The sequence below is a fragment of the Cryptomeria japonica genome, chromosome 5 (assembly GCF_030272615.1).
Source record: "Cryptomeria japonica chromosome 5, Sugi_1.0, whole genome shotgun sequence".
NCBI lineage: Eukaryota > Viridiplantae > Streptophyta > Pinopsida > Cupressales > Cupressaceae > Cryptomeria > Cryptomeria japonica.
Genome location: NC_081409.1, coordinates 691,767,780 through 691,911,958, shown reverse-complemented (window position 1 = coordinate 691,911,958; position 144,179 = coordinate 691,767,780).

The following is a 144,179-nucleotide window of genomic DNA, read 5'->3' as shown; positions in this document are numbered from 1 at the left end:
TCATTTTTTGTTTTTTGACTCTAGAATTTTCAGATCTGGTTTTTTCCCTAACCCCTTGCTTGGAGTAACAAAGTGGTGCATCTGTTTAAAAAGGCAAAAACGTATTGTCGAAGGCCCCTTTTCACATTTGGATTTGGATTTCTAAATTTTACCTAAGTAGTGTGCTTGTAGCTAGGGGTAATTTATGAAAACTACTAATCATTTGTTGTAGGGGTAATCTAGGTGTGTGTCTTTGATTTTAGTCTAATTAGGGTCACATCTTTTTTCATTTGGGGTTAAAGAACTTGTTTGAAGTGTTTGGTGCGCTTTGCATACTTTATGTTTATAACCCCAGAGGTGATAAGAAAAGTATCCTCTCCCCTCGCCTTCCATTGGACCTTAGGTGTAAGAGAAATTGTTATAATCTTCTATTTAGGTAAGAGGGCATGTCTCCCGGGTAGCCCATGAGGCCAAGTGAGAGAGCACGACCCAAGAAATACTTCTTTTACCCACTATATAAATTAATACATTAGGCAAAAACCACGATGACTTGGTGACATGTATCTACATTGACGGTTCTCCCTAGTATCCAAATTTGAGTTGGATGGGTTAAAAATTCTCTTTGGAAATTAGGAGTGGGTTTTTAAATGAGTTGTCGCTGTTGGCATTTTGATGATGTTGTGATTGTCATTGATGGACACACACTTTCTTGATGTATGTGTTATGCTCAACCGGTAATTGCTACAACTGGTATTGTGTATTATTGAATGTATAGTCTTTAAACCATCAGTGTTTTGCAGAAAATGGTTTACCGGTCACAGATTGTATGAAGACCACAAGTGGTATAAAGACCCCAAGCGGTTTGAGGAGCTCAAGCGGTATGAAGGAACCAAGCGATAGTTAAATTTTGATCAGAACACTATGATTTACCAGTCTTCAATTTTGACAACTGGTAATAGGTATATTGTATTAACAGGTATTACTCTGTGATGAGTTACCAACCGGTATTACTATATTGTGTGATGAGTGATCATCCACCGACACTTTGGTGGTGATTTTGTGTCATGTTACCAAATGTGTCTAGATACACTGAACCTAGGAACTTGTAGTCTAATCCTATTGGACCGACATGAAATTAGTTTTCTTTATAAGGACATCATGTCTAGGGTTTGCATGAGAGATGTGTGATATGAGAGACATAATTGAAAAGGTTATGTGCGATCAATGAAGAGAAGATTAGGTCTATATGGAGAGTTAAAGTGTGAAGATATTGAAGACTGAAGTAATGCTGAAATGCATTAACAATGAGTTGTCAAGGATCTAATTAAGTAGACTGTGCTATTAGCTAGATCATTCACTTGTTGATTACTCACATCTTTGACAAGTCTAAAATCCTTAATTGGGTAGGCCTAGCAAAGCCTTTGTAAATCCTCTAACAAGGTGGTTCACAACTATGGATCTGAAATCCTTTAACAAGGTAGTCTTTAACAAGATTTATCTCGTAACAGAGATCTAGATTCCTAATAGGATCTGTTATGGTAAAGAACATTGTATGACCTTAACTGATCTAACCTTAACCGGTCTGGTTTCTATTCTGCAGATAGTTACTTGTGAGTTTCTGCTCACCATGGTTTTTCCCATTTGGGTTTCCACATCAAATATCTTATGTTATGGTGATTGTGCTCTTGTGGGTGAATGATTTGTTTTCTATTTGGTTTGCATTTATCTTAACCGGTTTATTAGTGAATCTGTTGTACCGGTTATCTGCTAAACTGTTTAAAAGTTTGTTTACACTAATTTTTGGCATACTAATTCACCCCCCTCTTAGTATTCATTAGTCGCTACATGGGTAGACACCAAGAACCGCAAAAGTTCCCCCACCAAACATCTTTTGTTGCAGAGGCCAAAAATCCTTACATTTGATGGTTCAGGGAGTGCAGATTGTACCTCATAGATACCCCTCATGTACCCTTTCATGTTGAGATAGGAATCCCTCATTTGATATTTGGTCTTTTGAGGTAAGAGAATTTGGTATGCCCAAGAAGTGAGTGCCGTGGTGGGGGAGCCAATGCTACCAGAATCTCTAGCCACCGGCTTGTTTGAGGTATTTCTATGTCACGGTGGCCCTATTGAATGGTTTCTCTTTCCAGCCTAAGTTGTGCATGTTTTCAAGGGTCTTCAATTTGTGCTATACCAGTGGAAATATTTTGAACATATACAAAACATTTTGGACAAAAACATCTTCAGACATTGTGTCTTCATTGTTTGTTGTATTTTCTTGCCATAAAACATTCAACATCAAGATTTGGTCACATTCAACAACTTCATATTTGGACATATTTAGGAAATTTTCTTAGAATTACGTCTATGGGAGTTAAAATCACGTCTGTGTCAGGAAAACCATGTCTATGCAAAGCAACAATGCATCTATGTTTTAGAGAAATCAACATTGTAAAAAATAACAGTTAAAACTGCCTATGTGATATATAGAACCACGTTTGTGATCTAAAATTGAGTCTAGGTTTCTTTAAAATGCGTCTGTGCACAAAAAAATCACCAGTCATTAAGAAATTGTGTTTGTGCACAAAGAAGAAACGTGTTTGTGTTTCAGAGAATAAAATTTTGCAAAAGTTGTTAAGGAAAATGTGCTTAGGTTTTGAGATCCAAAGAGCTTTCAAGGCAACTTCCTTTTTAGGGCTTCATTTTTAGTCAATCAGTCCTCAACCTTGTCATACATTTTCAACCATTTTCCTCTCATTTAAAAAACACATTTTCAAGCTAGATTCAAAAGGTTGCTTTGTGGTCCTTATAATATCTTGCAAACATTCTACAACATATCACTAGTTGGTGTCCGTATCAGATCTATCATCTTAGGTTCCCATTTGGTCTTCTTTAGTCAAGGTCAACTTACCTCATCAAGAGATCTATCATCTCTTTGGAAGCCACACCTTACTTTAGATCACACATATCTTGGACTTACATTTTGTGACATTGCAAGACAACCCTAGATTCATTCCATCTCATATTCCTTCTTGGTCTTCCATAGTCTTCAAATTTTTTTTCCATCCCTCATTCTAGCCAAGGTTTTGTTCATGATTGAAACTTGTTCACAAAGGTCTATAAGAGTAGCCGTGTAAGCTCTAAGATCTCTCAACATGAGTACCTATGAGTTTGATGGAGACAAATCTTACAATCCATTTGAAAGTACCAGTAATATGCCAGACAATGATAATGAGAACAACAATGATAATGACAATGCATCTATCACTTCCACGGACATTGAAGAAACTATCATGGAACCAAGATTCAATAGGTTGATTGAGGAAATTATGAGAAGAGATAGACAATACTTCTTTCAAGTCATGACACAAAATGGGATGAATCTACCTCATGACTTTGATATGTCATAAATTTTAGAAGAGGGTCCTAATCAAATGGTTCAAATGAATGCAAATCCTAGAGGGCATAATGGTGGTAATAGGAGAGAATGTTTCGTGCCCGAGTCACCCTCATCCTTATTTCAAAAACTAGAAGTTCCCAACACCCATACTCACACCAATTTGCTAGGAACTTTCATGAACAACCCTGCAATTGTCCTTTCTCATGGAGAAGAAATAGTAATGCACATGCTTGTACCAATGATAATACCCAAGATCATACTAATGCGTACAATTACACTCAAGGGAACATTAAAAATCATGAAACAAGGAGACCCCGTGTCAGATTTGGGGACAATATCCAAGATCATTCTTATGATACCTCCTATCCTCATGGTCATGACATGTATCGACCTAGACCTACTGCTCCTCATTATCATGCTATACCAAGTGGTCTATATTATAGCTATAACTATGGTCCTCCTCCATATGAACACATCTATGATCAATACTATCAATACATGCATTATATCCCTCCTCCTCCTCCTCCCGGTGGCTTAGGCATGGGACTAACTCAAAGAGAAAAGAGCTAACAAGGAAATATATTTGATGAGATTGTTACCACAAAGCTTAGGTGGACAAGCTATAAAATGGTTATCCCAACGTCCACTTGGAATCAAGTCATGAAGTAATCTAGCATAAGCTTTCATACAACACTTCTTATACAACATTGAAACAGATGTGTCACTGACTACTTTGTGCAACACCAAACAGAAAAATGGGGAGTCCTTTGCTTCATTTTTATAGCGATGGAGAGGTCTTGCTAGTCGATGCTCTTGTGATATGCCACAAAAAAAAATGATAGAAATGTTCACTCAAAATGTCAACAAGGATATTGGATATTGTAGACACCTAAAATTGTCATGTCTAATTAAATAAATATTTTATTTATTTAATTATTTTAGCCTAATTCTTCTATTAATTAAATAAATCCTTATTTATTTTATTAATTCATTTATCCTCTTCTAGCCTTATTTCTCATTTAAATAAATACATTTATTTATTTAAATTATCCTTTTCCTAAATTAAATAAATATCTTATTTATTTAATTATCCCACTTCTTCTATTAATTAAATAAATCTTTATTTATTTAATTAATTCATTAACCTTTTCTACCCATGACACATGTCATTCATCTCTTAATTCATACACTACCTACCCTCTTATTATTTTCTTATTTCCTCTACCTACCCTCTAATCCTAGCCGACCGTTTATCTTTTACACCTCTCAATCTTATCCCTCCATTTCGTATAGTGTCTTCTATATAAGGAGATGCTTCCTTCATTATCAAACCCTCACTATGCATTCAGCCTCGACTACGCTTTTGAACTTGCATATGCAATCAAGCCTACTTGCAACCACACTTCCGTTCTTTGTTGAGCTCTTGTGCACATAAAATCTGAGAGCAAATATATCAAGCAAGATCAATGGAGATAGGAAGAATGAAGATCCAAACCCTATTGGACATGTGATGGTATAATCTTTGTGATTTCATTTGATTTGCATTGTCTTAGGTAATCTTCATATGTTATGGTGGATCTTTGTTGTTGTTAGACTAGGGTTTTGTGGTTGAAACTATTTAGTCTTTCAACATTGTTGTATCCATTTTCACCATAAATAGATATGAACTAAGAAAAGCTTGTTTGTCTACCTTCAAGGAAGTCATAGAAAAGGGATTGGCAACTAAGAAAGTCCTTATTGAACAAGGAACCATTAAGCTATTCAAGGATAATAAAGAAGAATCAAACGGGAAAGACAAATTTCGCTTTTGGAACAAGAATAAGAAAACAATCAATGACGAGGTAGTAGACACAAATGTTGTAAAACCAAAAGTGACTTTCCTCGGTACAAGTTCATCTAACTCAAACAATCAAGTGAACACTCAAAGGTGATCAAAGCCTCGAAGGAAATACACTCCATTGGGAGAGCCAATTGAGACAATATTTAAGAAATTAGTTGCAAACAAGCTTATAACAATACTAGACAATCCACCTTTTAAACCAAAAGTGAAACTTGCATGGTGGAATGATGACGAGTATTGTGAATATCACAAGAGAAAAGGACATACAACTAGAAACTGTCACATATTGAAGAATATTATACAAGATCTTATTGACAAAGGTGACATAGAAGTTGATGGTCACACCTCCAATGAAGAACATGCAATGTTTAAGGAGCCATTCCCTAAACATGATAAAGGAAAAGCCAAAGCAGATAATCAAGCTAATTATGCTAAGATGTCCTATGATTATGATTCCACCATTAATCACATCTCAATGGACAATTATGTTTCTACCATTATCATAAAGGACAAAGCTCCCAAAGGTTCTACCCCACTTCTACCCAAAGGAGTAAATTTGTTTTGAAAGGCATTGAACCATCCTCTTCATCCTCTAATGATGAAATCTTTGAATGTAATGTCACAACCCATCGATTTAAAGTCACCTTGCAAGGTGTTGCACCCAAGACCACAACCTCATCATCTACCAAAACTGAGTATGACCTTGTAGACCAGTTAAGAAAGACACCTGCCCTCATTTCCATCCTTGAGATTTTGTGTATATCCCCTTCACATAAAGCTATTCTTGACAAAACATTGAGCAAAACTTTTGTTCCCACTAATCTGAATGTGGACCGGTTTCAATCCATGGTGGGATACCTTTCTACCCCATATTGCCTTACATTCATAGAAGCTGATGATGTTTGCGTATGCCAATCACATAATGCACCTCTCCACATTGAAGGCTATCTCCATAAAAGCAGTATCAAATGAGTCTTGATAGATGGAGGAGTAGTTCTGAACATTTGTACATTGAATACTATTAAACAATTGGGATATTTTGAACAAACTTTTAATTTAAAAAATAAGATTACTATCAAATCATATGATGATGAAGAACGCTCATCCAAATGAACAGTCACCTTACCTCTGAGAATTGGGCCAGCCACAAAGGATGTGATTTGTCAAGTCCTTGATCTAGATCTCACATACAATATACTCTTGGGATGTCCATGGATACATGAAATGAGAGTATTACCATCAACATATCATCAATGTATCAAATTCCCTCACAATGGAGTAGAAGTGACAATCAAAGGTGATCTATATCCATTTATATATTGCAACAACCTATGATCAAGAATAAAAATAATAGTCCCGGTCAATTGAGAGTCTATTCCTTCATCAACATATGTTGATACCGAGTCTTTGAAAGCTTCTCCATCAAAGCAAGGAGAACTTAAAGGAAAATTCAAGTTTAAAGACATGGGATGTGGTGAGTATATCTTTCATGTTGATCAACTCCCACTATCTCCTAAGACATTTAGTCAACAAGAACAACCTACAAATAATTTGCAATATCAAGGTATTGGGTGTGAACAACCTAGTATCGTGGCTACTAAGTCTAAATGCAAATATCCTATAGTAATGCAAGTAGCTCTTGATATCAACAGTCCTAAGAGTGGTTCCAATGAAGAATTCGTTGAATATATCACCAGCCCTCTTGAGAACTCATATAGCCTTACCATTTCATCCGCTCATTCCATTTCCACTCGTCTCCTAGACTTGGATCAACAATAATCACAAAAGACCTTACTAATTGGGGATCAAAAATAAAGCTTTGAAAGGAAAATTATAAAAGTAAAAAATAAAGAGAAGTCCTTTAGTCCAAATCAAAATCAAAAGCTATTGGACTCTATAAAAATTAAAGTAAAGGATAAAATTCCTATTAAGAAAAAAGAACAAGAGTTAATCTCCCCTAATATCAAAATAACTGAGGGCAAAAGTTCTAAAATTTCAAGTTAAAATATATTCTTGTTTATCCTGATTCTCCATCATGCCATGCTACTTTCACTTATTTTCGCCATCATAAGACTTCATCACTCATTCACTTGTTCCACACATCCATTCCCTTTTGGTGATACATCACATCAATTGACCTTTAATGGAACTTCCTTGATGGACTTTGTTGTCAGGGATGCCCAAACTTCTTTAGGTGACACACATACGGGTCTACACAGTTCACACACTAGTAATTCTTCCTTAGTTCCTTCATCAAGGAAGACAGTAAATGGAGCTACGCATCATTAGATCAAGTAATGTCGCAACTATAATAATAAGGTAAAGCCTTACACATTTGAGGTAGGTAACTTAGTTCTTAGATAAAATCCTAAAAGTCAACAAGATAGAGAGAAAAAGGGTAAGTTTGAACCAAATTGGCTTAGCCCTTACACCATCACAACAGTCTATGGATTAGGTGCATATTAGCTCTCAACACCAGATGGAGAATGTTTGGAGGATCCTATTAACATCATGCACCTTCGCAAGTTTTACACATAATTTTTTAGAGTATCCAAATATCAAAAGTACAAAAAAATAAAATAAAATAAAATACAAAAAATTATAAAAATAAAAAAAATGGTTACTTGGTGAAAACCTAGCAAATAGGTGCCCTGTGACACAAAAAAATTAAAAAAGTAAAAAGAAATAAAATTCATCCAACGGTGAAAACCACTTCAGTGGCGCCTTGGGCAAGTACCATGGTGAAAACCGGGTTACTGACGCCATGTGTAGAGACTTTTCTCCTCCCTCCTTCAGGATTCAATCTCATCCTTTCAATTTGCACACACTCACAACCTACCATCTCATAATAAATTTACCCATTCCCATCATGGCTTGTTGTTGATCTACCTAAGATTGGTTAGCCATTCATAATAAACCCCTTTTCACCCTTTCTTTCTGTAATAAATCAGGTCCAATCTTTAACTGGGGCAAAATCCTAAATCTAGTGATGGAAGTGGTACCTTGAGAATCACATGTTTTGAGGAGTATCGTCTTTTCATACCTCCTTCCGTTCGTGCACAATCCATAATAAAATATCATTTGCATTGTCGATCTGCAATAAAGTTTCAATCTTCTTCGCAATAACGGTATCAGTTTCATGGATTCATTCAGTTTTACATGAAACACAATCAACAATGGCCTTTCGACAAATCAAATCTTTCAACAGATTTTGGCAACGACGAGATTTTTTAGCATTATATGTCCTTTACCAAGAAAACAACATTGTGAACAAATCAAATATGTTAAAACATGTGGCAAGAAACACAAATAACTTGAGGATTACAATTTATGTTGGTGTCAAGTCTTGGTTTTCTTTTGATTTTATCTTTTGGTGACATGTCTTTTAGCTTTTCCAAGATGTCTCTGACTAGAGATTTTATCTCCAGGATGTCTTTGACTAGAAAGGTGAGGATGGGATATGTTCACCTATTTTTCTATCTAGGGATTGTGTCTTAGTAATACTATGACTTGTCCAAGGATATGAGGATGGTGTGAGTCTAGTGTGAACTGGGGCATTCCTTGGTTGTGATTGTCTGATCTCCATGAAAATGGGTACAATGACTTTCTAGGTCGAACCTATACTTGGATGGTCATAACCTATTTGCCATAATAAAGCTCAATGATGATAATAGCACACGAAGCTCTTTACACCTCCATATCTTCTACCTTCCATCCCCCTTTCTTTCATTTGTCCTCTGTTGTCCCTTCCTGGGTCCATGTAGCTCGCTATCACATGACTGAGTATAATGACATGCCATAAATATTTGCATCTTATATAGTGTTAATCTACATTATCACATGTTAGTAAATTTCATAATATGCATATACACATCATAATAACATCACATCTTGCACACACCACTTCTTAGCATCTCATATAAGCATTTGCATCTTAGTAATGCATCTCATCATGTATATAGTGCATCACATCATAAAAATAATCATAAGAACTTCATTTTTATACATACATTTGCATCATAAAAACATAAACCACAAAAACAATGCATATCATTATGTACATATTTTGTATCTTCATAATCATCATAGGCATCATAGAATCATGCATAGTCCGCATCATCATATAGGATCATCACATAATCATGTAACATATATAAGCACTGCATAGATCATAAGAACACATGTATATAGCTGCCGCAAGGATAGATCATCTCATATATATATATATATATATATATATATATATATATATATATATATATATATATATATATATCAAAAAATATATCAGTGTCATGATGCAAGGATGTCAAAATTTCATATAGCTACAAAATAACCCAAAGGTGTCTATGTCATCATAACAAAAAATAGGATACAAGAGAGCTATGATGACGAGCCTCCCTCGGAGCTAACATACCTCAAAGGAATCTAAGCACTTGATGGTCTAGCCCCAGGATCATCTCACCTATCTCTGCTCCTTGCTACTAGTGGTGGGGGTGGACACATGACCCCTCCACTAGACGTCACTAGTCTATCCCTGCATTTAGTGGTTAAGCATGAATCTCTCTTATAGCTCCCTGCCCTGAAATGTGGAGGTACTGCAACATAGTACAATTTACTCTAGTATTCTATCTCATCTCCTGTCTAGAGATAAAAGACAAATCCTAATGCTGTGTCTCCTATTGTTATAGCCCTAGCCACCCTCAGTGTCTCCTCGAAAGCCGTGTATCTTTGTATAGCCTCATCTCTCTCTCACTGCATATTCCCTAGTTGTCGCCTCAATCGAGTCATGTCTCTCTCGAGATCGTCAACATCATCGACTTGGCCCTATGTGAGCTCTCACAGCATGAGAAGCTCATCCTCCTCCTCCTCATCCCCCCTAGGCTACCTTTGCCTGCTCTCTCTACTATGGGGCATCCTGTCTCCATCCACCTTGAACCTGTCTAGCTGGTACCTGTACCTGTACTTGCCTCTGTCCAATTTGACCCCATACCTGTACCTATCCAGGAATCTGTAGGACCTATCCCCCTCTGTCCTTGGGTGGCCTTGGTGGTCTTCCTCCCTGCCTTGCCTCTCCACCTTCCCTCAACACCATTTTCTCTACCTCTATCTCTTTGTCCCCCTCTTCCCTAAACCATCCTCCTGGCTCCCCCTCTCCTTCATCTCCTTCGTCAGCCTCCACCTCCATCCTCAACATCGTCATCCTCCTTTGCAGGTGGTATGGGACCTCTTGGATCTGTGAGCCTCAGGAACAGATGGGCTGCAAAATATGTTGCATACTCATCATCCATCCCTGCATATACTACATCTGTGAGCATATCCCAAGGAATCATAACCATCTCCTAAAACAGTGTCATAGCTGCATCATATTATAAAATAGACCCCCAATGAACTTGCTCTGTAATAGTGCGTGCGAACTCTCCCTACCCCCGTGGCATTCACTGTTGTCTACCAAAATGCTTGCAAACTCTATCAATCAAATGCCTATCCAAAATGTTTGGAGCCCTCCTGATGAGATATTTTCTCGAAAAACAATACGGTAACTCCCTATCATCCTCCTCCCAAGCCTCGCAGTCGAGATAAGGCCTCCATGTCACATTATCAATGTCGTCTATCACCCGCTAACAGTACTCTACCTTCCCAATCTGTGGCTGGGAAGTGATCATGCTATACAAGTGCACATATGATTGTCTATGTCCTTGGAATCTGAAATGTATTAGCCTCATCACAACAATGTTCTCATAAGTTCACACCTACAGAAGTGTCACCTGACACCCTAACTCGCAACCACCAAGGTATACAAACTGGTACAGCTCAAGGTACATATGAGCTAGAATCCAAGGCCCCCATATGAATCTCCTCCTCTTAGCGAGAAGGATCTCTAGTGTCCTCCCCCATCTGATAGCCAACCCCCATGTCACTCTATCGAGACATAAGAACCTGCTGATCACTCCTCCCACCACCGTTGCTAGTCTCCGTCCATTGGAGTACATAACCTCCCAACTCAAATGTTCTGGTCTCAACTCTAGATCCAAATCTATAAAGAATCATTTGAGTGCATCCCTATCTCCCTCCCAGTCATATACTACTACATCCCTATGGATCAACACCTATAATATCCTATAGAAATCCTCTAATGTGACTGACATCTCACCAATCGACAAATGAAACGTGCATGTCTCCGATTGCAATCTTTCTACAAGAGCAGTCAACAGTTTTGTGTTCGTCTCGATCTTTGGCATATACCACACGTCTCAAGCCCATTGCATCAATATCAACATGCTCCTCGAAGGTCAACTCTAGTCGTAACCGCTGAGTCAATGGGAATATCTCTCGTGACTCTAGCTGGGGCATGTACGCTTGCATCCAATCAAATCAATTGTGTCAATTATAGTGGTAGTCATGTTAATCACATAATGCTACTCCTATCCTAGTGCTTATGTGTATCACATGGGGCTGTCCTATCAGTGTATATATTTTTCACATTGCACTTGATCCTATTTTGCTAGAGCACTCACCGGATTTTATTAATTTGAAGGCTTATCCTATATTCAACTTAGCAAACCTACCTGTTTAAGGCACCTATTGAGTGAATCCTCTCAACGGCTTATTCAATTGGCAACGTAATGTTTATCACAAAATTATCAATTCTAGCCTAATTTTCAATTAGTCTTCCTTAGGGTACTTTTTGAGTGAATCCTCTTAGCAACTTATCCAATTGATAGCATATGTTCATCACAAAACTTTCAATTTATGCCTATCTTAGACATAGATGCGATTTTGCTATGCAAGCACGCTTTTACCCTACCCAAACGCATTTTGACAACATAGAGGTGCTTTATCAACACATACATGGAGCTTTCCCTTATAAACGTGTTTTCCAGACATAGACGTGTTTGTTCTTCACAAACACGATTACATACACAGACACGCACTAAACTAATCTAGATGCGCCTATTCATTGCAGACGTAGACAAACCTAACCTAGACGTGTTTTTCCCTAAATATCGCTTTCATATTTTTGCTAAAGTACTCTTAAATGCATTAAATGTAGAAATGTACAATGCAAGGTCAAGGTACATACCGACTCACCCATGTCATCTGGTCTCTATAACTGTCGGACGCGATTGAATATGTGAATCCTCTCTGCCATCTCCCCTGCTCTGCTAATTGCTCTCCAAAATCTAGGTTCTCTGATCTCCTCAATGTTGTGGATGCAAATGAGATTGTTTTCCTTATGGCGTGTACATATAAGCTGCTTAGCCCTAGTCTCTCATGTCAGTCTTCTTGTCCCATGACGACCTCTTTTTCTCATTCGACTTTGTCATCTTATCTTGTCATTTTTTCTCGCCTTTCTTTCTTATTGAGAGATTCTCTGCACTTTTTCATCCAATCTCTTGAGGGGGCATATCATTCTTGTCTTGGGGCAACTTTGTAGCAGTTTATTTTATCTTGTTTGAGCCAACACGACAAGCTGCATTGTCTCAAAGAGGGGCAAAATGTAGACACCTGAAATTGTCCTGTTTAATTAAATAGATATTTTTATTTATCTAATTACTTTATCCTAAGTCTTCTATTAATTAAATAAATCTTTATTTATTTAATTAATTCACTTATCCTCTTATAGCCCTTTTTCTCATTTTAAATAAATATTTTTTATTTATTTAAATTATCTTTCCCTAAAACAAATAAATATTTTATTTATTTAATTGGTCCCACTTCCTCTATTAATTAAATAAATCTTTATTTATTTAATTAATTCATTATCTTTTTCCTCTATGACACATGTCATTCATCTCTTAATTCTCCTCTACCTACCTCCATTATTTTATTATTTCTTCTACCTCTACCCTTTAATCCTAGCCAACCATTTATTTGTTTCACCTTTAATCTTATCCCCCCATTTTCTAAATCATCTTCTATATAAGAGGATTCTTTCTCTCTTTCTAACACCTAATGCGTCTATCAACACTTCTTGCAATCAAGCGACTTCACAACCACAATAAGTTCTTTGTTGAGCTCTTGTGCACATATAGAATCTGAGAGCAAATTTATGAAACAAGATCAATGGAGATAGGGACAATGGAGATTGAAACCCTACTTGGCATGTTAATGGTAATATTGTTCAATTTGTTGATTTGCATGTTCTTAGGTATATTCATTGGTGTATGGCGAATGTTTGGTTGTAGAACTAGGGTTTATTGTGGTTGGATCTTTGTGGTTTTGCACTAGTTATCATCATCATTTTTCACCATATACAAATAGAAGTGAGTGGTTGATTGATAGTGGATGCTGAAATCATATGGTTGGTGATAAGAGTAAGTTCATAAAACTTGAAAAGTATGATGGAGGTTCTGTTAGGTTCGAATATGATCAGACAACACAAATTGTAGAAATTGGCTCTATTACTTTTGATGAAAAACATAATATTGACAATTTTTACTATGTGAAGGGTTTGCATCATAATATCTTGAGTACTGGGAAAATATGCGAAAATGATTATAATGTTGTCTTTCAAGATGATGGGTGTGAGATCTAGAAGGGATCTTGAATTGTTATTGTTGTAGGGAAAAAGACTGGTGGAAACATGTATCAACTAGAAGGAGCTACAAGACACAGTTTGTTATCCCAGCTCAATGATAGCTGGCTCTAGCATCAGAGGATGTATCATATTAACTTTGATAGTTTGGTAAAGATCAGTTCTTCAAGCATATTGAGAGATTTGCCAAGACTGACCAAACTGAATAACAATATTTGCAAAGAATGCCAAGAAGGAAAGCAAACAAGAGGAACATTCAAAGGAAAGGAGCAATCATCCATCAGATTGTTGGACTTAGTGCATGTAGACTTTGTTGGCATTTGACATAACTGATACAGATATAGGTGATGCAATTGAAGTTTGATGACTGCATCAGTAAAGGATAGAAGTCTATTTGTGACGAAGAGATTGAGATTCTATGAATAGATGACATGATCAGTTATTTTTGTTGTCATTGATGGAAACTGATGTCAATTGATGTTCCTAATGTTCCTGATGTTTTTTTTGTCATCAAAGTGATTTGGTTTACCGAAAGACAGGGTTTACCGACAAAGAACTAAAGTCTGTGAAATAGGACTTTAACCGGTAAAGCATAGTTGTTTTGATTAAATCCAACAATCGATGATGATTGGTGATTTGCGGTTTGGATGGTGAACTTGTATCATGGAAAGGTGTATCTGACTAGAACCAGAACTTGTGAAGATTACCGAAAAGCATGTTTCAAATTTCTGATGAAGTTTTGCTAAGGTTTTAGTAGGGTTTAAGACCAGTGAAGAAATCATCAAACTGGTAATGATTTATATTATGACGGTGATCGACGATGAGTCTACATGAAGTTGGTAACCTGACACAACCCACGTGAAAAGATTTAATTGTTGTTTTGGCACGATTTAAGGAAGAATTTCTTGGGAATCGACAAAATGCTTAGTAGAGTGTTTTAAGGATAGAGATCGAATTTTCATGATGGGTTATGATCAACCAATGGTTGATATTACACTGTAATTTGTTGTTATGATCTATATATTGATCTATGATGATCTCTTATGATTTGAATTGTAAATTCATGATGTAATTAGGGTTTAGTGGCTGACCTAGTTGAGATGGCTATCTAGGATGACACAGTTGATGTTTATTGTGTCGGTGGTCTTAGAGAATGTGTTAAGCCATCCAAGTGAAGTGTGAGATCTACCTAAGAGTTGCAGAGTGTTGTGTATAACTAGATCTGATCAAGCAAGAAGAGAAGTGCAACTAACATATCATTTTCTTAGTGTTGTTCCCTAACATTTGCAACAGGTTAAATCCGTTAACTGGGTAGGTCCTAACATGCCTTAAACATTTAAGTCCCCTAATAGGGCATCTCTCAAAAGAGTGTTAAATCCTCTCGCGAGGTTGATCCTAATAGATCATCAAACTCCTAATCGGGCTACTAGGAAAATCCCTTAACCGGGCGACTCCTAATGGAGTCTGCTCCTAACTGGGCGTATTGTAAGCTTCTAACAGGGTGTACTTCAAAAGAGTACAAATATTTGTGGGTGCCAACTCCCATTGTGGTTTTTCTTTATTTGTGTTTCTACGTCAAAAATTTATTGTGTTCATGTGTGGAATATTTTTCATGTGATGTTCTTGTTTTTGTTTCATTTCATGCATTATTTTTGAGACACTGGTTATGATGTTTTATTAGAGGTTACCGATACTGATAAGGAGTTGTTTGTGAAAGTATTTGATCTGACTGATAAGGTTAATGAGTTGGTAAATGATCAAGTTTATATGATTTCTTTGGTGGTGAAAGTATTGATAGTTGTGGTAAATGATTTGATTAATGTGTTAAGAAAATTTGATAAAGAGGTTGTTAGATCCGATTAAAGAAGTTGAGACATTTGTTAAATGGTTTCAGATCTGATATAAGTTTGATTTTGGGTTTAGAGTTTCAATTGGTCTTAATACTAATTCACCCCACCTCTTAGTATTAACTGGATCCTCATTGGATTAACAATTGGTATCAGAGATTTGGTCGTCTGTGTGCAGAAAGCCTAACCGCTTGAGGAAAATATTCTGAGGAAGTCAAGATGATGAAGAAAGAGGGTCCTAAGTTCAACAAGGAAAACTACAAGATCTGGAAAGACCGAATGAAGATGTACATCAAAGGTATTGGTGCACAATATTGGAAGTAAGTTGAAACAATATATGTTGCTCCTATTTGTACTCCCTTGACACTAGATGAACTCAAAGAGAAGCAAGATAACATGCAAGCCCTAGAAGCTATTGTAAGTACTTTATTTGATTCAAAATATATTGATGTTTAAGGATTGGAAACTGCAAGTGAGGTTTGGGAAAATTTAGAGACAATCTATGGAGGAGATGAGCATGTTCAAAGAGCCAAAGAGGAAAGCTTGAGAGGAAAGTTCGATGACATGAGAATTCTTGAAGGAGGAAATATTGCACAGTATGGTCAGAGAATCAAAGAAGTTGTTGGCAGCATAAAGAGTGTTGGAGGTAAAATAGAAGATGATACAATAGTAAGTTAAATGCTTAGAACTCTTCAAACTTAGTATGCTACAAGAGTATCGACAATCCAAGAACTTAGATCTATTTCAAAGGATAAGGTAACTGTTGATTCATTGATTTGTAAGCTTACAACTTTTGAGTTAAATAGTTTTGACAATAGTGTGACAAAATACTGAATCTGCCTTTAAAGCTTTTGTTACCAGTTCATCTGCTAGAAAGGAAAATATATATGTCAAAATCATGAGTGCAGGACAAGTCATGGAAGTAATCGGGGAAATAAAGACAATGAAGATCAAGTGATGGAACTTGAGGCACTGTTAGCAAAGAGATTTCCAAGAGGCACTGGTAAGTATAAAGGAAAGTACCTTTGAAGTGTTTCTCTTGTAGTAAAGTTGGCCATATTGCTGCTAATTGCCGTAACACCTAACACTGATAAGAAAGAGAAGTTTAGAAGATTCAAAGGAAAGGGCAAGAATCATTGTTATGTTGCAGTAGATGAAGGTGTGACCGATGAGGAGTCGAAAGAAGAAGATGACAATGAAGAAATTATGATTGTAGCCGTGAAGGAGGAACTGTCTGATGAAAAGGCACTAGTATCTCATATGGAGAATACTGATGAATGGATTATAGACAATGGCTACTCACACCACATGACCAGAGATAAAAGTAAGTTCATAACCCTTAATGAATTTGATGGAGGTGTTGTTAGATTTGGAAATAACTCTCCTTGCATGGTGAAAGGTAAAGGTTCAATATCTCTAAATGGGAAGAGTAATGCCGATGATGTGTTTTGGGTTGATGGTCAAGCATAATCTTTTAAGTGTTGATCAACTCAATGATAAAGGTTATTTTCTTGAGTTTAAAAGTGGAGTCTGCATAATTCATGGAGGTAATGGTGAATTGATTGCTACCGGGAAGCAAACTAGAGGTAACTTATTCCATTTGAATAGTAATATTAATAATTGTCTGGTTGCATGAGTGGAAGACAATTGGTTGTGGCATAAAAGATGTTGTCATTTTAATTTTGATAAATTGGTTACGATAAGCAAATCAAGTGTTGTAAGAGGATTACCCCAACTTGTCAAACCAGATAGTGTGATATGCAAAGATTGTCAAATCAGTAAGATGATCTCTATTTCTTTCAAGAGAAAGAATTGTATTTATGAGAATGTTTTAGATTTGGTACATACTGATCTCTATGGCCTATGAGAACAAAGAGTTATTACAGTGATAGGTATTTCATGATCTTCACCGATGACTATTCTAAAATGACGCGGGTGACATTTTTGAGAGAGAACTCAGAAGCATTTAGTAAATTTAAATCATTTAAAGCTCTAGATGAGAAGGAAACCGATAAGAACTTGAAGTGTTTAAGATCAAACTGAGGAGAAGAATTCACATCTGATGAATTTGTTAAGTATTGTGATGAACATGGTATAAAGAGATAGATGTCTGCTCTGAGTACACCACAACAAAATGGCATAGCATAAAGGATGAACAAAACAATAGTTGAAGCTACAAGAACCATATTATTGCAGGGTAATGTATCCAAAATGTTTTGGAGGGAAATAGTTAGTGCTGTTGTATACACTTTAAACTGGGTACTGGTAAAGAGAGGTAACAATAAGACACCCTATGAGCTATGGTGTGGAAAACCCCATGTGTAAGTTATTTTAAAATCTTTGGAAGTCAATGTTTTATTAAGAGAGATAGTACACTGAGAAATTTGATGCAAAATATGATGAAGGAATTTTTTTTGGTTACTCTTCTGAGAGTAAGGCATATAAATGTTACAATAAGAGAACTAAGAAAATTGTTGAAAATGCTAATGTAAAAGTCAATGATCTATCTGATAAGTCTGAAGGTACAAGAAGATGAGATTCTAAAAAGGATGATAATAAGGAAAAGTTTGTGATCATTGAACCAGAGACAAAAAATAATGAAGAATTGGCAAATGCAGAATTGGATGCTCAACCGGTAAGCGATGACAGTGAGGAAGAAGATGAAGAACTTGATGAAGAAGATGCAAAACCGGCATAGGCAATACCTATATATGTCTTTACAATTGAACCCAATATAGTTTAGGAAGCACTAAAGGATGATGATTGGGTGAATGCAATGAATGAAGAATTAGATCAAATTGAGAAGAATCAGCCATGGTTACTTGTTCCTAGATTGGAGGATAAGAATGTAATTGTAACAAAATGGGTCTTTAGGAACAAATTGGATGAAGAAGGAAGAATTGTAAGAAACAAGGCAAGGTTAGTTTGCAAAGGGTATGCTCTAGAAGAAGGTGAGGACTATGGTGAAAAATTTGCACCAGTTGCTAGATTAGGAGTAAGTATACTGCTGGCATTTGCTCCATATAAGGGATTCAAAGTTTACCAAATTGATGCCAAGTTAGCCTTTCTAAATGGGATTCTAGAAGAAGAAGTATACATTGAAAAACCAAATGGATTTTCCTTGACCGATGATAAGGACATGGTGTGTAAATTGGACAAAGCACTATATGGTCTAAAGCAGGAACCAAGGGCATGGTATGAGAGATTACATGCACATTTGATCAAAATTGGATTCCAATGTACTAGTGAGGACATCAACATTTATTTGAAGACTGATGGAGACAAGATGCTGATAGCATAAGTGTTTGTTGATGACATAATTTTTGGTGGAAATGATGATATGTGCATGGAATTTGTTGATATAATGAAAAAGGAATTTGAAATGTCTCTAATAGGTGAAATTAAGTTCTTTATTGGCTTACAGTTTCAACAAATAGATGGTGGTATTTTTATTTGTCAGACCAAATATATCAAAGAGGTGCTGAAGACTTTCGACATGGAAGACTGCAAACTGGTAGGAACACTAATGGTGACAGGCTGCAAGTTGTCAAAGGAAGATGATTCCCCCGCTGTTAGTGAAAAAGAGTACAGATCTATGATTGGCAAAGTACACTATGTTGTCCATAGCAAACCAAACATTGCTCATGTTGTTGGATTAGTGGCTAGATTTCAAAAAGAGCCTAAGGAGAGTCACATGGTGGCTGTGAAGAGAATTTTTTGTATCTCAGATAAAGAGGTTGTTAGATCTTATTAAAGAAGTTGAGACATTTGTTAAATGGTTTCAGATTTGATATAAGTTTGATTTTGGGTTTAAAGTTTCAATTGGGCTTAATATTGATTCAACCCCCCCTCTCAATATTAACCAGATCCTCATTGGATTAACAGACTTATTTGGTCCTACCAGAATGAGAAGTATACAAGGTGAGAGGTATTTCATGTTGCTAATTGACGATTATTCTAGAATGTCATGGGTTGAATATTTGAGAGAAAAGTCAGAAGCATTAGAAAAAATCAAGATGTTCAAGGCAAGAGTTGAAAATGAAGCTAACAGAAAAAGAGAAGAGGAAACCAAAAAAGAAGAGAAAGAAAAGGAAACTCAGGATGCTTTGACATCTTCATCTAAAACCCCAAGGTATGTATAGAAAAATTATTTAGTGGATCAGATTATTGGAGATAAGAATAAAGGAATTATCACAAGAAGAAAAGTAGCTCAAGACCAAATTTTGTTATGTATACTATATGAGACTGAACTAAAAATAGTAGAAGAAACTTGAAATGATTAGAGTTGGATAAAGACAATGAGAGAAGAGCTAGATCAGATTGAGAAAAATCAGACATGGGAACTAATTCACATACCGACATACAATATTGTAAGTGGAACAAAATGGGTATTCTAGAACAAGTTAGATGGGGATGAAAAAGTTGTGAGAAATAAAGCAAGATTGGTTTGCAAAGGTTACACACAAGTTGAAGGAATTGAAATTGAAGAAACATATTCTCATGTTGCTCGGATGGAAGCTATCGAGATTATTTTTGTTTTGTAGCATTTAAGGATTTCAAGGTTTATTAGATGGATGTAAAGTTAACATTTTTGAATGGAGAGATGAAAGAAGAAGTTTACACTAAACAATAAAAAATATTTAAGTTGAGAGATGATTCGAATATTGTTTGTAGATTAAAGAAGGCTCTGTATGGATTAAAACAAGATCCTAGAGATTGGTATGGAAGGGTAGACAACTACTTGATTGATTAAGGTTTTCAGAAGGGATTTGTTGATAATAATCTTTATTTCAAATCTGACTCAGGTAAAAATTTGATTACTATAGTATATGTTGATGACATAATATTTGGAGTAAATAAAGGCATGTGAAGAAAGTTTGCTAATGACATGCAAAAGGAATTTGAGATGTCCATGATCGGTGAGTTAAATTTATTTCTTGGGTAACAAGTAAAACATAATAGCAAAGCAATTTTTATTTCTCAATCTAAATACATTAAGAAATTGTTGAAGAAGTTTGGGTTGGAGAATTCTAAACTGGCGTGTACACCTATGACCACTAGATGCAAGTTAACAAAAGATGATAAATCTCCTAAAGCCGATGCAAGTTAGTAAAAATCAATGATTGGATGACTGTTATATTTGACTGATACCAAACCGAACATCATGTATGCAATTTGTTTGGCAGCTAGATTTCAACAAGAACCAAAAGAATCACATGTGGTGGAAGTAAAAATAATTTTTAGATATTTATAAGGGACAAAAGAGTTTGATTTGTGTTATTTCATAAATTTAGAATTCACTTTGATAACTTATACAGATGTAAACGAGGCTGGAAGTGTTGATGAAAGGAAAAGTACAAGTGGCGGAGCATTTTTTCTTGGCTCCTGTTTAGTTGCTTGATCGAGTACGAAGCAAGATTTTATGTCTTTATATATAGATGAAGAAAAATATATTGCAACATACTCATGTTGCACATAGATACTATGGATGAAATAGACTTTGAAAGATATCAATCTATTGTTGAAGCAGTCACCAGTTAGGAGGGACCTCAAAGAGATCAATCCGGACTCGTCAGCAAGAGTAAACACAATGGAAACAAAAAGATATGATGGAGGCAATGTAGTACAAATAGAATTATAACATGAAACTATTTACAACCAACCAGTAACAACTGGGTTACAGAAAATGACTCACATGCCTGCTAAAACATGCTCAAAATACATAATAGGTCACAACCGAGACCTCAAATCTTAAGATCTATCCTCTATGCTCAGTCTAACTTCTTTATTGCATTCTAATGCTTTATTATAATGATTTATATGATTTAAGGGGATCAGATCATCCCAAAAAAGGATCAAAACCCGAAGAACAAGACCTAATGTGTAAAACCAACAAGGTCGGCCTCTGCCAAAGAAATTCCTCTAGAAAATCTAAAGAATGAAGTGTTGATCACGGGGAAAGGTCGACCACATGTCAAGGAACATAAAAATCAACACTCAGGACTCCACAAGCTACGAAAGGGATCTGGTATATTACCAAAGCAAATAGGTCCAGACAACTGGTAATAGGAAACTGTCAACTGGTAATAAGAAATTGTCAAAAAAACCAGTAGCGATAACTTGCCGGAAAATAATCCAAACGCTCTATGGTTTGGGAATAAGGAAGATGATCAAGTCTTTAAGTAAAATCCAACTCCATAAGATCCGGTGAGCCAAATCTGGGACACACAAAAATAAATACTGAAACTGCAAACATAAAGCAAAAAACAGAAAGGAAATATTTTTGGTTGATGCAAGATTGCTATGAACCGAGGATGCTCTCGCATCAGACATCCAGGGTTGTTGATGTTGGCTTGATGGCACATGTATACACACACACATGCTCACATTGTTATAGTCATCTTAGTTTAGACAAACCGGTACTACTCCTAAGTCTTTGTATTGCAAAACTGGTATTATTTGCATAGAGCAATCCAATCGGTTTTGAAGGTGTCTAACCGGTATATGTAGACAACTGATATATGCAAGAATTACTTGACACTAGTTTGGAGATATATCTAGAGATAAAAAGGAAGTGAATGGAGGATAATCAGTCTATGAGTTGGAAGAGGTTAACTCTTAAACGGTATCAGTGTTCCAATTAGTTTCACTGATTGTGTGATGAGTTATCACCGATCGTGATGAGCTATCCCTAACCAACAGAATTGGCAGTAATCTATGATGTGTTATGAAAGATTGTCCAGATACACTACACCTAGGAAATTGTGATGAGGTTCCTGAGCTGACATGAAATCTAATGTCTATATAATGACATTACGATGAACTATTTTCATGATGCAAGATACAAGTGATAAGTTGTTGTGATTTACTAAAGGAGTTGCAAAGTATGTCTGTGATATAGTTTTGAGTGAGCGGAAGAGGATCTATTCAAGCAAGACGTGCTATTTTTAGATCACACCACCTATTGTTTTCTAATCACTACAATAGTCAAATCCCCTAACCGGGTAAGCTCTAACAAGCTTCATTGTACAAATCCTCTAACTAGGTGATCCATTAGTTTGGGTTTGAAATCCTCTAGTGAGGTTACTCCTAATAGGGTACTACCTTTAACAGGGTATAGCTCCTAACAGAGCTTTGGGATCTTGAATGGGATTTTCTCCTAGTAGAGCACTTTTGTAGATCTTAACCAGTCAGTTACCTATTACTACAGATAGTTAACTTGTGAGTCCCATCTCACCATGGTTTTTCCCAATTGGGTTTTCCATGTATAAACACTTGTGTTATGGTGGATGTTTTATTTGTGGGTAAGTGCAAGGTAATGGGTCACAAATTGGTGGAAGTCCGCGCATTGAAAAATGCACTCTTAGAAACGGGGGCCCGAGGCGAAACTAAACGAGCCCCCATTTTATTCTCAAATGGGTGCTCGCTTGAAAATGAAACGGGGTCTCGTTTTTAAAAAAATGGGCCCTCGTTTTAAAATCTGATGTTACCCATTTTTTCGGGTGCATTTTGTCATTTTTGGACAATAACACTAATTTTAGGAATGGACCCCCGTTATTTAAATAATGGGCCCCAGTTGTGGAATCAACTTCCACAAAATGGGCCCCTGTTTTGAAAACGAGCCCCCATTTGCAAAACGGGGGCCCGTTTTGTGGAAGTTGATTCAACAACCTGCCACTTGCCTCGGGATTAGGTTTGAGATAGGCTTGGGATGGCCACACCTAAGACATGGACCTGCAAATTCAAATCTCCATGAATGAAAGCACAAATATGAACTTCTGAAATAATTTACGTGCCTCTAATTAGAGAATTTTAATACGAAATTAAAACCCATTTCATATTATACTGTCTAGATTCTAAATATGTAAATTTATTTAAAAATTAATTATTTTAACTATTTTTTATTTAATTTATACTAAATCGGGTTCATAAACTTGAAATATTAACTAATTTTGTTAATTTAATAACTTTTTTATTTTAATGAATTTTGAAAAAAAATCATGTCACCAATATACACAAAATTATTTTGTATTAAAAAAAATAAAAATAAAAATATGATAAGTTTATGTCAAATTATGTGGGTCGTACACGTCAAATTTTTAAAAAGATAATTATGGTCATTAAAAAATTAATTAAAAAAAAATATTTAAAAAAAAAATACAGAAAAATATGCTCATCAATCTTCAGTGTGTTACAAACCATTTCTCAAAATGGTTTGAGAAAATAATTTTACTTGTGTCAAAAAGTGTTGGTCGTACACATGCATGGTATGGTCCTGAAACAAGCATTTTTAAAACATAGTTTTTAGAACTCCATTCAAAAATTTATTTTTTATTATGTGGGTATTAAAATAAATTATATATTTGGAAAGTAGACTCAGAGGGATATCTTTTATATTCGTGACTTTTTCCAAGATTCAATCTCCAAGTATTTCAAAATTTAAGCTCAAATGAGACAAAACTTGAAAATCAGGGAAAACACTTTCACTTTTTGGCCAAAAAGTGGACTCATCTTCTTGCACTGACCCTTGCTGTGGATGCTTTAATATAATTTTGAATTGCATGCATAGTTTTAATTAAACTGGTTAACTGTCTTTATCGGTCTGCGTTTGAAGTGGTATTGTTTTTGCTGTCATTGATTCACCCCCCTCTCAGTGATTTATAAGTCTATCAATTGAAAAACTGAGTCTCTCACTTTGCCAAGGTCAGAGGAAAACCAAGGTGGTCTACCTCTGCCTGAGAAATCCAAGATGAATCTTCAACTGGTCTGTCTTTCAACTTCATAAGATACTCCTTATACTGACTGCTCCGGGTACTACGCCCAATCCTACTGTCCAAAATATCTTCAATATGATCTGGTTCCTTCTGGGGAACCTATTTCTCCAAGTCTGCAATACCATCCTCACTGAATTCCAGTTTGTGATATTGGTGAAGATCTAAAATATTAAACATAGGTGAAATACTCAGACTATCCGGTAACTCTACTTCATATGCATTTCCAGAACTGAACTTTCTCAAAATCCTGCAAGGTCAAAACTTTCTCATCTGCAATTTGTTATAAGTTCCAATTGAGAATCTTTCTTTTCTCAGATAGACCATCACTTCATCGTCGACTTCAAATTCCTTATGTCTCCTCTTCTCATTTTCCTTCTCCTTATACTTGTTCTTCATGTCCTCCAAATGTTGCTTAACTTGAATATGTAATTCCTTCATGTGATCTGCAAATTCTTCTGCTTTTGAACTTCTCTAGTCTTCATTGCTAATATCTCTTAATTCTGATATACCTCTAGGATGTGCTCCGGTAAAAATCTCAAAAGGTGTTCTTCCGGTATTCCTATTTACCAAATTATTGTAGGCAAAATCTGCTTGTGCAAGAATCAAATCCCAACTTTTGGTTTTATCTCCAACTAAACATCTCAATAAATTTCCCAAGCTCTAGTTAACTACTTCTATCTGTCCATTAGTCCGTGGATAAAAAGTAGAACCGAGCTTCAAATCTGTCTTCATCTTCTTCTAAAGTGTTCTCCAAAAATAACCAACAAACTTGGTGCCTCTGTTTGAAACTATGATCTTAGGTAATCCATGCAATCTCACTACTTCCTTGAAAAATAGGTCTGCTACATGTAATGCATCTGATGTCTTCTTACAAGGTATGAAATGAGCCATCTTCAAGAATCTATCCACTACCACAAATATAGAATCATTCCCTCTCGGTGTTTTAGGCAGTCCAAGTATGAAATCCATGCTTATATCCTCCCAAGGTTTTACTGGTACTATCAAAGGTTTATACAATCCCACATTCTAACTACTACCCTGTGCAACTTGACAAACTCTACAACTTTGCACACATTCCTAACATCCTTATGAATACGGGGCCAAAAGTAATGCTCACTCACCAATGCTACTATTTTGTCAATACCAAAATGTCCAGCTAATCCTCCACTATGTTTCTCCTTTAGTAGATTATTCCTCATAGAACTCTTAGGTATGTGCAACTGAACTCCTCTGAATAACATCCCATCCTAAATGAATTAATTCAACCACTTGTTTCTATCTACCGTAACCGGTTCTCTACATGCTCCCCAAGGTTCTGCAAAATCTAGGTCATCATCATACAAGGTCTTCAATTCCTCAAATCCTAACACTGTCACTCTCATCTCTGTTAGCAAATTCCTTCTCCTACTCAATGCATCAACAACTTTGTTAGATTTTACACTTCTATGCTTCAACATAAAGGTATAACTCTGCAAAAATTATACCCATGTCATATGTCTCTGATTCAACTTACTCTGACTGTTCAAATACTGCAAAGCTTAATGGTCCATATACAACACAAACTCCTTAGGCAACAAGTAATGTCTCCACTTCTTCAAGGCTTGAACTATGGCATAAAACTCTTGATCATACACTGAATATCTCCTCCATGCATCATTCAATTTCTCATTGAAATAAGCTACTTCCCTCCCTTCCCGACTCAAGACTGCTCCTATTGTTGTTCCACTTGCATTGCAATCCACTTGAAATACTTTAATGAAATTCAGTAAAGCTAACATAGGCTGCTTAGTCACTTTCCATTTCAACAACTCATAGCTTTTGTTTGCTCTGGTGGTCCACTTGAATTCTTTTTGATCTCCTCTTATGGTCTCAATCACAAGGTTACAAACTGAACTAAAATTTCTGATGAACTTCCGGTAGGAACTAACCAATCCATGAAATGATCTTACCTCTCCCATGCTTTTTGGTGTAGGCCACTCAACAATTTCTTTTACTTTCTCAGGGTCCATCTTCAAACCATCCTCAGATATCACAAATCCCAAATAGACTAACTCATCTTTCTTGAAAGTACACTTATTAAGATTTATCAGCAACTTTTCTTCTCTCAATCTATGCAAAACTTATCTCAAATGCAACAAATTCTTCTCTTTTGTCTTATTAAAAATCAGAATGTCATCCAAGTATACAATAACAAACCTACCCATGAATTTCTTCAATACCTCATTTATCAGCCTCATGAAAGTACTCGGTGCATTAGTTAACCCAAAAGGCATCACCAACTATTCATACAGTCCTTCATTTGTTTTGAATGCTGTCTTTCACTCATCTCCTTCGCTGATCTTGATATGATGATATCCACTCTTCAAATCTATCTTTGTAAAGTATTTGGCTCCACTCAAATAGTTCATTATGTCATCCATCCTAGGCAAGGGAAACCAGTATTTCACTGTGATTTTGTTTATTGCTCTGGAATCGATACACATTCTCCACTCTCCATTCTTCTTAGGTGCTAATATTGTTGGTATCGCACAAGGGCTCAAACTTTCTCTGATCAAACCTTTCTTCGACAACTCCTGCACTTGTCTATTCAGTTCTTCATTCTTTGCTGATGTCATCCAATGTGCAGCTTTGTTAGGAAAACTAGCTCTGGGAACCAGGTCCATGCAATGACTGATACTTCTCATAGGTAGAAATCCATCAAGTACATTATCTAAAATGATGTCTTCATATTCTATCAGTAAATATTTTATCTCTTTCGGTTGTTCCTCTTCTTCCTCCGGATTCTCAGTCTTCCTACGAACTAAGAAAAAACACACATTCTCATGTCTCAATGCATCCAATAATTTCCTTCCATCCACCAAACAGATTCTAGCATTCATACAAACTTCACTCTTCAGAGGTTCCTCCAAGGGCAACAAGGTTTGATTCATCCCATTGGCCACAATAGTATATGTATTCTTCCTCCCATCATGTATTGCCTGTCTATCAAACTGCCAAGGTCTACACAACAAAAGATGACAAATATCCATAGGCATAATATCACACAAGACTTCATGATAATTCTGATTTTTCAATTTCACCAAACATTGCTCACTTACTAACAACTTATGTTCATCTTGAATCCATGCTATCTGATAAGGCTTAGGGTGTTTCAATCTTTCCAAATTTAACTTATTCACCATTTCTTCTAAAACAAGATTATCTGAACTACCATTATCAATAACAACTTTAGAACACTTACCAGATACCTTACATCTGGTCTTGAACAAATTCTTCCTCTGCAAGGGCTCTTTATTTCTCCCGGCATGACACAAATCTCTCCTCATCATCAATAGTTCTCCATCTTTTGGTTTATTATCTGATCCAGTGGGGTTTTCTTCCACCAGTGCTGCTCTTCCGACATTCTTTGTCTTCTTATACTCAAAAGCACGATGTCCTTCTCCTCCACATTTAAAGCAAGTTTGACTAAATGTTCTCTTATATCGTCTTCCAAAATTGTCATTTTGATAGCCATCCGATTCTCTCCTCCGGTAGAAATTTCTTTCATCTTTTCGGTATGAATTACCTTCCTTGTCTAGATCAAATTGATTTTATCTTGTATAGACACCCGCAATCAATTCAATATCTTGCATCTTGTTCAACTTCATCATCAACATGTCCAGATCTGATATTCATCTTGTAAAATGCTTTGGTGTATTCCTTCACACTAGATTCCTTCTGTCTCAAAATTCTGAAACTTCCAGAATAGATTCAATTGATAATCGGTTGGAATAAATTTTGATTTGAACTTAGCAACCATCTTATCCCATGTATTGATCTTCTCTATCTATCAACCTGCAAATGTTTCCACCAAAGAGATGCATGTCCTTTCAACCGAGTATAGGCATATTTCACCTTCCTTTTTCTGTAGTGTTTTCAAAATCAAAATATTTCTCCATCTTCGAGATCCAATCCTTCAATTCATTTGAATCCAACTTTCCATCATATTCCGGTCAGGTAAAATGAGGTTTAGTATTCCCCCTACTCAAAACCCTCAAAAAACTTTCCTCATCCGGATCAACCATCAGTGGGTTTACTTGTTCTGTTGGGGCTTCTTCTCCTTCATCTTCACTTACATCTTCAATGTGTCAGCCTCTTCTCTAGGCTGTCTCCACAGCTTCCAACCAGGTTGCTATTCCTCGCTACATTTCCATCACAATAGGGTTTTCATTCCCACGTGCTCCACCATTTCTAGTTCCTCTTCACACCATCTTTATGCTAGTCCTCTGCAGCTGGAGGTTGGATCCACAGTTTGCCACCCTACAACAAAATTCTTAGGACAACACAACCTCCAGAATGAAAACTTGCTCTGATACCACTTGAAGAAGTCACTGGTTAGGAGGGGCCTCAAAGAGATCAATTCAGACTGGTTAGCAAGAGTAAACACAAAGACATGATGAAGGTAATGCAAATGAGATAGAATTATAACATGAGAATTGTTTACAACCAACCGGTAACAACCGGGTTACAAAAATAGGCTCATAGGCCTGCTAGAACATGCTCAAAATATAGAATAGGTCACAATCGGGACCTCAAATCTTAAGATCTATCTTCTATACTTAGTCTAACTTATTTATTGCATTCTAATTCTCTATTACAATGATTTATATGATCCAAGGGGATCCGACTGGCCCAAAAAAGGATTAAAATCCAAAGAACAAGACCTAACATGCAAAACCAACAAGGTCGACCTCTACCAAAGAAATTCCTTCAGAAAATCCAAAGGATGAAGTGTAGATCATGGGGAAAGGTTGGACACATGCCAAGGAATATTGAAATCAATGCTCAGGGCTCTGCAAGCTACGAAAGGGATCTGATAGATCATGAAAGCAAATACATCTAGGCAACCGGTAACAAGAAACTATCATGAAAACCGGTAGCGATAACTTGGTGGAAAACGATCCAAATGCTCCACGGTTTGGGAATAAGGAAGATGATCAAGTCTTCAAGTAAAATCCAAATCCACTGGATCCAGTGAGCCAAATTCGGGATACACATAAAGAAATGCTAAAATTGCAAAAAAAAATAAAAAATAGAAAGGAAATGTTTTTGATTGATGCAAGATTGCTATGAACTAGGGATGCTTCTGCATCAATTATTTAATGAACCCATCTCAATGATGTGTGATAATATTAGTGTAATAAACATTTCTAAGAATTTAGTACAACATTCTAGAACAAAGCATATATCTATTCGGTATCACTTCCTGAGGGAAAAGGTGTTGGACAATGAAGTAAAGCTTGACTATGTATCTACAAAAGAGAAAATTGCAGATATCTTCACTAAGGCATTGTGTAAGGATACTTTTGAGTATCTTCGACATAAATTAGGTGCATTACCCCTTCCTAATTTGAATGATGTATATTTGGATGTGCATTGGTCTAGTGAATTGCTTGAATATTCTTATCTGGACTAATGCTTGGGTGATTCCTCATAGGGGGAGCAGAATAAGTTTCATAGGGGGGGTTTTGCTCACCTTTGTCCTTGATGTCAAAGGGGGAGAGATGCAAAGATGTGATGAGATAAAATGAGTAAGTTGTGTGTTTTTTGTTGATGGATGTTGCCATCAATGACAAAGGGGGAGATTATTGCTAATGTGATGTTTGATGGTTATTATTAATGATTGTCATTGATGTCAACATATCATTTTGGGATTAGTTCCTTAAGGTTGGTGATCCAAAAGATGTGTTCTCAGAATCTTTGCTACTCCAGAAGGTGTGTTATAGTTTATATTATGTTTGTTTGTGTTGGTGGTAATCCAGATTTCTCTATTTACTAGAAATGGTATTAATTGATCGTGTTCATGAGTATCTTGGTTTCATTCTTATTTTTGCTAAGTTGGGTAGCGCTATTTTGGGTCCAGTTCTATTTGGAATTGGAGAATGAGCAGTGACATTTGTGTAGCATATGTGTCATGATTTGGGTCTAATATTTGCGATGAATGTAATGTGTTGATTTGACCAACAATGTGCATTGTGGTATGGTCTACTTCTCATTCCTTTCCACCACCAAAATATTTATTGATGACCTATCTTGAACCTCTGTTTCGCTGACTTAGAAGATTATGTTTCCTAGAGATAGTATATATAAGAGGGTGATTAGATTATGTTGAGACATGGAAGATATGTGAGATTGAAAAGAAAAATCCGATCGATATTGATATGCGAAGTGTGTTGTTGCTGAGAGGCACCAGAAGCAGTTCTAATATTACAGTTTATGTTTCAATGGTGGATTCTCTTTTCTTTCTTCTTCCTTCAGTAGTGAGTCTTTTTGGGCAGTGAGCCCTCTTGCAGTGAGCATTCTGGTAGTGAGACAACCTTTTGTAAACATCACCATAATCAGTGTCACTTAACCGGTGCTATATATTGAGAACTAACATTCTCCATGGTTTTTCCCCTCTTGGATTTTCCACGTCATATTTGGTGTTCATTGTGTGATATGTTTTGCGTATATTTTTTCATTTAATATATGCTTTGATTGATTTTGTTGATTATATGAAATCTGTGAAAGAATTAAAATAAAAATTTAATTTGTCAATTGATTCACTCCCCTCTCAGTCGCCCATATATTTAACACTTTGAAGCACTACTTGGCTCTAAAGGATCTTGCACAAGAAAAATCAAACCACAAGTGAGATTCGTTATATTATATAATTTACATTAAAAAAGTTAAGATAAAAATGAATATACATCGAACTATAATTAAACTCTAAAATTAAATTCTTGATTACCTTAGGTACACGTCTTCTCTTAGGATGGTCGGGAGCCCTAGAATATGCCCATGGTAGAGAAGGGATGTCATCAAGATTTTCGTAGACAACCTATATAAGTACACAAACATAACATTGATACAAGTTAGCATATAGTTGTCGATGATAAGAACATATCCACTAAACACAAAATAAAATAAACACATGTACTTGAGGCATCTCTTCTACTTCTTGAGGTATTGTGGGTGTACTCAACGAGGATGCGAAGCCAACAATTCTCTGTACATAAAGAGAACAAGTATGTGAAACTATCAATCTATGTAAACATATATAATCATTATAAGTTATTTAAACTCTTAGTTCAATCATATTTACATTCAATTACCTTTCCCTTGTCTCTGACTGCACTTCTAGAGCTTGGATTGTGTGGCATCGCACTCGCGCTAGGTGTGTCCTACAAGAGTAAAATAAGATAAACATGTAATTAATATATAATTTAATTAATGACAATTTAAATGATAAGCATGTATATAATTAAAAATGTAAATGACTAGGTGCGATAATTTATATCGTATAGTTGTCAAGGCCAAATGAAATGGCTGTCAGGGTGCCATCATGGACCTATGATAACTCCTCCTTAGATATCAACTATTAAATAGACAATGTATATAAACATTAGTACTTAATGGACTATCTCTTATAAATATTTATTTAAAATAAAATGCACTATGAAATTACAAGTTAAGTCTTACCACTACATCGTCAATGTATGATGAAGGTACCTCCTTGTCTCTATCATGCGAGGACTCCCCAGGGTGTTCTCTAGTCCCTATAGTCTCATGTGGTGCACCAACAATATCATGCACCTCATAATGAGTTGTATCTATGGGAAGATCAACAAGTCATCCAAGATGACCTAAGCATAACTGATGGCACATAGCACAAGTATGTGACACACTAATATGTGGAGCTAAGGAGGATTTGTCAATGCCACCCAATCCACCGCTAGCATCACCAAAAGGCTCATTTAGTGCCCCAACTTGAGAAACCAAAAAGTCACTCAAAGAATGAATAGTCGATATAATCCTTGATGTTGCCTCAGCAATAATATCTGGATGCTATACTAGAGGTGGGTGATCAATGGGAGGAGAAGAAACATATGGGACTTGTAATACTCGAACAGCCCCAGGTCTATCCTAAAGCATGCCTCCCCCCACACTCTAGAAAGGCTTGATGTCAAAGTAGTTGACATGCTTGCCCAAAACAAACTCAACATACGATTTTTTGATGAAGTAGAATGGCACATCGAGATTTTGTTGGGTGGTTTATCAAAAACCATCCACCAACAATCCAAAAAGTGTTTTACAATATCTTCATTTTGACATCATTTGATGGAAAGTTTTATTTTTTTCACATCCATGGGCTGTCTAGTGTAGGGATTAATGAACAGGGTGGCAATATCAGCTTTGGATATCTCAAGGTTCTTCACCTTGTGATATGATTAGCCATTCACATATTTATCCCTCATGGCCTCTCAGAACAAAATAATGACATTGTGCTAAGTGGTGACGGTTTCTACATTGACTATTATGACATTTAGGGCAGTTAACATCTCGGATAGGTGAGGGATTCAACTATAAACATTTGCAGTGCCCTTCAATTGGTTCAAATTTTGACCAATTAAGTCTTGACTTGAGGGGGGTTTTGGTAATGGAAGGTTTGGTGGTTGTGGCAGTTGTGGATTGTCATTGTTATCACCCATTTTACTTGATTGAAGTTGGAAATTTGGATTTAACTAAAAAAATTTAAACAACAGTGTATTTGAAATAATAAAACCTAATTTATATAAAAAAAATCATTGTTCAAAATTCATCACTTGGCCAACTTGGATCTAATGGTGAGGTCCTTTTTTGCCCAAGAGGTCATTTCTATAAACTCCCCCCAAAACCCTCATTTAAATGCATATCCAAAATAACTAACAAGGGGAACAAACAAAAAAATGTTAGATTCCTTGACATCGATTATGGAAATTGCTGTGCCATGGAAGTGGTCAATTCTAATGAAGTGATCTCAAAGATACCCCCCCATTGGATGGGTGGATCTAGATAAGTACATTGAGAGTAGGAAATTCTAAAAGAAAAGATAGCAAGACAACCTTAATGCATTGCAATTTTGATATACACTGTGTAATTTTAGATGGGCAATCTAAGAACTAGAATGATGTTTAGAATGATATACAACTATCACAGGATTCTATGCTGCAAAAGAATTAAGAGGAATTAAATGCAATTATGTACCACTCTTTTTGTGCTATATATTATCAAACTATTATAATTGAAATAGATATATAGATAAAATGATTCCATAGGTGGCCAACTATAAGCTGTCCTAAACATCATCGGGCAATTATATATTTGTAAGTTTTACACTCTATCTTTAAAAAAAATTAATTTATCTTTTTTATCATGTAATTGATATAATTTAAGTTTTAAAGAGGTTGAAATTTATATTGAAAATTTTTAGGATTACTTTCAATTTATAAAGATTTTAATTTTATTACTTTTTGTTGTATTATTTTTCTATTTGTAATTTTCTATATCCATGATGTTAATTTAAATGTATGAAATTCAAAAAGTTAATTTATCATTTTATTATGTAATTGATATAATTTAGTTTTTCATATATATATATATAAATAATTTTTTATTTGTAATTTTCTATATCCATGATGTTAATTTAAATGTATGAAATTCAAAAAGTTAATTTATCATTTTATTATGTAATTGATATAATTTAGTTTTTCATATATATATAACATTTATAGCCATTGGATGGATAAAAATTAAAGACAATTAAAATGGCGAGTAGAGCAAATGCCGCGAAAAACTATAGAGTAGAATACGGAAACAAAAATATCGAAAATAAGCAAGAAGATAGCGAATTTACAATTGATGTCTCAAACGAGGTATGCGAAGACATCGAAATCATGACCGAGCTAGCTATAATATGTAGATTCATGGGGCTCCAACTAGGTAGGGAGAAAATAAAATAATAGATCAAGGAAGAATGGCAGACAAAGGCCATCCTGAAATTTCTCTTGAAAAACTTCTTTTTGGTTATATTCACAGAAGCATATCAACGCCGAAAGATATTGAATGGGGGGATATGGAAGACGAGAAATGCACCATTATAGATTACAATCGTGGTGCCAAAATTTTGATCCAACTGATTATCACATTTATGAAAAACCCTTATGGCTTCGATTTTACAACCTACCCATGGAATATTGGGCAGGTGAATGTTTGTAAAAATTTGGGTGAACTCTCAAAACTTCAATAGATATTTATATGGAAAATTAGATGGCGATTTCAGAAGATACATAAGAATATAGATCGTAGTTGTCAGAAAGATCCCAGAACAAATAACCCTAATGGCTAACGGAACCAAATGACATCAAAAAATCGATATTGAGGAGGAGAGATATTATTAACTTAAATGTAAATCAAGGAAACACAATGAAGATAATTATAAAGCCAAAATCGATACTAAAATGGTATGGAAAATCAAGGAAACAATAAATAAGCCCAATCCAACCCTGAATGCGGATACAATGGATAAAAATAACACAACACGAGCTAATCATGGCTCCTTTGGCAATTACATCCACGGTAGAGGCAACAAAATTAGAACACACAAAATCACCAATGAAGAAATAAAATATGGAATTAGAGCCCCGAAGGGAAGAACATTAGGAGAAAAGTGAGGACGAAACATGAATGAAATCAGAGGAATTGGATAATGAATAGTCAGAAGATGAATTAGATATAATTGAAAAGAGGTGCATATGACAGACAACGACAATGACTCTAGGAATGGGCAAACCAATCAAAGATAAAAAACACAAAGAAAGGAAATCATTAAAAGAATTGAGAGAGCAAGAAGCTATTGAAAAGAACTTTGTAAGCATCAAATTTTTTTTGGCAAGTACCAAGGGAGGGAAGGCCTCCCTTGGGAAACAATGAAAATCACATCATGGAATGTCAGGGGTTTAGGGGTCTAGGGGCCCTAACAAGAGGGGTTTGATTAGACACTAGCTATCTAATTCATCAAGGACATGGTATTTTTATAGGAAACCAAACTAAATTGTGAAGAAAGGGGAAATTTTTTGAATTATTGCAAAGGATGGAAAGGATTATTCAGACAATCAGAAGGGGTGTCAAGGGGTCTGGGGATTTGATGGAAACACAAGGAACTGTCAGTCAATATTTTGGAGGCTTAGACCACTTGGATGACAGTAAACATGTACAACCTAACCTTGGACACAGAGTTTATTAGCATTTGCATCTATGGGCCAATCAATACAAATGAAAAAATGAGGGGTGGATGAAAGTTGCTAAGTTTATCAAGGAACATAAGTTATGCAAATTCATCCTAGGAGGGGACTTTAATATAATATTAAATACAACATAAAAACAAGGAGGAAACAACTATATCAACCAGAGTATGCTAGACTTCAGAAGATTTGTGATGGACACAGGATTGGTGGACTGCCAAATAGAGAATGGTGTATACACATGGACAAATCGAAGAAGAGATTTCCTCAACATTACTGAATGATTAGACAGATTCTTAGAGTCTTCAGAATGGATGACCTACAATTATAATAAGTGCAAGGATCATTCCTAATTCTGCATCAAATTCTTTTTTGATGGAATTGCAGATTAATGGTAAATGTGAAAGCATGAAATCAAGCTTCAAATTTGAAAGTATGTGGTGGAGGGATGAGCAATTAATCAACTTGATCAAAACATGGTGGAAAGACTGCAAGGTTGGAGGTTCTCCCTGTTTCAAGTTTCAAAAGAAATTGTAACATATTAAAACCAACTTGAAGATATGGAACAAATATGTATTCAAGAACATATTTGTAGATAAATTAATATTAGAACATGAATTGGAGACATTGAATGAAAAAATCATAAGGGATGGAATGTTCAAGCAAGATTATGATAAGGAAAAACTACTGAAGGAAGAGCTAAAAGAGGTTCTATGCCGAGAAGAGATATTTTGGAAGGACAAATCATGGGAAACATGACTTAAAGAAGGAGACTCTAATACTAAAATTCTTTCATGCCACAACAAATGCATAGAGACAGGCTAACAAAATTGAAGGAATCACAAAAAATAATGGACAAATTGCTTCGAGATTGGAAAATGTGGGCAAAGAGGCATCTGACTACTTCAAACATATCCTAGGTAGTAACTACGTTAAATGTGAAGGTAAATTGGATCTTGATGTAATTCCAAAAATTCTAAGAGAAGCAGATAACAATATGTTTTGTGAACCTGTGATGATGGTGGAAGTCAAACAAGTGGTATTCCAAATGAACCATCACAAGGCATCAGGCCTGGATGGGTTCCCTGCAAAATTCTATAAAAAATGCTAACACTTTTTGGAAAATGAGATCTGGAAACTGGTTGAGGATTTCAGGAAGCATAAAAGATTCGTCAAAGATTTAAACAATATTGTGCTTGCATTGATTCCTAAAAAATAATCATACTATCAATATTTCAGTGATTATAGACCAATTTCTCTATGTAATACAATCTATAAAACTATCACAAAGGTCTTAGCAAACAGACTAAAAAATGTCTTTAAAATGTAATATCTGAAGAACAATATGGATTTGTACCTAGAGGAGATATTACAGATTGCATAATACTTACCAACGAAGTCATACATTTGATGAAGATAGATAAAAGGCATGATGATAAAACTGGACGTGACTAAGGCACATGACAAAGTGGTGTGGTAATTTCTTCTAGCAATAATGGAGAAATTCGAATTTTGTTAACAGTGGATCAAATTAATAAAATACTATTTATCATCAGTCCATTTTTTGGTTGCTATTAATGGTTCTTTATTTGGATTTTTCAATGCCACCAATGGAATACAATAGGGCGATCCGTTATCCCCTTCATTGTTTATAATTGTGGCCAAAGCATTGGGAAGGTCCATCAGGGCAAGCAAAGAAGTTATAATATGGAAAGGGATCAAAGTGTTAGTTTAAAAATGAGCAGAGAAAACACATAATAATGAATAGAAAACAACAGAAAGAATAATAGACACAACAAAGAACTTAAGACACAAGATTAACGTGGTTCACCACTAAGTGGCTACGTCCACCAAAAAACGCAGGGAGAATTCTTATTAAACAATATCAATTTTACAGTACATCATGTATGGGCTGCACACAGCCATTTATATAAACATATCAAATATGAAATGAAGAGTCTTCTGGGGAAGACAAACAACCATGTGACTATTGAGCTTCATATACCCAACAATCTCCCTCGTGAAGTCCAACCGGCACAGCCTGTAACATTCCCTGCATCTCCATTCCAAGGCTCATACTACAACCAGCTCTTGAGAAGATTTTAATATCGCCAAACTCTGTTCACGAACAATGCGAATTAATCTTCTCCAAGTCAGATTAGAGTTAAAAACATATTCTCTAACTACTTCATCTGGTAATCCATAATCAGGAACACTACTATCAATAGATGCATAATACACTCCTCCATTAAAGTCTCTTGTTTTTGTGCTCCCCCATAATAGAATATCTAGAAGATCACCATTATTTGATTTTAATACCCAAATATAAAACTCTTGTATAGGTGTGAATAGCCTACAAACATCACTCTCAATTCTCACAGTTGCCTCACTGAATGAATTTGTTGTATTTTGTGCAGAAACTTGTGCAGTACCTGCAATCAATGCATTCCACTCCGCCTCTATTTCTGCAATCTGAAGCAATAAATCATCACTCTTTTGTTCTTTTTGAAATTCATTTTCCTCAAAGACCTTATCCTCAGCCTTTCTGAAGTCTTTTGGATCTTGCGCAGCCTTGAGCCAAAGGCTCTCTCCCACCTCCGTGAGCTCTATAATCCTTGCGCTCCTGGGATATTCTATCTCCAGGCACCCTGAATCCTCTTGTGGATTCTTTCCACCAAAGAAAGGCTTTCCTATCAACAAGGCATACATTTTTGTGAGGAAAGAGTCCTCAGTTAGGAGCTTTCTATCACTTTCCTCTTGCTGATATACGGTCTCTTCAGAAAAATCCCATTCTTTCTCAAAGTTATCTTTTCCAATATTCATGATGCGACACAAAACCATCAACTTCTAGTCCATACAAATCAGTTTGTTGGTGAGTAGGAGATTCTCTTCCTTCAACCTCATAAATTTTTCTTTTTCATAATCTTCCCAAATCTTGGTCTCAACTTCCTCAACTTCATCCTCACTCGCTTTAATGTCCTCCTCTTCAGCATCCTCTTCTTCAGTTGAATCAAGAAAATCTTTAAACAATGAATACTTCAAACCCTCTTTTTCTTCAACCGAAGTCTCCTCCTTTTTCCAGCCATCCCACCAATGAATATGACGTTTTGTTTTAACTTTTGCTTGCACAATTTTACCCTCCACCAAGTCTAAATTTGCAAGGTCTAAATTTGCAAGAAAATCTTCGATGACTGAATCGGTGTCTTCATCTTTTGGCTGCCTTTTAGCCTTCTCAAGAAACCAACAATTTCTTTTGACATGGCCTCGCTTGCCACAATACCAGCAACTAATTTCTCTAAATTCAAACTTTTGCATCTTCTCTAGAATTTTCAATCATTTATCTATCTACCTTTCCATCTCTGCTCAATCACTTCACCTAAGCTCTAATACCAATTGTTAGTTGAAAAACGAGCAGAGGAAACACATAATAATGAACAGAAAACAGCAGAAAGAATAATAGACACAACAAAGAACTGAAGACACAAGATTAACGTGGTTCACCACTAATTGGCTATGTCCACCAGAAAATGCAGGGAGAATTCTTATTAACCAATATCAATTTTACAGTACATCATGTATGGGCTGCACACAGCCATTTATATAAACATATCAAATATGAAATGAAGAGTCTTATGGGGAAGACAAACAACCATGTGACTGTTGAGCTTCATATACCCAACACAAAGACACTGAAGGTGTAGAACCAATGACACTGAAGGTGTAGAACCAATATCTCACGATCAGTTTGCAAATGATATATCATTATTTGGGGAAGCTAATATGAAAGAAGCGGATAATATTAAAAGCATACTAATAAAATATGAGAGACAATCAGGGCAGATCATGAATGTAGAGAAGTCTAATTTTTTTTTTTTCAATACAAGTAAGGGACAACAATGGAAATTGCAAGATTACTGGGATTTGAGATTGCAGATTTTCTCGCAAAATATCTTGGTGCTCCCTTAGTGGAAGGTGCTTACAGATCCAAACACTGGAACATCATGGTAGAAAAGTGCAAATTGAGAGCTGCATCTTGGAAGCACAAGTGGCTTTCGCTTGTAGGAAGAATTAGTATGGTAAGATCGGTTCTATCAACCATACCCACATGTCCCGCTTGCAGATGAAACATAAAATTGAGGTGAACATAGGAAAAGTATTTTAAAATAGTTTTTATGGGAAGGATCGAAAAATGTTAGGAAAGTACTGTTAGCGGTGTATATCATGCAGTGATAGAATTGCGGTGGTAACTCCTGTCCATCATCTTTGTGATTTATGGGCATCACCATTAATTGCATGATATCACATAAGCCTAACTAAGAGAAATGTGTAAACAACAAGTTAAACTCAACTTGCCTCTTCTGTGCATTCCATCGATTTCTGCATGATCAAGGTTCATGCATTGGTTCATGATTTGTATAAGATCATGCGTTGGCATAATGTAATTAGAGACAATGGATTAATATAATTCCTTTCTCAGCTGCTTTGTTTATCTTTTGGATTGGATCTGCAAGTTTTGTTTTCTCTTTCCTAGCTAGATCTGTATTTTTGCTTTGCAAAAAATTTAACAAGTACCATTGGTCAGTTAGGAAGTGACGTGCAAGGACAAAAAGATGGAGGGCACAGGTTTGAAGAGAATCAAGAGACAAAATTATGCACTTGGAGAAAAAATATCTTGGAAAATGTATAGATGCCTAGAACGGATGTGGTGCTATATTTTTCAAAAAAAATACCTAGATAGTAATAGACCAGAAAGAATATTAACAATTGCAAACACTTCTAAGGGTTCGGCAGCTTGGAGGTTTCTATGGGAATCAAGGCATATAATTACTAATCATTTGACATGGAAGATTAATAATGGACAAGGGGCAAAATTTTGGACAGAATCATGGAATGGTCACAAAAAGCTTGACGACTGATTCAGTGAAACAGAATTAACAAATTACTTGATCAATAGAGTTGTATCAAAACTAATTAATTACATCAAACATAAGGAATGGAACAAAAAATACAATTGGAAGGACTTAACCAAATTTGGACTTCCTGATGAAAAATGGAAACACCTAAAGACCGAACTTGAAAATAGGAAGATAGTGCTATGCAAAGAAAAGGACAAAATTATATGGTGTGGAGCAAAGACACGAGAATATAAAGTAAAGCTAGGATACCAAATTTGGGAGGAACTTGAAAGTAGTCAAGAATGGACAAACAAATTATGTTGGGACAATTCGGTGCTCCCAAAGGCTAGAGCCTTTCTTTGGATTGCTCTTCAGAAAAAAATGTCTAATAAGAGATCGATTGAACAACATTGGCATAACGGGCCCATAATGGTTTGTAATGTGCAAGAAGAATTCTGAAACAACGAATCACCTATTCTTAAACTGTGAATATTCATCAGTATGTTGGGATTGGCTATTAAACTCCATATCATGGAATGGTCCAAGACAATGCTATCTTAAAAAATTCTTACAAAGATGGCCACAAAAGCATGAGAACTAACTATGGGCCCCTATTTGGACAATTGCTCCATCATAGCTGGGATGGAATATCTGGAAAGGATGGAATAGAAGGATCTTCAAAAATAAAGAAATGCAAACTGCAGATTTGATTAACATTTTTTGCAAAGATATTACAAAGGTAGCAAACTCAAAGGTTAAATTCAAAAGAAGCACAAAATTTTCAAGATGGGATGAATCGATCCAGAAGCAGTGGCCTGAATTGAAAAGACCAGTAATCCCTACAACGAAGACATATAGAAGCATGCTAAAATGGAAATGTCCAAAGAAACAAAGATGGAAGTTAAACTTCGATAGGGCTGCTAGGGGCAATCCAGGCCCAACTGGTGCATGTCGTATAATTAGAAATGAAAAAGGAAATTGTGTTTGGGCGACATCAAAGAATATTGGTTTTGCCTTAAACAATTAGGCAGAATTTGAGGCTCTGATCCCTGGACGTCATTTATGCATAGAAAAAGGTATCTGGGATGTAGAAATCGAAGGTGATTCCTTAATTGTGGTAAGTGTGGTTGCAAGGGGAGATATTCCAAATTGGAAATTAAAAAGCTGGCTAGAAATAGCCAAAGAATTATTAACAAATTTGGGGGAGTACACCATCTCTTACGTATTCAAAGAGGCCAACAAAGTTGCAGACCTATTGGCCAATTCAAGAGTGATACAAAACCAAAAATTAACTATAGAATGTGACTAAGGCATGGACATATCTGGAAAAAATCTGCCTTGAGGATAAATCATTTTACCTAGCATGATATGCCAGATTTAGTAGGACAGATATTGGTTGCATTTCCCCAAAGAACCCTGGATGGATAGACATTGGATTTGAACGTGGCAACCTAAAAAGAGGATAAGCATGTGAACTGAATTGATGAAAGACTATGAACTAAAATGAAAGACTGGTCCCCCAAAAGAATGGTCTTAACGGATGCGTGAAAAGAGAGGGGCATCCTCGGGCAATAGAAGGCACTGAGAGGTAGTGACAACATGGCCATGTAAAGAATTTAAGACTGGTGTGAAGAACAATGACTTTTCGAATCTAAGGGCCATCATGGGATTGGAGCAATGATGGATGGGAGAAAATGTAATGTCCCCTATTAGGTCTAGCTTTGTTTTCTTCATAATTAATCCATCTCAACATACTTATGACTTAAACTAAATTGATTAGGAGACAAACTATCTTAAATATCGCATTTTCCAACTTCTTAGATACCGATAGTCATAACAGAGAAACATAGTCTTCTTTCTAATATTGAATTAATAATTCAATTTGGTTTATAATCTTGTATTTACTTGTTCATTCAAAGAAAAATCACAGTAGAACATACAGAAACTGCTTTTTTTCAGATTATACATATGCAACGGAAACAAGATTTATTCAATTGCAACTTATATGGTTTATAACATTTTTTTTTCCTTTAATAACCATAGTTGGTAGCACAGGGAATGATCCGGTTAGCCCATCCATACCACTTTGGATCCAAAGGCAGTCATTATGCCCCTTTGGCTTACTATTAGTGGTGTGGGTCTTATCCTCGCAATTCATTCCTTGTCTCACCCTAAAATTATTAAACCAAGGAAGTTTCAGATTGTAGAGGGGCTTATTAATTGCCAGTCCCAGGCCCAGTAGCAGTCATATGCCCTACTGGCCTACTGATCTTACATGGATCAGTAGGTGGACAACTGAGACAGTTATCCTCCTCTCCCAACCACTCTACCTTCTCGGGATTTTAAGTAAATTAGTGAGTAGATTCATTTTTATTGTTATTGACATAAGATTGTACAATATGTTTTAGTTTCAGATCTGTAAAATAATCTGTCAGTATTTCAGCAGTTCGCTTTATCCAATTTATGTATAATCTTATGGTTATTATATCAGGTGAATAGAAAAGGAAATCATTAAGGAGCTCACTTATGCCATTTGTGGTTTAACTTTAATAATAATCTACTTATGTATATCAAAATATATCAGACGTACTGTGAAAGTCTAGTGTCAATTCCTTAGCATAACATTATTCATATTTATTACTATTATAAACTGCTTATGCGTATCAGATTGTGACCGCTTGGGATCGTAAATACATTTATGACATTAAGTTTAATTACTAGAAATGCACATCTCTATCAATTCACATACATAGTTGCAGTTTAATATGTTATACAGGTTGAATGATGAATAATTACGGTTTAATACAAGCACACGCGAATTTGGCATTATAACCATAAATCTAAACATTGTTGTGCATTATAACTTGTTTGTATCGTTTAACCAGTCGAGCATATTTTCTGAGTATGCGACATACAGTAAGTTACTGAAAACTATATAGTAGATTTGTTATAGTTATAATTAGCTGTGTGAAATGGTTTAACATTCGTGACATACTGAAGTGATTTCTATCATACTTTAGATACACGTATTACTCTTTGCACTATCTTCGCAACAATTATTACCATTCCTTTAGGAGATGAAGACATACCTAAAACGTCTTCTTTCTGAATTTCTTTGGTTGTTTTATACCCCTATCATGTTAGTCAAGGTGTAGATGTGGACTGAGGCAGCAACAGTGGTGTCAGAGTCCTTCCTTTCTCCGGTAATCCCTTATCCTTAATACTTTGTTTTCTTCTCCACCAACGTAATGCCCTTTGGCAATAGACACACCCTTTCACCATTAGCACCTTTTGAAAGAGTGCAACTCTTTATTATTTCTGCCCTTTGGAAGGGACATAATCTTTTATAATCAGATCTGCACTTCTTATTTAAATCAGATCTGCACTTCTCATTTTTCAAATTCCCCCCCATCAAATGAGTTTCTCTTCTCCCTTTTATATCTCATGTTTGAGGAAGTCACAACTTATCATTTCATGCCTTTTGACCTTTCATTAACTTTAATCAAATTTTAATTATATTTAATTATATTCTTTTATATTTTAATATTAATTTTAATATTTATTCTTTTGTATTTTAATTTTATTATTATTTATTATTAAATTATATTTCAAAGTGGGACATTACAGAAAACAACACTAGACATATCATAAACTTGGGATTAGGGTTGGCATTGCTGTATCACATACTAGTCATATGTAAGTTATGTAGTAAAGCTCATAAGGCCTGCATGCCAATACTAAACAGAGCTCTTATGACCTTGCGTGCCAATACTATAGTAGATAAAAAATTGTAGATTTCTAATAGATTAACGTTCTATAATTGTAGTGGGAGCTATCCCCTATATTGATAACATTCATCTATTAAAAAAATTAAATTAAAGCCATTGGATGAAAAAGCAACACAAATCCCATTTATTATGCCTTTGACAAGAAACTTTCTATAAATCAATTTATCTATTTAAAAAAAAATTATTTTATGCAATTGTTTTATACATATATAAAATCTTAAAATCTTGCTGATTTTTTTATAAAAATAATTTTATTTGGTAAATAGAATGTTTTTTTATAAGTAGATACATAATTTTTTTTATTAAAAGTGATTTTATAAATAAAATAGAATATTTTTTATTTAATACATATCTATTTAGTATTTGATTGTTTAATAATCTAATCATTTAAAAATTCTAAAATGAAATAATTTGCATTCCAAAAAAAAGAATAAATAGAATAAAAAGTTACTTTTAAATTTAGATTCTAGTTTTAAACTTATTCTAAAATTATAATTAGTCATTGTTGATTTATTTTAAATAATAATTTAGTTTAATTTAATTTATTTTTATTAGATAGTAAATATTTTATGAATTTAAAAAAACACAGTTTATTATAATTTTAGAATTAATCATTAGCTTTAAAAATATTGTAGTGATTTGATTAATAATTTTAAATAGAGTAATAGTTAATCCCACATAGAAATAGAATTGCACTTAAAAATGTTTTTTTGTTTTTATTATTAATGTCAAATTTATAAATTGATAAAGAATAAAACACAATTATAGTTAAGTTATTAGACACAATACAATATGCAAAGATATGATCTAAATAATGTGACAACATAGCCTAACTAATTACATAATACATCATTCAAGATATGATAAACCTTAAGATTAGGATTTGGATTGTTATTCAATTAATGCTAATGTTGTTTTTAATATATTCATTATTATTTTTAGGTACATATTTTATTAGTATTTCCAGTCTAATAAATTTTTTAAAAATAGTTTAATATTTTATTTAATTATTTTTTAATTTAAAATATTTATTATTGATTATTTTTTATTAATATTTAGATTTTCATATATTTAGATTTTGCATTTAGTTTATTCTATTTTATTTTTTAATCTAGATGTAAGTTTAAAATTTATTTTTTAATTATTTGTCTTTTTATGAAATTGCAAATAATAATCAAAAGTTATTAAAATAAAATTAATTAATAATTAAATTTATCTTATTAAAATTTTTAATTTTTTGTAGAATTGTTATATTTCAAATTTTTATTTTAATTTATATAATATATTTAATTTATCTCTATCTCTCTCTTTCTGGCTCAAACACTCCTTGTTACTCCTCTCTCTCTCTCTCTCTCTCTCTCTCTCTCTCTCTCTCTCTCTCTCTCTCTCTCTCTCTCTCTCTCTCTCTCTCTCTCTCTCTCTCTCTCTCTCTCTCTCTTTCTCTCTCTCTCTCTCTCTCTCTCTATATATATATATATATATATATATCACTTCTAGTATATTTATCTTTCTATGTCTCCATGTCCCCCTCTCGTTGTCTCCCTCTTTCTATCTCTATTTCTCCCATTCCATCTCCCTCTCTCCTTCTATCTCTCCCTTTCTATATATTTATCTTCCCCCCCCTCTTTCTCACCCTCAATCTTTTTGGAGTTACATTTTTTCTCTATCTCTCCTTTCTATCCCTATCCCTCCCTCTCTTTTATCCATGTTTCTCCCTCTCTCCTTTTCTTGCTATCACTCCCTCCTTTTATATATATATATATATATCTTCCAAGTTATATTATATTTATTTATCTATCTCTCCTTTCTACCCCTATCTCCCCCTCTCTTTATCCCTCTCTCCCTCTCTTGGTGTCACTCACTCCTTTTATATCTCTTTACTTCTCTCTCCTCTCTATTTCTCTCCTTTCCTCTCCCTCTCCCCTCTCCCTTTTCCTATATCTCTCCACCTATTGCAAACATAACATGATCCTATCGGTAACAAAACCTAGTTATCTTCTTGATTCAAGTTTTCTTTTAGTCATGTTTGGATCCCTCTAACAAGATGCATAGTTAATTTTAAGCTATCACTTCTAGATTTAGACCTTGCATGTGCACACAAAATCATTTTAAAAATATCCTACCAATTGATCTTTTACACTAAACAATTTATGCAAAGGACACCAAAATTTTCCCTAATTAATATTCCACACTTCTTCGGCATACCCATTGCACACCAAAATGATTGCTAGTATATTTATACTAACACATTTTTAGATTTTAAATATTCTTGATGATTTTACTTGTTTAAAAAATAAAATAGAAAAGTATTAAAAATATTTTATATTTTTTATATTTTTTTATATTTATTAATTATGAAAGACTCTTGTACCATGAATTTGGTTAATTTAAAGGTATGAAATTATTTGAAAATCCAATTTACCTTTTTTATTATGTAATTAATATAATTTAGTTGTTAATATTTATTTACATATTTATAACTTTCTAAATAAATTATATATAAAAATGTTAAAAATAATAAAGTTAATTAGAAAGATGTTAAAAGTCACCACTTTACAAGATTATGATGTGTATGAGTGATGCTAGTTTAAGAGTATGCAATTTGAAAAGTTATTTTTTATTTATTTATAATTATTTAAAGAAAATAAGACAATATTTTATCATTTTTGTGAATATTAGAGTCAATGTTGTAATCTTTCTATTCTTAACTTAATAATTATTTAATATTATTTATCTTAATAAGCCAATTATTTATATGTTCATTAACAATAAGTCTATTATTGTTTGTAGAGACCAGTAAGGGCAAGGGATCTCCTTCAGCGAGGGGAGATAAGTCTGCAAAGAAAGTCAAGGGGAAAGGGAAAGGCTTTGCCCTTGTGATATCCGATAGCTTGCAGGAGCATGATGTTCCTATCTCCCCTTCTAACTCTGAGGACTCTCTTTCTCATCATGATAAGGTGGGGAATTCTCAGGAGTGCATGGATTTGAGTTTTTAGGACTTTCAGCCCAAGCAGGAGATTGCTTTTGGGGTTTTGGAGACCGCTAAAAACAACTTTGTGTATCTCTTTAGACTCTTCAGATGGGATTTACATGAGATTAAAAGCATCAACCTCAAACAAAGAGACCTTCCTTCTAAGGTTGAAGAATTACATGCTAAGGAGGATTTGGTGGAGAAGGTGTAGGTTACTGTTGAGCCCATGCATTCTGGTGGTGTGAAGGAGATACCTTAAGGGACCCTTTGTTTGTGCCATTTGGAATGATAATGAGAATAAAATGATGGCAGGCTATTTAACAGAGAATGTGGAGGCTATTGAAAAACTGAGGGGCATGTATGATAACAAGTTCAGGGAAGCGGAATAGAGGATCAATAAATGTGAGACCACCTTGCACAAAAAAATGGAGGATAGTCATAAAATTGTTAAATCTTCAGAAAATAACATGAGTAATGTGGTGGCCAAACTTGAAAAGTTTCACCACAATAGGGTTTTTGTTGATCTCGACCAGGTTAAAGACCTGGGAACTGAGGATACTTTGGGTCCGAGTAAGAGAACTAGGGAAAGTACAAAGAAGAAGAGTGCTAATATGCCTTAGGACATCTTGGAGTTGAAGGAAGTGGCCCAGAAGATGAATCGACTTGAAGCTGAAGTTGCTGAAACTTTAAAGAACTTGGGTTAGTGTTGTTCCTTTTGTTGGTGTTGCTTTGTTCTTCTGCTGACTTTTTGTTGATGTAGGGCTGTGTTTCTCTTTGTTTGTCTTGTTTTTCTGTCAGTCCTATTGTCTTTTTGGTCTGTTCTATTTTGATGGGATTAAATGATAAATCATATGTAATTTCCTTGTATAGGGTTTTGGCTCCCTTAAAAACCTGTTTTTGCCTTAATAAAAAATAATAAGTCTATTATTATTACTATTTGTTTAAAATTATTATTTTTATTAATATTTGAACGTATATATATATTGACTTTAAATTTAGTTTATTCTATTTTATTTTTTAATTTAGATATAAACTTGAAATTTATTTTAATTATTTGTCCTTTCATGAAATTACAAATAAAATTGAAAAGTTATTAGAATTAAAAATTTATAATTATTTGTCTTATTAAAATTTTCATTATTTTAGAATAAGTATATTTTGAATTTTTATTTTGATTTATATAATAAAATAAATCAAACATAAATTCTAAATCAAAAGATATAGAGTGAAAGAAAGAGAGAAACTAATTTTGATTAGTTGTTTCTTGCCAACAGTTGAAGGATAGCATGTGTCCCTGGGAGTTATGCTCAAGGTAGAATGACATTTATTAATGATATGATAACTCACCTTTAAGAAGTATATATTGTCTACTCTCTCTCTCTCTCATTGTACATATCCATCTCTATTTATCTCTATACCCCTATCCCTCCTCTCTCAATCTCTTTCTATCCATATCTTTATCTATGTCTATCTCCCTATCTCTTTGTATCTTACCCTATCCCTCCTTACCTCTCTATATCACCCTCTTTCTATACCTCTCCCTTGCTTCCTCTCCCTTTCTCTCTCATTCACCCCATCTCTCTTACTCTACATCTGCATCTTTATTTCTTTCTCTATCTCTCTCTCTCTTTCTCTACTCTCTACTTTTTTATATTCATATCTTTCTCTACCTCTATCTCCATATCTCTCTACCTCTCTCCCTTTTTCTCTATCTCTTACCTATCCCTCTCTATATATATCTCCTTCGCTCCCACCTCTTCTTCTCTCTCCCTCTCTCCCCATCTTCTATATCTCCCTCATCTATCTATCTCTATCACTCACTCTTATCTCCTTATTTTTTGCTTCCCATATACCTCTATCCCTCTCCCTCTTCCTATTTCCCCCTAATTCTGTCCCCTCGCTCCTTCTAGATATTTTTCTATTTTCACTTCTCTTCATTTGTATGTCTCTTTGTTTCTCTCCACCTCTCCCCTTCTCTCTATATTTCCTTGTATATCTATCTCTCTATAAGCCTATCTCACTGTCTATATCTTTCTCCATTTCTCTCTCTCCCTCTTCCTCAATACCTTTCTATCTCTCATACTCTATCTCTTTATCTCTCTCTATCTCTCTCTATATTTATCTTTCCCTCTACCTCTCTTTATCTATTTACTTCCCCATTCCTCTATCTTTTTATCTTCATCTCTACCTCGATCTTCTTGTTTCAACTCTCTATCTTTGAACATGTCTCCCTATCACTATCCATCCATCTCTCTCCCTCTCTATTTCTCTCTCCCATTTCCTAGACTTCTTTATTCATATCTCTTTCTTGCTCCATCTCTATTGAGCTCCATATTTTTCTTCCATCTCTCTCTCTCTCTCTCTCTCTCTCAATCTCTCTACATTTATATCTTTCCCTCTCTATATCTACCTCTATATCTCCCTCTATATATCACTTCATATCTCTATTTTTATCTTTCTATATCTCCATTACTCATTCTATCCCCCTCTTCCCCTTTTTATTTGTTTATCTCTTTCATCGAGCTATCTATCCCTCTCTCCTCGCCATCTTTATCTCTCCTTATTCTTCACCTTCTCCCTTTCCTCCATCTCTATATACCTCTCCCTCTCTCTTTCTCCCTCTCCCTCTCCTTCTCCATCTTCATCTCTATATCTATCTGTCTCTTACCCCTTTATCTTTCTCTTTCTATCCTTATCTCCCCCCTCTCTCTCCATAAATTACAAAATTAAAATGATTGTGTTTTGGTATTAGAGCCTAATTATCTGCACAAATGTACACAAAAATAGATAATTTTTTTTACCTAATTGACCTTGCACAACTCTTCAATGTACCCATTCTACACCAAAGTGCGATTGCTAGTTAATATAATCTTATAAATGTTTAGTAATTTGGGCTTTTTATTTAATTAAAACAAGAATAATGAATTAGATAAAAAAAAATTAATTATGTCAAGAGGTGTATTATACTCACATAATGGATTGAAGAATGTTGGCAAATAAAAACTCCCTTGATTAAAGTTGATGCCTATCTATAATTACTATTACTTTTGATTTTGTTTCTAATTTCACATTGCATGTAAGAAAATAAAATACTAATAATAAAGAAAGTAGACAATATGGGCATGTTTCTATTTAAAACATTCACTTTTATATTAAATTAAAATTTTTATATTAGATTTGATTTGTTTCTAATTTCCACTTCTAAATTTTCACATTGAATAAATATGCAAATTAAATTTTTGTGGTCAATAAGTATGTAGATTTTATATAAGGATAAGATTACAGTTTAGTATGTAATTCAATTTTTGCAGTCGATGAGTATGCAAATTATATGACAACCAATGAGTATGTAGATTTTAGATAAGGATAACCTGCACAACGGGTGTAATTTAGTTTAGTAGAAACTAGGAGAAATCATACATTTTAAAAATCTAAGGTTTGTGTAGGGTAGATTCATTTTAGAAGGTTATCTATATCAATTTGTGTAATTTTGTTTTAAAGTTAAAAGATAAAAATTTGACTGTTTAATCAATAAATAAATTTTAAATAGTAACACAATAATTTGGATTTGGATTAAATTATTCCTCACAATTGCAAGGCCAAGGGAGCTAATTTTTATAGCATTCATTTGAAGAAGAGCAAATAAGTATTTTAGGGTTTTAAGGTTGTTTGAGCTGATCTCTATTTGTATGAATTTGATCACTTCCTTGCGAAGTTAGTACCAAATTATGGCTTTTTAATGACTAAACCTCAAACAAATCCATTACACTTGTATGCATCTAGTTTTTTTTGGTAAATTCATAATCGAGTTTATTGATTTATGTAGAATGGATCAATATGTAATATTGGTTTTTGGTTTCATGTAAGAGTGTGGTGGTTGTATTGTTAGATTTCATGTATATTTTTTAATTGTAAATGCTTTTTGTAGATTATGCTCTGTTTCAAACTTTTTGTGCATCAAATAAATTACTGTGCAATCATGTTAAATTTGCTTACTCTTTCCCATGCTTTGATCAATTATTTATGTGTTTTTCTCAATATTTGGAGTGTGACAAGCCAAATATAGAACATTGGCTATATTTTAATTAATAATAATATAATATAGTGTGATAATTAGTATTTTTAAATAATTTTTTTTAATTTAATTTAATTTAATAATCATAAAAAAATTAGAATTTAGTTTAATTTTAGACTATGAAATGATTTGAATGTATATATAAAAAAGTTGCTTTTAAATCTAGATTTTAATCTTTAACTAATTCTAAAATTATAAATAGTAATTGTTAATTTATTTTAATCTATTCATTATTTTTATTTTAATATATATTTGATAAATAAATAGTTGCTATTTAGGGCAACACCCTATATATTAAACTGATAAAAGATGTTACATTTTTTCCATGTTTCGAGTTTCATATCCATGCCTGCACTATACTGTCCCGCTATATCCCTTCTGCTGCTATTATGCCATTCTACCCGCCCCATTACAAAATCCAAAATTTGGGTTAATTCTACTAACCCATTTCTACTACAAAAACTTGGGCCCTTCTAAATTTTTTCTTACAGTAAGCCTATACTATTATAAATTTGGGAATTGTTTCTAGCTATAGCTTAGAGCATATAATGCATAGAAAAATAAACAAACCCAGAAATTTCTTAATCTTTTGGCGCATTCCCATGGCTCTCGTCCTCTTCCTCCTCTGTTTCTGTCAGCTCCTCAGTTTCCCGTTCCTTCATTGTGCGGGTAGCAACCGCCCTTGCTATGATAGGGCATTCCCTTCCACAGGTCAAGTGCGCCTTGCTTTCAACAAATTCTTCGACATATTAGTTGTCTTTTGCCGTCCACTCCTCTCTCATACCCAACTCCCAATTGTTTTCGGGTTCCACTTCTCCATTGTCTATTATTTCGATGTCTCTTCATCCCTAGAGCCCCTCTTCCATGGTCTATCTTCTTTTCCACCGTGCATTCAAATCATCAAGCATTCCAAAGATTCTCAACAACAATACAATGTTTTTCTTTCACTTAGGCCAAATCTCTTGAAGAGCTCTGGGTTCCAAAGTCCTCGCCACATGATATTTCATGACCTCCACTCTATTGCCCAATTTCTTGTAATAGTTCTGGGGCAGTGGTGTTCTCAGATTTCCATCAATGTTGTCCAGAGAGGCATCAATTTCCCCAAGGAAAGTGTGTCGAAAGATCATGTGTGTTAATTTCTTGACCCTTAGTTTACTCACCCCCATATACACCAGCACTGCAAGGAACATGGCTAGAATATCCGAGATTAACCTATATATGTGGTAAGCCCGCATAAATTCCACCCCCAGAACCTTTTTCATTGCATGAATTACTAACTGGTGTCCGAATTCCATCACCATTAATAAATTCTTGTCATAAATCTCCCCCAGAAAAGCCATATGCCTCTTCATGGTTTCCAGAAGAACGAGTGTATCCATTTTTTAGCTTTTCGCTCATTGCTCTGAGATAGGAAAATTGCAATTTCTTTTATTTAATCTTTCACATTCTGTTGCTATTTGTAATCGAAACACCATGTGGAGTAATGATATATTCTTACTCCGAAAATCTTCCTTTAGTCTCTAGGTTGCTTCAAAAATCTTTTCACCTTACAGGGTTGATTACTAGTGTCCTATTTTTTCCTTTCTCACATGTGAAGTGCATAACTAAAAATGAGCATTTAATCCTGCCTTGTGTGTACTGGTTCCTGTAAGTACACCCTTCTTATTCAGGCTCCACCTCATGATGTCATCCGCATGATATCCCATTAACTTGGTACTAACCTGCCTTTAATCATTGATTGTCATGCTCTAACTTGGCTTTGGCCACCTCACCCATATTTGTTTTCTGGAATATTACACCTGCATTGTTTTTGATTTATCTGCTCCTTCTTTTCCCAACCTATCAGCCTCCTTGTTGCCTTCTCTTTATATTTATCTTACTTTATATTCTTCCAGCCTCTCTAGCAGGCTTCTGATTGTAGCCACCGGTTCAATATCCAACTTGGTGGTTCGTTTTTCCTGATGACAATAGTTGTAATTAATGAATCATCTTCCACCTAACTCCTAAGTTTATCCCAAATTGAATCCCTTGCAGAGCCGCTTGGAATTCAACAGTATTGTTAATTGAGTTTCCTATGGGTTATGAAATTTATAGTAGAATCTGACCTTGATCATTCCTTGCCACACATCCAATGCCATTAGGACCCGAGTTTCCTAAGGATGCTACATCAAAATTTATTTTGACTGATCTTGGTTCACGGGCTTTCCATGTAGTTTTTGCTTTGTTTTTTTCCTTTTTCCTTAGTGGAACCCATAGTTGTGGAGACTTTAAGTCCTGGATTTATTCTAGTCATTCTTTCATCCCAATTTGTGAAGATGTCCTTCAAGGAGTGGGCTTTGGTTGCCTCATTGATCAACTCAATAACTTGCCTCTCTATTTTTTGGCATAATTGTTCGCAGGTCATTTCCTTATTCTAAAAGATCCCCCTTTCGCTCTTTCCATCTTTCTCATATAATAGTGGAGGGGATAACTACCCATAAGGATCCAAACATTGATTTCCTGCTCTTTCGCGACCACATTTTGAGCCAAACATCTATTCCTTCTAGCATAGGGCATTGCCATCCTAGCTTGTCTATAAATCGCCACCAATATCTAGTTGAATAATTGCATTCAAGGAGTACATGATTTGTTGATTTTGAGCTTTGTTTGCACAATTCACACTTGTCAAGCCCTTGGATTCCGAATTTCATCAGCCTATCGCTTGTCAGAATTTTCTTCTAAATTGCTATCCATGAAAACACTCCCACTTTTGGTAGGCAATTTTTATTCTAGATTTTTTTTGCCGCCCACTCGTTCCTCACCACAACAACTTCTTTGAGTTTATATCCCATTTTGACATGGTATTTACCTATTGTAGATCCTCCCTATCTGATAATGACATCTTTCTCATCTGGAATTAACTTCCTATTTTCCAATATTTTCATCAGGATATCTTTCGGCTCTTGTGGGGCATTAATGTTTTGAAATGACTTCCATCTCTAGGTGATCACTTTATCTTGAAGTTCTCTATATCCATAATCCCATAACTTTGAACCCCAGCTTTAGGTGGTTTCTTCCTTTATTGTTTGTAGGTTGGAATTATTATCTAAGGCTTTCATCCCTCCCCACGAGTCACTCTAGAAGGAGGCATTTTGACTGCTTCTGACTTCCCATGTGGCATAGTTTTCTATAATGTCCTGCATTCCACAATGTAATTTCATATTGCTGATGCTTTTATGGGGTTCAATATTGTGAGTATTCAAGATGGCTCATCTAAGTCTAGATATTTTCTTTAAAGAATTATTACCCATATTTGGTCACTATTTGTGCATATGCTCCATACCAACTTGGCACCCATAGCTAGATTCTTGATTGCTAATTGTCTGATACTTTCTCCTCCTCACTCTTTTGGGAGGCATATTTTATCCCATGCCATTAGAGGAAATTTTTCCTGTTCTTCCGAACTACCCCAAAAGAAATTCCCGATGCTTCTAATTAAGTCCTCCTCAACTGCTTTAGAAAGCTTTAGGCAAGACATTGAGTATACTAGGATGGTTGATAGTACCGCTTTAAGCATTGTTAATCTTCCTGCTGAGGAGAGCCATTTTCCTTTCTAGGATTCCATCCTATTTTTGCAATTTTTAATCAAAATTTCCCAATTATCTATCGTATTAATTCTTGCAAATAGTGGCATTCCAAGAAATCTACTTGGGAAGTTGGCTGCTCTTAAACTTAAGATTCTTGACAATTCTCTTTGCATCCTGGGTTGTGTGTTTAAAAAGAATACTTTTGATTTTTGCTAGTTGATGCTTTGTCCTAATTCCAAGCAATAATTTTCAAGGAAATATTTAATTGTCCTTGCTTCCCTTCGATTAGCTTCTCCAAACAAAATGGTATCATCAACAAATTGCAGGTGTGTATAATGCTTAATCCCATTTTCCTTCGCTACTCCTTTCCATATACCATCTCTTCTTCATTTACTGATTCCCCTGTCCAATGCTTCTACCATTATGATGAATAGGAATGGAGATAGAGTGTCTCCTTGCCTTATCCCTCACATTTTCAAGAAGTATCCATGGGTTGCACCATTGATTAGTACTGAGAATTTTTGTGTTGAGATATACAACTTTCAATCCATCTGATCCAACTTTTATCAAACCCAAATCTGCCTAGTATTTCCATCAGAAAACTCCTATCCACCAGATCATAAGCTTTGAGGATGTATAGATTTAAAATCAAAGAATCTTCCTTTCTTTTCCTTACCGAATGTATGCTTTCATGAGCCACTATTATTCCTTCCACAATTGATCTTCTAGGAGCAAATCCACTTTGTTCATTCGATATTACATCTTTGAGTATCTCCTTTATCTTGTTTTCTATAACCGTTGTGACAATCTTGTAGACCGTATTGCATAATGCTATAGGTCTAAAGACACTCATCTCTTGGGGATTCTTCTTTTTAGATATGACGGCTAAGAATGTATGATTTAGGGCTCCTAGCATAACCATCTTTCTCCTTGATTCCTCCACTGGTAATGTCAATTCTATCCATACTACATCCCATAATTTTTGAAAGAAGGCAAGGGGAAATCCACCAGGGCCTGGTGCCTTGTCAAGATGCATTTGGAATGTTGCTTATTTGATTTCTTCCATCCCAATTTTTTGATATAGAAATTTATTCTTCTCCTCGTTGATGATTTTTGGTATTTCCTCCAATATGTTGTTTTTTTGGTCTCTGTGTTCTTGTATTTCTTTATTCAAAAGTTATTTAAAGAATTTAAAAGATTCCTTATTGGCTTCTTCCATCTTTTGTGTCATGCTTCCATCCTCTTTTTTGACCTCCACAATTCTCTTTTCACTTCTATTGGCCATTGCAGTTCTGTGAAGGAATTTGGTATTTCTATCTTCTTCTTGTAGCCACACCTCCATAGATTTATGCCTCCAATGACATTCCTCTCTTTTTAAGATCTCATCCATTTCTTCCTTCAACGTTCTTTCTAATTTGTACTCTTATTCATGCATACCATCCTTGATAATTTTCTCATTTAATAATGCTAATTCCTTTCCAATTATTTCATTTTTCATGAATATGTTTTTGAAGTGGTTTGTGTTCCATTCTTTGAGATTGAATTTAATAAAGTGAAGCTTTGTGCTAATGATATATAGGTATAGTTTATTAACTAGCTTTATTTCATTCCACCATTCTGCTATAAGACTTGGGAGTTTTTCATCTCCGAGTCACATGTTTTCAAATTTAGAAGGGTTTCCCTTGTATGGTTTATCAAGAATGATTGTTAATTGCACTGGATAGTGATTTGAACCTGATTATGGTAGAATAGTGGCCTCTTAGATAATTGGTTTATTCTCCCAATCACCAAATAATAAGAACCTATCCAATCTCTCAGCTATATTTGTGAATCCACTCCTTCTGTTTGTCCATGTAAAATATTCCATTTTTAGTAGTTATGTCCCTTAGTTGATTGATGTCCACAAAGCCTTGAAAGTCTCTTTGTATTGTTGTCAATCTCTACAAACCTCCTCTTTTTTCCTATATGCTCAATATTGCATTGATGTCCCAACCACCAAGCCTTTTTCTCCAGCTTTGCTTGCCAAAATTCTTGTGATCTGATCCAAACTTCTCTTTTTTGGATGTGGGAGTGGATCCATAAACAATTATGATGAAGAAGCTATCATTTGTCTACAATGTATTAAAGGTGGAAATGATATAGTTTTTGCCTTCTTCTATTACTTCTCCTTTGATTGTTAAAGGATTCCAAATGATTCCCAGCCCTTTTGAGGCCCCATTTGCTTCCACAAAGTGTCTTGACCATTGTTTCCAAGCCTGCATTTTCCTATCTTTTTCTTCATTACTCCATTTGGTTTCTTGTAGTAGCCATAAATCTGCTTTGTCATTGATTTGGTGCTTTATCAAGCATCATTTGTTAGGGGCATTTATGCCCTTGACATTCCACGTTATGCACCTCATTGCCCCTTGGGAAGGGTGTTTCCCTTCACAATACAGAGTTTAGTTTGGTCAATTGCATTTGTTGCTATTGCCAATTTAACCTTATTAGGTTTGGGCTCTGTTTTTCCTTTAGGTTCGATATTTGGCTTGGTGATCTTGGAATTAGTTTGTCCAAACCCTAATTCTTCCAATATCTCTCCTTCCTCTTTTTCCATCCCTTCTTCATCATCTGAGTTAGATTCATATTGGTCCATATGTTCGTTATCAATTTCCTCCATCTCTTGTTGCCTCATTGTTGAAATTTGTTTTGTTTCATAGTTATTCATCATCATTGTGTATGTACTTTTTCTCTCCCTCAATTCAAGATTTTCTTTGGAGTATGCAGGAGAAATCCTCATTTACTACTTGATTTCCTCTTGTAGGGGGAATCTTGTATCTTGCAAAAGTTTATTTAGATCATCTTCTTCCTAAGGGCCTTGTTGTGCTAATGCTTGGGAGGGTTGCGGTATTTGTAGATTTTCCTTTGATATAAGCATATCCTCCTTTGATTGCATCAATTCTTGATGTTGGCTATTTTTTTGTAACTTTACATTATTTTCCTCCATAGGCTTCTCAACTTCAGTTTGGGCAGGGAATTAGGAGTATTCAATTGATTTCGAGGCTGATGTTGAATGTCTCTTGTGCAGAATGCAACCACTAATTTTTGCCTCATGATCTATTATCACTTTCTATCTCCAAACCCCTTCTTTGGTTATGATTTCAAGATCTTTAAACAACTTCCAATTTTTTTTGATCTCCACATAGATTCTAGCAGGGACCCGTGATTTGCCTAGGTAGAAATCCTCCTCAACTCCAATAAAAGAGCCCAATTCTTCCCCTATCACCTCCAATATATTCATGGATCAATATTCCACTGGTTGGTTATCCAATTTTATCCAATTCTTTATATTCCTCATGATGTGAATTATAGGGTTAAAGTTTGGATCCCAATCTAGCAGATAGAAGCTATATCCTTCAAAGAAAATGTTTTCACCTCCCATAATTTCCTTTTTTAGGTTTTCATCTATACATTCCGCCACAAAGAAACCATCCATCATGGTTTTGACATTAATTTTCGGCCTTCAAATTTGGCTTGCCACTATTCCATAATGCGATTGGTTGGGCATCTAGGTCCAAACCATTTCATGTAGAAAGCACATTTTTTCATGCGCTCGCATACTGATTTTATTAGGTTTCCTAGGATAATTAGGGTATTGCATTTAGGATTGAGTCGTACATTTTCCTGTTTTGAATTTTCCTTTGTATGTTGAGGAGATCTTTAGGTGCTATATGGTTTGTATTTGGCCCTTGGTCGTATTTTCAATCTAACCCTCCATTCGTATTTCTTCTGGCTTGTCATGGAATTCTTCTCGCAGGTTTAAAATTCTTCCAATCCTGATTTTGATGATGAGGAAGTTTTTGATATTTTCCTGCCATGCATGATGTGCTTGGTGGGTGATGTTTCACAACCATTGCTGGTTATTGAACTGTGGCCGATTTCTGCTTTTGTCCACCCATATTCCTTTTTCAAAGACCCATTGTGGTTGATATTCATTCTTTCTTGTGTTTTCCCTTGAATCTGCCTGACTTTTATTTATTCTGGTATTTAATTTTCACATTTTTGCTGCTTTGCTGTTTATCGCTTGCATTTTCCTTCATTACTATTTATTTTTATATTCTTAATATTTTTTATTTTACAAAATCCTGCTCCATTTGTATTAGATAATTATTATAATTTAATTATTTAAAATTAGATAATAAATATTATATGAATTTTAGAAATCAGAATTTAATTTAATTACATAATGAATTTCATGTTTTGAAAATATTGTTACAATATTCTTATTTATTTATTATATTATTAATTATTCAAATTTAGAGGTCAATACGAAGATAGGACATAAAGAAAAAGTAAAGTGGGAGCCATTTGAAAAATAATCGGGAGTGCTTTGCAAAAACCTAGTTCCTTTGAGAGGAGGCCGTCCCCTGCTTTGGGAGGCCTGCCTCTCTCATTATTCACTTATAGAGTAGGGTTTGTCATGGAGCTGAGGAATTTATGGGCTCAGCTAGCCTGGAAGAAAGGATCGCATAAGCATCTAGGGCATAGGCGATGGTTGCTCGAGAAGGAGAGGTTGGCAAGGAGGGCAAATCATTCAAGCAAGCCCTTACCAATGGATTCAAACCGCTAGACGGGGCCAAATTCCTCTGAATCTCATCCGAGCCAGAAGAGATGCTACAGAAGACCAGAATGGAGGTAAGACTCCCTCAAACCAGGATATCATTGTTAAACCTAACTTTCAAATGTTGATTGCTATAGAGGCGAAAAATAATAGATTGAAAGAGTCTACAGTTTTTCTTGCTGCTCAAGATCCCTCCAAACTTCCATCTAGGGCATATTTGAATGAATGGTTGCATAACATTTGGAGTAAAAAAATTGGGTTTTTGTTTACGTTCTTTCATATGTTACAAAAAGGTCTTTTGTTAATCTTATTTGCAAGCCCTAACTCTCAGAAAGAGGTCGTTCATAAACAATTTTGGAGAGTTGGTTCCTGCAATTTTAGGGTTTATCTTGGTCTCCCAATGCGATTCAAAATGAAATATTGGCCTTGTCCTCCTCAAGATGGATTACAATGGGTAATGTTCCTCCATTTATGTGGAATTTGATTCCTCAAGCTCTTGAACCCAGTTAGAATGGATTCTATGGACTCACTGTTACCCCACACTGATGCAAGAGTTTTGATGTCTTTGTCTCCTGGACTAGATATTCCTAATGAGATTCAATTTACATTTGATGGTCAAGAGTTTTCTTGTCCTATTTATTTTCTAGGCAGAATCAACACCTGCTTCCTCTGTAGAAGGGAAAGCCACACACCCTATCCTTAAAAAGAAGTCCCCCCCAAAAGAGCAAGCTCAAGATACCCCTGTTTTTCCTGCCCCCTCTGGCTTTGACAGACTAGGCTCCTCTATTAAAGCTTCAAAGAGACAAACGACCCTCAATGTTGAACCTCCCACTACCTCCAAAGAACTTGCAGCCACTCTGGATTTGCTCAAAGAAGCTTTCAGTAAGAATGTAATCCCTCCTTCTTTTCAAGGCAAGGATGTTATGGCTGACCTTGACAAGTTTCGACTCTATTAAATTTGGTCTAGATTCTCCTTGACCCAATATTAGGCATAGACCAAGAATTCTCAATAGTTAGCCCTAGAAAGAATCAGGAAGATTCCTGAAGCAAAGCAATCTTCTGCTTCTTCTGGTTCTAAAATTGATAGAGCTGACAGATTGGATGGCAGAGACTCTGACATTTCTAACTCGAAGAGGACTGTCCCCTCCACTCCCATGGGCATGGATGAAGACATGAGGGGTAGTTAGTGTCCTTGTGGGGATGCCTTTGTGAACCTTGTGGGTGAGGATGTAGTCATTCTGGATATTACTGTGGATGACATGGAGTCAGATAGCTTAGACTCCCTTAAGAAAGCCTATGATGAGGACAAGCTTAGCAATTACTCTCTAGTTGTGATTCTTTCTCCCCCTCTCTTGCCTCCCCCCCACAAGGTCCATCCTAATACTCCCAAAAGGGAAGCCTCTACCCCTCATGTGGTTACCCCTTCAGATGGGATTGGAGGAGATGCTGGGGTTATTGGTGGCTGTGCAAATTATGAGTTGGAAAATATAGAACAAATGGAGAAAGATGGCACTTCTAAGAAATATCCTTCAGAGGGTAATAACAACTTTATTTTTTATGCTCAAAAGGTTGTTGTCCCTCCTAAGAGGAGAAGGGGAACCCCCTAAGACCTTCTAAGAATCCTAGGCTTCACCCCCCCCCGCCCCCCAAGTGCTTCAATGGCTTTAAGGCCCCAATGGAAACTAACTCCCAAAGTTGATCACAAACATAAAATGTGCAAGCTGGAATGTCAGGGGACTGGAGTCCCCGAAAAGGAAATATATAGTTAAGAGGTTTAAACTCATGAATAAGGGCATTGACATCCTTTTTCTACAAGAACTTAAAGCAGTCGGTTTCACACTAGATATAAATATTAGATGCATTTGGAAAGATGCCACACCATTTGTAACTAAACATCATAAGGGTAGAGGTGGTGCAACTATCCTAATTGGTCCCAAGTGGAACAAAAATGTTACTGGGTGGGGATGCTCACCATGTAATAGGAAAGTTTGGATGACCATTAAGTGGAATGATCAAGAATTTGGGTTCTATACTATGTATGCATCTAATGACCACCGAGAGAGAATTGAAATGTGGAAATGACTTTCAACTTAGGAATATCCCATGGATAATGGGAGGGGACTTCAATAGGATTGAAGGGCCACAATATAAGATTGGGGGAAACAAATTTGAATGGAAAGGTATTGAGAAATTCTTTTGGTCTAAAATGATCCAAAGACATAAGCTAATGGACCCTCTAAAAGATAATAAAGAAGGGCATAATGGTATATGGTTTACTTGGTCTAACTATCAGAAAGGCGGTAGAAGAATCTATAGTAGAATCGATAGATTCTATGTTAACAAATAATTATTTGGTTGCAAATCCGGATCTAAAGGGGTTAGTGTGGAGGTCATGCCCTACACATTATCAGATCATCACCCCATTATTGTCATTTTTTCCCCTGTAACAACTAAGGAAAACATAAAGAAAAAGACAGATGGCTTTGCCTTGAATGTTAACCCGTTAGATGATGAGGATATCATGACAACAATTGACATTGTAAGATGGTATAATAAAGGCATTATTACTCATTGTAGTGCCATTGATAGATGGGTTCAATGCACCTCTAGTTGGAAAGCCTTGTTCCAAACTATTGGTAAGAAGAGGGCCAAGGACAAGAGAAAACTAGAAGATGAGATGCAAAATACACTCTATGAAGCTGAAAGGACTCTACAAGGGAACCCTGAGAACATCAAAGCAACTACATATGTTATACTAGCCATAAATACCTTAAGAGGACTCCATAGCTTTAAGATCCAGGGAGCTAAGACAAGGGCCAAAGTGCAGTGGGTTAGCCATGTGGGGACAAAGGTTCTAAGTATTTTTTTTAGATCCTGAAGCACAAAGAGGCTAAGGAAAGGGTTGAAGCCCTATGTGAAGAAGGAAATATTATCACTAATAAAGAAGAGATTCTGAACTCTTTTGTAACTTACTATGCTAAACTCGTCTCCTTTGAAGAAATAGGTTCGGGGATGGAAAGTGCCAGGGAGAAGATTAGTAGTATTATTCCAAATAGGCTCTCCGAGGCTGATAGGTCCTTCCTAGACTCTCCTATCTCATTGGATGAAATAAAAAAGGCTATTTAGAGTATGAGTAGTGATAAGGCACCTGGACCTAATGGACTACCCATTGAGTTTAATAAGAGAAATATAGTTTGGGTAAGTGATGACTTGCTGCAAGTGTATAGTGAACCCATGGAAAGGAAATCTTTGGGTAAATAAATTAATTCAGGTCTGATCAAACTTATTCCAAAAGAGGGAGACATGACTCATATTTAGTATTGGAGAACCATTACCTTACTGAATGTATCTTACAAGATTTTGGCCAAGATTTTAGCTTTAAGAGTGATAGATGTTCTGCCTAGAGGCATTAATCCCACTCAAATAGGATTTGTGAAAGGGAGATACATTCTAGAGAATTTAATTACTTGTTGGGAAGCAATGGACTGGGCAAAAGATTCTAATAAACAACTATGCATGCTTGTACTAAACTATGAGAAAGCCTATGACATGGTTGAGTGAAAATTCATCTTGATGATGCTGTAGTCCCTGGGATTTCTCCCCTTCTTCTTCCAAATGATCAATACTCTGATGAATGAGGCATGTGTAGCTGTTGAGGTTAATGGTATTAGATCTTACCCATTCCAACTAACCAGATCTATTAGGTAAGGTTGCCCATTGGCCCCAACCCTCTTTGTGATAGTAGCTCATGCACTATTTTATCTTCTAAGAGATGATTCCCTGTCACCTAGGGTCTTACGAGTAACCCTTCCTAATGAGGATAATTTTTTTAATGTGCAATATGCTGATGATACAAATATCATGTTTGAGATGAGTGAGGGTAATGTTGTTAAATTGATGAGTAAGCTGGACCTCTTTTATGTGGCATATGGGAGAAAAATTCCACTTCCCAAATCCATTATTCTGGGATGGAAGGAAGAGCCACCCCCATGGTGTTCTAAGTTTGAATTGGCATGGGGTGGTCCTAGTCACATTGTGAGATAGTCAGGGATTCCTTTCTCAATTAATCCTAATATTAAGGAAATGTGTGAGTAGATTAGAAACAAGATTGATAAGAAGCTTAGCAAATGGAATAAACAATACCTCTCTTTAGTAGGAAGGTTCTAGGCGTGTCAAAAAATTCTTTACTCCTATACCATCTATTATGCTTCTTCTTGGTTATTCTCTCAAGCCCGATTCAGTATGATTTAGAAACAGATCAGAGACTTCTTATGGTCTGATGGAAAGGGAGGAAAAAAGAGGCATGGAGTCAACTAGAAGTGGTGCAGTATGAATAGAGACCTTGGTGGACTTGGGCTTAAAGATCTTAGGATACAAGGAGTATCCCTGGCTGTTAAGTGGGTAGCTAAAGCCTTGGAAGGAGAGGACCAATGGAAGATCCTGATCAAGAACAATATTGCTCAGGCTTCTCCCAGGAAAGCTCCTTATTGGAAAGGGTTACATCTTAATGACCTTGTTACAGGAAAACTGGATTTGAAAGTTGCAGGATCTAATGTTTTTAAAGCCATCTGGAAATATTAGAATTCTATCTTTGAATTCATTGAGGGGGATTGTCTTATTGATAAGGATGATAAAATTTGTGGGGAAAGGAGCATATGGTGGAACCTTTTACACAAAGAAAAACCATTAGCTCTAATTCAAGGACATTCAACAAAATTTTGGGCCAATAGAGGAATTCAAACCTTGGAGGACATCATTGTTAAAGACTGCCTCATCAATTAGGATGCACTGGCAGCCAAATTTAATCTCCCCCAGTCGCATTGGAGGACCTATTCTTTGATCAGAGAAGCTTGTATTTCCCTCAAACTTCCTAAACTCTGTTCCAAGATTGACACTAGAGCCCTCCTCTTGGAATGGCCTGACTCTTCCCCTCTTCTTGCTGTTAAATCAAATACTATCTATCGGTTGCTTTCAGATAACCTGGGAGTCATTATGCATGTCAATCAAGCTTGGAACCTTGATTTTGACCCCCCTACTTGGTCCTCACACTTTAAGTCCCTGTGACACATTCCTGTGGAGCCTAAGATAAATTGTTTTCTATTGTAGTCCCTTCTATGTAGGTTGCCTATTAAGAAGGCTAATAGAGAATTCAATATTTGTAAGATTTGTAGATGGTGTGAAACCATTCCTCATATTTTGTTTTAGTGATTTTTTTCCAAAGAAGTTTGGAGGATTTTTGGGTTGGAAGTAAACTGTAATTATGATTATGTTAATATGCTTACTGGAAAAGGTGGTGGGCACAAGAAATACTCTTCAGAATTTTGGTCTATTTTATCTTCTTCTATTTTATGGTACATTTGGAAAGCTCGTAACAATGATATCTTTGATGGTAGAGGTAGGATTCTTATTGAGTCTCTCCAGAGGCTCATTTTTCATAACATTGCTATGCAGGTCAATATAAATATGAAGATTGATGAAGAGAAGTTCTAGGAACTTCTCATTGAAGGCTCTACTAAGATGTTTAGGGAAGATATTTCTCATGGATTTACAATGAACAGACCAGTGCAAGAGAAAGATGATTTCAACACCAAACTAAAGAAGATCTTGGAGGAGTAAGAAGATGAGAGAGAAGGTGAAGAGGAAATTGGATGAACTTGTAGAGAAGATGGACTAGCAGATCGAGACTCCACCTCCAATTGCTTTCACCCCTCTTGCGATTGTTCTAGATCTTGAGGAAGAGAAGGAAGAGGTTCAGGAACTGTCACGGGAACCCCCTCCTATTCTACCTACTGATGTGTTACATGACCCGAATGCAATTCTTAAGTTTGATGACAAGATTATGAATTGGATTGATTGTCCTTTGGGCTGGGTTACTTAGGTTGATCCTAGGAATTGATGCTTAGACTGGGGAAGTTTGATATATATTTTGTCCACACTTCGAATATGTATACTCTCGAGCTACTCTAATATTGTGATCCATATTTTGAATCTGCACAGTTGAGAGAGCTGTTGTTCTGATACTGTGATCCTTTTTTCGTAAGATGTTCATATTATATTTAATACAAAAAAAATAGAGGTCAATACAACCTAATTGAACCCAAAAAATGCAAATAGACCTATTAAAAATATTTAATTTAGAAGGTTCCCTAAGTAAAATATTTTATGATTTATTTAGCTAAAATTTAGTATAATTTTATGAAATAAAATATTTGGGTGTAAAGGAAAAAACAATAGAAAGGTTGATTTTATATGAAGATTTTAGTAATGGTTCAATTATTTGAAAATGAATATCTTATTCTATATAATCCATTTATATTAGATAATTAATACAATTTAATTATTTATTACAAAAATTAGATAATAAATATTTTGTTAATTTTATAAATTATAATTTATCATATTTTTATATTTAATTCTAAGCTTTAAAAATATTATGGTGAATTGATTATATTTTAACTCCAATAATACCTAATCTCGCATAGAGATATAATTTCATTTAAAAATATATATATTTTAAAAATATTTAATACTAGCAATTGCACCTTGGTGTGCAATGGGTATGTCAAAGAGTTGTGGAAGGCCAATTAGCGAGAAATTTGGTCTGTTTTTTGCATAAATCTGTGTAGTACATAAGGTCAATTGGTAGGCCATGGCATTGTTTGTGCAACAAAGGTCTCAATGGAGAAGTTATAGATTTGGGTCATCTATGCATCCAATTACAAGGATCCAACCACAACTAAAACAAAACCTTTGAATCAAGAAGTTAATCAAGTTTCATTACCAATAGGGTCATTTTATGTTTGAAATAGGGTGAGAGGGGATGAAGGTAGAGACATGGATAGAAAGAGAGAGAGAGAGATAGAGGGGGGAAGAGTGAGAGAGAGAGATGGGTAAAGAGATAGAGATAGATATGGAGAACTTAGAGGAGAGGAAGATAGAGAGGAGAGAGATATAGGGATATAAAGGGAGATATGAGAGAGAAATAGATAAATATTGAAAATAAAAAATAGAGGGAGAGAGAGGGAGAGACAAAAAAGATAAAGATAAATATAGAAGTAGGAAGTGATATATAGAGAGAGGGAGAGATATAGTGATAGAGATAGATAGATAGATAGAGATAGAGGGATATATGAATGGAGAGATAGATATAGGGAGGAAATGATATATGGATATAAAGGTAAAAAGAGGGAGAAATAGAAAGAGAGATAAAGATATATGGATGGATAGAGGGATAAATATCTAGAGATAGAGTTGAGACAAAAAGATAGAGGTAGAGACGAAGATAGAGCGAAAGAGGAAGATATAAAAAATAGATAGAGAGATAGAGAGAGGTAGAGGGAGATATATAGATAGAAAGATATGGGATAGAGAGGGAGGGATATATAAAGGAAGATGAGAGATGGAAAAATATATAAATGGTGAGATAAAGTGATAGAGATATATAAGTAGATATAGAGAGAGGGGGGGGGGGGAGATAGATAAAGAGATGAAAAATAGAGAGAGTTAGAGATAGATATATATTGGAAGTATAAAGAGAGAGAGAGAGAGAGAGATATATATAGAAAGAGAAAGTGAGAGAGAGGTAGAGATACATAGAAAAACAAAGAGATAAGGAGGGAGAGATAGGGAAAAATAGAGAGTAGGAGAGATGTATAGAGAGAGGGCCTAAATAGATGGAGAGATAAGGAGATAGAGGCATAGAAAGATATAGTTAGTGCCTCTCCTAGACTTGCATTTGGATTTACATATCGATAGACTTATTTAGACATATCGTTGATGCTTAGATGGTTACTTATGACTCTATTGCTATCTTAGATGGTATAGATGATGCTAGTTACTCTATGTGGATTTATGTGACTCATCATGTTTGGAGATTTATATGGATGATGATGCTAGACATACTATATGATAGGTGGCAATTGATGATTCCTGTAGATGTTAGCATGTAGACTCACCATGATGGATATATTTATATGATTCATGGATCCATATGTGTTCGTTATTCATGCAAACTATATGACATGATGTTATGATGGTACTAACCCTATTTCATGATTATGATCTTATGCGATGCGTTGATGTTATATTGTGTGAATGTCTTTGTGAGTAGGGGCGATGTCATATCACTCATAGAGAGCATGATATATCGTTGCGATTCTCTATCACTTGCCTGATTATTATGATGTATATGTATTGTATATGTTGTGTTTAGTGGTGGATGCATGTTTACATGTACTAGACATCGACTCCACCTAGCTTCACAGATCTGAGCGTGTTTCTATCCCAATGGCAAGTTGTTGGAGATGACATAATTTCCCTCACACACTCTAGATTTAAGTTGTATACCTTGTCAGATGCGCCACGTCACAAGTTGGTGTTAGAGTTTTGAGTTGTTGATCGTCCCCTTTGTTGGCGCAAGGTGATGTGAGTCTATGTTCATTTATATTTAGAGATGTAAGATTGTTTAATCATTTAATATTTATTTTTGATTTGATTGATGTTTAATTAATTTAATTTATTTTACATTAATTTATTGTTTAACAAGAGCTTAGTTATTGTAGACACCTAAAATTGTCATGTCTAATTAAATAAATATTTTTATGTATTTAATTATTTTATCCTAAGTATTCTATTAATTAAATAAATTCTTATTTATTTAATTAATTCATTAATCCTCTTCTAAGCCTTTCCTCATTTAAATAAATACTTTTATTTATTTAAATTGTCTTTTTTCTAAATTAAATAAATATTTTATTTATTTAATTGATTCCACTTCCTCTATTAATTAAATAAATCTTTATTTATTTAATTAATTCATTAGCCTTTTCTATCCATGACACATGTGATTAATCTCTTAATTATTCTCTTACCTACCCCCTTTATTATTTAATTATTTCCTCTACCTACCCTTTAATCCTAGCTGACCATTTATCTTTACACCTCTCAATCTTATCCCTTCATTTCTTACAGTGTTCTCTATATAAGAGGATGCCCTCTTCATTATCAACCCTAATGATAGAATTAAGCCTTTTCTTGCGACCAAGCTATCAACCACATTTCCGTTCTTTGTTGAGCTCTTGTGCACACATAAAATTTGAGAGAAAATATATCAAACAAGATCAATGGAGATAGGAGACAATAGAGATTGAAACCCTACTTGACATGTGAATGGTAATATTATTTTATTTTATTGATTTGCATGATCTTAGGTATCTCTATTGGTATTGGTGAATGTTTCATTATAGGACCTAGATTGTTTGTGGTTGGATCTTTATGGTTATAAAATAGTTTATCATCATCACTTTTCACCATATACATTTTGGCACGCCCGATGGGACATCGATTTTTGTTAGATCTATATTTTTTGCAGGTCTTTCTAACCCTATATTGTTGTTTTGTAAAACAGTTTGGAAAATAACCTTGTGCAGCTAGGGTTTTGGACACAAGATTAAGATTTTGGAGAGATTTGATCATATCTCACAAACGACTTGGAGTTTTTGCATAAATGTTTATTTGCAGGTTGGGAACAATATCATGAGTGTGTAGTCCAAAATTTAGATTTTTTGGATCATATTTGAATTTTTTATGATTTTTCGTAAAAAAATAATTTTGAAAGCAAATTAGCGATTTTTTTGGATTTTATTATATTTATGGAAAATTTTGAGAATTATATAGGGGGTCTATTTTTTGTGATTTTAATTTGGGTGCAAAATAATTTGTGAAAAATTAGATCTTTTAAAACTAAGGTTTTGCAATGATTTGATCAGATCTCACAAATGGATTGGAAATTTTGCATTTTTTTTTTTGGCAAGTTTGGAATAGTATCAGGAGTGCTAAGTCCAAAATTTAGATTTTTTGGAACATATTTTTATTTTTTATGAATTGTTTATGCTTTTTCATAAAAAAATTAATTTTTAGAGAAAATTAGCGAATTTTTCAGATAGTCTTACATTTTTGGAAATTTTCCAGAATTCTATAGGGGATTTGTTATTTATAAATTTAATTTTGATGAAATAATTTGTAAAAAATCAGATCTTTAAAAATTAGGGTTTTGTAATGATTTGATCAGATCTAACAAATGGCTTGGAATTTTTGCAAAAGAATTTCTTTTCAAGTTGGGGACAATATCAGGAGTTTCTAGTACAAAATTCAATTTTTTTGGATCAAGTTTGATTTTTTTATGATTTTTCATAAAAAAATAATTTTGGGAGCAAATTAGCAATTTTTTTGGATTTTCTTACATTTATGGAAATGTCTTAAAATTATACAAGTGTTTTGTTCTTTATGAATTTAATTTTGATGCAAAATAACTCGTGGAAAATCAAATCTTTGGATTTATCAAAAAACATATTATCAAAGGCCCCTATTTCACAAAGTCATTTGGGATTTCTACAAAATTACCTAACTTGTGTGCTTGTAGGAGGGGTATTATTTCACAACTACTAACAAGTTTGGTGCATCACCTTTGGCAAAGTATTGATTTTGAGATTTCTTACTTTATTTTCTTTAGTCTAGCAAAACACTTCAATTGGTGCTCTAAAATTAGTAAGTGTCTTTTGTGTCTTGAGCAATAGGCTCTTTTTCTTTTACCTCTTAGAGGGTCTGCCTCCCAAGTAGCCCATAAGGCCAAGTGAGAGGGAACAACCCAAGTGGTAACGGGCTAAATCCAAGCTCTTCCAAGCCACTATAAATAAAAGTGTCTGTGACAAAATTTGCAAGCAACATGTGTTACATGTTGCTATATCGACGTTATGACTCCCCATAAACCCTATAGAGAGAAACCTCTATAGGCTGGGAGGCATTCCATTTAATTTAGTGTAACACATTGCTGATTATAGACACCTGAACAGATGCCCTTACTAGACACCTTTTTGTGTTAGAAGCCAAAAACCTTCTAGTTGTTGGTACATGAGGTTGGACCTCTGATGCCATCTCACATTCTTACGGTTCTTAGTAGAGATACAAAGTTCACCATAGGGAATTTTTGCGGGGACTAGTGCCTGGCTACCCCAGAGAAGTGAGTGCCATGGAGTGGAGCAAGTGGGGTCAAATATCTAAGTATCCACTTTGAATAAGCGTAGTTGGGAAACCAAGTGAGATCCAACAACTATTGTCTTGGGCAACCTTAGGGTTTGTGCTTGCATGTTTTTATTTCAAACCAGACAAACACCTTCAGACATTGTGTCTTCATTTTTTGCTGTGTTTTCTTGTCACTAAAAGTCAAAACATTGAGATTTGGTCACATTCAACAACCTCACAATTGGACAGAATTGCAAAACATTTTAAAAATCATGCACGGGTTTACTTAAACTGCGTCTGTGTTCAGAACTAAGAAATTGAAATAGATTTGTCAAGAGAAAAAGGACTTAAGTTTTTAGATTCAAAAAGCTTCTAAGGCTGCTTCCTATAGGGCTTCATTCTTCAGTCAACTTGTTCTGGTCACACATAGTCAATCATTTTCCTTCACTTGCATTGCCCTCATACATGTTTTCCAAATTTGAGTCAAAAGGTTACTTTTCTTGTCCTCATCAAACTTTGCAAACATACTACAACAGACCACTAGGTGATTTCTATATCGAGATCTATCATCTTAGGGTCTCATTTGGTCTTCTTAAGTCAAGGTCAACTTACCTCATCAAGAGATCCATCATCTCTTTGAAAGCCACACCATACTCTAAAAATATACATATTTTGGTATTACACTCTTGGAAATTGTAAGTTTACCCTAGATTCATCTACACTTCATATACCTCTTGGTCTTCCATAATCTTTGCATTTTCATACTACCTTTCATTTTGGTCAATACTTTAGTCCATGGTTGAAACCCATTCACAAAGGTCTAGAAGGGAAGCTGAAGAAGCTTTAAGGTCTTTAAACATGAGTAGTTATGAGTTTGATGGAGATGAATTTTACAATCCATTTGATAATGACGATGCATCTGTGGATTCTGCAGAAGTTGAGGAAACTATCATGGATCCCCATTTTAATAAATTGGTTCAAGAAATAACGAAGAGGGATAGACAATATTTCCTATAAGTTATGGCACAAAGTCGAACAAGATCACCCCATGATTTTGATATGTCACAAATTTTGGAGGATGATCCAAATAAGGCAAGTCTATCTAATACAAGGCTTAGGAGGCCCAATAATGGTGGTAATAGGAGAGAGAATCTTGTGCTTGAGTCACCTTCCTCCTTATTTCAAAAACTTGAAAATCCAAACACATACACTCATTCTCATGCCAATTTTACTAGGAACTCTCATGAACAACCCCACAGTCATCCTTTTCCATGGAGAAGAACTACCACCACACATGCTCATGATGATACCCAAGATCATACTTATGCATACAATTACACTCAAGTGAATATTCAAAATCATGACATGAGGAGACCCCGTGCCAGATTTGGGGTCAATACTCAAGATCACTCTTATGATACCTCCTATCCTTACAGTCATAACATGTATCATCCTAGACCTACTATTCCTCATTACAACACCATACCAAGTGGTCCATATACAAGCTATAACTATGTTCCTTCTCCATATGAACACATCTATGATCAATACCATCCATACATGCATTATATCCCTCATCCACCTAATGGCTCAGGCACGAGACTAGCTCAAAGAGAAAAGACACCACCCAAGAATGACTTGCATCAACAAATCAAGGATTTGCAAAATCAAATGACATACATGAATACACCAAAGCAATAGTACACAATGAAAGATATATGTCCTTACCCATTTGATAGAAGCATTCCAGTTCCTCCATTCCCTCCATATTTTATGACACCAAAATTTGATAAGTACAAAGGCAAAGGGGACCCTAAGGCACACATACGACAATTTTTCACAACTTGCATTGAGGTAGCAGGAGAAGAAACATACTTGATGAGATTATTTCCACAAAACTTAGGTGAACAAGGAATGGAATGGTTCTCCCAACTTCCACCTAGAATTAAGTCATGGGGTGATTTAGTAGAGGCTTTCATACAACACTTATCATATTACATTGAAATATATGTGTCGGTAACCACCTTGTGCAATACTAAGCAGAAAAATGGGGAATCTTTCTCTTCATTTTTACAATGATGGGGAGGTCTTTCTAGTCAATGCTCTTGTGATATCCCACAAAAAAAATGGTAGAAATTTTCACTCAAAATTGCAACAAGGATATTGGATATGAGCTAAGAAAATATTGTTTGTCTACCTTCAAAGAGGTGATTGAGAAAGGAATGGCAATAGAAAAATTCCTTATCGAACAAGGTGTCATTAAGATATTCAAAGAGAACAAAGAGGAATTAAATGGGAAAGACAAACCCCGATTTTGGAATAAGAATAAGAACACAGTCAATGACAGGGTAGTAGCTGCAAATGTTGTGAAACCTAAGATAACTTTCTCCGGTGCAATTTATTCTAATACGAACAATCAAGTGAACAATCAAAGGCAATCAAAACCTCAAATAAAGTACACTCTATTGGGAGAACCGATTGAAACAACATTTAAGAAGTTAGTGGCAAACAAGCTCATAACACTACCAGATAATCCACCATATGAGTCAAAAGTAAAACCAAATTGGTGGAATGACGATGAATATTGTGAATATCACAAGAGTAAAGGGCATTTAACTAGCAATTGTCACATCTTGAAGAATATCATACACGATCTCATTGACAGAGGTGACATAGAAGTTGATGGCCACACCTCCAGTGAAGAGCATGCGATGTTCAAGGAACCATATCCTAAACATGAGAAAGGAAAATCCAAGACTACAAATAATCAAGCTAATTATACCAAGACACCCTATGATTATGATTCTACTATTAATCACATTTCAATGGACACTCATATTTCGACCATTATCATAAAGGACAAAAATCTCAAAGGTTCTACCCAAAGGAGTAAAGTTGTTTTGAAAGGCATTAGACCATCTTTCTCATTTTCCAAAAATGAAACATTCGAAAGTAATGTCACAACCCGTTGAGGTAAAGTCACCTTGCAAGGCATTCCACCCAAGACCACAACCTCATCATCCACCAAGAATGAGTATGACCTTGTAGATCATCTAGGGAAAACACCTACCCTCATATCCATTCTTGATATTTTATGCATATTCCCTTCACATAAGGCTATCCTTGATAAATTATTGAGAGAAAATTACATACCCACTGATCTGAACGTGGACCATTTTCAAGCCATGGCTGGATACCTTTCTATTCCGCATGGCCTTACATTCATAGAAGCTGATGATGCATCTGTAACCTAGCATCATAATGCACCTCTACATATTGAATCCTTTCTCCATAAAATCCGAATAAAATGAGTCTTGATAGATGGACAAATAGGTCTAAACATTTGTACATTGAACACTATTATGCAATTGGGATATTCTGAAAAGGCTGTGAATTCCACACATGCAATCACCATTAAGGCATATGATGACGAAGAGTGTGCATCCAAGGGCACAGTTACCTTACCTCTCAGAGTTGGGCCAGTGGAGAAGGATGTGGTTAGTCAAGTCCTTGATTTAGAGCTCACATATAATATACTCTTGGGATGCCCATGGATTCATGAAATGAGAGCTATTCCTCCAACATATCATCATTGTGTCAAGTTCCCACACAATGAAGTTGAAGTGATCGTTAATGGTGATCCAAATCCATTTATATATTGCAATAACCTAAGACCAAAATTGGAAACAATAATACCAACCGATAGAGAAGCAACTCCATCATCCGCAAATTGATCCCGAATCATTAAAGCCTTCTACATAAAAACAAGCAGAGATCAAAGAAAAATTTAAGGTTAAAGACATGGGATGTGGTGAGTATATCTTTCATGTTGATCAACTCCCACTATGTCCTAAGATATTTAGTTGACAGGAACAAACTACAAAAAATTTTGAATATCAAGGAACTGGGTGTGAACCACCTAGTGTTGTGGCTACTAAGTTTGAATGCAAATCTTATCTACTAGTGCAAGTATCTCTTGATATAAATAGTCCTAAGAGTGGTTCCAAAGAAGAATCTATTGAATATATCGCCAACCCTCTTGAGAACTCATATAGTCTTACCATATCATCCACTCATTCCATTTCCACTCCTCTCCTAGAGAATTGGATCAACAAGAATCACAAAAGCCCTTACTAATTGGGGATAAAAAAATAAGCCTTGAAAAAATAAATCTAAAAGTCAAAAATAGAGAAAAGTCCTTTAGTCCAAATCAAAATCAAAAGTTATTGGACTCTGCAAAAATTAAGGTCAAGGATAAAAATCCTATGAAGGAAAAAGAACAAGAGTTGATCTCCCCTAATACCAAAATAACTGGGGGCAAAAGTTCTAAAATTATAAGTCAAGAAGTATTCTTGTTGATCCTAAGTCTCCATCATGCTATACTACTTTCACTTATTTTTGTAATCATAAGCCTTCATTCCTCATCCACTTGTTCCACACATCCATCCCCTTTTGGCAATACATCACATCAATGGACCTTTCATGGAACTTCCTTGAAGGAATTTGTTATCAAGGATGCCCAAACTTCTTTAGGTGACACTCATATGGGCCTGCGTAGTTCACAAATTAGTAATTCTACCTTAGTTTCTTCATCAAGGAAGACAATCAAGGGAGAAACATATCATTCAGTCAAGGAACAATATAGATACAATCACAAGTTAACACCTCACACATTTGAGGTGGGTGACTTAGTTCTCAGAGAAAATCCTAAGAATTAGCAAGACAAAGAGAAGAAGGGCAAGTTCTAACCAAATTTGTTTGGTCCTTATGTCACCACAACAGTCTATGGATCAGGTGCATATCAACTCTCAACACCAAATGGAGAACCTTTGGAGGATCCTATAACCAACATGCACCTTTGCAAGTTTTACACATAGTTTTTCAGAATATCCCATTACCAAAAAAAAAAATCATAAAAAATAAAATAAAATCATTACTTGGTGAAAACCTAGCAAACAGGCACCTTGTGACACAACAAATTTGAAAAACTGAAAAAAGTAAAGAGAAATAATTTCATCCAATGATAAAAACCACTTCAGTGGCACCGCGGGCAAGTACCGTGTTGAAAACCAGGTTACCGACGCCATTTGTAGAGACATTGCTCCTTCCTCCTTCAGGATTCAATCTCATCCTTTCACTTTTCACACACTCACAGTCTATTAATCAATAATAAACTTACCCATTCCCATCATGGCTTGTTATTAATCTACTTAAGATTGGTTAGCCATTCATAATAAACCTCTCTTTCACCCTTTCCTTCCATAATAAATCAGGTCCTATCTGTAACTGGGGCAAATTCTAAATCTAGTGATGGAAGTGGTACCCTGAGCATTGCATGTTTTGAGGAGTATCATTTTTTTGTTCCTCATTTTCGCGTACAATCCACAATAAAAAATACTTTGCATCATCAATACGCAATAAAGCTCCGATCTTCTTCTCAATAAAGTATCAATTTTATGGATTTAGCTAGTTTCAGATGAGACACAAGCAACAATGGGATTTCAACAAATCAAATCTTTCAGCAGTCTTTGGCAACAACATGGTTTTTAACATTATTTGTCTTTTATCAGGATGACAACATTGTGACCAAATCAAGCATGTTAACATATATGGCAAGAAACACAAATAACTTGAAGATTTCATTGTGTGCCGGTGTCAAGTCTTTGTTTTCTTTTGATTTTATCTTTTGGTGACATGTCTTTTAGCTTTTCTGGGATGTCTTTGACTAGAGATTATATCTCCATGATGTATTTGACTAGAAAGGTGAGGATGGGATATGTTCACTTGTTTTTTTGTTGTTTGTGGATTGTCTCTTAGTAATGGTATGACTTGTCCAAGAATATGAGGATAGTATGAGTCTAGTGTGAATTGGGGCATTCCTTGTTTGAGATTGTCTGATCTCCATGCAAATGGGTACAATGACTTTCTGGGTCGAACCTATAGCTCAATTTTCATAACCTATTTGCCATAATAAATCTCAATGATGATAAAGCACAAGAAGCTCTTTCACTTCCATATATTCTACCTTCCACCCCCCTTTCTTGATTGACCTCCATTGTCCTTCCCTGAGTCCATCTAGCCCGCTATCACATGACTGAGTATAAGGACATGCCAAAAATATCTGCATTTCATGTAGTTTGAACCTACATTACCACATATTAGAATTATATACATACATATAGATATCATAATTGCATCACATCTTTCATATATGATATCATAATTGCATCACATCTTTCATATATCATTGGTTAGTATTTGTATTCTCATATAAAACATAAAATGCCACAATAATAACACATCATGCATCTCATCCTGTAAATAATAATATCATATCATTACCATATACTCATATGTATTTAGCACATATAAACCCATAAAAAGAACAAAAATATATTGCATTTCATCATGTACATATTTGCATCCATATCATAAGCATCATAAAATCATCATAAAGCATATAGAACATCACATAGGAAAATATGCATATAGCTGGCACAAGGATGGATCATCTCATATATATCAAAATAATAATAATAAGTGTCATGATGTTGGTATTTTGGTATGGTTTTGTCATTGATGTCAACACCTACTAACAATTATCAACTCTAGCACTTTGGAGAATCAACAACATTCACCAGCAAGCAAATGACTTATGAACAGTCACCGGTATCTGGTACACCGATAGGATATAATGATCACCGACACTTGGAATGGGATGGAAATCACATGGTTATGTCGAAGACATCGTTTGGACACTTTGTCTTGAAGGTTTGTTAATTGGCATATTCATATTTGCATATTTGTTGTTACCAGCAATTAGGTCCAGGATATACATCGACAAGTTTATCTTTTCCAGATCAGCATGGCACACTATGGAGATGACTTATTATTGTTGTAAATGCATTAAGCTGACATGTTGAATCGGTTATTGCATCGGATATTGTATTGTTTATAAAATGATTTTATTGTAATATCTTGTAGAGCCGACCTACTAAAATTGGTCTTAGGTTATGATATAAATATAAGATCTTATTTGTAAGATCAAGTGTGGAATGCGAAAAAGGATTGTGTAAAGGTATATGCAAGAATAAGAAGAGCTATACATGCAGACATCATTTGAAGATTGAAGAAGGGTTTTTGTAAAGACATCAGAACTATATCGGTACTGAATCCAACATAGAAAGATGCTAACTTAAGCAGTAAATTCTTATTGGATTTAACCATCCAATTGTAGTCAGTGTGACTCCCATTTGTGATTGAGCAGTGATCTCTAGGCACTTGGCCTTTCTGCATGTGTAGACCCCATTTGTATACACTTACTATCTGCAGTAGTATCATTTGATTGTGGGTAAGGTTTCCCACCGTGGTTTTTCCCCTTACAGGGTTTCCACGTACAAATATTGGTGTTATGTGTTGTGGATGACTTTGTCTTTTTGTTTCATGCATTAATCCTTACCGGTATTGCAATTAACTGTTAAAACTATCTATTGGTATCAAGCATTAAGTTGGTTAAGTTGTTTTTGGTTTGAATTTATTAGACAACTGATTCACCCCCCCCTCTCAGTTGTCTGTGGGACCTAACACATGATACAATGATGTCAAAATCTTATATGGCTACAAAATCACCCAAAGGTGTCTACATCATCATACAAAAATTGGTACAAAATGGGATCCAAAAGAGCTATGATGAAGACCCTCCCTCGAAGCCAACTGGCCTCGAAGGAAACTAAGCACCCGAAGGACCAGCCCTTGAATCATCTCATCTATCCCCTTTTGCACACCTTGCGGGACCATCTTTTCACCAAAGCAGTTAACAATCTTGTGTTTGTCCAAGAAGTTAGCAATCTTGTGTTTATCCAAACCTCAGGCATATACATCATGTGTCTCAATCCCATTGCCTTCATCACGACGTGGTCCTCAACAATCAAATTTGTTTGTAACTACTGTGTCACAGGGAATATCTCTCTAGAATCAATCTGGGGTAAGTACTCCTGCATCTAATCAAATAAATCGTGTTAATCCTAGTGGTACTCATGTTCATCACATAGTGCTACTTATCTTATCCTATCCTAGCCTAGCGGTACCTATGTCCATCACATGGTGTTTCTTATTAGGTTCTATCCTAGTGCTTATGTCTATCACATGGCACTGCATCCTAGTGTATATGTTTGCCACATTACACTATATCCCATCTTGCTAAAGCACTTGCCGAATTTTATCAATTCGACAACTTATCCTATATTCAACTTAGCAAACCTACCTATTTAGAAAACCTATTTGAGTGAATCCTCTCAGCAACTTTGACAACGTATGTTTATCATATAATTGTCAATTCTAGCCTTCTTTCCAGTTTGTCTTTTCTAGGACACCTGTTGAGTGAATCCTCTTGGCAGCTTATCCAATTGGCAACGTATGTTTATCACATAATTGTCAATTCTATCATTTTTTTCAGTTTTTCTTCCCTAGGGCACTTGTTTGAGTGAGTCCTCTCAGTAGCTTATGTTGGCATATGTGCAGAGTTTGATGACATAATAGAATTGTATGTTTTCATTGATGTCAATATGCTGAAGTATGAACCGGTATATTGAAGTAAGCAAACTGGCAAGTGAACTGGTATGATGGTATGAACCGGTATATGCAAAAAGGTGAACCGATATGTTGGAATGTGAATCGGTATATGCAAAGTTTGTATCGGGGTTTTCATTTGATATGACTACCGATTGGTAGAATCAACTTCAGGGTTTCCGGTTGATGCATTCCAAGTCTGTGTGATTCGACTGATGACATCCTGTGATGAGTTAGCATTGGAATGAAGATTAGATCATGCTACCACGTCAACCTTGTGTGCGTGAAGAATCTCCTTGAGGATCTTGCATGAAGAAGATTGATTCTATCTACCTCAAGAATGTGTGAAGTCTTAGAAAACAGTGGAGAGTGCGTGATGGGTTATCAGCTTCCAGAAGCGGTGAAGAAAGAACGATGGAGAACGTCTTGAGATTTGTTCAAGATTGTTTTACTCTATGTAATATGTTTGAACGGTCAGGATTGGACTGACTGTATTTTTAACCTAGATGCTTAGGGTTTTAGGTTTTTGCCACCGACCTGATTATTGTCTATAAGGTCGATGATGATTTTTATTTGAAGTTGTTGGTAAATGAATGTGTGTGAAGTTGATTCTTGCCAGACTGGAGCAATAAGTAGAGATCTATAGAGGGTAATTGTAGATGTAAAGGAACTAAAGCGGATCTGCCTTGGCATTAAGTGCTGTTATCAGATCAGTGTATTACCTGTTGACTTCTAACCATTTCAACAGATCAAAAATCCCTTAACCAGGTAGCTTTAACATGCTTTTTGTAAATCCTTTAACAGGGTGACTCAAAATCATTGAGTTCTTTAAATCCTCTGACAAGGTAACCTTTAATAGGGTTTTAACCTCTAACCGAGTATTTAGCCATCCCTTAATCGGGTGATCCCTAGCAAGATTGGTTCCTAGCAGAACCTGTTGTAAAGTCTTTAATCGGACTAGGCTCCTAACAGAGAGAACTTCAAAAGAGTTCAAGAATGACTTGTGGGTATCCATCCCCACCGTATTTTTTCCCAGTTGGGTTTCCACATGAAAAATCAGTGTGTTATGTGTGATGCTTTTTCATGTGATGTTTTAGTGTTTTCTGTTAAGCGGTAATGCAAGCCGATCCAATGGTCATTGTATTTCTAATGTATTACTTGCTTAAGCATATGGGTGAAGTTGAGATGAGATGTTAGGTCTGGAGATGATCTAGATGAATCGGTTTATGTCTTTCATAGTCATACTGTGTTTTACCGGTAGTGCCTTGATTTTGATTGGTGATATTGTTTACCAGTCAGTGCATAGATTTGCGTTTAAGTTGTTGAAGAAGTTTTTGTCCATACTGATTCACCCCCCCTCTCAGTATCTATTGGGTATTTACTGTTCATCATTATTCATCAACTTTTCCAATTGATAGCGTATGTTCATCACAAAATTATCAAATTTGGCCTTTTAAGACATAGACACGACTTTGTTGATTCCTCTCGAGTTAGTCTTTTTTTTAAGTGATCTTGTCACCCTATCTTGTCAGTCCTTTCTACCCTTTATTTCTTATCAAGAGATTGTTTGTTATCTTTTCAAACATTTTCATCCAATCTCTCGACGGGGCATATCATTCCCATCATGGGGCAACTATGTATCAGTTTATCTTATCTTCTTTGAGCCAATGCAACAAACTGTATTGTCTCAAAGAGGGGCAAAATGTAGACACCTAAAATTGTCTTGTCTAATTAAATAAATATTTTTATTTATTTAATTATTTTATCCTAAGTCTTCTACTAATTAAATAAATTCTTATTTATTTAATTAATTCATTAATCCTCTTCTAAGCCTTTCCTCATTTAAATAAATACTTTTATTTATTTAAATTGTCCTTTTCCTAAATTAAATAAATATTTTATTTATTTAATTGATCCCACTTCCTCTATTAATTAAATAAATATTTATTTATTTAATTAATTCATTAGCCTTTTCTACCCATGACAGATGTGATTCATCTCTTAATTCTTCTCTTATCTACCCCCTTTATTATTTTATTATTTCCTCTACCTACCCTTTAATCCTAGTCGACCATTTATCTTTACACCTCTCAATCTTATCCCTTCATTTCTTATAGAGTTCTTTGTATAAGAGGATGGCATGCTCATTATCAACCCTAATGGAAAAATTAAGGCTTCTTGCGATCAAACAAGATCAATGGAGATAGGAGACAATGGAGATTGAAACCCTCCTTGACATGTGAATGGTAATATTGTTTTATTTTGTTGATTTGCATGATCTTAGGTACCTCTATTGGTATTGGTGAATGTTTCATTGTAGGACCTAGATTGTTTGTGGTTGGATCTTTATGGTTTTACAATAGTTTATCATCATCACTTTTCAACATACACAATTATTATTTATTGCTTATTTATTGTCAAATGGATTTTATTTATTTATATTTTAATTGAGTTTTATAAATGCTTTTTTGGTGGATTTTATATTTATTTTGTTTAATTTATTTTAATGATGCTTTTTTGGATTTTCTATTGTTATTATTTATTTATGGCTATTTATTTAATTATTTTTATTTAATTAATTAATATTATTTTAATCAAGGCATTGACATTTTATTAATGGATAAATATTATTATCCATGGTTAATATTTATTGTGGGGTATTGATTTGATATTTTATCGTGGGGTGCGCAAAGTATTATTTAATTAATTGTCTTTTTACCCCTCTTTGGTTAATTTGATTTATTATAAAACTACCTACCCTTTTATTTATTTGGTTGAATGGTGGGAGGTAGGTAAATATTATATTTATTTATTAATTTCCTTGAAATTTGTGAGGGTTGGTATAATATATGGGTTTTGGGATTAATCTGATTGGTCGGCTTATAATAAAGTTTTGGGTTTAATTTTTGATATTTTTGGTTTCCTGGGCATTCACGGGAAGTTGGCTTCCGAGAGAAATTTTTAGTTTGCTTGAAGGATTTGGATTTTGGATTGCGCTTGGGAGCTTGTTGGATTGGGAGTTTCTTCACAAAATTTTCATTTCCATTACTTCATTTTGCAGGTTGGATCTGATTGACTTATTCTCAGATTTTGATTTACAGGAAAAATTGTCTACTGAAAGATTGTCTTGGGGAAAATTTTAGGAATGAATCAGTTATTATTATTGGTTTGGTTGAAAGAAATGATTTTGATAAAGATTTCATTTCGAATTAGAAATCTGATTTTGTGCAGTACTGAGAATGGGTATGAATAATTTTTTATTTGCATTGCTACAGTTTCCTATGAGCGTTTTATGTGTTGATTTTGATTTGTTGAGGCTTTATTTTCCCTTTCATATCCTATTCCAGGATCTCTTAAGGTTTGAAGTCCTGTTGATGTGATTTGCATAAGTAGGGTTGTGTCTGCGACTCTTCTTGTGCATATGTTTGCTTATTAAAGTTGAAACTCTTGGATGACTGGACTTGTTGGTTTTATGCAAACCCTATTCTACCTTCATCTTGACCTTTGATGACATCTGGGTTGATTTTGGACCCTGATTGAGCCCGTGCCCAAATCTAGGCAACTTTAAACACCTTTGCATCCCATTTTTCAAAAGTTGTAACTCAGATAGAAAAGCACTAAAACTAACTGTAAAAGCACCACTCTCGGCTGCAAAAGCACCAAAGTAGTGTCAACATGTTTTTGGGTCAGTTTTGAGGTCCTTAGTTGGTATTTTTGGCTTGATCTTCATTCTAGAGGCTTGTTTTACCATGTTTGGTGGTTTTTAAGCATTGTGCTATTCATTTGTGATATGTATGAATCCATTTTGGCTCTTGCAAGTGGTTTTGTGCTTGACCGTTGAGGTATTGATATGTTGCTACAACAAGTTGAGTGTGTCGTTGTTGAGGAAAGGGTAATTTGCAGCTCCAACGAGAAGATATGTTGTGCCTCACTGTGGAGGATTATTCTATGTTATTGGATTCATGTGTTGCCCACTTTTATGTGCATTTGACATTCTTAAGGCTCTCTTTCTTTATTGTTGCAAATTGGCATTTTGAGCTTATGGCTTGGTTCTTGATAAGTGGCTTTTGGATTGCATGTTGATGATTACCTTTGAGATTTAGTTGTATCAAATTTATAATGAGTTTTGGATGCATTCCATGTTGAGATTCATGTTATTATTGTGATGTATCTTGTTATGTTTTACACTATGGTTTTGGTCCATGGTAGGGAGAGTGGGGTTTTGCATATGTAGGACCAAGGTCATGAGCATTAGATCTCTAGGAGGGGGGTCTAGACCTATGGAATTACATGAAGAGTTTTTATGTAAATGCAAGTGATAATATTTAATAAAATTGATTAGCGGGTTTAGGTATTTAGGAATCACTGAACAAGATAATAATTGGTTTTGTGTCCCCACCTCATAGTTGTAGAAGCAACGTATGCTCAGGATGAGCTTGGGAAGACCGTTGGAGCGGTAAACCAATCTCCCTTGAATGACTCCAAGGTGGAGATGGTTCCACATGTCAATCAGGGTGAGTCTGTTCCCCTTCTTTGTGAGGATAACATGTGATGACACTCCTTTCGTACATGTGTCCATTATCCATATGCCTTGATTTGTTGATTATGCCTCTGGGAGTCTGGTTACTTTGTTTTAGCCATGTGATGTGATTGGATGTTGTGTTCTTTTGTTGGAGTCTTGTGATGTCATGTTGTATCCCTTGGTTGTCAGGTGTCAACTTAGGTCTTGAGTGTGAGTTGGAACCTTATGTGATCTCCTAGCACGAGGGGTGGTTCCTATTTGGTTCCACATGGTCAGGTGGTTTGATGCCTTCTTCCATTGGCATGTTCTTCTTTAGATGTTAGCGTATGTGGATATGGATCTATATTATCTCATCACATGCATGGGTTCTTTAGAGCATATTCTATGTAATTAGAATTGATATCATGTGGTATGAAAGATGCAAATGTAAAGAAGACTATGTAATCAACATATTGAGAACATGTATTATAGAACTTGTAGTAGGATGATTTCAGAATGAAATGTATTGAGTGAGATTGTTGTAAATGGATATTCTATTCTTGATTAGAAAGGAATAAAATGATTTAGAGATATGAATGCAATGTCTTGTGTATATCTTGTGGAAGATAGTGAATATGTTAACAAACATGTATGCCTTTATTTGAAAGATGTTAATCTTAAATGTTAGATATCTTGGGATATGGAAATAAATGAGTAGTTATGGGTTGTATGGAATAAATGACTCTTCAATATGCGGTTTTTCTATGGTGTTGATTTCTATGTACTAGAGATAATATTATATTATGATGACTTGTAAATGTGGATTATGAACATGTACTTATGTAACTTGTATTATTAAGCATTATGATGGGATGTAGCAAAGAGATTATGTGATTGCTTCATGTGCCCTTGTGCATTTGGACTTGATGATTTAGATCTATGCTTTTGTAATAAGATAATGTATTATTATATGGTTCATGTTGTAGAAATGCTCATCATGTTGGAAATGATATCCTATGTTGAATTAGGGGATTGAAATATTAGATTGTGTTTATTCTTGTAGTATCATATGACTCTTGAATTTTTTTAGTAGCATGGAATCCTATTTGGAAGTAGATAAGTGGTTGCTGTTATAATCTTGTACATGTATATGGATAGTGTTATTGATGAGTTGTGTAATGGTTATGCTTGAAGAAATAGTCTAGTTCCTTATGTAGGTGAAGTTCAAACGTGTTTAGATTCATGATGTGTTAAATGATTAATGAATAAAAATGGGCATTAAGAACATTTTGTTGTCATTTTATATGAATGTAAAGAGTATGAAATGTGGTCGAGTTATGCATATGTGTTAATTATTTATCATAGCTATATGGGAAGTAAATGTTAAGATGATTAATAGAATATGATGTTCTAGATGGATACATGATGTGTTAGTATTATGTCAAGTAGTGATGTTGAGATGCCCTAGAGAACGAATATTTTTGATGAGTTTTATAGAGATATGTTAATGGTTAATGATCTCTTCTTGCATAATATGTTTCTACAGACATATTCATGTTGATTTCTGTATTCTTGAAAATAATTAATGATGTGTTGATGTATATTGAATATAATTTTGCATTAATAAATGTTAGAGATAGTGTAGTAGTGATGATTGACTTAAGAAGAATTTTTTTTATATCTCCATTGTTAGCATATTATGTTTATTTCTCTAGGGTATTTTGGCGGGCATTACATCTGGTACTAGAGCCCATGTTGCAAACACTGGGATCTCTTGTTAAGGTTGTTGCTCTTGGTCTTACGTGGTGTACTATTATGTTCTCTTGACTTGATATTTGTGATGGAAAATGCCATTGGAACTTGGAGATTTTATATGTTTACGCTTGTGTCTCTTCCCGATCCTTCCTAGAAATCATAATTATATGCAATATGCATATTCATTTCTTATGGATGCCTCTTAGATGAGCGTGATGTCTATGCGACTCTATGCATTCTTTCTTGCTTGTAATTTCTAGTGCTTGCTTGAATATTAGAGATTGTTTTCCCTATATAAATGATCATGCTATAATATGAAATAAAATTGTGTGTATTCTCTTTTCTAATGTTATGTTCGTAGGATTAGCTTGTTACATCAATTTTTTATGGAATAGAAAACATTATATCTTGATGATTTGTATATGTAAACGAGATCATGTATCCTTGTGACATATATCTTCATGTATTTGTAGATGGAATTGAAATGAAATATGATGTAGTGGTTTAGGAGAAGTTCTAATTGGATATTCATTATGTAATAGGAAATTATGAGTTCTATGTGGACAAGGAAAGAGTTAGTTTTTATGCATTCACATTGTATTTGAGAATGTTACATAGATTTTCTTATAAAAAGTAAGATGGACTGTTTGTATTATGCATGATTTAGTGTAGACCATGATGTGAGATTGAAGAACTTGTATGGAATGCACCTATATAAGAAAATAGTAGTTTAATGATGCCCTTCTCTTTTGTTTATTCTCCTATGTAAATGTAAGAAAGTTAATTAGTAAAGTATGGATACCAATGAAATTTTCAGGTGATTATATATATGGGTGTGATTTTGCATTTAAGAAAAGATTGTTTGAATAAATAATGTCTTTCAATAAGGACTTGAGGTTTCTAGCTGCATTTGTAATGTTAGGAGATCTCATGGAAATTTGAGTTGCATATCTTAGAAAATGATGTGAATAGCTACATAGTATGGTAAATGTGACATGCCTAGGAATTTTAAATTATTCATGCATAATTATTGTGTGCATACATTGGTTGATTGGCATTATTCTTCCTCCCTCTCCTCTTCATTTAGGTGAAAGAATCATAACACTTAAGAGTATATTGATAATGAGTAGGAGCTTTGGATATTCATTGTTGAGATGTGGTATTGCATAAATATTAAAGGAAAAATTTGGATAAAATAAAATTATTTGAAGATTGAGACTTGTGCATTGTATCCATGATTTATTTTAAGAAAGAATTGACTAGATATAAATCTCTTTTGCATAATTAATGTATGAAGTTATTATAAACTAACAGGTTAAAAGACAGTGCTACAATATGTGTGTGGAATGAAGTTAAAAAATTGGTGCATTGCATGTATAGAAAATTTGAAATCATACCATTATGTCTTTATTTAGTTTGGCAAGATAAAAGTCTTAGTCTTGAGTAGGAGCTGCATGTTTGATCAAATTTCCTACTTGATCAAATGGATGGATTAAGACAAGATGCCATCTTCTTATCCTATTCAAAGAAAGTGTTTGTTCCATGAATTCTAGTTGGATGAATTGATGGTGTAATGTGTTGTATTGCGCTTCCTAAATGATTGTTCTTCTTGATTGCTAGGATGGCTTAGTTTGTGAATGATTATAATTAAGTGATGGTAGGAGATGAGATTGAATAAGGTAATATATGTATGTAGTTGAATTTTTTTGTGACATCAAATGGAAAATAAGTGGTGGCAAGTAAGGCTAGGATATTAGGTTTTATGCTTAATATAGATGATTGACTAGCTAATGGCATGTAGGGAAATGACCATAGGTGGTTGAAGTAGAAATTTGATATTAAATTTGACTTTAAGTAATGATATTTATTTGTTATTAGTAATCAGTTTGAGTAAAAATATGATTGACCAAATGTTTAATGACATCATGTAGAAAATTCTGATCATTAGTTTACTATTTATTGAGCATTGAAATGGTGTATGCATATTAAATTATTCCATCAGGTGATTGATTAAAATTCTAACATTTGTTTCTATTATAATTCGGTAAATGTGATCATTATAGATAGGTTATTTTGAACATTAATCCTATATGAGTGAATTTATTGTGTGTGTATGAGACACTTTATTCCCTCCTTGCATACGTTTTAAAAATGATAAAGGAATATGAATATATAAATAAATTTATGATTTTAAATGTCTAGCATGCACTCTCTAACACATTCAGGGCATTGTACCCTTGGGTGTTGCGTAGCGGTCACTCCCTTTAGTGTGACTAATATTGGTCACCTCGTGATGTAGATTTGGACACGTTGGTTATTTTGTTCTAAGTTATTTCGAGATTTTGTGAGGTACCATTGGAGTTAATTTGATTTTGGATCTCTTTGATTTAGGACTAGCCACTAATTTCTTTTTTTGTTTATTTTGTTCTTGTGGTGGCACTTGTCACACTTAATTTCTTGATTGACTTCACCGATAATTTTTCTTTTCATGATTTAATAATTTGATTTGAGGATCTTTCCTTTTGACTTCATCTTTGTTGTTCATTGTGGCCATTCCGTATGTTGAGTATTGTGGGCCCTCATTCTGTGTTAGTGTTGTCTCTATCATGTTCACTTGGACCCTCTGATAGTGTGTGCAAGGGAGGACACCACAGAGAAGTGTACTAGTTTTAATGAACAATTAGGTAATGCTAATATCAGTTGAGTAAATGAAAACATGTTAATGGGATGAAATATACTAAAAACTTGTTAGATTTTATGAAAGTTAGATAGAAGTGCATTCAAATTGAGAAATTTGTAATATATGGAGTAGATAAAAACAAAGGAAACTGTTGATTTCATATCTTCATTGAGTGTTTATGTATATATATCATTCAAAGTGAATGATTTAGAATGCCTTTTAGTAATTTATTGGATGATAGATGCATAAGTGCCTACATCAGAGTAGTGTAGTAGAAATATGGTAGGGATTGAGAAGTTGAATATTACAAATCTCAATTTTCTTTGAGATTTATGGAATGTAGATTTCTGGTAAATGTGAGACTCTCTTGATTCTATTTGGTCTTCAAGGAAGTTAATTCAAAATTACCTCATAAAAGTATGATATGTGGCTTCTTAAGGATGTGCCTATGTGTAGAAAATGGTGTAAAATGTATATTTGTCCTCTTAATTGATTTCAAATAGATGTTTAAGAAGTGTTTCCATGCTTGAATGGTGTGAGTTGTTGTGATTTTTACTTATAGATGCTAACACAGATACAAGAATTATAGTTTTAGTCTTCCAAAATATGGTTAAATAAAGTTCTCTTGAAGATATTTCAATGAAAATTTTGTAACCAGTAAGAGTTTTGTGACTTGTTTTATCTTTGGTGTAGTGTATTGAAGCAAAAAAAGGAAAATTTTGTAGTCATTATCTTACTTTGAGCTAGGAAATGTTTGGAGCAAGAAATTTTGTGTTAATGTGTGTATGTTTTCAACTTAACCCTTGGCGACTTCTAGGAGTAAGTCGAGCCCAAGGGGGGAGGATGAAGTGCCTCTCCTAGACTTGTATTTGGATTTCCATATCGATAGACTTATTTAGACATATGATTGATGCTTAGATGGTTACTTATGGCTCTACTACTATCTTAGATGGTATCGATGATTCTAGTTACTTTATGTGGATTTATGTGACTCATCATGTTTGGAGATTTATATGGCTGATGAAGCTAGACATACTATATGACAGGTGGCAATTGATGATTCCTCTGGATGTTAGCATGTAGAATCACCATGATGGATGGATTTATATGATTTATGGATCCATGTATTCGTTATTCATGTGAAATTTATGACTTATGATGTTATGATGGTATTAACCCTATTTCATTATTATGATCTTATGCGATGCTTTGATGTTATATTATGTGTCTGTCTTCGTGAGTAGAGGAGATGTCATATCAGTCATAGAGGGCATACTATGTTGTTGTGATTCTCTATCACTTGCCCAATTATTATGATGTATATGTATTATATATGTTGTGTTTAGTGGTAGATGTAGGTTTGCAGGTGCTAGACATCGACTCCACCTGGCTTCAGAGGTCTGAGTGTGTCTCTATCCCAATGGCAAGTTGTCAGAGATGACATAGTTTCCCTCACACACTCTAGGTTTAATTGTATACCTTGTTAGTTGTGCCACGACGCAAGTTGGTGTTAGAGTATTGAGTTGTTGATCATCCCCTTTGTTGATGCAAGGTGATGTGAGTCTATGTTTATTTATATTTAGAGATGTGTGATTGTTTAATAATTTAATATTTATTTTTGATTTGATTGATATTTAATTAATTTAATTTATTATTTAACAAGAACTTAGTTATTATTTATTGTTTATTTATTGTCAAATGCATTTATTTATTTATATTTTAATTGTGTTTTTTTTTTCTTAGTAATAATATTATTTTATTAAGATATTAAAAAAAGAGGTACAAAAGTCTTAAGAACACATCACCACTAACCGACATCTCAAAAAACCAACTCTGGGACATTATCTTGTCCAACCTGCCTACCCATTAACAATATTGACATCATAAAAAAATACATCATTCATGTCATAAACTAACCCCTGAACCAAAAAATAATGATTATAATAGTTAAAAAAAAATGCGGCTTTGAACACCATGACAAAAGATCACTGAGAGTTAGGAAAACAAAAACACCATACTGCATTAACACTTCCTCGATGAACTTGTTTCACTACCCGACCTGGAGCATGCACACAACTTTCTTGGTTGAAGAACCCTCCTCCCCGCTCCCTCTGCCTCTGCCTTTGCTTGTTCAATAATTTCATCCAATTCTTTTATCTGTACCAGAAGCTTCCATGCTTCCCATCCCCGTTGAGCCTCCCTTCTGTGATGAAATTTGCATTCCCCTGATGACCACCTCACAAACGGTATTATGACTACTTCGATCACTTCACCATCTTGCTCCACTCTTTCACCTATATCAAACCCCTCTCTAGGTACTGCCCATTCTAGCAGTGAATCCAATTCTCCCACGTAATCCCCTGGTACCAAAGCCTCCATTATTTTTCTCACCGTTCAAGTATCCTCGCCACATTCCAAACCACACGCCATTACTAAGGAGTAGACATCCATTCTAATTTTGTACATGTGTTTTATACCTTCAAACGCCTTTCCCACAATAAGGAGTATACACAACATAAAATGTTCATCCCAAAACTAAGAAAAACTCTACACTCTCCTATAATTTAATCCCCCATGAAAGGGGCATAGCTATTTCTGGGTCCGTAGGGTAAAATTGGCTTCCATGCCGCCACCCTACACACCATAATCACCGACACACCACCACTTCCCCACATCTTCACTTCTACAAAAGGCAATTTCCTCACTTCTCCACCCTCGACTCTATTTTAGCTTCTAGTACAAGAAAGGAAATGTGAGGTAGATTGGCATTTAAAACAAACTTGCCTCAACTCTCTCTCCTTATTAATGAGCCTGCTCTGCTTTATTGTTTGTAGTAATCCAAGAGCCCCACACATGCATTTAAACGTACTCAACAAGTGCTCATTAAATGAGCTACAATCTTCACAATGATCTCATCAAAAAATGATCAAATATAAAACTCCTCCATACTAATTTTCCGCATATCCTCAATTCTCATTTCACCTATCACATTGAAGGTTAGGGCCCATTTAGATAATATATCCATCTCCATATTTCCTGACCTCTTTAGATGGCTCACTTTAAAACCATCAAATTTATTAAGCTCTTTTACAATACTCAAAATTGGGTTCTGTAAATGCCAAACCTCAATCGACCCCTTCATTATTGCCTGTATAATTATCAATGAATCTCCTTGTAAATGTAATTTATTGACTCCAATCTTCCTATAAAAACTTACTATAGTCAATGCAGTAGAAACTTAAGCAACATTATTGGTCCCTGGTTCTAGTTTTGTAGCAGCAAAGAAGAATGGTAGATGAAGTTATGTTCATGACTGCACATGTATATTTGATTAGGTGAATGAGATTTGATTTACAGAGCAGGTATTTTGATGGACATTCAACTGGTAGTGATGAAAATCACTAATTGGTAAAATGATACAAAATTTGTTTTGTTATGTCGGTGGCCGACATAACTAAGGCATGCAATGCAAGGTTGTCTAGATTCATTGAACCTAGGGAATCGTTACAAGGTTCTAGTCGGCCTAATAATGTTTTGAATATGTGTGATGAGGTATGAAGGGTATACGAGTATGAGCTTGAATGTGTGAGATATCATTAGCGGATTTCATATTTCTGATAGTGCGGTGATCAGAGGAGTTCTGAGATGAAGTATATGTGATGTTGTAATGTTCTAATGTGGATCTTATCAGACATTGATGGTGTTATACTAAGATCAATCTTATTTGTTGTCTCCCTAACAGTTTCAGTAAGAAAATCCTCTCACAAGGTCACTCCTAATAGGGTGCAGTCAGATCCTAACAGGTCTGATCATTAAATCCTTTAACCATGTGACACATTAACTTGTATTTGCAAATTCCAGTAACTTGGGTAGCTCCTAACAGGGCTGGTCCTCATAGGCCTTATTGTATAGCTCTTAACCAATCTTAGACACTCCTAATAGGGTGTGCTCCTAACTTAGTGTTGTAGACCTTAACCGATTAGATCTCTATACTGTAGATAGTGGATCTTTGTGGGTACCAACTCTCACCGTGGTTTTTCCCATTTGGGTTTTCCACGTATAACCTCTTGTGTCACATGGTTTATGCTTTATGTGGTGATTTATTACTTGGTGCTATTTCTTATATGCCTATTGAGTTTTAAGTTGGTGAAATTCGTAATCAGATTTGTATTGTTTTTACTTGCACTGATTCACCCCCCCTCTTAGTGTTTTATAAGTTCATCAGTTGGTATCAGAGCCAAACTTCCTTAGGGCTTAACCACTTGGAAGGGATCTCTAATCATAAGGAAAATATGGGGGAGGTAATGAGTTACATAGAGATGGCTAGGGAACTTGCAGAAACTAAGGCAGATCTAGAAACCCTAAGAGGCAAGTATAAGACATCACCAGCCAAAAGGAAAGAACTGACCGAACAATTGTTGGAGATCAGTGAAAGTATCTCTTTTAATGGAGAAAACATAGATGCATTGGTTGAGAAAGTGGATAAACTAAATGGTGAGAAAAGAAACTCGAGGAGAGAGCTTGATGTTAGCATTTGGCATTATAACAGACAATGGAAGATTGTTGGCATTTCAATAAGGATATTGAGAAGGTTGTTGATGATTATGGATATAACTGATTAAGGATGTTTACTGTCTTAATATTATTATTTTGTCATTGATGCCAAGAAATTGATTTTCTAATTTAGTATGATGTTTCCATATCTTGAGAAGTATGATTTGAAGAATATAAAGATGTCGGTAAAAGACACATGAAAGAATATGATGAATAAGGGGATGAATATGGTATTCAATGGGCAACTATTACCAAGTCAGACAATGATGAGATCATGATGTTTAGATTGTTTTGACATCATACATATGTTGTAAATTGTAAGGTTAATACTATACTATGTTACCAAGCAAAGAACCTAGTCGGTAAACCCTAAGGTTATCGTTATCGGTTAATGAAGGCAAAATGTCTACCAAGTGAAGTTTAGTATTTACCGAGTTGTAACCGAGTTGTAACAGAATGCATTAAATGGTTACATGCATTATTTAATGAAGTAAGCTGATGAGCTGGAACTGATTAAATGATTGGTATTCCGTAAATAAAGTTTGTTAAGAATCTATGGCAATGGAAGATTGGCAGGAAGATCTACAGTTCAGATTGAACCACAATACCCTAGCACAAGTTCCAAGAAATATATGCAAGTTCCAAGGTGGGGTAAAACATTTTCAGATCAAAGGATACATTGAACCTGGTCAAAGTTTGAAGATCTGATGGCTATGATTGATCATGGGAAATGTGATCAAGGAGATTAAGTGGTTAGTTAATTGTTTATAAATAGGGAACTATTGATAAACAATGCATGCAGGCAAGTGTATGCATAGGGATGCTACATAGTGATTACCAAGCATAGAAGCTTGAAGACCTATTTGAATAACAGAGTATAGAAGCCCAGCAAATGGACAAGATTAGTTCTATGTCTAGATTGTATTGAGCAAATAAGAATTTGCTTTAGCATTTTAGATGTGAAGTTGCAGATAGATTTTTATTACTGTTATTTTGTGAAAGTGACAAAAAATCTCTTAACCGAGTGGACTTAACAGTCTTATTTGTAAAACCCTCTAGCAAGGTGACATTTTGATTGAGTGTTTGAAATCCTTTAACAAGGTCACTTCTAACAAGGTGAAGATCCTAATAGATCTGAGGGAAATCCCTTAACCGGGTCACATCTAGCAATGTGTTTGTAATCTTTAACATGATTTTCTTTTAACCGAGCATACTCTAGAAGAGTATATTTCTTAATGGGTTTGAAATCCCACAGTGGTTTTTCCCTATTTGGGTTTCCACGTTAAATCTGGTGTTATGAGGTTTATGATGTTTATATGCTTTTGAGTTTGTATGTTTAGCAGTTTTGGTTATATTACTGAAGTATATGTTACCGAGGTTGAATCTGATGTTTTTATGGAAGATTAAGTTTGTATGATTCACCCCCCCCCCCCGCCCCCTCATCTTGTTGGCTATTGGATATGTACTTATATTAAGTATCAGAACAATCACTTGAAGCCCTTACAATCCAAATGAGTCAAGAACTTGAAGCTAGGAGGGCAGCTGAAGACAAGATCAAAGAGAAAGATCATGAGATCTTTAAGACAAATCATGAAAATGGCACTCTATATGCACACTGGCATTAGGAGAAAGAAGAGAAAGAAGAAATAAAAGTAGATCTTGATATGGCAATGTCTCTTAGAGAGACTCTTACGAAGCAGAATGAAGATCTTACTAAAGAGCTTGCAAAAGCTAACGAGAAGCTTGCAAAATTCAACAAGAGTTCTACCATGCTGAATGGACAGATCCAATCTTATAGGATGAATGGTGATACATTTGGGTTAGGATACAATACATTTGAGAAAGGAGAACCTTCCGATACCAAGAGCAACATGCATGAAGGTAAAACAACTCCTAAGTCTCAGAAACCTACCGGTAAGAAAGCTTACAAACATGTTTGTTTTAATTGTCATAAACTAGGACATACTGCTAATGTTTGTAGAAGAAGATATGATGATAATACTGGTTATAGACCTAATACTAGATATATTCCTAGAAAATTTGAAGGTTACTCTTATACATGCAACATGTATGCGCATAGATCTATCGAATGTAGGTATGGAGCTAATAATCCAACACCTCATATGAATCCAAGATCTGTTAGTGATTGGAGAAGGAATTCCAATGATTAGAGAATCACTAATTGGCAAAGATCCTATGTTAACTGGTCTAGTCCTTATGAGATGGAGAAAATAATCAATGTGATTTGTTCAATCTGCAACAATTATGAACATATGGCAATGGACTATAGAAGAAAGACAGGTAGAGGCAATGCAGGACCATGGAGAGCATCTTGAATGACATGTTATCATTGTAACAAATTGGGACACATTGATAAGTTTTGTAGAACATATAAGTGTAGCGTCCTAAAATTGCGACACTTGCAATTTCGACTGCATTTGGGTCTTTACGATGGTGACGCAACATGGAACCTAAATGGAGACCCCGAAACTTGTCCATGACATCAAAAACTGCATTTTTCCAGCACCCTGCCTGATCCCTCCTTGCACCTTGCTGTCCCGGGAGGTGGGACCAGAGCGCCCAGCGCCCTGGTCCTTCAGAACCAAGGCGCCCAGCGCCCTGGTCCCCCAGGACCATGGCGCCCAGCGCCCTGGTCCCCCAGGACCATGGCGCCCAGCGCCCTGGTCCCTGGCCCTATTTTGGGCCCGGTCTCTTATGGGGCTTCGGGTCTTTTTGTTTGCAAATTGGAAAATAATCTTTCTTGGTCAGCCTAAGGTCAGAAAAATCAGTCTATCAACCCTAATTGGCAAGTATATAAACTAATTTTTCTCTCTCATTTTGGTAAGATAGAAAAGGCGTGGAAACGATATTCAAACATTCAAGCATTCAAGCATTCAAGCATTCAAGCATTCCTTCAAGCAATTGATCATTCTAAGTCTCCATTCAAGACTAAGTGTTGCATTCAAGACAAGGATTCAACCATTGAAGAGGAGATCACATACAACATACAACATACAACATACAACAACATCTACACCTTCACATGTAAGAATACAAACATTCTTACAACAAGGTACTAGTACTTGTTTTACATTACAATCATTTACATTTACAACATTTCTCATTTCTTGGTTAATTCCAAAACCGAGGTTTGACCTAAGGGCAAACCCCTAATCCCTAACCCCCCAATCGTCTTTGCTTTTCTATGTGTAGGTTGCAGGTATGCGGCTGTAATTGAAGATCTGGAATCCTTGTGCAGAGACGAACAGATCCCCCTTCCTTTCGCGGATTTTTCGGAGGACCGTGTGCACGCCGGGCGCCATCGTCCCGTCAACTTTTGCTCAAATTTGCAGGACAGTGTCGTCTCGACATTTTACTGCTAATACCAGGTTCGCAGCTTCATCCTATATCCCTATCTCAGCTTATAAGTGAATCTTTCTCACTTTCTATGCATTCCTAGCTTGATCATTCTATCCACATTCTTTACAAAAGAGGGTAGCCTTGCTGTCTTAACCCTTGAAACTCATCTAGAATCCAATCTTGCATTGTGTGGGATTGGATCTTGTGGGTTTCAGCCCCTCTTTTGAATGTAAAGTCTCCCCTAAGTGAAAACCGTCAACCCTAGTAACCTCCCTTCTCTCTCCTTGGAGTTGAAAGAGGGGAGAGCAACTAGGGTTCGATTTTTCCGCTTTACAATAAGATCCAACCAGTGAATCATTTTGCAGACCGGAAAGGAAAGCAAAAAGTTGATATTGAAGAAACTAGAGCTGAGATGAATAGAACCTAGAAGAAGAAGAGTGGTGACAAACCATCTAAGGAATAAAATTCTTCACCTACTGTGGAGAATCCATCATGGACAAACTAAGTTATTTCTACAACTTGGGGTGAGCATATTGTGAAATCTTGAGATGAACCCCTGGATGAAGTATTGTAAGTTAAATCTACATATTTTGATTCTTTTTTATGTTTATAAGTCTTTTTGAATCATAACCGGTAAATATTATTCATTTTTAGCAACCGATAATATTCTTAAGAGTGTTTTAAGGCATTTTAGGGTTTTGTCGGTTAAAGCATTTAATGCGGTAGAAAAAAAGCAATAAAAAGAACATTTTGAATTTCATTTCTCACATTGCGAATTTGAGAGCATTTGGCAAGAGAGAAGAGTAGAGAAAAGTTTATGATTGCAGCATTCGATGTGTTTAGTAGAGATTTGAAGCAATTTGAAGAACATTGTGTATCGGTGAACGATGTTGAAGGTTTTGACGGTGTGAAATCCTAGTTCAGAAAAAGGAAAGGTATTTATCAGTAAATCTAACTCTTTGCTTCGAGATTTTGCATATTTTAGTATGGATACTCTGCATCTTGTTGATGTGACTGAGAGGCCATGATCGGAGTTCAAATGCCATCCTTTCAAATAAGAAGAAATAGACCTTGTCAGTGCCCTATCTAGTGTACCATATGGAGTTTTTCACGTTGAGGATGTCAGAACTTTTTATCATTGCAAACAGGAGGACATGGGTGTATCAGTTATTCATGACCAATTTAAATCATTATGTGATAACAAGGGCATACTGAAATAACAATTTAAGAGTATTGCCAAGAAAGGGTTCCATCGGGCAATCAACTTCATTAATGATTTTGATAATGAGTTAGTTAGATTTGTTTTGAGTCGGATTCATGATCAATTTATGTTGTTGGATCGACCGTATAAAATAACCAAGGAAGTCATCCATGCAATAACCGGATTTTGCTTAACAAGTGAAGTAACCCTACTCAGATCCGTACCCAAGAATGATGCGAAGAAGCTAACAAGATGAAAATGGGATGGTAGAGCCATGACAGTAAACAACATCAATGATCCAGTTGTGAAATATGCCTCTATGGTGATTGGGTATAGAATTTACTATTCAAGTAGACTGAACAACATATCGACAATAGCTATTCATACTATCTACCGGATGGTAAAAGAGACTGTTGATTATGATTTGGCTGAGGCACTAAGAAGACAAATGATGGTGAATCTAGAAGCTTTGAAGAAAGACAAGAAGCTGAGATTCAAATTTGGACAATTGATTTTAAGATTGTTTTTTATTTTCAAAACTATTTCCTTGGTATTGGAGATGGTCAATGGATTGAAGGTATTCCCGCACTACTTCAGATGAAGAACAACATTAGGATGTTGAAGGATAAGTTTGATAATATTTATTGGAGTTACTTCAAGGAGTTTCAAAAGAAAATGCATGCTAGAGAGCGTATACCGACAAAAGTAGTTATAACCGGTATGAGAAAACAATCTGTTTCATGGTGGATGCAGATACTTGTATGATGGAAGAAATTATCCCTAGAACCACATGGGTTTACCTATGGGATATGAGGTAGACAAGGATCTACTCATTTCTTATGCTGATCATTTGTTAGAGCAACCGACAGATACCACTACAGAGAGATTTGGGATATACAAAGAAAAATGACTACAAGTCCACTCTGAGTTGCAGAGACTAGTGATTGCAAAGAAGATAAGGAAGGAGGTAGAAGAATTTGTTGAGTAGGAAAGATTTACAAAAGAGCAAATTGCAACAGCTAGGAAAAAACATGCAACAAAGAAAAGTGAAACATCTAGTGTACCTACCGATACCCCTACCAGTACCCATACCGATAAGACTAGATCTGTAAAAGACAAAGCAACAAAAAAGAAGATGGAAGAAGACAAACCAACTGAATCACAAAGAGGTAAACCATCTAAAATTCAGTTCTGGAGAAAGTAGAAAACTATTGATCCACTTGCTGCACCAGTACAAACCTGGAAGAGGAAGAAGCAACAAGCCCACAAATCGACAAATGATGAAGAGGCTACTGAATCAAATGAGGATAAAAGAGCACTTAGAGAAAGTGTCAAGAAGCCTAAGACAACTGGTAAGAGAAAATCACCTAAGAAACCCTTTACATTAGAAGACTCTTTCAATAGGATGGTTCAAATAATTAAGGATTATGGGATATACAAAGGTTTGAATACATTGTTTATTCATTTATCTGAAAGTCAACAAAGGGAGATTGAAGATGCAGTCATCTTTAGTATGAATAAATTTAGCAGAGCCCTCATTCAATTACAAGGGTAGATTCCAAACTATTTGTATAATCTTATTGATGCAAGGTGGTAGGTTGCCATTAGCCAAGACAAAGAATTAATTGATTATATCTTTAAGCACCTGCACCCGGAAGCAATTGAAGAAGAAATTGAACAGATAAGGGTTAATGCAAAAGCATCATTCAGATCCAAAATAAGATTAACAAGAATGTTAATAGGAGAGCCCGAATCAATCTAGAAGGAGACTAAGATTTTGATCAAGAAGGCTTTAGGTCTCATCCCAAATGAAGAAGAGGAAAAACAAGTTGAGGATGATAGTTCTAAAAAGTTCACGTCAGAAGAACTTCCTAAAGGTGTTAAGATAACAGATTTTGAACCGGATAACAAGTATATGCAAGATGATCCTATTAATTATGAACCAGAGATCATTTTTGATGATAACACCAGAGACAATGTTGATAATAATGTTGATAACATAGATGTATTTTATATTGATGTTCAGATGTTTGATCAACATAAGTAGCAAGAGGAACAAGTGGAGAAGAAAACTAAAGAAAAGAGCTTTGATGAGCCACTGGTGAACACAACCTAATAATACTCAAACCCCATTGGTAAGTGTTGGTGTAAATAAATATTCATTTTGGATATTATTACACTTACTTAAGTTAACTTAGGATAATGCATCTCTTCGTAGTTTGGATTTGAGACACTTAGGGAAGTGTGCACATAGGGATAGAGCTTGTAGGAGAAATTCCACCTTTTGTGGTCTTATTTTGCTGTTACACTCCACATTCGGTGGGTCATCCACCTCTTGTGGAATATTATATTATTTCTCCTACCTACCCTTAGTATTTCTTACCTACCCATGTTTCTCATTGAGCCACATGTCATATTTGTGTGCTCATACATCCATATGGCCTTGCCTATATAAGCAGGCCTCTATTCATTGTATTGGTTAATCTAGTTGATCATTTGCATATTGATGAGAATACAGTTTGTTCTTGTCATTCTATTGTCTCTTTTATACTTTTCATTGTGCCCTTGATCTTGGCAAAATCCTACATGGTATTAGAGCTATTTGGGCTTCATTGATCGGTTTTTGGAGACATCGTGGAAGGCTTCTATTTTTGGATTTGGGGATCTTCATTTTTTGGGGGCGTCATACAACGATTTGGACATCACCGTTGAATCCGGGAGGCCGTTTCCATAAATTTTGACTATAAAGTCGACCTATTTTGGTGATAAATTTTTTTTCCCCATTTTGGCTATTATCGTACGAATTTCGAAATTTAAAAAAAAAAAAAATTTATTTTTCAAAATTGAAAAATTTCAAAAAAAAAGCAAAAGTTTTTTTGGGGGTCCGCAGACCCCCCCGCTGTACGAGTGTTGCAGGTTTTGCAGGTACGTACCTGCGCTGTACCCGCCACCGCCGTGCTCCCTCCCGTCGGTCGCTCCGAATGCCGCGCCACCGCTGTGCTCCCTCCCACCGACTGCTCTAACCGTCGGCAGCTCCATGCACCACCGTGCCTCCAGCTTCGGCGATGTGCAGACTCCCGCCGTCGGCCCTCCGGCGCCGCCACCGGCCAAAGATTTCCGACGCCGTCCAGTCACCTCCGGTGACTGCCACGCAGACACCCAGTCAGCAGCCGGGACCCCGCCACGCAACACACACGACATACCTCCATATGCCATGTCAACCGTATGATAGCACAGTCACCGTGCCACGCAGTCCGTCCGTATAGTGCCACGTCATCATCCGTACTGCACAGTCATCTACACAGTCAGCAGTTCGTACAGTACGGACGCCCAGCCAGTAGAGAGGCAAAGTTTTTGCGATGGTCATACGACCATCAAATTTAATATAGTGACTTGCTGATGTCAGCACCACATCAGCACTTTTTGGAAATTTTTTGACCCCTCTCCATTGGGCTTTTCAATTTTGCAGTCCAACTTTGAAAGGCTATATCTTGCTCATTTTTGCTCCTTTTTTGGTGCAATTTTTTTTGAAATGGGCTAACATTTCGTGATCTTCACAGTGGTGTGGTTATTTTCTGATTTTGGTGCACACGGTTTTTGGAATTTTTGGATTCTCTCAACTGTACCTATCCAATCCTCAATTCTGCGACTTCAAAGGCCTCGTTTGAGCTCATACGACCTCCTTTTCAGGTGCCGTTTTTTTTGAAAGTGCTTATTTTTTTGTCTACTTTCATAATCTATGATCATATTTTAGAGATTTTGAGTGGAAATTGTACTTTTAGATATTGGTTTTATTTGGCCTATTAGGTACTTGTAAATTGCTTGGATCTTAGTTAGATCTCTTGCATTATTAGTTTGAGACTATTTTGGCCTTATTGAGGCAGTTGTAAAATTGTAAATCAGAAGTCCACTTTGCCATTTTTTGCAAGTGGTCCATTATATACGCACTACTTATAAAGTGCCAAATCATCACATTTGGGGGGGGTTCTTTGATTGAGTGAATTTGGGGGGGTGTCTTGTGTGATTGTGCCTCTCTTTGTGATCTTTCCATTCTTGTTACAATGAGTCCTAATAAATTTCCACCTTTAACTCCACATAATTATGCATCATGGAAAATTAAAGTATGGAGTAAATTAATGGAAAAGGGTCTCACACACTACATAGATGGAACAATAACAACACCACCTGATCCTAAGGCTGATCCAATTGCTCAATTAGAATGGCTCAGAAAGAATTGCATGGCTCTTGGAACCTTACACAAGTATGTATCAGATGACCTCATTTTTCACATTGAGAAGTGTAAAACAATCAAAGAGGCTTGGGATATGTTTCAAAAATTGTATGGACAAGTTGATGAAATCAGAGGCTATCAAATTGACAATGAGCTCACCAACTTAGATCCCAAGAGTTTTGATACAATCCAAGATTATGTCACCAAAGCAAATGAGCTAAGAGAAAAGCTTAAGGATTGTGGAATTGACAAAAAGGATGCTCAGTTGATCTTCAACTTGTTGGACAAGCTTGCACCAGAATATGCATCATTTGTATCTAGCTTCCAAACTCATCATTTGATAGTGGGGAGTTCTTATGTTATGCCTTCATTTGATGCTTTCATAGAAATGTTGATATTGGAACAATCTAAGTTGTTGAACATGGGGTTTCTCAAGTCTTCAAAGTCCAGGGCTTTGGTGGCTAATCAAGGGAATCAAGGAAGTCAAGGCAAAGATTCCAACAAGAAGAAGAAGCAATCCAAGTCTAAGCCACACCAGGAAAAAGGACAATCATCCTCTCCATCACAAGGCGATTTTTCATCCTCTTCCAAGAAGGGGACACCACCTAAGAAGGATAAACCAACTTGTGCATATTGCAAAAAGTATGGTCATGATGAGCATCGATGCCACGCAAAGCAAGTTGATGAGTTAACCAATCTTCTCAAGAAAAACAACATCAACTTGCCATCCACCTACACAAAGAAGGATTCAACTCCTTCCTCTTTCTCACAGTCTAAGGGAAAAGGGCAAGCATTTGTGGCTACAACAGGTTCTTCACAGTAATGGATACTTGACTCGGGTGCCTCATATCACATGGGTTCTACAAAGGAGCAGTTTTCTTCATTGGAGCCATCTAAGGTACCTCACATTTACATAGGTGATGACACACAGGTAGAGGTTGAAGGGAAAGGTTCAGTTGACATGGATGATGGAACATTTGAAAATGTTCTCTATGTTCCTAACTTGTCTACCAACCTTCTCTCCATCTACCAAATCACTCACTATGGGAATGGGAAAAAGGTTGAGTTTACACTAGATTCAGTTGTGGTAAAGGAACTTGATGATGATGCCTTGGTAGCAGTGGGACAAGTCAATGACAACTCAAGGCTTTATTCATTCTCCCACTTTGTGCCAAGTTCACCTTCTAGGGCCTTGCTTACTCATTCAAATTCAGAAAGTAAGCTATGGCATGAGCGGTTTGGTCACCTCAACTACCACTATCTTCAGTAGCTCAGCACTAAAGACATGGTCACAGGTCTACCTTGAATCAGTTTTTCAGAGGGTATATGTTCAGGTTGTTCCATGGGCAAGCATCCCGAAGAGAAGTTTGATAAAGGGAAAACTTGGAGAGCTTTGGAAGTTCTTCAACTTGTTCACAGCGATGTAGGAGTTCCATTTCCAACACCTTCATTCAGTAAGGCCCGCTATGTTCTTACCTTCATTGATGACTACTCCCACTTCACTTGGGTCTACTTTCTCATTCATAAGAGTGAAGTATTTGACAGATTTCAGGACTTCAAGACTTGTGTGGAGAAGCAATCAGGGAAAGTGGTCAAGATTCTTCGCATAGATAATGGAAGGGAATATGTGAACAAGAGACTTGAGGATTTTTGTACATTTGAGGGGATTGATCTTTAGCATTCTGTTGCATACACTCCACAACAGAACAGGGTTGCAGAACGCAAGAATAGAACTCTCAAAGAAATGTCTAGCTGTATGATACATGCACGTTCTCTTGATCCCGCCTTTTGGGTAGAGGCTATCAGTTGTGCCACACAAATCCAGAATCGGGTTCCTCACAAAGCTTTGCAAGGTATTACTCCTTTTGAAGCTTGGGCTGGTAGGAAACCGATTGTGAGACATTTCAGAGTCTTTGGGTGTCCAGCATGGGCTTGCATTCGTCCACAAAAATGCAAGGCATTGGAACCTCAGAGTCGGCCTTGCATATTTGTTGGATATCCTGAGGGTGTTAAGGCATACAGATTGATGGATCCAAAGACACATGAGGTATTCATTGAGAGGAGTGTTCACTTTGAGGAAAGCTCTCCTAGCTTAGCCTCTCTACCTCCTCCACCTTCCTCCATTGTGGATAGTGATGTTAGTGATTCAGATGATGAGACTCCCTCAACTCTGACTCGTAGGGTTACACCTCCGCAGGGTCCACTTGCTGTTGAGGAGCCTCGTTCTCCACCTCCACCTAGACCTCGTTGGGCTCGACAGACACTTAAGTCTGCAGGTTCTCTTGTTGGGGATCCTTCAGATACATGGAGAACTCGATCACAACATCAGGATCTTCCACATGCATTCATTGCTACCGCTTCCGATCCACAGACATTCAAGGAAGCATTAGGGGTTCCTGAGTGGGACCAAGCTATGGAGGAAGAGTATAGTTCCTTGATGAGGAATAACACATGGGATTTAATCCATCTTCCTAAGGGGAGAAAGGTGGTTCAATGTAAGTGGATCTATCAGACCAAGTTTGCAGCGGATGGTAGTGTGGATAAGTATAAGGTTCGGCTTGTTGCGAAAGGTTTTTCTCAGGTTGCAGGTGTTGACTATACTGAGACCTTTGCACCCGTAGCCAAGATGAACTCCATTCGTTTGACACTTGCTATTGCTGCAGCTCATGGTTGGGCTGTACATCAGATGGATGTGAAGAGTACTTTTCTTCATGGTGATCTTGATGAGGAGATTTATATGGAGTAGCCACAGGGTTTCATCCAGGATACTTCCTTGGTTTGTAGACTAAGGAAATCTCTCTATGGCCTTAAGTAGGCCCTCAGGGCTTGGTATGCCAAGATGGATTCCTTTCTTCTCTCTGCAGGGTTCACCAGGTGTCATTCCAATCCGAATGTCTACATTTTGCGACAGGATGACTCTCACTTGATACTTGTGCTCTATGTTGATGACTTGATCGTTATAGGGAGTACTTCATCCATCATTAGTAGGGTCAAATCTGCTTTGCATGACAGATTTGCTATGACTGACTTGGGTCTTTTGGACTACTTTCTCGGGATAGAGATTTCACAGTCACCTTTCGGGATCACACTATCGCAGACCAAGTATGCTCTTGATCTACTTGCACACTTTCATATGGCTTATTGTAAGCCTACCCCGACTCCCTTTCTTTCAGGAGTCAAGCTTGAGGCTCAGTGTTCTTCTCCACCCGTTGATGCCACTTTGTATCGTCAGCTTGTGGGTAGTCTCATCTACTTGACTCATACACGCCCTGATATTTCATTTGCAGTTGGCATGATTTCTTGCTTCATGCAGGAACCACATGAGCTTCATTGGAAAGCCGCCAAATGCATCCTTCATTACATCCAGGGTACACATCACTATGGGATTCACTATGCAGCAGGCACAGGACTTCGCTTGGTTGGTTACACAGACTCCGATTGGGCTGGCGATCTAGTTGATCGTAAGTCTACTTTTGGTTACAGTTTTCACCTTAGTTTGGGCCCCATTTGTTGGCAGAGCAAGAAGCAACATGCTATTGCTCTCTCTTTGACTGAGACTGAGTATCAAGGCGCTGTTAACGCAATGACTGAGACCATCTAGCTCCAGCAGATTCTCATAGAGTTTGGTTTCACCACTCCATGGCCGACAGTTCTACATTGCGACAATCAGAGTGCTATTGTGATCTCGAAGAACCTGGTCCAGCACCAGCAGACCAAACACATCGAGATTCATATGCACTATATCTGAGAGCTCATCCAAGAGTAGGTCATTGATTTGTAGTATTGTCCTACAGCAGAGCAGGTTGTTGACATATTCAGCAAAACTTTCATTGAGAGTAAGTTCCAACAGTTGTGAGCTCTCTTGGGGGTGTGGGATGTGTCATTAGGGGGGGGTCAGCTGACTTCTCCCCCCTCTCTTATGGGGGGGACTTTTTCCTCCTTGAGGTTTTGTCCTTCTTCTTTGAGAGTCTTTTGTACATTCATCTCTCTTTTGGGGGGGAGTTTTTTCCCATTGGGTTTTCTCCCTTTCTCCATTTGTGAGAGATTGCATTGCATAGTTTTGCTTGCATTTGCATATTGTACATGGGTACCTATCATGGCCTTGTAGCTGGGACCCATCTTGCATTGTTGAATTGAGTCTTCATTCCCCTAAGTTGCACTTAAGGGGGGGTGTTGGTGTAAATAAATATTCATTTTGGATATTATTACACTTACTTAAGTTAACTTAGGATAATGCATCTCTTCGTAGTTTGGATTTGAGACACTTAGGGAAGTGTGCACATAGGGATAGAGCTTGTAGGAGAAATTCCACCTTTTGTGGTCTTATTTTGCTATTACACTCCACATTTGGTGGGTCATCCACCTCTTGTGGAATATCATATTATTTCTCCTACCTACCCTTAGTATTTCTTACCTACCCTTGTTTCTCATTGAGCCACATGTCATATTTGTGTGCTCATACATCCATATGGCCTTGCCTATATAAGCAGGCCTCTATTCATTGTATTGGTTAATCCAGTTGATCATTTGCATATTGATGAGAATACAGTTTGTTCTTGTCATTCTATTGTCTCTTTTATGCTTTTCATTGTGCCCTTGATCTTGGCAAAATCCTACAGTAAGTGTAAATGTAGATATTGATGATAGCCAAAAGGAAAATACTGATGAAAAGAAGGATGAGGAAGCACTGATGAATGAACAAAATGTGGAAACTCAACCACCATCAGTCAAGGACACCACTGAAGAAGAGTAGACAGAAGAAAATAAGACCAAGAAGGAAAAAACAAAGAAAGAAAAGAAAAAGGAGACAAAGGAGACAAAGGAGAAGAAAATAATTGATGATGATGATGATGACTCAATTAGTATTAAAGGACCTATTGATATGGACAATCTGAGTTCTTCTCAATTGATGGAGATTGCAACAATAATGCAATCCAGAGCTCAAAAGAAGACAATGAAGGAACAATAGAGAGAGGAAAAGACAATGAAAATAGCAGTTGATATTTTGTCTAGTCTCCTACCAGAGACTAATACCGAAAGTTTTGTTACTCCCATTGACAAACTTGGACAGTTGGTTATTGATGCCGAAGATCAACTCAAGAATTTTGAAGATGCATCATGCATATCAGTTGAAAAGGAATACAAGAAGAAAAGGATATAACAATTGATGTTTGAGATAGATATAGGTAAGGTAGCACTCACGGTTAATAAATACTTGTTGAAGAATGGACTGGAAACTAGAGGAAAGATTTTGGCTACTATTTCAAAATATTCACTATTTTGTGCTAACTTGAAGGAGAAAAGGGAAGATGCTGAGAAAGAATTTGAAGAATTGAGTGAAACATTTAGACCATTGAATGAATCAACTAATTATTTTGGTAGATCAGTTGTAGAACTCCATCACAAACTTGAGATGTATGCACATGAGTAGGTCAAACAGGTAAGTTCACTGAAGGAGCTCCAGACCCAACTGATTCCTAAAGAAATTTTACAGCGAGCATACAAGGAGTTGGAGGCTATTTTGGCTACACCTAAGATGAGCACAGTTGATGCAATGGAGGAATTAGCAGGATAGATAAAGACACATGTTGAGATAATTGGTACACTATTAGAGACATGGGATGATGATCTAAAACAATTGAAGTTTCATTTCAGTGACACTTTTTTTAAAATTGCTTTGTAAAGACTTTATGACTCTTATATCTATATATGCTCTGATGCAAATTTTGATATACAATGTATATATCTTTCATGTATTTTACTTATTTATTTGGAATTGTTGTCAAAGGGGGAGTAATAGTTAAAGAGTCAGTCAAAATTTTGTATGTAATATAAAGGGGGAGAAATAGGAGAAATTGCTAAGCGGGAGTATATGTCATGTAGTCATTTTTTGTCTTGTACACTTAGTTGACAAAATTTTTCCTAAGTATTTCCATCAATGCCAAAGGGGAAGATTGTTGGCATTTGATCATTTGATCTTAATCGGTAATTGTTTGTTTGCTTGATGCAACTAGTAAATGTTTGATTAGATTGTTGTATGATGACTATGTTGTATGTTGTCATTGATGGTAACTATGTTTCTATAGTCATCTGAGTCTCATTGTTCAATCGACAAGGCTTAACCAGTAAGCAAAGACTATTTTTATTAGAACTGGTATTTAGGACTTTAATTGGTAAAAGGCAGACATAATAACATTTTGACAACTGGTACAAGAAATTTATGAAGAATGGGATGATATAGTTTTGTAGCAGCAAAGAAGACAGGTAGATGAAGTTATGTTCATGAACACATGTACAGATTCACTTAGGTGAATGAGATTTGATTGACAGAGCAAGTATTCTGATGGACATTCAACTGGTAGTGATGAAAATCACTCATATCGGTAAAATGACACATAATTTGTTTTGTTATGTCGGTGGCTGACATAACTAAGGCATGCAGTGTAAGATTATATAGATTCATTGAACCTAGGGAATTTTTACAAGGTTCTAGCTGACCTAATAATGTTTTGAATATGTGTGATGAGGTATGAAGGGTATATGAGTATGAGCTTGAATGTGTGAGATATCATTAGGGGATTTTGTATTTTTTATAGTGTGCTGATAAGAGGAGTTATGAGATGAAGTATATGTGATGTTGTAATGTTCTGAAGCAGATCTTATCAGACATTGATGGTGTTATACTGAGATAATTTGTTGCTTCCCTAACAGTTGCAACAAGAAATCCTCTCACAAGGTCACTCCTAACAGGGTGCGGTCAGATCATTAAATCCTCTAACCAAGTGACACATTAACTTGTGTTTGCAAATTCCTTGGGTAGCTCCTAACAGGGATGGTCCTCATAGGCCTTATTGTATAGCTCTTAACTAGGCTTAAACACTCCTAATAGGGTGTGCCCCTAATCGGGTGTTGGAGACCTTAAGTGATCAGATCTCTATACTACAAATAGTGGATCTTTGTGGGTACCAACTCCCACCGTGGTTTTTCTCATTTGGGTTTTCCATGTATAACCTCTTGTGTCATGTAGTTTATGCTTTATGTAGTGATTATTTACTTGGTGTTATTTCTTATATGCCTATTGAGTTTTAAGTTGGTGAAATTGATAATCAAATTTGTATTGTTTTTACTTGCAGTGATTCACCCCCCTCTCAGTCCCTTATAAGTTCATCAATTAGTATCAGAGCCAAAATTCCTTAAGGCTTAACCACTTGGAAGGGATCTCTAATCCTAAGGCAAATATGGGGGATGGAATGAGTTACAGAGAGATGAATAGGGAACTTGTAGAAACTAAGGAAGATCTAGAAACCCTAAGAGGCAAGTATAAGACATCACTAGCTAAAAGGAAAGAACTAACTGAACAATTGTTGGAGATCAATGAAAGAAACTCTTCTGATGGAGAAAATATAGATGCATTGGTTGAGTAAGTGGAGACACTAAATGGTGATAAAATGAACCTAAGGAGAGAGCTTTAAGCCCTTACAATCCAGATGAGTCAAGAACTTGAAGCTAGGAGGGCAGTTGAAGAAAAGATCAAAGAAAAAGATCATGAGATCTTTAAGATAAATTAGGAAAATGACACTCTATATGCACACTGACATGATTTGAAAGAAGAGAAAGAAGAAATAAAAGCAGATTTTGATATGGAAATGTCTCTTAGAGAGACTCTTATGAAGTAGAATGGAGATATTACTAAAGAGCTTGTAGAAGCTAATGAGAAGCTTGAAAAATTCAACAAGAGTTCTACCATGCTGAATGAACAGATTCAATCTTAGAGGATGAACGGTGACACATTTGGGTTAGGATGCAATACATTTGAGAAAGGAAAACCTTTTGATACCAAGAGCAACATGCATGAAGGTAAAGCATCTCCTAAGGCTCAAAAACCTACCGGTAAGAAAGATTATAGACCTGTTTGTTTTAATTGTCATATACCAATTATCTGAATAACTAAATACTTACTTTCTACAACCCCACACCAGACAAGTCTATCCTCCCTATTAACTATCTAAATACACCTAGAACTGAAAATAACCTGCATCAAATTTTTTTTCTGATCTGGTAAGTCAATGTTTTGAATATATTTCCAAGACCACGAGTCACCAAAAATCCCCCGCTGAAAAGAAAGATAGTGTTGCAGGAGCACCTAATAGGCCTTCATGCCTTAATAAGGCCATAATGAAATATCCTAAGGGTTTTGAGTTCATTTTGTGTAATAAGGTCAATCATGACCACTCTTGATGTAATAAGTGTGTTTGAGGTCCTTAGGGTTTTGAGTCATAATGAGGTCATATTGACAAGATTGTCAAAAAATGTGAAGATATCACAAATGTGTGTCAATGAGTCATGTAAGGTATTTTATGATGTATAGGGATATTTTTTATGTAATTGGACCTATTTGAATGACTCTAGAGTCATGGAATTCATAGTTTAGGTCTATATTTATTTTGAGCAAAAATTGTCAAAGTTGACAAAAAAAAAGTTGTCATGCAATTTTTGAGTTTGTAAGGGGTAATTAGACATGGTTTGTCCCAAATAAGTTATTATGGTGGTTGTAACCGTATGAAGGCTTGGAAGGAATTATAAAATCCTTGTAAATGTTTGGAGGTGGTTGTTGTTCAATGTACTGAAGAAGAATATCAATAAAATTTGTAATTTCCTGCACTTTCCTATGTGTTTTAGACGTAACAGTCTGATATTTACTGCTTTTCCTATAAAAATTGATTCATTTGCATTGGACACTCATTGGGAATGAAATAGGATTGAATCATATCCATTTTGGTTCTTGTTTTATTTATTTTGGTTGAGTTGTGTGAGAGATCTAATAAATTTTGTAAAACATTGTCAAACCCCTACTAGGGTAAACAATGAGAAAATAAAATGTATTACACCTCCATTCCACATTGATCAAAGTGTTGGCTTGATGATGATGTTTTTATGTAATAGGTTGATCGATAACTTATTTTATGTTTTCATTGATGACAACTATGTTTTGATAGTCATCTAAGTCTTTTAGGCCAACCGGTAAAGCATAACTGGTAGAGGAGACAGTTTATCAGTGAATTGACAAATAGGACTTCAACCTGTAAACATGAACATAGTTGTATTCAAGAAACCGGTATGAGTGATCAATGAAGAGTTAGTTGATGTGGTTTTGCAGGAGTGTTGGGATTGTATCAGGCAACTATTTTTCATACCGCAATGACAGATTCAACATGATGAGAGAGTTATGTTGTACATAGCAATCAATCATGAAGAAAAACTAACTGGTAGAACAAATTCACTAAGATCGGTAAACCAATACACATAATGTTTTATTTTTGAGTTTTTATTTCAGTGGCCGACATAAGTAAAGCATGTCTTGCAAGATTTTCCAGATTCATCGAACCTAGGAAATTGTTCCAAGGTTGTTAGCTGACTAAGTTGATGTTTATAAAAAAGTGTGATGAGTTATGAGATGTTGTATGAGATTGTGAGTGAATATTGAGAGTTTTATTGTGTAGGAATCTGAGAAGCTCTGTATTGATGTGTTTTTGATGCATTGAGAAGAACTGAAGCGGATCTTGTTAGGCACAAAGGTGCTACATGCAGATCATTTTACTGTTGTTTTCCTAACAATTGCAACAGTCAAATCCCATAATCGGGTAGGTCCTAACATGCCTGAAATTGTAAATACCCTAACATGATAGCTCATTAACTTGAGTCTAAATCCTCTTGCGAGGTTTCTCCTAACAAGACAAATCTTTTAACAGGGTTGAGGTAAATCCCTTAATCGGGTGACTCCTAACAGGGTCTGCTCCTAACCGAGCATATTTGTAAGACCTTAACTGGTCAAGGATTTATATTCTGCAGATAGTGAATCTTGTGGGTATTAACTCCCACCATGGTTTTTACCTTTTGGGTTTCTACATATAAATATTTGTGTTATGTGGAGCTTGATATATTGGGTGTTAGCTTATGTGGTGATATTTCTTTTATGTTTATTAAGCTTTAAGTTATTTAAAGTGGTGATCGGATTTGTGATGTGGCTTTTGCTTGCATTGATTCACCCCCTTGTCTCAGTGCCTTATAAATTTATCACAAAGGCCTAATCTTGGTGGAATGGAGGGAAATTGTAATTTTTTTTACTGTTCTTGCAGGAAACCATGAATGATTTTGGTACATGCTACAGGAGCTGGGAGGTCTGATTTTAGGTGCCTCAGCCTGCCTGGATAGAGGTTTGATGTCAAGTTGGATTAAGAATTACAAAGGTCAGGGTTTGAAAGTTGATGAGAGGTCTATAAGGGTGTGAGGAGGTGTCACCAATATATCCCAAGTGGATAATAACCATTAGAACCAACCTAGCCTCAAGGGTCTATGACTATATCAAAGAATGGGCCTTGACTATCACAATTTGACAACAAGTTGAATTAACATAATAGAAAGGTTGGGATGAGTTTGGAATTGAAGTTTGGTGTTGGTAGGAGGTGTAAGGAGGTCCACTATCATCTACATTAATGTCAAAGAGTATTGAGGGGAAGGAGTGGCTTATGAAGAATGGCTATCCAAAACAAGACACAACTGTCAGTACATGGAGTTAGGCTATGCTAAAGACAATAAAAATACAATAAATGTTGTTTAATCCCTTAGGGTGGATAGGGGGTGTAGAAAGGTGATTTGGTCAAGGAAGAAGAGTCTTCAAGGGTTCCATGAAGTACTTGGTTTGGGGTGCTATTGCAAGTTGTGAGTTCGCATTAGAGGAAGAGTGGAAGTCCTATTTGGGGGGGGGGGGGGTAGTCCTAGTTGAGTGATTAGTAAGGAGTTTGAAGGTGTTTGGGAGTTGTGGAGCATGGTTTGAAGTTAAATATGGTTGAATATGTGTGAGAAGTTGGTTACTTAGGGATCGAGAAGATTGGATGTGTTTGGGCTATTGTACCCTTGTGAGTGGATTAGGAGCCTTGTGAGTGGATTTGTTAAGTCATTGAAAAGTTATACCTATTGGATAGGTGAGTTGGGAGAAATAAATCTCCCCAAGATGGTTTTGGTGAGGATTCTCCGCATCATATTGGTATCAGAGCTAGCAAGTAGATCAAGTGAAGATTGAGAGGTTGAAGGAGTTGAAGCCATCATGCAAGAGGTTGAAGAAGTGAGAGCAAGATCTGCCAAGTTGAAGGAGATGACTTAGAGGCAATCCATATTTAGGATAAATTGCAAATGCCAAGGCAAGGTATGTAGGATGATTATTAATAATGGTTCATTTGATAACATAGTTTCAGTGGAAATGGTTGAAAAACTGAATTTGCCAAGAAAACCTCATGAAATACCCTATAGAGCATATTGGGTAAATGATGATCAGTGGGTTGATGTTAGAGAACAATAATTTGTGGATTTGAATATTGGTTCATATCATGATATTGTACTCTATGATGTTATGCCTTTGAAGGATTGTCATTTGATCTTGAGTAAAGTTTGACACTTTAATAGATTTGCATTACATGATGGTAGAAATAATACATATACCATTGACAAAGATGGGAAAAAGTTTGTGTTGATTCTATTGTAGGATGTTGAGGCATGAAAGAAGGTGGCAAGGATAGGGTTGATTGGAAGAAGAGAGTTACTAATGCATGAGGAACATGAAGATGAATATGAGGCACAAGTAAGAGTTTGTTCAATGAAGGATGATGACGTTTTGGAGTAGATAACCATGAAGAATGAAGAGATTTGTGACAAGAAGATTCTTGGGAAAAAGATCCTAAAAAGGAAAGAGGATAAGGACACAAGAAAAGACAGTAAGTTGCAACATTGGGATAGTGAAGACACAAAGGAAGCAATGAATTGTCTATTGAATGGACAAGAATGCAAGGTGCAACAGATAGTTGATGAAGAGGATAGTGAACCTATTGGAAAGGAGGTTCTAAAAAATAATATAAAGGTAAAGGAAATAGGTGTTGAAGATGAAAACAAATAAACAAGTCTTGAATGGCTTGAAGATTGTAAGAAGGTCATGATTGGGACTGTGTTGTGTCCATTGGAGATGGGAAAAGGTATAGGACAATAAGGTGCCACTATGACAGTGGCTTATGAGGCTGAAGATACAGTGATACAAGTGGATAATGAGTTGGAAATAAGTGAGAAGGAGTGCCAAATGGAATGGTATGTAATGGAGAAGAAGTTGGTTGAAGTAAACCACAATGAGAGCATGACAAGTAGAGGTAATGAGATCGTGAAAGAACTGGGAGTTGTATTCACCATGAAGGGTGAAGATGAGCAGGTAAAGATTGAGCAAAGGGTCTCAATGAGGAAAGACACTAAGACTGAAAAGTTGATTATGATGGGCCATGAGAAGGCTAAAGAGTATGTGTAGTGGTCTCAAAGTGAGATGGAAAAGAGAGGATATGCTCATGTTAAGGCTGTGAGTTGTCTTTGGTTGGTAAGATTAGTTGTGATGCATATTTATACCATTTTAACATTGATTCCAAGCATAAGGAAGTTGGTCATGGATGTGAGGAGGAAAGGTAAGAGGCAAATGGTGTCAGGAGGTTGTTGTTTCTTCTTGATTTTGTTGATTTTGATGATGAATGCTAAACCAAAGGTAAAAATGAAAGAAGATAGTCAGGCTATAGGTTGTTTTTTCATGAAGGAAGTTGAATGATAGATTGGAAGTAGATGGAAGAAGGAAAATTAGAGTTTAGAGGTGCAGATCCAAGTTGGTAGAGCAAGCATGAAGGATCCAAGTAGCCAAGTAAGCATGAAACTTCAAGAAGAGGATATGTACAAGCCTAAAGTGAATATTAGATCATTTCAAGGATGGAGAGGAGCATCTAGTCAAGTTTGTTTTGCAGGTACAATAGTTCCAAGAGACTTGGAAAGATTTCAAGGCCGGGAGTATGGTGCAGGAGCACCTAATAGGCCTTCATGCCTTAATGAGGCCATGGTGAAATATACTAAGGGTTTTGAGTTCATTTTGTGTAACAAGGTCAATCATCACCACTCTTGATGTAATAAGTGTCTTTGAGGTCCTTAGATAGGGTTTTGAGTCATAATAAGGTCATATTGACAAGATTGTCAAAAATTGTCAAGATATCACAAATGTGTGTCAATGAGTCATGCAAGGTATTTTATAATTTATAAGGGAATTTTTTATGTATTTGGACCTATTTTAATCAATATGGAGTCATGTAAGTCATAGTTTAGGTCTATGTTCATGCAATTTTTAAGTTTGTAAGGGGTAATTAGACATGGTTTGTCCCAAATAAGTTATGAGGGTGGTTGTAACCATATGAAGGATTGGAAGGCATTATAAAATACTTGTAAACATTTGGAGGTGGTTGTTGTTCAATGTGCTGAAGAAGAATATCCATAAAATTTGTGATTTTCTACACTTTCCTATGTGTTTCAGACGTAACAGTCTGATATTTACTGCTTTTCTTGTAAAAATTGATTCATTTTAATCAGAGACTCATTTATAATGAAAGAGGATTGAATCCCATCCAGTTTGGTTCTTGTTTCATTTATTTTGGTTGAGTTGTGTGAGAGATCTAATAAATTTTGTAAAACACTATCAAAACCCTACTAGGGTAAACAATGAGAAAATAAAATGTATTATACCTCCATTCCATTTTGATAAAAGGCCTAATATTGGTGGAATGGAAGGAAATTGTGTGTATTTTGTTTTTACTCTACTTGCAGGAAACCATGAGTGATTTTGGCATGTGCTACAAGATTTGGAAGGTCTGATTTTGGGTGTCTCAGTCTGCCTGGACAAAGGTTTGATGTCAAGTTGGATTAAGAATTGCAAAGGTTAGGGTTTGGAGGTTAATGATAGGTCTATAAGGGTGCGAGGAGGTGTCACCAACATATCCCAAGTTGCTAATAACTATTAGAACCACCCTATCCTCAAGAGTCTACATTGTTTGTCTCAAGGAATGGGCCTTGATTGTCACAATTTGACAGTGAGTTGATTTAATGCAATAGCAAGGCTGGGATGAGTTTGGAATTGAATTTTGGTGTTGGTAGGAGGTTTAAGGAGGTCCACTATGACTTGCATTAATTTCTAAGAGTATTAAGGGGAAGGAGTGGCTTATGAAGAATGACTGTCCAAAAAAAGACATGACCATCCCTACATGGAGTTAGGCTGTCCTAAAGACAATAAATTTGCAATAAATGTTATTGAATCCCTTAGGGTGGATGGGGGGGGTGTAGAAAGGTGATTTGGTCAAGGAAGAAGAGTCTTCGAGGGTTCCATGAAGTACTTAGTTTGGGGTGCTCTTGCAAGTTGTGAGTTGGCATTAGAGGAAGAGTGGAGGTCCTATTTGGTGGGGGAAGTCCTAGTTGAGTGATTAGTAAGGAGTTTGAAGGTGTTTGAGAGTTGTGGAGCATGGTTTTAGGTTCAAGATGGTTGAATATGTATGGAAGAATGTGTGTGAGAAGTTGGTTAAGGGATTGAGAAGCTTGGATGTGTTTGGGCTATTGTAGCCTTGTGAGTGAATTAGGAGCCTTGTGAGTGGATTTGTGAAGTCAATGAAAAGTTATACCTATTGGATAGGTGAGTTGGGATAAAGAAATCTCCCCAAGATGGTTTTGGTGAGGATTCTCCATATCAAATAGTCACAAACTCTATCCCCCGAATTCTGAATAAACCACAACCTTAGATTTTGTAACTCAGGGTTATCTTTTAGGGCCGAGAGACCATTCTAGGAGTCATCCCAAAAGTTAGCCTTCAAACAATTCGCCACCTACCATGAAATATGATCCACCATAACTTTGTGACATGAGATGCTGAAATTCCAAATCATAGAGCCATTGGGAGGATTTCAGATGGTAAAAATCCTGCTATCCTTAGGAGAGTCCAAATACTTAGCCTTAAAAATTCTGACCCATAGCTGAGAGGGTTGAGAATAAATATTCCACAATAATTTTGCTCCCAAAGATTCATTCATAATATTCCAATCTCTCAAGCCTTCTCCCCCATTTCTCATTTGTTGACCAATTGCCTTAATAATTTTTTTTTAGAATCTTCAAGCACATCATGGAATAGATTGGGATAGTTGACACAACTAAATTAACATGCAAATTCCCCCAGCTGAAGACAACCATTTACTCTTCCACCCGTCCATCCTCTTTAAATAGTTCTCCACTAAGCCCTTCCAAATTGCAGAACTACAAGCACCTCCGAAGAGTGGGATACCCAAATACTTCCCTATAAGGAAGTCCTATTTCATACCTAAGATAGAACAAATTTCCCTCTACTTTTGTGGGCTAGTATTAAAGAAAAAAACCTCCGACTTTATCGAATTAATACACTGACCAGAAATCCAACTATATTTATCCAAAACCTCTTTCATAACTCTTGCTTCCCTAAATGAGGCCTCCCCTAGCAAAAAGGTGTCATCTGCAAATTGCAAATGATAGATATTATCAACACCCTTAGCCACCTTCACACCCTTCCATAATCCATCCTGATTTCTTTTTGAAATCAATCTCCCTAAAGGCTCAACCATAATAATGAAAAGAAAAGGGGAAATGGGATCCCACTGCCTTAAACCTTTTTCAGATTCAAAAAAACCCTGGGGGCTTCCATTAATAAGAACTAAGAAGCGTGGTGTCTTAATACAACTTTCCACCCAATTTACTCATTCATTGCAAAAGCCAAATCTTTTATGCACATCAAGAAGAAAATCTCTATTTACTTCATCATAGGCTTTTTTAATGTCCATCTTAATCAACATCCTATCAGTCCTAGACATGTGAATAGTGTGAATAACTTCATGGGCCATAATAACTCCCTCAAAGATAGAATGATTGTGTAAGAAACCACTTTGCTCTGTAGAAATAACAGAATGCAGAATCACCTTCAACCTATTCACCATGACTTTAGAAATTATTTTATAGATAGTATTACATAGGGAAATTGGCCTATAATCACCAAAGGTTTTCACCTCCTCTTTTTTGGGGATCAAGGAAATAAATGTATTATTAAAGTCTCTTAACACAAAACCCCCAGATCTTGACTCTTCCACCACTTCCAACAACTCCTCAACAAACACATCCCATATACGCTGAAAAAAGAGAGTTGGAAACCCATCTGGCATAGGTGCTTTATCAGTCCCTATTCCAAAGAGAGCAGCTCTGACCTCTTCCATAGAAACCTTCCTTGTTAAGAATTCATTCTGTTCCCCTGACACCACTCTAGGGATCACATTTAAAAGATCCCCACTTTGCGAGTCATTCACATAATTACTCCCAGAACTCAAAAATAAATGGATTTCCTCATTACAAATATCCTTTAAATCCGTAAAGACTTCCCCATTAATCTTCTGTATAGAGAAATTTTTATTACAAGCTCTCCTAGCTTTAACTAAATTATGGAAGAATTTGGTATTTCGATCCCCCTCTTTCAACCATGTTTCTCTTAATTTTTGCCTCCAGAACATTTCTTCACGAGCTAGAACCTCCGAATATTCTTTATTTAAAGCTTTTTCCTTCTAAAACTCCATTGTTCCCATTCCATTCTTGATTACATGTTGATGTAACTCCCCTAACATCGATTCCAGCCGTAGCTTCTCTGTAAAAATATTTTTGAATACTTCTCTATTCCATTGTTTTAACTTCTCCTTGACAAATTGTAATTTTTTAAAAAAGATGAAAGCTTTATTGCCATACCTTTGAGGTGCTTGAGCCCACCAATTTGCCACATGATCTACAAGACCCTCATCCCTCAACCACATTTTCTCAAACTTAAAAGGGCACCTTTTCAGAGCAACATCCTCATGAATCCTCACACATATTGGATAGTGATATAAACCTGTGATGGGGAGAATTTCAGCATGCATTATCCATTGATTATCCACCTAGTTCCGCCCTAGCAAAAATCTATCTAATCTTTCTGCAATGTAAGAGAAGCCATCATGTCTATTTGTTTAGGTGAATTCACCAATTTTAAATGATATATCAAATAATCCCCACAAATTGACAAACTCACTGAAGTCTTTCTACTTTTGATTATGCCATCCCGATCCTCCTCTTTTGTCAACACAATTCAAAATAGCATTGAAATTTCCCGCCAACAGAAAAATATTCTCCCCATTTCTTGATTATACATCCAAGATTTCATCCCGTACCCTTTTTAGCTCACTTACAAAAAGAATTTTGAATGGAGTTGTTTTGACCATAATTCGACCCATTTCCGGGATCTTTCTTCTCGTACCATTTGAACCTCCACAACCTCTTCTTTCCAGAAGATGCCCAGTCCTCTTGAAGCTCCAATCGACTCTACAATCCTACATTTCCGTCTATTAAAGCGCTTGCTAAATCTATCCACCTCTACCCCACTCAATTTCATCTCCTGTAAAAGAACCATTTCTGTTCTTGATTGATCAAAACAACGATTGATCAAATAAATCTTTTCAGAGGTATTTCATCCTTTGACATTCCATGAAAGGACCCTCATGGCTCCTGGGAAAAGGAATAGCCTTTTCCCGATCTCAACTTTTTTTTCCCTGCTGCACTACCCGCCATATCCAACTTCACTCGTACAGATCTTCTACCTCTTTTTTTCTTCTCTCCTACTGCGGCCTTTATTTTTTTGTAGATGTTTGTTCCAGTGTTCTTCTTTCCATTGTGCCCATGACCGCATTCAAACCTAACTCATCCCCATCTTTGGATTCCCCATCCGAGTGCGTCACAGACTCCAACTCCTCTGAGAAGTTATCATTTTCCTTCTCTTCTTCAGATGATCTCTCTAAATTACTTATTGGTGATATTGGTATATCTTTAAAAATAGTCTCTGATTCCTCTTCTTCAACCATTACCTGATTTCTGAGTCCTAAGCTTTCCTGTTCTCCATCCATTCTGTGTTCCAAAAAATCTTCCTCGGGTTTTTCCCCCTAAAAATATCCTCTTGGAATTTACTTCTTAAAGATGAGCTGATTGCCATATTCCCTTCCCTGTCCTGGCATTTATCCTGAGTTTTGCTTCCTGGGGGCCTATTCTCAGATTCTATGCCTTGAGTCCTTGGCACAAGGTTTTCGACATTACCCACTATATCTCTGCCATCCATTTCAAGCCTCTCCCCATGATTAGGACTATGAACTTCATAAAAAATATATCTTCCCCCTTCCACTTCTTAAGTTGAGATCCCTTCCGGAGTTGCCTCTTTATTTGTTGACCCTTTTTCCATATCCCTATGTAATCGTTGTCTGTTTTCCTCATTCAAATCTTCATATCTTTGACCACAAACACCATTATTTTCCTTTAGCCAAAAATAGAGTGCATCAATAATCACAACTCTCTCCTCCAAAGGGGTTTGATCACCCCTCCTTGCCATAGATTCCAAGAAACTTGCATCCTCCATAAAAAAAAGAGTCTTCCTTATTTAAAAGTAGCTCTGCTAAAGGTTCCTGAGCTAACCCTTTCCCTTTTACCCAATATGAACACTCATTATCTGTGTGACCAAACCCTTTACAAATCTTGCACATTTCAATGTGTTCCTCCACTTCAATCTCTTGTTTTCAGACCCCCAGTCCTGATCTTAGCTCCACCATTTTCAGTAGCGGGTAAATAGCTTGCCAATAGATGCAAATACGAGCATACATACTATAGTCCTTATTATTGCCTCATCAACTTTTATAAAGGTACCCAAATTATTACCAATTTGAGCTAGGGTTTTGCAGTCCCAATATTCATGGGATAAATTATATAATCTGATCCACATTGGAACCTTTGTGATAGTCATGTAAAAACACAAAACTGTGTCATGTTTCAGGCCAACTTTATCAGCACACATGAATTTAACTAATTCTAACTTAAAAAAAAATTTAGTCAAACATATGGTCTATTTAGATTAATTATATCTAAGTTATATATGGGACACAACTTTTCCAATTGAAAATGTCTACTAAATGTATATTTTATACCACTTTGGGTCTGATTACGAAAAAAAATAAAAAAATAAAAAGGCTTGATGTTTCAACAACTCCTACTCTTATAAATAATTTTTTTTTCAAATTTAAAAATACCCTTTTATAGTTCTAGAAGTGAATTTTTAAAAATATATATCTTTAAATATTTTAATTAGGTTTTATATTTTATATTTTATTTTTATTGAAAGTAGGTCATCAGTACTAAAATATAAGGTTGATTATCTTGTCAAGGAAAAATACTAAAATTTAATTAAAATTTTTGAAAAAAATATGATGCAGTAGAGAAAAGAATCTATGTTAATATGATATAATTATTTTCTAATTTGGATAGATAATTAAGAAAAAAAGTGGCGACAATTGGAAAGAGTTATATTTCAACACACACAACTTTTCAAATTTATTAAAAAATATATATTTATAATTTAAAATAGTAAAAAATATATCCATGCACTAAAGTTTCAAGTTATCAATATGCACAAAAAAATTGTAGAAAAAGGTAAAATTTACTAATTAAAGTGTGATGGCTTGTGTAACTTCAATTTCAACATTTTATCAACAACAAAATTATAGTGTTTACTTTATAAAAAACTACATTCACATAATTTTTTAAATTTTTGTTAAAATACAAGTTACATAAAATAGAAAAATAATATAAATTTTATTAGTTTACATCATTTCAAAATTCAAAACATATATTTCACTTTCTATTGATTCAATTTAAAAAGTTGAATTAGCATTGACCATTTCCTTTATAAAAGTGTGACACAGTCTCTTCCTTTGGATAAAATTCGGGGTCCACTCCATGATATAAAAACCCTTACCCCCCCCATCATAAAAGGTCCACTATTGAGAAACCATTCCTTATCTTTGGAACTCGAACAAATGACTAAGTAAAAACCATTTGGTAGTGTTTTTAACACCGTTGCACTACCCCAATATTCATTCACCCAACTTCTCACCTTTTTGAAGGCCATCCAAGGCCCACTCCATTTCATGAAGAAATCTTTCTCCTTGAGGTTGCTGACTAAATCATTCCAAGCTTGTCCTTCAACTTGCAGAGATACAACTGTTGTGTGTTCCGGGTTAGAGATTACCTGTTCCCGCTGTTTTGATTCTGCAAGCACTTTCGACTTCCAAAACTTCTTCTCTATTTTGTGGAATTAAAATGGTCTGCTCAGTCTTAAGTTTGCAAAACCCCATTTGTTTCTCTGCATAAACTTGTCTTTAATGGTTTTCTGCTACCACTCCATCCTCCTGAGGACAAAACAATCTCAAAGCCTTCCATGCGTTTTGAGGTGGCTTCCATGCTCTATTTTGAATATTATTTCTAAATCTCCTGTTTAAAGGCCAAGATCTTCGTCCATGACCAATCCAACGGTCCTTCGGTCTGTGAAACCCTAGCAGCTTCCCGTGCTCTGCGATATATTACTTTCCCTTAATGCATATTTTAATTGAGTTTTGTTAATTGTTAATTGTTGGATTTTATATTTATTTTATTTAATTTATTTTAATGATGCCTTTTTAGATTTTCTATTGTTATTATTTATTTTTGGCTATTTATTTAATTATTTTTATTTAATTAATTAATATTATTTTAATCAAGGCATTGATATTTTATTAATGGATAAATATTATTATTATTATCCATGGTTAATATTTATTGTGGGGTATTGATTTAATATTTTATCGTGGGGTGTGCAAAGTATTATTTAATTAATTTTCTTTTTACCCCTCTTTGGTTAATTTGATTTATTATAAAACTACCTACACTTTTATTTAATTGGTCGAATGGTGGGAGGTAGGTAAATATTATATTTATTTATTATTTTTTCTTTGAAGTTTGTGAGAGTTGGTATAATGCATGATTTTTGGGATTAATCTGATTGGTTGACTTTTAATAAAGTTCTGGGTTTAATTTTTGATATATTTTTGGTTTCCTGGGCATACACAAGAAGTTGGCTTTCAAGAGAAATTTTCAGTCTCCTTGAAGGATTTGGATTTTGGATTGCGCTTGGGAGCTTGCTCGTATGGGAGTTTCTTCATCAAATTTTCATTTCCATTGCTTTATTTTCCAGGTTGGATCTGATTGCCTTATTATCAGATTTTGATTTATAGAAAAAAATGTCTGTTGAAAGATTGTCTTGGGGAAAATTTTGGGAATGGATCAGTTATTATTATTGGTTTGATTGAAAGAAATGATTTTGATAAAGATGACATTTCGAATTAGGAATTTGATTTTGTGTAGTGCTGAGAATGGGTATGAATAATTTGTGATTTGCATTGCTACAGTTTTGTATGAATGTTTTATATGTTGATTTTGATTTGTTGAGGCTTTATTTTCCCTTGCATATCCTATTCCAGTATCTCTTAAGGTTTGGAGTCCTTTTGATGTGATTTGCATAAATAGGGTTGTGTCTGCGACTCTTCTTGTGCATACGATTGCTTATTAAAGTTGAAACTCTTGGATGATTAGACTTGTTGGTTTTATGCAAACCCTATTCCGCCTTCTTGTTGACCTTTGATGACTTCTAGGTTGATTTTGGACCCTGATTGATCCCGTGCCCAAATCTGGGCAAGTTTGAACACCTTTGCATCCCATTTTTCAAAAGTTGCAACTCAAATAGAAAAGTGCTAAAACTAGCCGCAAATGTGCCACTCTAGGCTGCAAAATTGCCAAAGTAGTGTCAACATGTTTTTGGGTCAATTTTGAGGTCCTTAGTTGGTCTTTTTGGCTTGATCTTCATTCTAGAGGCTTGTTTTATCATGTTTGGTGGTTTTTGGGCATTGTGCTATCATTTGCAATATGTATGAATCCATTTTGGCTCCAACAAGTGGTTTTGTGCTTGACCGTAGAGGTATTGATATGTTTCTCCAGCAAGTTGAGTGTGTCCTTGTTGTTAAGGAAGGGTAATTTGCAGCTCCTGTGAGAGGATATGTTGTGCCTCACTATGGAGGATTATTCTATGTTATTGGATTCATGTGTAGCCCACTTTTATGTGCATTTTACATTCTTGAGACTCTCTTTCTTTATTGTTGTGATTTGGTACTTTGAGCTTATTGCTTGGTTCTTGATAAGTGGTTCTTGGATTGCATGTTGATGATTACCTTTGAGATTCAGTTGTATTAGATTTGTAATGAGTTTTGGATGCATTCCATGTTGAGCTTCATGATATTATTGTGATGTATCTTGTTATGTTTTACCCTATGGTTTTGATCCATGGTAGGGAGAATGAGCTCTTACATGTGTAAGACCAAGGTCATGAGCTTTAGATCTCTAGGAGGGGTTCTAGACCTATGGAACCACATGAAGAGTTTTCTTGTAAATGCAAGTGATAATATTTAATAAAAGTGATTAGTGGGTTTGGGTATTTAGGAATTCACTAAACAAGATAATAATTGGTTTTGTGGCCCCACCTCATAGCCCTAGAATCTATGTATGCTCGGGATAAGCTTGGGAAGACTGTTGGAGCAATAAACCAATCTCCCTTGAATGACTCAAAGGTAGAGATGGTTCCACAAGTCTATCAGGGTTAGGCTTGGGCCCTTCTTTGTGAGGATAGCATGTGATGACACTCCTTCCCTACATTTGTCCATTATCCATATGCCTTGATTTGTTGATTATGCCTCTAGGAGTTTGGTTACTTTGTTTTAGCCATGTGATGTGATTGGATTTTGTGTTCTTATGTTGGAGTCTTGTGATGTCATGTTGTATCCCTTGGTTGTTAGGTGTTAGCTTAGGTCTTGACTGTGAGTTGGAACCTTATGTGATCTCGTATCACAGGTGGTGGTTCCTATTTAGTTCCACATGGTTGGGTGGTTTGATGCCTTCTTCCATTGGGATGTTCTTCTTTGGATGTTAGCATGCATGGATATGGATCTATATTATCTCATCACGTGCATGGGTTCATTCTTTAGAGCATATTCTATGTAATTAAAATAGATATCATGTGGTATGAAATATGCAAATGTAAAGAAGACTATGTAATCAATGTATTGAGAACATGTATAATAGAACTTGTAGTAGGATGATTTCAGAATGAAATGTATTGAGTGAGATTGTTGTAATTGGATATTCTATTCTTGATTAGAAAGGAATAAAATGATTTAGAGATATGAATGCAATGTCTTGTGTATATCTTGTGGAAGATAGTGAATATGTTAACAAAAATGTATGCCTTGATTTTTAAGATGTTAATATTCAATGTTAGACATCTTAGGATATGGAAATAAATGAGTAGTTGTGGGTTGTATGGAATATATGAATCTTCAATATGCGGCTGTCCTATGGTGCTGATTTCTATGTACTATAGATAATACTGTATTGCGATGACTTGTAAATGTTGATTATGAACATTTACGTATGTAACTTTTATTATTAAGCATTAGGATGGGATGTAGCAAAGAGATTATGTGCTTTCTTCATGTGCCCTTTTGTATTTGGACTCGATGATGTAGAACTATGCTTTTGTAATAAGATTATGTATTATTATATGGTTCATGTTGTAGAAATGCTCATCATGTTAGAAATGAGATCCTATGTTGAGTTAGGGGATTGAAATATTAGATTGTGTTTATTCTTGTAGTGTCATATGATACTTGAATTTGTTTAGCGGCATGGAATCCTATTTGGAAGTAGATAAGTGCTTGTTGTGAGTTGTGTAATGGTTTTGCTTGAGGAAATAGTCTAGTTCCTTATGTAGGATAAGTTTAAATGCATTTAGATTCATGACGTGTTAAATGATTAATGAATAAAGATGAGTATTAGGAACATTTGGTTGACATTTTATATGAACCTAAAGAGTATGAAATGTGGTAGAGTTATGCATATGTGTTAATGATTTATCATAGATGTATGGGAAGTAAATATTAAGATGGATAATAGAATATGATGTTCTAGATGGATATGTGATGTGTAAGTATTGTGTCTAGTAGTGACATTGAGATGCCCTAGGGAACAAATATTTTGGATGAGTTTTATAGAGATATGTTAATGGTTAATAATAACTCCACTTGCATAATATTATTCTACGGATATGTTTATGTTGATTTCTGTATTCTTGAAAATACTTAATGTTGTGTTGATGTATATTAGTTTTAATGTTGTATTAATAAATGTTAGAGATAGCGTAGTAATGATGATTGACTTAAAAGGAAAAAAAAAACTCCATTGTTAGCAGATTATGGTTTATTTCTCTAGGGTATTTTGGTGGGCATTACATATAGATATAAAGAGATAGAGAGGAAAGCGAGATTAATATATTATAGAAAAGGAGAGGAAGTGATATAGATAGAGTGAAATATAGATAGATAGTGAGGGATAGGGAGAGAAATAGAGATATACATGTATACATAGAGATAAAGAGAGGAGTGAGAGATATAGAGATATTGTATAAGGGAGATGGAGTGAATAAGAGATAGAGAGAGGTGGAAGTAATGACATACATATAGAGGGAGATTGGAGATAGAGATAGAAGGGGAAAGAGTGAGAGAGAAAGAAGGTAAGAAAGGCAAGTAATAGAGAGAGGGAAAGAGATAGAGATAGGGTGGGATAAACTTGCAATGTGTGTATATGTGTTAAAGAGAGAAGAAGTAGAAATATGTAAAAAGAGGCAATGATAAGGAGAGAAGGAGAGAAAGAGGGAGAGAGAGGGATATGTTGGAATAGAAGTAGATATTAGGGTTTTAAGCATACTAGAGCAATAAACAATTTTAAAATATAATACAAAATAAGAGAGACAAAAATAATAAATAAAAATAACATAAAGATTTAACGTGGTTTACCCAATATGGGCTACATCCACCAGAGAAAATAGACATCCACTTCTTTTGTATTATCTACAGAAAAGAAAATTACAATATGGTATATATTCATCCATAATAAAATTCCCTCATAAAATAGGGTTGCCTTCTAGGGCAAACAAATATGTACAAAATATCCACTATTAGATTTATGACCTAATGATAAATGGTTAGGATTCACAATGATAAATAAATAAATTTTTCTTTCAATGGCACTGCCCCTGAAAACTCCCACTAGGATGCAGTGCCCCTTGGACCCTCAACCATTTAGAGGATCGAAGCCTATGACCCCTCTCTCCTTGTAACCTTCACAATCATGTATCAACAACGATTGATTTACGGTAAATGTAGCTAAAAAAATGTTTCCACATACCAACAATAGCTAGAGATGGGGATAAAAAGGAGAGATAGTATAGATAGACCTTGCTCTATATATATATATATATATAGAGAGAGAGAGAGAGAGAGAGAGAGAGAGAGAGAAATTAAGTGAGAGGAGTTTATAAGAAAAAGAGATAAAGATAGAGATAGCAATATATATATATATATATAAGAGAGAGAGATAAAGATAGAGATAGCAATAGAGATAGATATAGAGAGGGAGAGGGAGAAATAAAGAGTGTGAGAGAGAAATATAGAGGTAGAGATCTAGGGAGGGAGAAATAAGGAATGTCTTTGAGAGTAAGATATATATATATATATATATATATATAGAGAGAGAGAGAGAGAGAGAGAGTTAATAATCAAATGGTGTGCTACCCTAAGCATAAATCACTAAGGACAAATGCTATCCTTAAATTATTGACATAAAAAAAGTAATAAAAAAATAACTTTTCTCTCTATCTTGCTCTCTCACTCTAAACTTTTAATTTAAGTTTTAAGTTGAAATTAGTTTTATTATATAAATTAAAATATAATTAATACTGAGAGGCATTCGATAATGGTAGCAAGGGGTGGGGCAAAATGGTGTGAGTGTGTTAATGTTAAATTTTATCTTTTAGCTTATGTGGCACGATCAAAGACTCATGTGATGGCTTAATCCTTTCTTATGTGGTGAACCTTGGTGTCCAAACCTCCAATGCTATTGAACTGGCTACGGTGTTTCATGGGTTAGTTGCTACCAGGGATAAGGGTATGAGAAAAATCATTGTTGAAGATGACTCTCGCAATACAATTATGATGCTTAATGAGGTGGCCAAGTCAGATTGGAAGAGCGCTTCTCTCATTGAACAGTGTTGCGCCCTCCTCCCTACTCTTAGTGATGTTAGATTTTGCCACGTGTGGCTTGAGGGAAGCAATGTGACCGACAAGTTGGTTGGGATTGGCACGATGGTTTATAATTTGAAGGTTTGGTCTCACATGCATGAAATCCCGATTGTGGTTAGTGCCATGATATCAAATGACTTACCTATTAATGATCTATAGTCCCAAGACTACCTTTTCAATACTTTCTATTCTTGCCTTCTCCTTTCCTTACTGGATAAGGCGACAAGATTTTAATTTTGTTGGTACCTACCACTGCTTCTTTCAAACTTATCATTTTCTCATTTTGACTTCTAGGTCTTGGAAGATGGGAGGTGATTTGAACTAGGTTGAGCCCGATGAATTCTCTAAATTCAAAAACAATGGTGAGCTATATAGTAAGGTGATTCAAGGAAATTTGGACTCCTATGTGCAGGGGATGACTAGCAATGATCCTAAACTATCTACGACCTTTGTTCAAGCCTAGGATAATGGTGCTGTTAATATTGGGAGTATTGCCTTTGTGGTTTCTAAGGAGACCATTGTGAAAGTGATTGGTTTGGCCCCTCATGGTGTCTCCTTTCCCAAGAAGCCCAAGGGGGGTTACAAGGAATATTTTGACCATTTCTTTGAACCTAGGGAAGGGGTTTCTAGACTCCAAAGCGGATTTAATAGAGAAGAGCTTTCTAGTATCTGGAAGGAGGTGAACCTTCTTCTCATGAAGTATTTCACTTTGGATGATAGAAAGAGGAGATTCAACCTTCAACTCTTCCCTATATTGAACCACCTATGCCACAAGGTAAGAATGAATTTTCTCTCCTGAGTTTTATCCTTTTTATCTCAATCTATTTCTAAGGCTTGTGTTAAGGGTAAACCCCCCTTCATTAGGGTCTCTTTCATAGGCTTTATAATTTCTATTTGGCCCTAACCCCCTCTGGTGGGATCCCCACTTTTGAAATCGGGTCCACTTACAACCCTAGCTTATATGTTGATCTCATTGTCACCCCTTCCAACTTTGGTGAAGTGTCCCATTCGCGTTAAAAAATGCCCACTATAAGGAACTTGACACGTATGGACAAATTTAAAGCCATTGCTACCTCTAAAAAAGACCTTTATTTTGAACCCCAAATTGAAGTACACAAGGATGTGGAGATAGTTGAGGACTTAGGTTCTGATTCTATTTCCTCTCATGAATTAGAGTCCTTTGAAACTACAGGCTCAAATTGCTCCCCTGCCACTAATGTTAATACTGATGTTAATCCTAGCCTTTCCCCCACAAACCCTCCCCCCTTTGCAAATACCAAGTCCTTGAGCTCGATTACGGTCCTCATCGAAATTGTGAAGGAGCTAAGTGATGATGTGTAAAGGTAGGATGATTTGTTGAAATGGCTGTTTGGGCAGATGAATGTGGCGATAAGAAAAATTAATTGGTTAGAGGCAGTGACTGAGGCTAAAGCTAGGGATAATACTTGGCTGGAGGATATTGATAATGACAGAGTTTGGATATATACTAATAAATTTATTAGCCTCATGAAGAAGTGGGATAGGGTGAATGGGAGGATTGATGATTTGGATGCCAAGCTCAGGATAATGGGGACCAAAATTCAGGTGGAAAAATTAAGTGATCCTAGGAGACCTCAAAATAAAAATTGAGGAGGCTAATTGCCTTGTAGGAATGAAGCCAATGTGCATGACATCTCCCTACATGATATCTAGACTATCCAGGCCGAAATGGATAGGAAAAGGGAGAAGAAACGAAAAATGCATAGAGGCCTTGATCACGGGTTCAGGTTCCATGGGGTCCCTAGTTAAAGCCACCCTTGATTTTGCCTTGGTGTCATCCAGCTCTGGGATCAACTCTTGTAAAAAAGTGTCATTTTATGATAAAGTGTTAAGTTTATGTCATGATTGGCAAGATGAAAATTCCCCCATGTAGTTGGCCATCACTTTGTGCCTTTCGTGGGTGGTTGTTCTAGTTTTTGTGTTTCTAGGTCTTTTCATTTTTGTTGTTTTTCTAGTTGTTTTGTTTGCACTCAAATTGCCCTGTTGGGTTTTTGTTCTATGTTAGTGGTTTTTTTTTTGCTAGTTGCACACCCCTCATGCGCTTTGGGTGTCACTCTGCGGTTATGTACTGGTACGAGCCTATCCCGCTTTTATTAATCAAAATTTTATCTTTTAGCTAAAAATTTGATGACTCACATGTCAAAATATTAATTAATCATAAACTCAATATTTTAAAAATAAAGATCACATAAAAAAATACCCTCATCAAAATTATAAGTTTTCAAATAAAAAAAATAGATGTCAATTATCAAATAGAAAACTAATTTGTATTAAGAATAAATAAAACATTGTAGACACAATATAATTTAAATTTTTTTGTATGTAGTAAATGATAATATGATGAAACTATAAGGATCCGGTCAACTACTGAGAGGGGCGGGTGTGAATCAATAGCTAGAAAATAAACTAAACTTTCACCAAACAAACTTTCAACTCAGAATCCAATCACTAAACTAACTGTTTAGTCACTGTATCCAAAACTGCAACTGCATTGTCAAACTTTACTGGTTGACCAAAACATCAATGATACAATGCAATAGATCTGAAACTCAAATACCATTTAACCAAAACATTAAACCACTTCACTAATATCAGTAATAGCTCATTTCAAATCATTTCCGGTCATCCAAACATATCTAAGTGGATTTACCAGTCATTCATATCAACCATATCCAACACATCCACAAAATCATTCACCACTTGACACAATGATTTTTCAGGTGGGAATCCAAATGGGAAAAACCACAGTGGGGATGAATACCCACAAGTATTTTGAACTCTTCTCAAGTTCGCCCTGTTAGGAGCCAAGCCTCGTTAGAAGCTTATACAATAATGTACTATTAAGAACAAATCTAGTTAAGGACCACCCAGTTAAGAGATTGACTAGAATACCCTGTTAAAGGCAATACCCTGTTAGAGGTAACCTCGGTGGAGGATTTCAAATCTAAGCTAATGGATCACCTTCTTAGAGGATTTCAACATGAAGCCTGTTAAAGCTTACCCGGTTAAGGATTTAACTGTTGTAATGGTTAGAGAACAACAAGTTCTTTTCTAATCTAGAAATAACACGTCCTTGCTTAAATAAATCCTTTTCTATTCCTATCTACCTTCACAACATTCTGCAGACACACCTTCTGGTTCGGTACAATCACTCTTCCACACTTAACCAAATTTGCCAACACAACATTGAAACAAATCATCGACCTTATAAGAAAATATAATAGGTTGGTAACACAACACAAAACCTACAAATCTCATAGAGACTACAAACATATCAGTTCAATCATAACTGTTAGATTACATGGCAATCAACTACACATTGTTCTAGACAATTTCAACTGCTCCTAGATCACCGCACAGTGGATCCTGTAGCTCATCGCGCATTTTTCACTTCATGCTATGCATTTGATCATTCCCAAGATAAACGGTTATCTCTACGCACCAAATCCACCTTGAAACTCATCACATGCATCAAGCTTACGTGGCATCTACATCTTCGATCACCATTCGTTCATAGATCATCACAACCGATTCTCCAAGCTCCATCAGTTAGGGTTTTGCTTATCAGCTGGTTAGGGTTACTAGTTGATCTCTCTGCTTCAATAATAATACCGGTTGCCTACACTGCTTTACTACTGGTTGCTTTACTACATCATTACCGGTTACTATTGACATCAATGACAACACTATACTTCATCAATGCAATATTCATGCAATGCCAACAGTAAATATAATTTAAAGTGAAATAAAATAATTCTATGGTAAATAAAATGTTTTCAATTGGTATCTATCCATATTTCTTTCCATAGATGTATTTAAGATATCTCTACTAGTTATTGTAAAATAAATAAAATTTAAATAAGACAAAAAATTATAAATGAAATTAATTCTAGTGTATTTTTATTATTATTTTTAATTTCATAAGAAGACATGAATAATTAAATACAATTTTAAACTAATGAAAATTAATCTTTAAAGAAGAATTAAAATAAATTAAAAATAAGATAGAATAACTAATAATATAATATAAGATAAAAGATATTCTTATCAAGAGAAGACAATAAATATTTTTAATTCAATACATAATTATTTTATAATAATAAGGTGTATTACACTCACAAAAGGGATGTAAAAACCTCCCTAAGCAAAAACTAGAAGCATTAAATTTGACAACAAGATGTCATCCTCCCACTTCAATTTTTTTTTTGCTTTTAATTTTTTTCATACATCAATATAATAATAAAGTCTTAATAGATTTTTTTTTTTTCTCAAGTTTAATAGAAATATAATAATAATAATTTTGTAGTAAAAGTTTTTTTTTCTTTTCTAAATATTTCAATGGAAATATAGATATATATTAAAACTTAATAATATAATCATATCTGTATAGTAATTTAATATTAATTACAATATCATAATATACTAACGATTTAAAATATTAATTAACTAGTTGAACCATTCCCTAACCTAAATCCTCATTGAACATTGATTACATTGTAATTCTAATTATAAAACTAATTATAATCATAATGCCAATCGTAAAACTAACAATAATAGTAATTCTAACTCTAATAATAAGTTTGAACAGTATTATCTAAAAATAGATATGCTAGATTTGTCAATATTAGTTGTAACTATGATAGGATATGATAGTAGAAATGACAATATTAATAACCTAAATATGCTTTAGGTTTTTATCAATATTGATTGTAATTATGATAGAATATGGTAGTAGAATTGAAAATATTAATAACCTAAAATATGCTTTATGCAATCTAGGGGAGAGGGTCCTATAAGTGTGTACCCCAACTTCAGGTTATTCAAAATCTTATGTGGATGTTTCAAATTTCTCACAATTTTGTAAGCAGTTGGCTTGTCCAATCCCCTACTTAAAAAAATTCATTTTTAAGTCCACATGGTCAAATATGGTGCCACATCAGCTTGCAACATTGTGAAGGTGTCCAAAATGGTTCCAAATTGCATGCATTTTTGTGAAAGCGTCCAAAATGATCTCAAATTGTGATTAGATGGATAGGTGTGCACTAAGTCATGTTTACTTTTGCATTGATGTGGCATCACGTTATTGGTTACTTCTTGAATTCTCGAGGTACTTTCTTTGAGGATAACATTGACATTAGGCCCATTTTGTCCACATGCTATAACATGTATTGATACCCCTATTTCCTACTAATCCCTCTCCCATAAACATTTATCTATCTCTTTGAAAAAAATGAGTATAATGATAGCATAAATGGACTTTTTACTATTTATGATATCCCAGATAAAGAAGTGAAGTTAAAAACAAAAACCTTTAGTTGTATCATGTTCAAGAGTTGGGCTCAACTTTGCCATCCTCCATATGCCACTCTTTGTAGAAAAATTGCGAAAAAAACAAAATACCTTGCAAACATTAGTCGTTAGATTTGCTTGCTTTGCTGTACTTGTTGCTTTTTCTCCGTTGCTTCCAATGGTTGTACAAGGCGTAAGGAGGAAAATTGAAGACTCTATGGACATTAGAGGGTAAAAACCCTAACTTCGATCAACTTGGCATTGTTATTGAATGAAGATCCAAAACAGTGCCCTAGATCGGATGACTGTGGTCATCGCCATCGGGCAGTTCGATTTACGCAATGTGTCACCTTCCACGCAAAACTGCTTTGATTTTTGAAGACAAGCCTTTACCTAAACCCTCGAAAAGAAAGAGAACAAAAAGAAGGTTGACTTAATCAGATTCTTCGACCATCCAAATCTAGTGAAACAAAATTTGTTCATAATGTATTCAATCATTTTTCCTCTTGATCCATGTTCTTAATAATATATTCTGTTAGAGTAATCTTTTATTAGCTAATAATTATTTATTTAATTATTAGTCTATTATAATCTATGCTTAAGATAAACTTAGGAATCTTATAATTCTTTAGGGTTTTCTTCTTTAGGATTTCGAGTATCCTCTTATAAGGATTCTCTCTTTGTATTTTCATGAACAACTGTAATTATTGAATTGCATTCTTGTTGCACAATCAATATGACTCCTCTTTTCTAGATCTCTGAATTTTGGCATCCATAGCTTTTTTGCTTCTCTCCTTCTGTGACAGGTTTGCATGTAGGTGATCTTTGGGAGTTGTAGAGTTGTTTTTTCCTCAACTCCAATATGGTATCAGAGCTCTAGATCTGCATGCCCCTGTTCTCTTCATGAGAGATTTTGGGCCTTGTTCTTCATATCTGTGTATTCAGGGCTTTGTGCAGTTTTTTTTTCATTTGTGGGGGTGGCTGATTTTTTGGTACATTATGGTGCCAAAGAACCTCACAGATGGGTTTAGAAGGCTGATTCCATGAATTTTGATATATAATTTGCCTATTTTTGGTGATAGGGGCATGATTTTTTATTGGCACATTTTCAAGGCACGAAAATACATACGGCTGTACCTGCAAATGCGTTAGAAAATTTTTGTCAAAAAAATAAAATAAAATTTGTTTTTATCCTTTATGTCCTACAAGAGGGGTTTTTTTCTTTTGGCCGTAACTTGGTCATACGGAGGCACTTTTTCTAAAACTTTATATTGTCAGAAATCTCTTTCCAAACTCTATCCAGATCTGGAGGTTTGAAATTTTGATTTTGCTTTTTTGATGATGTTTTTTTTTCTTTTCTGTCAAAGCCAAATGTTTCTTTTTACACTCTAGGAGACATAACTTGAGCATTCGAACTCCATTTTTTAAAAACTATATCATTGGGATGCTTGTTCTGTGTTATCTCTATTCATATGAGTTTTCTTTCCAGATTATGCTCCAGGTATATTTTATTCAGTTTTTTGTTTTTCAGCAGTCTGGTGAATATCTTGAATGTTTCAGGTCCTAGGATCTCTTTCTTTGAGTAGGATGTCTCATCTTTGTCTGTTCTTTCTATTTTCAGTCTTTTGTCTCTTCTGATCATTGTAGCATTTTATTTATGCAAACACACTGAGATAAAGTGCCACCATGCATTGTATACTTGAGATCTTGCACATCTTGTGCCTTATTGTACATGCACTACTTATAAAGTGCCATGGGGGGTTGATGTTTGCCTTTGTTTTCCATTTACCTTTGTCACGTGAGTGTTCCTTCCATGATATTAGCCTCATGATGTGTGTCAAGTGAGTGTTCCTTCCACGACACTATGTACTTTCTCTGCACCTTTGATGTTCCTGGTTCTTTGTCATGCAGTTCTTATTGGCCGTTCTTTTTAGTGTACCCATCCGTCTCCTTTTTCAGCATTATGGGGAGGTTTGTCATGTTGTTCTAATAATTCCTTGGTTCGATTGATCAGCTCTTCAGGGTTTGGTGTTTCATGCCATCTGTATCTTTGAGCTCAATTGTTTGCCCTTGTTTGCCACTTGATTCGAGTACTGTCATTTGAGGACACTCATGCAAATTACACTCTTCTCTACCTAGTCATGTTCTATTTCCGTGGAGGTTCTTCAGATCAGCAGTTACTCTTAGACAATGTTTGCAACTATTTCATGCTTCAGTAGTGTTTTTCATTCTCTTCTTTTTGTTCTCATCTTCTAGAACACTCTTGTTTGGAGGCTTCTTAGTCCTTCACTTGAGCTTTCATTTCTTCTTGGAGAGGAGTTTTGTTCCCACAGGGTTTTCTCCTTTTTTCTCCACTTTACAAAGATTTTATTGTACTTGGGTACCTCATCAGGCCTAGTTGTTGGGACCCATTGTTGCTTTCATGCATTTTTTTACATGCTTTTTTAGTCCTTAGTTGTTTTTTAGCTACTCCTTAAGTTCATCTTAGGGGGGGTGTTAGATTAATCTTTTATTAGCTAATAATTATTTATTTAATTATTAGTCTAATATACTCTATGCTTAAGCTAAACTTAGTAATCTTATAATTCTTTAGGGTTTTCTCCTTTAGGGTTTTGAGTATCCTCTTATAAGGATTCTCTCTTTGTATTTCATGAACAATTGTAATTATTGAATTGCATTCTTGTTGCACAATCAATATGACTCCTCTTTTCTAGATCTCTGAATTTTGGCCTCCATAGCTTTTTTGCTTCTCTCCTTTTGTGACAAGTTTACATGCATGTGATCTTTGGGAGCTGTAGAGTTGTTTTTTCCTCAACTCCAATATATTCCATCATTTATTTATGTTCAGAGGAAAAGTGATAGAAAATATTATGGACAAATATTAAGGTTCACTCAATCTAAGTGTCTCACAAATGGGACAGGGTTCTGCAATACTATTAGACATTATAAGCATGGAGAAATTCTTGTGGGTTATATTAGATGTCTATTTAATTATCTCCGTTGCATGCTTAATTATATCATGGATCCTTTATTCTCTTCGTCTGGTCCTGCTATTTATTCCTCTAGTCATTATTAACGTATTCATTGCATCTATTGTGGTACTGTTCTTTGTTTTTCTGCAAGGTCACATGAACAAAATAAAAAACCGTGTCTCTGATTTTCAAAGGCAGGAAGTCAAAATCAAAAGGGTTTCCCTGCCATACTAAAAATTCATGAGACAATATTTAGTGGAAGTGTGAGATTTTGCCAATATCAAGAGCTTATGAAAAGTACAATAGATGATAGGAATAAACTGTATTCTATCAAGATGAAAATACTGTTCAACTGGATCATCAATGAATACATACAATGAATATGAGCCTGCTTATATAGGCAAGGCTATATGGATATGTGAGAATACAAACATGACATGTGGCTCAATGAGAAACAAGGGTAGGTAGGAAATAGGTGTGGTAGGTAGGAGAAACAATATAATGTTCCACATGAGGTGGATCACCCACCGAATATGGAATGTAACAACAAGATAAGACCACAAAAGGTGAAAATTCTCCTACACGCACTATCCCAATGTGGCACAAACACCCAAGTGTCTCATACCCAAACTATTATGAAATACATAATCCTCAGTAAACTTAAGTAAGGTGTAATAATATCCAACATGAATAATTAATTACACTAACACCCCCCCTTAAGTGCAACTTAGGGGAATGCATTTAAGTCTACAATGCAACTAAGTAATGCAAGATGGGTTCTGGCTACAAGGCCATGTTAGGTATCCATGTACAAATGCAAATGCACCCAAACCAATCCAATCTCTCATAAAGCAGGGAAAGAGAGAAAAACCCAATGGGAAAAAACCCTCCCCCAAAAGAGAGATGAAAACCATACAAAGAACTCTCATAGAAGTATGTGAGGAATAAAACCCCATGTGAGGAAAAAGTCCCCCCATATGAGAGAAGAAGAGAAGCTAGGTAGCCCCCCCTCAATGTAGAAGTTGCACCAACAATAGAAGCTCGAAGATGAATGAAGAAACTGCTCCACAAATGTCGAACAACGTTCCTCCCCTTAGGAAGAAACAAAACCAAAGGTGTATCCATGAAGTCTCCCCAATCATGAAGGGAAGATGTAGGAAAAATACTCATGATGAAAGTAATCTCTAAAAACTGATCAAGTGTCCCCATGTTGATGCTAAAAGGTACCCCCTCCAAAGATGGTAAACTGCTCCACACTGCTGAAAAAGGCACTCCAAGATCTAGTAGAGAAGAATGTAGAACAATATCCAAAGACTCACATGTCTCCTCAAAACATAAAGAGACCTCCTCTAACTGTTGTACAAAAGTATCCACAATCATGTCAACCTCAAAAGAATGATCATGTAGAGAATGCACAAGAGGGTCAGAGCCTTCCCTCACAAAAAATGAAGAAGGATAATCTTCATCAAAGAGAAGATGAATATCATCAATGATGTCTCCCAAATATGCAAGGTAGGACTCCACAAACAAACTTGCAATGTCTGTCAAGTAGGCATCCCAATCAACTGAAGCTGGAAGACATGGAATATCCTGCTGCACTGAATCACAAGAAGGAAAAATTGTCACACTAGCTGCATCATCAGGTGCAATAGGTGATGTGTTATCAATAAGAGGAGATGAAATTCAAGGCTCAAGAACGGGGTCACATGTGAGAATCCCCAAGTTCAAGTACCCAAAGTTCTCCTCAAAATCTAAATCATCAACATAGGAAGAATCATCCTCATCAATAGGACTAACATGTGAAAAAGAGTACAATCAAGATGCATGATCAACCACCCCAGTCGCAATGATAGCTCCATTCTCCATGTCTCTAATGATAACTGAATCAGGTGTGAACTCTGCAATTTTCCTAGTTGCCCCATGTGTGATTTGATATATGGAAAGAAGATTGTTTGTCAAGTGGGGTACACACAACACATCATTGAATTCCCAATCACATCCATGTATGTATGATTACCCATCAAAATTTGCGGCATGGTGCAAGGCTCAAATGAAGAGAACATAGACTGCGAAGATGCCATATGATGAGAAGCCCTTGAATCCAGAAGCCATCTCCTTGAATCATGACTTGTAGTAGCACAAAGAGCTTGTCCCTTTCCTTTATCTGTCCCAAAAGAGTGATCCTTTCCTTTATCCTTTTCCTTGGAAGAAGAAGCCGATGTAGACATTCTAGAAGGTAGGTTGATTTTGTTCTTCTCAAGAAGATTCTTCAACTCATCAATATCCTTCTTGTAACAATGATGTTCATCATGTCCTGACTTCTTGCAATATGTACAAAAGAGATTGTCCTTATAAGATTTCCTTGTAGGTGAGAATATAGAATCACCTTGTTGTGGAGAGGATGATTGTGCTCCATCTTGTTGTGGTTTTGACTTAGGTTGCTTTTGATTCTTGCCTTTTCCTTGATTGCTTTGATTACCTTTGTTAGCCATCAAATCTTGTGACTTTGAAGATTCGAGAATCCCCATCTTGGTCAACTTAGATTGCTCAGGTATCAACATCTCCATGAATGAACCAAATGAGGGAGAAGTGTATGAGGAACCTTGAGCTAACCTATGGGTGTGAAAGCTAGATACAAAGGTTGCATACTCTAAAGGAAACTTGTCCAACAAGTTATAAACCAATTGAACATCCTTTTTGTCAATTGCACAATCCTTTAGCTTTTCTCTTAACTCGGTTGCTTTTGTGACAAAATCTTGGATTGTATCAAAATCATTGGGATCCAAAGTTGCGAGTTCAGTATCAAGCTTGTAACCCTTAATCTCATCAACTTGACTATACAATTTCTCATAAATATCCCAAGCCTCTTTGATTGTTATACACTTCTCAATGTGAAAAATGAGGTCATTTGATACATATTTTCTCAAAGTTCCAAGTGCCATAGCATTCTTAGTGAGCCATTCAATTTGAGCATTAGGATTAGCCTTAGGATCAAGTGGTGCTGCTATAGTTCTATTTACATAATGAATGAGTCATTTTTCCATTAGTTTACTCCATGCCTTAATCTTCCATGAAGCATAATTATGAGGAGTTAAAAGTGAAAATTTAGGAGAACCCATAGCACCAAAATGAAAAAAACACAAGATAGAGAGAGACACAATCACACAAGACACCCCCCCAAATTACTCAATCAAGAAACCCCCCACCCAAAATAAATGGTGATTTGGCACTTTATGCTGAGTGTGTATACAATGGGACACTTGCAAAACAAGGCAAGATGGAATTCTGATTTTAATCTTACAACTACCTCAAATAGGCTATAAGAGACTCCAACAAATACTGCAAGTGATCTAAACTGAGATCCAAGCAAAATGCAAGTACCAAATAAGCCAAGAATGGCCAAATACTGAAAGTACAATTTCTACTCAAAATCACTGCAAATGAATGGTAGATTATGAAAGTAGACAAAAAATTATGCACTTTAAAAAAAATGGTATCTGAAAAGGAGGTCGTATGACCCCAAATGAAGCCTTTGAAGTTGCAAAATTGAGGATTAGATAGGGACAGTCATGAATATCTGCAAATTCTGAAAAAACCATCCATCAAAGTCAGAAAATTCCTCCACCACTGCAAATAGCACAAAATTCTAGCCCATTTAAAAAAAAAATTGCACCAAAAAAGGAGCAAAAATGAGCAAGATATGGCCTTCCAAAGTTTAACTCTAAAACTGAAAAACTCAATGAGAGGGGGGTAAAAAATTTTCAAAATATTGCTAACATGGCATTGAAGTCAGCAAACGATGGGCTTAAATTTGACGCTCATCTGGACATAAAAAAAAACTTCACCTCCCTCTGCATGGTTTTCCGTACGGTACAAGACATGATGATGTGGCAAAAAAGGCAGGTTCCGTACAGGTTGCGTGGCAATACGATATGCAGAGGTGGCTTCTCGCATGTCAGGCTAAGTGGTGCTATCGTGGCATGCTGTGTGGCAGTGACTGGGAGTGGGACCGTCGGGAAGGTCATAGCCGGTCGGGAAGGTAGGGCCCGAAAGTGGCACCGACGATGAGAAGACTGCGGCACCCGTGACAAGAGGACTGCACAAGCTGGACCGGAACATGGCACATGGCGACATAGACAATGTCAAGACCATGGGCTGGTCGACAGGAGTGGAATCATCAGGAAAAATAGATGTCGAAGTCGGAGCAGGGTGGCCTGAGTGGAGTGGTCGTCGATGGTGGGGCTGGAGTGTTGACCGACAGATACACGACGACCTGAGAAGTAGGTACGGCGATCGGGGACGATGGCAACATGGTCTGCAAAGTGAAAAAATGACAGAGTATGAAGGTCGAGGAGGGGGGGACCCCCTAAAAGAATATATATATATATATATTTATTTATTTATTTATTTTTTCTCTTTTTTCTCTTTTTTTTTTTCAAAAAAATTCCCGATTTGATTAAAAAAATATTCTGCTATATTAAATAAAATTGAAAATACAGAATATATATATATATTTTTTAATAAATCCATACAATATACCAAAATTGGCAAAATTTTTTCCCTCACCAAAATAGGTCGACTTTATAGTCAAAATTCATGGAAATGGCCTCCTGGACTCAACCGTGATGTCCAAAACGCTTTACAACTCACCAAAAAATAGCACCTCCCCAGATCCAAAAATTGAAGCCTCCAAAAATGACTAATCAAAGATGCTCTAATGGCTCTAATACCATGTGAGATTTTGCCAAGATCAAGAGCTCAATGAAAATTACAATAGAGAGACAAAATAGATGATAGGAATAAACTGTACTCTATCAAGATGAAAATACTGATCAATTGGATCATCAATCAATACATACAATGAATATAAGCCTGGTTATATAGGCAAGGCTATATGGATATGTGAGCACACAAATATGACACAAGGGTAGGTAGGAAATAGGTGTGGTAGGTAGGAGAAACAATATAATATTCCACATGAGGTGGATCACCCACTGAATGTAGAATGTAACAACAAGATATGACCACAAAAGGTGGAAATTCTCCTACACGCACTATCTTAATGTGGCACAAACATCCAAGTGTCTCATACCCAAACTACTATGAAATGCATTATCTTAAGTAAACTTAAGTAAGGTGTAATAATATCCAACATGAATAATTACGCCGAGAGGTGTAACCTACAAAGGCATCATATAGGGGGTCATCAAACTTGTCAGTGTAAGAAAAAAGAAATGATCCATATTCCTGTCAGTTACAAACACGAAATTAACACATTGAAATTCAAGAGACATTGATGTTTGCATACCATTGCTGTTTAAAACTCTTCACTGCTTATTCTACCCTCATCGTTTCTGCACAAATAATTATGCTTGAAGTTCAAGAGTCATTATGTGAAGACATATGCATTTATTTTATTTGTATAACGTTTTTAAAAGCATATAATAGTTTTTAAAAGCATAACATTTTTAAAAGCATAACAGTTTCAAACACATGACTTTATAGGCGATTCCTCTTTGGTTCGTGAAGAGATCCTGAGCTGGTTTGTGAAGAGATCCTGAGCTAGTGAGAAGAATTTCTGGTTTGCAGTGACAACCCCCTGAAAACCACTGAAAGGGATTTCCCTTTGTAGCAGGACAGTAAGATTCTATCATATTTGATCGTACAGTTCTGGGTTTTTTGGGTTTCATAGGTAAGCCTTGCAACATATAGTATTTATTTTTTATCATTTTTGTCTTCCAGTAACTTTTCTTTTTTGATCTGTAGTTCCAGTAACTAGCTGTCATATTCCTCATGTGTATCTTTTTCTAAAGTGATTAGGGATTAGCGAAAGAATAAAACCATGGGTAACAAACGTTCAACAAGGGAATCAAATATGTCATATAATTAGAAATTTCTTATGCCATAGTGCCCACTTAAAGGAAGGAATCAAGTTTTAGAATGGCCCACTTAAAGGAAGGAATCAAGTTTTTGAAAGTCTTGCGCCTCTAGAGCTGAATGTTTAATAAGGTCCCACGCCCTTCACCTCCTGTTTCTAGCTCACTCTTTCTCCTCGTGCCTTTCCTTTCCTTTGGGTCAGGAAGGTCCAAGATGCAACGAATTCAGCCCTACGCCTGCACGTTATCCATATGTTAGAGATAGATTAGCCGCCTGTTAATGGTGCACCTCAAAGATCTTTGTCCAGGTTAAGACCAAAGATATAGAGTGGGGGCTGATGCTCTAGGTGGGACTGGGAAGAGCTTTGCTAAACATGCATACTAAACAGCTAGATATGCTTGCCTCCCGATGCCGACGCATAACCTCCTCATGCGATGAAGCAAGCGAGATGAACTTTATTTCTTTATAAAGGTCGAGTACATCAATAACCTCATGCCGAGCCAGAGAAATGCAAAACTTACTTATTCATTGACTACTTACTAAAGAGTGCGCCCATAATAGAAATGGTTGCTTCGGATCATTGACTTAGTTTAGTAACTTATTGACTCGATAGTCCGTGTAGACATCAATTCAATGGCGGATTACACCTTGATTCTTGACTTGATAGGTAGTGGCGCAGGTATAGGTTCACTTGATAGGATTCACTCATGTATAATTATTACCGCTAATAACTTTATCCTCATCACGCCTTAGACAAGGAATTATCACTACTTTATAATAATTTTACCACATAATACAACAAATTCTTCACATTTCCCCGTTTCTCAATTAAGAAGTAGTGTAATTTTAGTTGAACTTTGGAAAAACAATAATATTTGCACATATCTTTGGGCCTGGTAATGTAGACACAATTGTGCTTCACCATCAACAAACCCCAACAATAAAGCCTCTATCGAGTTCTCCAATGGAGCCTAGAGATAGATAGTTGAACAACGTGTGTAGGTACAAAAATTCCATGCAATATGATCCACAAATAAATTAAGGTGACTGAAATGATGACAAGGACCAGTTTTGAGCATTTGGTTCCAGGAAACATCCCTATACCTTTGTATCGCTCGCGTGGACAAATTCTTCTCTTCAAATAGGCCTTCGTTAGAATGGCATGCAAATTAGGTAGAATTAAAAATTTACATAACCAATCACGAATTTCATGTTAAAAATAAATATCAAATTATATACTATAATATTTTTTTGCATTATTAAAAAATATCGTATTTTACTCATATTTGTCTTTTAGATAAATACTTTTATATCTCTGATTTTTAATTAATTATTAAATACTTTTCCAATATTAAACAGTAAATCTTTTAAAAATCAGTATTAGAACCTTAATTAATAATATTTATTGATATTTATTTTAGTCAAAACTTTCATATATATTGGAATGTTGACATAACCTAACACAATAAAATAATATATTGTAGAATACTAATATTTCAATGTTGATATGAATGATTGTAAGTAGCAATTGATAATGCATTATAGGAACTAAAATCTTCATTGAAATATTTATTTTTCAAAATTCTGTTAAAGATTATTTTTAGATTTCAGATTATTTTTACTGTGATTTTCTATGCTCAATTGAGGAATGAGGAATTCCTATCTAGCTTGGTAAAAAATTAAATGACCAGTAACCTAGAATTGCAAATTATCTATAACAAATTAAATTTCCTAGCATTGAAATGTCATTATAGTAAAAAAATTATATAGTTTATCTGGAAGGCAATGCCGCCAATTAGATGTTATTGCAATTTTGTAATTTTTTTATAAAAGTAGAATGTTTATTCCTTATCTGGAAGGCAATGCTGCCAGTTAGATGTTATTGAAATTTTGTAAAGAACTTATAAAAGTAGAATGTTAATTCCTTATCTGGAAGGCAATGCCGCTAGTTAGACGTTATTGTAATTTTGTGAATGAATTTATAAAAGTAGAATGTTTATTCCTTATTTGAAAGGCAATGTCGTCACATAGATGTTATTGTAATTTTGTGAATGAATTTATAAAAGTAGAATGTTTATTCCTTGTCTGGAAGGCAATGCCGCCAGTTAGATGTTATTGCAATTTTGTAAAGAATTTATAAAAGTAGAATGTTTATTCCTTATCTAGAAGGCAATGCCGCCAGTTAGATGTTATTGCAATTTTGTAAAGAATTTATAAAAGTAGAATGTTTATTCCTTATCTAGAAGGCAATGCCGCCAGTTAGATGTTTTTGAATAATTCAACTAGTGTTATAATTAGTTCTATATTTAATTTTTATAGTTAGGACGAGGATTACTATCACAAATCAATTAGGGTTTTCAATAATTCAATTAGTGTTATAATTAGTTCTATATTTAATTTACTGCTAATGATAAATTGTAATTATAATATTATATTATTTTTTTAAAAAGATAAATAAATTTGACAAAATTTATAAAAACATATAACATAATTTTAACTTAAATAAAAAATGTAGATTGAAAAAGAAATTAACAATTATGATTATAGTTGAATATTAACAAGATGGATAAATTTTGGTACAAGAACCTATAGATTTTTTATTTCTATATGTTATTGTCCAAATTTCATGCATTTTGTTAATATTTTATTTCTTTTCCAAAATAAATTTAAAACTAAACTAAATTTTATTTCATTTAGTTAGATTACATTATTTACTTATTCTCAAATGTAGTGCCATCAAAGAATAATGATTTACTGACTTCACCATTTCAATTTAGGTATTAGTTGCATGATTTTTCTTAAAGTAAGTTTATAATA